Source organism: Microcaecilia unicolor, chromosome 7, assembly GCF_901765095.1.
Source record: "Microcaecilia unicolor chromosome 7, aMicUni1.1, whole genome shotgun sequence".
In the NCBI taxonomy this organism is placed as follows: domain Eukaryota; kingdom Metazoa; phylum Chordata; class Amphibia; order Gymnophiona; family Siphonopidae; genus Microcaecilia; species Microcaecilia unicolor.
This window is the reverse complement of record NC_044037.1, coordinates 302,871,361-302,999,401: the sequence shown is the minus strand read 5'-3', so window position 1 is coordinate 302,999,401 and position 128,041 is coordinate 302,871,361. Positions and strand designations below refer to the sequence as shown.

Here is a 128,041-nt window from a genome sequence, read left to right as displayed (position 1 = left end):
TTCAGGATACCCATCATGAATATGCATGAGAGAGATTTACATAGAATGGAGGCAGTGCTGCAAAATTATCTCATGCTTACACCCTGTGGATATCTTGAAAACCAGGCTGGCTTGGTGTGTCCCGAGGATTGATTTGAGACGCCTGCTCTAGGGTACATATTTAGAAACAGAGGTTTAAGATAGGAAGGGAAGGGAAATGGGACTTGATATACTGCCTTTCTGAGGTTTTTGCAACTACAATCAAAGCGGTTTACATATATTCAGGTACTTATTTTGTACCAGGGGCAATGGAGGGTTAAGTGACTTGCCCAGAGTCACAAGGAGCTGCAGTGGGGATTGAACTCAGTTCCCCAGCATCAAAGTCCACTGCACTAACCACTAGGCTACTCCTCCACTAGCAACATTCCATGTAGAAGCCTGCCCTTGCAGATCAGCAATGCGGCTGCATAGGCTTCTGTGAGTCTGACGTCCTGCACATGTGTGCAGGACATCAGACTCACAGAAACAGAAGCCTGCGCGGCCACATTGCTGATCTGCAAGGGCAGACTTCTACATGGAATGTTGCTAGTGGAATAGCAACATTCCATGTAGAATCTCAAATAGGGAAAGGGAACTAGGACCTGACATACCGCCTTTCTGAGGTTTTTGCAACTACATTCAAAGCAGTTTACAAATATTCAGGTACTTATTTTGTACCAGGGGCAATGGAGGGTTAAGTGACTTGGCCAGAGTCACAAGGAGCTGCAGTGGGAATTGAACTCAGTTCCCCAGGATCAAAGTCCACTGCACTAACCACTAGGCTACTCCTCCACTCACATAGGAGAGGGTCCTGTCCACTTAAAGTATGCTGAGCAGGCATTCAAGAGTGCTTAACAGGACAGTGAATCTGGCCAGTGCCGGGACAGGCCTGGGGGGGGGGGGGGGAGTCAGGGAGGAGCTGCCACTTATGTGGGCAAGGGGCATATTTAGTGCCACCACCTGCATAGCTAAGTGGACAGATTGGACCACATAAAAAGCTATCCTGTCTTTCATCACACTCAATATTGGCCAGCCCTGCATAAAGTCTAGATCACTAATGCAATCCTTCCCCCCCCCCCCCCCCCCATTCCTTGTTTGATCCCTACACTCAGCTTCCAACCCCTCATTCTAATTCCCACCCTGTTCCATGATCCGATACCCCTTTTCTGATCCCCCCCCACTCTGCTCCTCATTCCCCCTAGTTTCAGTTTATCTCATTCTGATCCTCCCAATCCCTCCCCTCCTGACCCCTAGACAGCCCTGGCACTTACCTGGAAGCGATCCTTAGTAATCTAGCGCAGTGCTTCTCAATTCAGGCTTCAGCCAGTTGAGATTTCAGGATATCCACAATGAATATGCATGAGAGAGATTTGCATGCTCTGCCTTCTTCTTATGCAAATCTCTCTCCTTGTGGATACACTGAAAACCCGACCAGCTTGGTGTGCTCTGAGGACTGGGTTGAAGAGGGACAGGGCAGGAGTAGTCCCCTTCCGTTCCCGTCCATCTGGCTCTGGGTTCAAAATGGTGGTATACTGACCCCTAGTAGTAGTGTTGCAGAACTACCGCTAGGTTTGTAAGCTCTTTGAGCAGGGACTGTCATTCTTCTATGTTTGTGCAGTGCTGCGTACACCTTGTAGCGCTATAGAAATGCTAAATAGTAGTAGTAGTAGTAGGGTCAGCCTTCCATATAAGGCATAATTCAGCCACTATCTGGACATCTTTATAAGAGCATCACATAATTAACAGCCCTAACTTTAAACTGATAACTGATCAATTCAAGTTTAGGATTATATATTCAGTGGCCCGGCTTCTACAGACAAACTGGGTGAAAGTTCACTTAAATATATCCGGATAATTTCTTGGGCTATCTTTATACAGTAGTTGTCCTGCTGATCATTGATTCACTGTCTCTGCAGTGGTATTGCTTTATCAGGGAGCTATGGGTTGATAACGTTAGAGGGAGGGAGTGCGGAGAGTAAAGATAGGGAGGGAAGATAAAGGGAGCCTGGAAAAGGGCAGGATGGGTTTTGCATCCGCAGCCTGTCATGCTTTCCATTCTGCCTCAACTCTGCTGTGATGGAGTTCTGGGTATCTGTAGTTAACCGCAGTACGGATATTGGGGGTTTTCAGAAGGGGATGGTGAAAGGGAAGGGGGGGGGGGGAACTAGTTGCCCATTTATGGTCCCTAACTGATGCTGTGGAGCATTCTGGCCTGATGCTCCTCAGACATACAGTGACCACAGATCCCCAGTGCACGCAAGGATACTAGTTCTGATTTTTCTGAGAACAGAAGGAACCACAAGCCCTTGCATGCAGTGAGATAATAAAACCAGACCTGGCTCAACCCATCCTGGATAACTTAGAGCTCTATAGCCACCTTCGCCCTCCATTGTCCCAGGTACAAAATAAGTACCTGCGTATATAACAGGATGGAGTCGGTCCAGAGGGTGGCTACGAAATTAGTAAGCGGTCTTGAATGCAAAAATTATAGGGACAGGCTTATGCGGAGCAGGTGGGGGGAAGAGGGGTTGATGGTTGGGAGGCGAGGATAGTGGAGGGCAGACTTATACGGTCTGTGCCAGAGCCGGTGATGGGAGGTGGGACTGGTGGTTGGGAGGCAGGAAATACTGCTGGGCAGATTTGTACGGTCTGTGCCCTGAAAAGACAGGTACAAATCAAGGTAAGGTTTACACATATGAATTTATCTTGTTGGGCAGACTGGATGGACCATGCAGGTCTTTTTCTGCCATCATCTACTATGTTACTGTTACTATGTTATGAACCTCAACACGTATACGTTGGAAGAGAGGAGACATGATAGAGACGTTTAAATATCTCAAGGGCATTTATGTACAGGAAGAGAACCTTTTTCAAACGAAGGAGAGCTCTGGAATGAGGGGACATACAACAAAGTTAAGAGGGAATAGGCTTAGGAGTAACCTAAGGAAGTATTATTTCACAGAAAGGGTGGTGGAGGCGTGGAATGGCCTCCCGCTGGAGGTGGTGGAGTCGAGGACTGTTCCAGAATTTAAAAAGGCATGGGATAAGCATGTGGGATCGCTTAGGAACAGGAAGAATTAGGGGTTACAGAGGATGGGCAGACTGGATGGGTCATGTGGCCTTTTTCTGCGGTCATGTTTCTCTTCTGTTTCTATGTAATATGTAATGCTTTGATTGTAACCACAGGAAGGCGATTTCCCAACCCTTTCCCCTACATTCCAGCACTTACTCTCAACTCACTTCCTAGTGGAGGAGGGATGATATTTGCAGCTGTCTAACACTTCGGTAGATTTTCCACTCACTGGATTTCCCAGCTACTTTAGCAGTTTAGTTCCAATAATGTAATTTACTGCAGTTTCTGGAGATGAAGCAATTCCACTGAGATTGAAATGAAGACTTCTGCAAGGTGCCCTGAGCACGTTCCAGGTCAGCCAGGATAAACCTGGCACTCTCTTCCAGAGGAGGGACAGAACTGGGACTCTCCCCTGGAGGTGAAGGAAACACAGGAGCAGGTTTAATGGTTAATAAAGCCAGGGGTATGAATCAGAAACTTCCAGGTTTGCACAAGCAGCAGACAGGACAGTCTGACATACCCATAGCAGCCTGTTTATCCTCTTTCACAAACGACTGGGAGCCCTGAATTAATGAACATGGAAAACCCCGGGAAAACTTTTTCTTTAGGTAGGACGTCTGTTCCTGTTCTATCCCATACCAGAGCAGTGCACTGACAACAGCAGAAGCTCAGGGTTCAAATCCTGCTGCCGCTCCTTGTGATCTTGCACAGGTCACTTAACCCTCCACTGCCTCAGGTAGAAACTTAGTGAGCCCTGTGGGGGCAGGAAATTACCTTCTGTACTTGAATGTAACCCACCTTGAGCTACTAGTTAGAAAGGTGTGAAGCCAAGTCACATCCCATCAACCCCCCCCCCCCCATCATAGATACATGACCCCATTTCATCCCCACAGTCCTGTTAGAAACACATCACCCCCCCCCCATTCAACAGCATAATCACATCACCATTTTTGTCCCCCCCCCCCTCCTCCATCTCTCATAATTCTATCACCTTCCTCATCTTCCCACCCACCTCCCTGGCAAAAATCATCAGTCCAAAAACTAAATATAAGGGAAATTAATAAGCTACGTTGCTAACAATATACAAATGATAACATCAAACCAAATCTATCAAAATTAATAAATATTGTGAAATGTGCTCAGTTATGAGTGAATGCACACCCCCCCCCCCCCCAACTGGAATAGAACATGTCACAAGACCAAGTAGCACAAAATATGCACCTTATAATAACTAAATTGACTTTCAGTCCATTAGTAATATGCTAAAGTCATTTATCTAACATAGTAACATAGTAGGTGACGGCAGGAAAAGACCTGCACGGTCCATCCAGTCTGCCCAACAAGATAAACTCATATGTGCTACTTTATGTGTAGACCTGACCTTGATTTGTATCTGCCATTTTCAGGGCACAGACCGTAGAAGTCTGCCCAGCACTAGCCCCACCTCCCAACCTCCGCTAAGCTTCTGAGGATCATCCATTCTCTATCCTTAGGTGCCTACAGCACAGCTTAGTAAACAGGGCTCTAAGAGGCTGATTTAGTAAAAACGTATAAAATTTGCAAAGTCAGCTCCATGAACTAGTAACACTGTTACTTTCCACCAAAATTAATAAAGAATGGCGTGAGCTAAGCAAATACAAACTACAGTATATACCAAGATATAGCTAATTTGTATCAGATGAATTGTTATATTAGATGATGAATAAGCAGATAGTGTGCAAGTCCGTTAACTATTAAAACGTGTCTATAAATCATATCCAATAAACATCCAAATTTCCTCAACACACATCTGGGGTCAGTCACTTTATCTCTCTGTGTCTCAGATCTAATCCCAGCCCTGTCACTGACTCTCTGTGGGACCCTGGGGTCAGTCACTTATCTTCCTGTGTCTCAGTTCTAATCCCAGCCCTGTCACTGACTCTTCTGTGGGACCCTGGGGTCAGTCACTTTATCTTCCTGTGTCTCAGTTCTAATCCCAGCCCTGTCACTGATTCTCTGTGGGACCCTGGGGTCGGTCACTTTATCTTCCTGTGTCTCAGTTCTAATCCCAGCCCTGTCACTGATTCTCTGTGGGACCCTGGGGTTGGTCACTTTATCTCTCTGTGTCTCAATTCTAATCCCAGCCCTGTCACTGACTCTTCTGTGGGACCCTGGGGTCAGTCACTTTATCTTTCTGTGTCCTCAGTTCTAATCCCAGCCCAGTCACTGATTCTCTGTGGGACCCTGGGGTTGGTCACTTTATCTCTCTGTGTCTCAATTCTAATCCCAGCCCTGTCACTGACTCTTCTGTGGGACCCTGGGGTCGGTCACTTTATCTTCCTGTGTCTCAGTTCTAATCCCAGCCCTGTCACTGATTCTCTGTGGGACCCTGGGGTCGGTCACTTTATCTCTCTGTGTCTCAGTTCTAATCCCAGTCCTGTCACTGACTCTTCTGTGGGACCCTGGGGTCAGTCACTTTATCTCTCTGTGGGACCCTGGGGTCAGTCACTTTATCTTCCTGTGTCTCAGTTCTAATCCCAGCCCTGTCACTGACTCTTCTGTGGGACCCTGGGGTCAGTCACTTTATCTCTCTGTGTCTCAATTCTAATCCCAGCCCTGTCACTGACTCTTCTGTGGGACCCTGGGGTTGGTCACTTTATCTTCCTGTGTCTCAGTTCTAATCCCATCCCTGTCACTGACTCTTCTGTGGGACCCTGGGGTCGGTCACTTTATCTTTCTGTGTCTCAGTTCTAGTCCCAGCCCTGTCACTGACTCTCTGTGGGACCCTGGGGTCGGTCACTTTGGGGGCTAATTTTCAAAGCACTTAGACTAACAAAGTTCCATAGGTTACTATCCAGCTAATTTTCGAAAGAGAAGACCGGCCATCTTGCGACACAAATCGGGAAATGGCCGACCATCTCTCAGAACCGGCCAAATCGGTATAATCGAAAGCCGATTTTGGCCGGTTTCAACTGCAGTCCGTCGTGGAGCCAGCAAAAGTCAAAATGGGCGTGTCGGTGGCGTAGCGAAGGCAGGGCATGGGCGGGCATGGGCGTGGTTAACAGATGGGCGACTTCAGCCAGCCGGATGATGAGCATTTCGCCAGCTTCACTTGGTCCATTTTTATTCACGACCAAGCCTCAAAAAGGTTCCTCAACTGACCAGATGACCACTGCAGGGAATCGGGGATGACCTCCCCTTATTCCCCCACTGGTTACCAACCCCCTCCCACCCTAAAAACAAAACCCTTAAAACATTTTTTCCAGCATCTATGCCAGCCTCAAATGTCATAACCAGCTCCATGACAGCAGTATGCAAGTCCCTGGAGCAGTTTTTAGTGGGTGCAGTGCACTTCAGACTGGTGGACCCAGGCCCATCCCCCCCTACCTGTTACACTTGTGGTGGTAAATGGGAGCCCTCCAAAACCCACCAGAAACCCACTGTACCCATAAGGGCTATGGTAATGGTGTAGAGTTGTGGGGAGTGGGTTTTGGGGGGCTCAGCACCCAAGGTAAGGGAGCTATGCACCTGGGAGCTTTTTCTAATTTTTAGAAGTGCCCCCTAGGGTGCCCGTTTGGTGTCCTGGCATGTGAGGGGACCAGTGCACTACAAATGTTGGCTCCTCCCACGACCAAATGCCTTGGATTTAGCCGGGGTTGAGATGGGCGACTTTGGTTTCCATTATCACCGAAAACTGATGCCGGCCATCTCAAACCCAGCCAAATCCAATGTATTTGGCAGGCCCCAACCGTATTATCGAAACAAAAGATGGGCGCCCATCTTTTTCGATTATGCGGTGAAGACCGCCTCTTTGTGGCGCCGGCCAAATAGATGGTCGCCGTTTAATTATGCCCCTCTATGTAACTTTGTAATCCTAAGTGCTTTGAAAATACGCCTATGTACACATCTCCATGTGCCTCAGTTAGGGATGAATTAGCTGGGGGGTAGGTGCCGTCTCCAGTTCCCACCTTGGCAGCAGTTGAGTCCAGTTCAAGGACCTGGCAGAAAATTCATTTATACCAATCTCAGTGGCTTCTTCCCACTTTTCCAGAACCTCTAGAGTTGCCCTCTATATCGTTTTTGGGTCCCAGATTCCAGAACTTCAAACACTACAATGTCTTCTTCTGTTACATGAGGTCACCTTTAGATTGTAAGCTCTCTTGAGCAGGGACTGTCCTTCTCCATGTTTTAACTTGTACAGCGCTGCGTAACCCTTGTAGCGCTTTAGAAATGCTAAGTAGTAGTAGTACTATGAAATAGATAATATATTTATGTAACAGAAGAAGATATTGTAGTGTTTGAAGTTCTGGAATCTGGGACCCAAAAACGATATAGAGAAAATTCATTTAGTCTGGTTTAATCCCAGCTCTGCCTCTTGCTTTGCACGACTCAGTTCAGGCTCTGCTTCACTTAACATTATCAGCTAAAGATGCAAAATTATGGTTCAGAGGAGGAACTGAAACCATTATTCCCCTTCACCTACAGGTTGGTTCCTCTCCTTTCTCAAGAAGTAAAACATCCCATTTTGTAAACTTCACTTTTTCTACTTTTGTTTTGTTTTGTGATACTTTAGGGAGCAAAGAATACTCAGCACTAAATTTCATCTGGAGGTATCTAGCATACTTGGAAAGGTTCACCTGGGTGCCCTGAAATCCCATTTCTCTTTCTGATACGCCTTTCGACCTTGGGCAAGTTCCTTAACCCTCCACTGCTTCATGTGTGAGCCCCTACCACAGAAAAATACAGACTGTTACATACCTGAACATGACACCTTTAGCTTGGATTTGGAAGGGCAGGTAATTAAAGTCCAGATCTCATATTTGCATGATAATTTAACCACTTAGATCTACAGCTTTCCACAAATTCACATTTCTTAAAAACACATCTTCAGACATGCTTTTTTTGGCACCTTTCAGGCACTCACTGCTCTTCTGCTCCTGCCCTGTTTATGGGGAAATGTTTAACACATCTGACAAATACAATTCACTTCATGCCACCTGCATGGAAACTCTTATGCTTGGGACAAAAGGGGGCAGTGAGAGAACTAATATGAAAATCAAGTGGTGATGTTCTTAGCTGGAGGGCAGGGGGCTGATGCACGGCAGTTTGTCGGGAGCAGCTCCAGACCCCTGCAGGTGAAGCTCTTAAATGTAATGAAGACCAGCCAGGGAGCCCACCTGTGTCCTGGGAATAAAAGAGCCCCTCCCTAGCCTTCTGCTAAACAGACTAGACTTCTCTGTACTGAAATTACTGGGTTGGTGGTAGAGGTAAGCTATGGTGTAGGTTTATTTATTTCACTGATTTAGGACTTTATGGTTTTGATGCTTTAGTTGTGAGTAGGTAAAAGTGATTCAGTGTTTACCTTTTGACTAAATATGACCTCTAAGAGGGTGTCTATTCCTACTCTCTGGGGAAGACCCTTATTGCACTGGTTTCCTAACCATACTGTCAGCTATAGCAAGGACGGTTCAGGTCTTTATCTGCTGTCATTTACTATGATACCAGTGGTTTCCAAACCTGGTCCTGGAGGCACCCTGGCTAGTCAGGTTTTCAGGATACCCACAATGAATATTTGAGAGATCTCTCACTCTCATAAATATTCATTGTGGGTATCCTGAAAACCTGACTGACCAGGTTTGGGAACCACTGGGTTAGGTAATGGCATTATACACTAGGTGTATTACACCATCTCTAGAGGAGGTGACCTGCTTAAAGACTTCAACTGTTAAGTAGTCCTGAAACAATTTTTTTTTTTTTTTTTTTTTTTTTGCAGTCCCTTAAGCTGGATGTGTAGTACATGGTGTCCCTGCTTCTAACTCTCAACCAGTTTTACTAGTTGACTTCCAGTATGTTTCCAGAACCTAGATGCCATAGTCCCTAGTCTCTCCACCACAGGAAACCTGAAAAGCCTTTTCACTTGCACTGTATTGAGCCTCTGTAGCTTTAAAAAGTCTTGACTTGTCTCCTTGCAGTGGTGGCTGCCTAGTCAATACTCTCCATGATTGCATGGAACAGGGGTGTTGGCTTACTTTAGTGTAGAGGATTAAGAGGTTAACAAAACTCCCTACCCCCCCCCCCCCCCCCCCATGTGATAAGGAGATAATGTTTATACCCAAAACACATTTTTTTTGGAAGTCAGGATAAGTAAGAGTAATACTAGAAACCTGAGTGTGCCGTGGAGGAGAAGATAGAAATGGGGTTTTAAGACTTGGGTGGCACAGCTTCTAATATTGTAAGTCTTCATTCTCTGAAGTATCTGCTCATCTTCAGTCTTATATTCCTGGATTGTTTAGGTTCTTTGACTTATAGATACCATCATGTCTCTAGGACTTCATTTTTGGCTAATATATCTGGCCTGCTTCCCTAGTATAGAAACACTTGTTCAGTCACTGAATAACAAGTACTATATTGACTGGAACAATTCCTTTGACCTTCATTCAAGAGAATCTGAAAAATGTAATTCTACTCACCTACTTATTCAAGTCTTACCTTCCTGCCCCCCCTTCCCACCACCAAAGCTACAGTACTATTTGTGTGTGTTGGCAAAATAATGCAACAGTTCCATGAACCTTTTCCATAGGATTCCCACAAAGGCATCTGTGGGGATGGGGTCTATGGGTGCAGACTGGAAGCAAAAGTGGTACCAGGTGACAATCCTGCAGGGTGTAGGAACAGTGAGGCAGGAGGGGAGTGGGCTAATGGAGATGTGATGGGAAGGAACTGGGGTCCCTGACCTCTGTTGGTTGAGCCTATATTAGCTACCAAGGACATCAGGTGCTGTCTGTATTGGGTCCCCAATTACAACAGGTAGTGTTCTTCTCTCCCCCCTCCCCCAACACACCTCCATTGGTGACTTTTGTTTTCCCATTGGTCTATAGATCACCTCACCATAATGCTTCTACAATAGTGATGCCTGTGAAGGTAACTGCTTTCCTCATACTTCACTAGGAGGGGGGGAGAAGACACTGAGACCCTGGGATTGTATTTGCTGTTTTGTGTTGTCTGAGCTTGTTGAATTGCTTGTCTTGGCAGTCGGTATGAAGCCTGGCCCTGCACCTGTCACTACTGCCAAGAAGGAGCCTGGAACCAGCAAAGCAGAAAGGCCTGCCCTAAAGACTAGAAAGGGGAAGAGGAAGGAGACTTATTCTAGCTTCATCTTCAAAATTCTGAAACAAGTAAGTCTCGGACATACCAGCTGCATGGAAAATCTTGTGCTTGGGACGTAAGGGGGAAGTGGGAGAACTTATATGAACTGGCCCAGTTCAACCAGTAGGTAACTGGAAGGGGGCGCTGTCGGTAAAGCACAGCTGCAGCCAAAGCAAAATTGAGATCAACAGATGCCTGAACTTAAAGAGCACTTTATTTGCAGGTAAATGTAAGTTGGATCCCTCTTTTTTTTTTTTTTTTTTTTTTTTTAATTCTCTGATCATGAGCAATTCTGAAAATAACAGGGCTGCAAGGCTGGCAAATGCTTATAGTAACAACTAGCAACAATCCTTTCAACTCCGATTCTTCACAAGAAAAACTTATTACATATAGGTTTTCAATACTCAAACCACATCAATTGTTCAGTTCCATAATTTTATAAGGTGACCTCAGCGGTACTCATTGCCAGAAATGTAGACATAGCAAAGTAAGTCAGCACCCACTTCATCGGCCCACCCGACTTCTATAATTTTCCACTGTATTCTCTTATCAATTAAATAACTAACTTAAATCACTTATCTTTTCTTTTTCAGACTAGGATTCAGCTGAATCCCCTAGTCTGAAAGAGAAAAGTGATTGATTTAATTGATAAGAGAATAGAGTGGAAAATTATAGAAGTCGGGTGGGCCGATGAAGTGGGTGCTGACTTACTTTGCTATGTCTACATTTCTGGCAATGAGTACTGCTGAGGTCACCTTATAAAATTATGGAACTGAACAATTGATGTGGTTTGAGTATTGAAAACCTATATAATTTTTCTTGTGAAGAATCAGAGTTGAAAGGATTGTTGCCAGATCTGATGTGATTGAAAAGTCTGTTTTGATATATTCTAGACTGGTGTTGAGATTTCAAAATTTAGCCACTACTTGGGTTTATAGTAACAGCTAAGCAGTTAAGCTAGTTTAAAAGCAAGAAACTATACATTCTTACAGAAAAGGGAGACAGTGCTGTACTCTATACAGTACTAAAAGTTCTGGTCTCATCCTCAGTGTAGGGTTTTTTTCCCAATTTAAAATCTTTTGAAACATAGATGAAGGCAGATCCATTTGAAAGATTTAGATGGTGACTGCACTGGTGCACTTTACTCATGTTAAGTGTGAGCTTAGTTTTACTGTGACTGGATATGATGTAGGAGAAATGAACATAAAAGAGTTCATGGTCAAATATCCAGTTGGTACTGGAGTTGCAGAGGTGATATTAATGGCAGTAAGTCTCCAGATGGTGGTTGATTATATTGGCTTCTCTAGTGGTTTGTGGCATGTTATCCCAAGTTTAGCAATAGCTACAATTAACTGTTTCAATCCCTCCTAATGGAGAGGAGCTTCTAGTCAGCTGATGGTCTGAGGTGACCAGAAGCTCCCCTCCATTAGGATTGGCACAGTAGTTAAGTTCATCATCAAAAGGTGTTTAAGCTTACTAACGCACGTCTCTCTACTAGGTGCACCCTGATCTGAGCTTGTCCCGCTTGGCCATGGACATCCTGAACTGTTTAAACAATGATATGTTTGAGCGTCTGGCCTCTGAGGCTGCCAGGCTGGCTCTGTATAACAAGAGAAGCACCATCACAAGCCAGGAGATCCAGGATGCGGTGAGGCTGGTGCTCCCTGGGGCGCTTGCCAAGCATGCCGTGTCGGAGGCCAGCAAAGCAGTAGCAAAGTATCTTGGTGCTAGGTGATTACTAAACATGTTTGTATTTTGATAATAAAGATTTGACTTTTTTAAATATCCTGTGTGCTGCTCCTTTTAATTTACCCTCCACTGGTCTAGACTGGGAGGGTAACAAGTTGCTGTGGCTGGGCTGCTCTACCTGCTTGTGCAACAAGCAAGCATGTGACCCAGCAAGATGGCCACCTCCAGGCTAGGCACCACATTGAGTAGGGGGACAGAGGCCAATGGTGCAGGGTTTAGTCAGGTAATGGCTGCATCAGGTTGTCTGGATTTTGATTCGGGCATGGTACCAGATGAGGCTGAACTATATCAGGAGTACTCTTCCTATACATGGGAGTTTCCAGTGCCTTGCCTCTTCCCCCCCCCTACCTCAAGGAGGATGATGGCAAAAGGCCAAATTGCAGTTTCCTCTCATGGAAGGATGCAAATCCCCTAAAGCAAGTTTGGATCTGAAGAGAAGGGGGCCTGGACCAGTTTCCCAAGGGTGGGTGGGGCTTTCCATGGATGTCTGGGGTCAGGAAGAAAACTCCTTTCTGTATGAAGATACTAAGGGAACCTATTCATCTTTGCCTCCTCAAGTGTCTCCAAGACAGACTTGCATTGCTTCACTTAACAGGTCACTATGGCCATTACATCTTTAGTCCAGTAAATATTATCAAAATTATATTTTGAGATGAGGGTAAGTGCCATTAGTTTGCTAATGTCTTGGGTGGGCTTCCAGGTCCCACAATTCAGGCTTTGGCATCCATGAAAATTCAGTAGCTGGGATTATGTTGGGACTCATGGCCCCTGCATATTAGATTTTGCTCACACCTTTTTCAGTAGTAGCTCAAGGTGAGTTAAATTCAGGTACACTGGATATTTCTCTGTCCCAGGAGGGCTCATAATCTTAAGTTTGTACCTGAGGAAATAGAGGATTAAGTGACTTGCCCAAGATCACAAGGAGCAGCAGCAGGATTTGAACTGGCCACCTCTGGATTGCAAGACCAATGCTCTAACCACTCTGCCACAGTGTTGGTTGGGGGGGGGGGAGGGGACCATATTCTGTCCACTGGTAGGCGTGTGAATACATTATTAGGATAGCTAAGAAGGTCTGTTATGATAGTTTTAGAACAAATCATTTTCTGATATTAGTAATTTTCTGAGAGAAGTACTTTGCAAACTGGTCTGCAGATGGATTCGGTTCATTAACAACGGTTAGAGGCTGAGTATCAGATTAGTGACTAAAGCATAAAGTTTCCATGTGTTTAGTGAGACCTCGCCTATCTATTTTTGTATAATAGGAAGTTTTAGCTTTCATAATTTTGTAATTGTATTCGTTCAATGATTTTCTCCAACTAGTCTAATTTTCTGCATTTAGATTTTTGACCATACTCTAGACTTCTGCATTGTCTTTTTGCCTCAAGAATATTCTGTGTGAATCAGGGGCATATTTTCTTAAGGGGCCTAGATTTTGTTTTTTTTTCCTGGTGCTATTGCATTCAGTATGTGAAGTCAGGACTGATTGAAGTTCATCATAGAGAACTTTAGACCCAGAATTTGATAGCGTTAATTTTGTCCCTAGTTTTGAAGGTGGATCTTTTAATGACCATATTGGAGTTAGACTGTCTTGTTTCCAATTAAGTGTGAAAGTCAGTTTACTATGGCCTGACCAGGGTATGGGAGACTATTGGACTCATTTTCAAAAGATGGACATCTTTCACCCAGATACGTCCAAATTGGTATAATTGAAACCTGATTTTGGACTCTCCAACTGCAGTCCGTCACAAGGACATCCACATTTCAAGGGGGCATGCCTAGCACTTGGATGTCTTTGATCCATAATCAAAAAAACCAAGGGTGCCCCTGAAAAACACTTGGACATCTTCATCCGGACAAATTTTTATTACGAATAAGGCAAAAAAAGGTGCCTGAAATGACCAGATGACCACCAGAGAGAATCGGGGATGAGCTCCTATTATTTCACCCAGTGGTCACTAACCCCCTCCCACCCGCAAACATCTTTAAAAATATATTGTGACAGCACATGTAGGTCCCTGGAGCAGTTTTAGTGGGTACTGCAGTGCACTTCAGACAGGCAGACCAGGCCTATACCTCCCCCCTACATTTGTGGAGGAAACAGCGAGCTCTCCAAAACCCACGGTACCCATATATAGGTGCCCCCTTCACCCGTAAGGGCAATGGTAGTGGTGTACAGTTGTGGGTAGTGGGGTTTGGGGGGGGGGGGGCTCAGCACACAAGGTAAGGGAGCTATGTTCCTGGGAGCATTTTATGAAATCCACTTCAGTGCCCCTTAGGGTGCCCAATTGCTGTCCTGGCATGTCAGGGGGACCAGTGCACTATAAATGCTGGCTCCTCCCACATCCAAATGGCTTGCATTTGGACGTTTTTGAAAATCGCTGAAAGTCAGAAACGCCCATGTCTAGGGATGTCCAAATCTCGGGATGTCCAAATTTAAGGATTTGGACAACTCTGACGGTATTTTCGAAAAGAAAGATGGATGTCCATTTTTTTTTTTTAATACAGGTTTTCCCCAAACCTAGATTTGGACGTTTTGCAAGGACATCTAAATCGCAACTTGGACATCCCTTTTGAAAATGCCCCTCCATGTCACTTCTGAAATATAAAAGTTATTTGGATCCATGAAATTATAAGCGAATATGTCTAGTTGATGACCTTCAGTGTGAGATGGATTATCAATAGAGAAAATAGGAAGGGAAAATTGCCTAGCGTTCAGGAAGTTTAGAAAACTCTTGGCATTAGAATCATTTGGTTTGTCCCGGTCTAAGTTAATGTCACCTGCCATTAGAACATTGTCTGAGTTCATTTAGACAATGTTCTAATGGCAGGTGACATTAACTTAGGGATAAATTCAGTGATTTCCTCTTCTGCTTTATTCCAATTACCTGGAGGACAGTGTAATAACAAACAGATTGTTTGTTTGCATAGTGATTCATTAGTGATGTTGCAGGAAACACTCTAGTTGGGTGACTGCAATTAACGTATAGCTATAATTTATACATTTTTTTATCTCCACCCTTTTGCTTGTCTCCGGAGAGATGACATCACGGGTAACCTGGGGGACAAATGTCACATAGAATATTTGTCTCAGTACATCTTCCAGGATCACCAAGATTTCTTTCAGTTCCTCTGCATTCATCACCCTTGAAAACCATTTCCGGTACAGGTAGATCTCTTAAATCTTCTTCCGTAAAGACCAAAACAAAGAATTCATTCAGTTTCTCCGCTATGGCCTTGTCCTCCCTTACTGCCCCTTTTGCTTTTTTGTGATCTAACAGTCCCATGGATTCCCTTGCAGACTTTCTGCTTCTGATGTACCTGAAAATGCTGTTACTGTGAGTTTTAGCCTGTGTGGCAAGTTTCTCTTCAAGCTTTCTTTATTAATGCTTTGCATCTGACTTGCCAGTGCTTATGTTGCTTCTTATTTTCTTCATTTGGGTCCTTTTTCTGTTCTCTGAAGGACATTCCTTTGGCCATAATAGCCTCCTTCACGTCACCTTTTAACCATGCTGGCTGTCGTTTTCTCTTCTTTCCATCTTTGCAAATACATGGAATGCATCTGGTCTGGGCTTCCAAGATGGAATTTTTGAATAATGTCCAGGCCTGATTAGTGTCCTAACCTTTGCAGCCAATCCTTTTAGCTTTCTTTTTAACCATTTTCCTCATTTTATTATAGACATCCTTTCAAAAATTAAATGCAGCTACAATAGATTTCCTTTGTGGGTTCATCCTGGATAGCAGCTCAAACTCTTTCCCAGGGGACCCAACGCTGTAACCTCTCGCACTATGCCCTGCGCACCACCAAGGACCAGATCCAAAATGGCTCCTCCTCATCGGTTCCTGGACCAGTTGCTCCAAGAAGCAGTCGTTTATTACATCTAGAAATGTTATCTCCCTGGCACTCCCTGATGTAACATTTATCCAGTCAATATCAGGGTAATTAAAACCACCCATTATTATAGTGTTGCCCAATTTGCCAGCTTTCCTAATTTCTGTTAACATTTCTTCATCTGTCTGTTCGTTTTGTCCTGGCAGACAGTATAGCCCTATCAGTATACCCCTTCCCTTCACATATGGAATTTTTATCCATAATGATTCCAAGCTGCTGTTTCATGTGGAACGTTTGACTCAATCCCCTCTATCATATAGCACAACCCCCCTCCAATTTGATCCTTTCAATCATTGCAGTACAGTTTGTACCCTGTTAACACAGTGTCCCATTGATTGTCCTCTTTCCAACAAGTTTCTCAGATGCCTATTATATCTACCTCATCATTTAGTGCTATATATTCTAACTCTCCCATCTTATTTTTAGACTTCTAGCATTTATATACAGGCACTTCAAATTGTGTTTTTTCCTTGGATTTATAGGCTGCTTAGAAATTGATGGGGATAATGTGCATCCTTTATTCTGTGCTCTCCTTAAGCACAGCTGGTTTACTTTCAACACTATTGAAACCTCTCTACTGGGATTCCCTAAATGTCCAGTTTCAATAATATTCTTCAAGGATATTCCACACGGAACCATGAATTCCTGGGTGACTGTTGGCTCCCCCCCACCCCCCCCATTCAAGTTTAAAAGCTGCCCTATCTCCTTTTTAAAAGTCAGCGCCAGCAGCTTGGTTCCATTCCGGTTAAGCTGGAGCCCATCTTTTCGGAACAGTCTCCCCCTTCCCCAGAATGTTGCCCAGTTCCTAACAAATCTAAAACCCTCCTCCTCCCTGCACCATTGTCTCATCCACGCATTGAGACTCCGGAGCTCTGCCTGTCCCTTGGGCCCTGCACATGGAACGGGTAGCATTTCAGAAAATGCTACCCATAGAGGTTCTGGATTTGCGCTTTCTACCTAAGAGTCTAAATTTGGCTTCCAGAACCTCTCTCTCACATTTTCCTATGACACTGGTACCCACATGTACCAAGACAGCCTGCCCTCCCCAGCACTATCTAAGATCCTACCTAGGTAACGCGTGAAGTCTGCCACCTTTGCACCAGGCAGGCGATCCTCACGTCCAGCAGCCATCTGCATGCTTAATGATCGAATCACCAACTACAACAGCTGTCCTAACACTTCCCGCCTGGGCCGACGGAGAAATATCCTCGGTGCAAGAGGATAGCGCATCCCCTGGTGGGCAGGTCCTTGTATAGGAGTAAGTCCTATTTTACCAGGGTGCTGCTCTCCTTCTAGGAGACCTCCCTCCTCCAAGGAAGCACAGGGGCTGCCAGAATGGAGGTGGGATTCCTCTACAATGTCCCTGTAGGTCTCCTCTATCTATGTCTCCTTCAGGTCCTCCAAGTCTGTTACTCTAGCCTCAAGAGAACAGACCCCTTCTTTGAGAGCTAGGAGCTCTTTGCATCATTCGCACACATATAACCTCTCACCAACTGGGAGATAATCATACCTGTGACACTCAATGCAAACGACTGGATAGCGACCCTCTCGCTGTTGGACTGCTATATCCATCTTAGTATTTTTTGAGTTTTTCAATAATTTAAAACTTGCTAAGGTACTAAGGATATTAGTCTAATATAACTTATATGGTATATTGTGTGATTTATTTAGTGTTTTCTTCTTAGAAAGTAATAAAATGTAATTAAAACTCTGTAAGAGAACTCCTCCCTTGTTATCCTAATTAGAATAACTGACTATAAATGAAGGGTTGTGGTGGGGGGTGGGATTGAAGACTAAACTAGGTCCTGCTGTGCCATTAGTAAGGAACTTCAGAAAAAGCAGTGTCCGAATGAATCAAAGGCAAAATAGATCTCTGGCCTGGAAACATTTTAATCCAGCAATAACAGACCCTGAGTACGCACGAACAATTCCTGCCCATTTCCCAGTTGCTTGGCTCCCCCCCCCCCCCCCCCCCCCCCAGTGCAGAGCACAGGTCAAACTCTCTTTTAATGTGCTTCTCACCTTCAGAATACAGCTAGCTGCTCCTTTGTGCATTCAATAACGTTACAAGGTCTAACGGTGACACCGAGCTGCTCCCTTTCCTGGTTTTAGCCCACTGAATGCAGGGATCTGTAGTTCTGAGTTCCAAGGCTAAAAGCTCTACATGCAATGAGGTAAACCCAGGGCTGGATTTCCTCATGTTCTGCAGAACCAGAACCAGATGTGTTCTCCTTGTACATCCTTATTACACTATTAACATGCTCAGACAGGACTGCCAAGTGATTCCGTAACGTCAGGACAAAGCTGCTCCAGTCCTGGTTTACCCCATGGCAGGCAGAGAGCTGTAGTTCTGATATCCATAAGGAAAGCAGGATATGGGGTAAACTAGGACTGGATCAACCTGCCCTGAAAGAATGAAGCCAGCTGGTAACCCCTATGCACAACTGCTAAGTCAAATTGTATGAGTCCAAGCTTCTCTTCACCTTATTATCGGAGTAGACTCTGATGCAACTATCTGTCCTCCGCGCTTAACGTCCGCAAAAAGGACAGTGTCGTGTCTTTTAATTAAGAGGAATCCCGGAAAGGACTAGGTTTGTTGGATGTCCGGAATGTGTCCTCTAATGGCATCCCGGCTGAAAAGGGAGCGAAATACTCTGCAGCAAAAGTGATGACATCATCTGGTTTACGCAGTAGAAGGAACTGGAGGAAGTCTGACAGCAGGAGCCTCATTTCAGGGTGCCGCCGGATGTAAGAGGCATGGTCGGCACTCAGCTCCTCCTGCAATGGAAACACAGAGTCAGGAGATCTACTACTACTACTACTTAACATTTCTAAAGCGCTACTAGGGTTACGCAGCGCTGTACAGTTTAACATGGAAGGACGGTCCCTGCTCAAAGAGCTTACAATCTAAAAAGACAAATGTACAGTTAATCTGATAGGTCAGACAGATTGGGGCAACCTATATGTTCGAAAGGTTAGGTTCCGAATGCAGCATTGAAGAGGTGAGCTTTAAGCAAGGATTTGAAGATGGGTAGGGAGGGGGCTTGGCGTAGGGATTCAGGAAGACTGTTCCAGGCATAGGATGAGGCAAGGCAAAATGAGCGGAGCCTGGAGTTGGCAATGGTGGAGAAGGGTACTGAGAGGAGGGATTTGTCATGTGAGCGGAGGTTACGGGCAGGAACGAAGGGGGAGATGAGGGTAGAGAGGTAGGGTGGAGCAGCAGAGTGAGTGCATTTGTAAGTAAGGAGGAGAAGCTTGAATTGGATCTCACCCCAAAGGATGGCAGGGGAACACAGTAACCATTCCTTACGTGTAAGATTATTAAGTTGGGGACGGAGGGGAATAATCAGTGTCAAAAAAAACATATTTTCATGGAAATATCATCTCCTAACTCCTTTTCCTACTGCAAAAGTATGAAGAAATTTTCATTCAACTTAAAGTTATCAATAGAAATCAAACAAAATAAAACATGGAAAAGAAAATGAGATGATACCTTTTTTATTGGACATAACTTAATACATTTCTTGATTAGCTTTCGAAGGTTGCCCTTCTTCCTCAGATCGGAAATAAGCAAATGTGCTAGCTGACAGTGTTTATAAGTGAAAACATTCAAGCATTACTATGACAGTCTGACAGGGTGGGAGGATGGGGGTGGGTAGGAGGTATGCATGGGGACATCAAAGCATATCATTGATATTCTAACAGGATGGGTGTGGATAGGTGAGAGGTGGGGTGATCAACAGAGACATCCCTCACCTATCCACAACCATCCTGTTAGAATATCAATGATATGCTTTGATGTCCCCATGCATACCTCCGACCCACCCCCATCCTCCCACCCTGTCAGACTGTCATAGTAATGCTTGAATGTTTTCACTTATATACACTGTCAGCTAGCACATTTGCTTATTTCCGATCTGAGGAAGAAGGGCAACCTTCGAAAGCTAATCATAGTAACATAGTAGATGACGGCAGAAAAAGACCTGCATGGTCCATCTAATCAAGAAATGTATTAAGTTATGTCCAATAAAAAAGGTATCATCTTATTTTCTTTTCCATGTTTTATTTTGTTTGATTTCTATTGATAACCTTAAGAGTGGACTAACACGGCTACCACACTCCTCTGCATATTAAAAAGAAATGATATGAAAAACCCTCTTTTGTTGCATTTTTGCATTTCACTCATAACCACAGGAATTTTCTATAAGAATTGTTATATACCTGCCAACATACCTGGGGCTTTTCTCAGCCAATCAGAGTGTGGCTAATACATCTGTTTATAACACTGCATAAAGCAGAGAGCACATGACTGCACAAAATTTTTGAAAATTCTGCATACAACTTTTAAAAATTCTGCATTGTTTATAGTGTTTTACACAGAATTTCCTCATCGTAAGGCCTGAAATTCCCTTCTGTCTTTTCCCTCCTCAGCTTCAGCCTTCCTAGTTCCATCTCTTCCTCTAACTCCTGGCAGGACCCTTAATTCTGCCCCCAAAGTCTTCTCCCACATACAGTACCCCACCTCTCATTCTCTCCTCCCCAGGCATTCACTCCCACTTCTAATTCTGCCTCCTTCTCTCCCCAGCTATCATTCTATCTTTCCCACCCTCTCCATGTCACAGACCGAAGCTTCATTCTTCCCCCCCCCCCCCCCCCCCCCCCTCAACACCAGCTTGTTCTGCCCTCACCTCTATGGCACAATCTCGGCTTTCACTGCCCCTACCCTGAAAACCCAGGGCACACACTCACCTTGCTCTGCCCCCCTCCCACCCTCCCTACATGGCACGCTCAGTTTGCTCTGCCTGCCCTCCCTTCCCCATGGCACACTCACCTTGCTGTGCCCCTCGCCAACCCTCATGGCGCATTCAGTCCATATCGGCTGTTCTCTCCACCTCCCCCACAGAGATCACATGGCAGGAGGAGGAAGTGGACCCCTGCACATCGGGTCACTTTCTCCTCCTCTGTTGGCTTAGACTCCACTGTGAATATGCAGTGGTTGACGTCCTCAACCTCCTCCTTCCACGTGATCTCTGCAGGAGAGGGGGAGAGGGCAGCTTACGCCCCCGCAGATTTGCAGAACTGCACCAGGAGTACTGTGTGCATGGGAGTATTTGAAGTGTCCTACTGATCCACAGATCTGCACTTCTGTTCCCATGTGCTGTGTGACATGGGCTTAGGCCCAGATGCACAAAACCTAATGAGCCCACAACTTGCGTTTTAAACTGGTTCCAGCCAGTTTAAAACGCAAGTAGTTCACCCCGGGCATGCACTAAGGGCATTTTCCCTGCCACGGTAGCAGGCAACGAAAACGGAATGCAAATGATTGAAAAGCTATTATAATGAGATGCATTACCGTTTTTCCGATTCCCTTACCGTAGGAACCCTAACGAGATGTCTGACCTCTTGTTAGGGCTCCTGTGAGGGAATCGGAAAGGAAAAGGGCCCCCAAAAAAGGTAAAAAAGAAAAAAAAAAAGCAGGGAGCGCATGTGAGGGGCGTCCTTTAAGGACGTACTCTCCCTGCGCTTCTGAGAGACGTCTTTTTTTTCGCATTTTTTTTTTTAGCTCTGCCGGCGCTGGTGTTTTTCCCCCCTTCTATTTTGTCTTCGCCGCCCCTCCACAGCAAAACTTTTATGTTTTCCTGGTTGCCGGAGAATTGGGACGTCCCTTTAGATTAGGCTCCTCTTCCTGGTCTCTTCAGCCAATCAGAGCGCGTTTCGCTGACAACAGCCAGCCAAGCCTGCTTTGATTGGCTGAAGAGACCAGGAAGAGGAGCCTAATCTAAAGGGACGTCCCGATTCTCCGACTCAGGTACCGAAGGACTAGAGAATGCAAGTGAGCTACAACGAGTAGCTCATTTGCATTCCTTATCGTTGATGCATTCCCGTTCCCTACCGATTCGCTATGGAATCGGTAGGGAACGGGAATTACCAATGTCTTTAATGCATCTGGGCCTTAGTCCCATCAGAAAAATCTAACATTGGGGCCTGTTTCCACTTCAGCTTAACACCATAGCTTTTTTGTTAATGACAATGTTTTGCCTTGGTACTTTTTTTTCCCTGCTTTTCTGCGTTTGCAGCTGGGTCAGAATCGGCCCTTACTAGCATTAAAAAGTGCCATGAAACCAGGTTGAGTTTAAGGAAAACCAATACCTGCTCTTTGCCTCTTACCTTCCGGTCCAAAAACTGGGAGTATAGCTGGGCATCTGTTTCCCAATTCAGTGGCTGTTTCCCAAACGTGGGTTTGGGATCTATGACTTCTGCACATGCAAAGAAAGAAGTGAGTTTAGCTACTGTTCTGCTGTTCAGTCCCTCCCTACACTCACAGCTGAGCCTCGTAGGATGTATTGGGAAGGGGCTTCTGGTTTGCACTGATCCATAGCAGTGCTTTACAAGGCCTGCTCCCTCTGACACACATGTGCTGAGCAATAAAAACAAAACAAGTGAGGACAAATGTGGAGGAAATCCAAAGAACTTTATTGAGAAGCATAAAACGACCCGACACGGCCGTGTTTCGGCATCTAGGCCTGCATCAGGGGTCAAACAAATCTCCTTTGGTTGTTACTTTTATTTATTTATTGCATTTGTACCCCACATTATCCCACCTCTTTGCAGGCTCAATGTGGCTTACAATTCGTCATGGATACTGGAGATAGAAGAGAATATACATTTGGTTTTACAGAGGGTTTTGGGTTACATGGTGGTGAAGTACATGGTTGTATTAAAGCAAAACACATTATAAGACATTCCTATATATATTAAAGATTGTGCAGTTACACGTGTTGATCTTTGTGATATACCTTGTCGAAGAGATAAGTTTTCAGTAGTTTACGGAAATTGGTCAATTCATGGACTGTTTTCATGTTACATAAGTACATAAGTACATAAGTAGTGCCATACTGGGAAAGACCAAAGGTCCATCTAGCCCAGCATCCTGTCACCGACAGTGGCCAATCCAGGTCAAGGGCACCTGGCACGCTCCCCAAACGTAAAAACATTCCAGACAAGTTATACCTAAAAATGCGGAATTTTTCCAAGTCCATTTAATAGCGGTCTATGGACTTGTCCTTTAGGAATCTATCTAACCCCTTTTTAAACTCCGTCAAGCTAACCGCCCGTACCACGTTCTCCGGCAACGAATTCCAGAGTCTAATTACACGTTGGGTGAAGAAAAATTTTCTCCGATTCGTTTTAAATTTACCACACTGTAGCTTCAACTCATGCCCTCTAGTCCTATTATTTTTGGATAGCGTGAACAGTCGCTTCACATCCACCCGATCCATTCCACTCATTATTTTATACACTTCTATCATATCTCCCCTCAGCCGTCTCTTCTCCAAGCTGAAAAGCCCTAGCCTTCTCAGCCTCTCTTCATAGGAAAGTCGTCCCATCCCCACTATCATTTTCGTCGCCCTTCGCTGTACCTTTTCCAATTCTACTATATCTTTTTTGAGATACGGAGACCAGTACTGAAAACAATACTCCAGGTGCGGTCGCACCATGGAGCGATACAACGGCATTATAACATCCGCACACCTGGACTCCATACCCTTCCTAATAACACCCAACATTCTATTTGCTTTCCTAGCCGCAGCAGCACACTGAGCAGAAGGGTTCAGCGTATCATCGACGACGACACCCAGATCCCTTTCTTGATCCGTAACTCCTAACGCGGAACCTTGCAAGACGTAGCTATAATTCGGGTTCCTCTTACCCACATGCATCACTTTGCACTTGTCAACATTGAACTTCATCTGCCACTTGCACGCCCATTCTCCCAGTCTCGCAAGGTCCTCCTGTAATCGTTCACATTCCTCCTGCGACTTGACGACCCTGAATAATTTTGTGTCATCGGCGAATTTAATTACCTCACTAGTTATTCCCATCTCTAGGTCATTTATAAATACATTAAAAAGCAACGGACCCAGCACAGACCCCTGCGGGACCCCACTAACTACCCTCCTCCACTGAGAATACTGGCCACGCAATCCTACTCTCTGCTTCCTATCTTTCAACCAGTTCTTAATCCATAATAATACCCTACCTCCGATTCCATGTCTCTGCAATTTCTTCAGGAGTCTTTCGTGCGGCACTTTGTCAAACGCCTTCTGAAAATCCAGATATACAATATCAACCGGCTCCCCATTGTCCACATGTTTGCTTACCCCCTCAAAAAAATGTATTAGATTGGTGAGGCAAGACTTCCCTTCACTAAATCCGTGCTGACTTTGTCTCATCAGTCCATGTTTTTGTATATGCTCTGCAATTTTATTCTTAATAATAGCCTCCACCATCTTGCCCGGCACCGACGTCAGACTCACCGGTCTATAATTTCCCGGATCTCCTCTGGAACCCTTCTTAAAAATCGGAGTAACATTGGCTACCCTCCAGTCTTCCGGTACTACACTCGATTTTAGGGGCAGATTGCATATTTCTAACAGTAGCTCCGCAAGTTCATTTTTTAGTTCTATTAATACTCTGAGATGAATACCATCAGGTCCCGGTGATTTACTACTCTTCAGCTTGCTGAACTGACCCATTACATCCTCCAAGGTTACAGAGAATTTGTTTAGTTTCTCCGACTCCCCCGCTTCAAATATTCTTTCCGGCACCGGTGTCCCCCCCAAATCTTCCTCGGTGAAGACCGAAGCAAAGAATTCATTTAATTTCTCCGCTACGGCTTTGTCCTCCTTGATCGCCCCTTTAACACCATTTTCGTCCAGCGGCCCAACCGACTCTTTGGCCGGTTTCCTGCTTTTAATGTATCTAAAAAAATTTTTACTATGTATTTTTGCTTCCAACGCTAATTTCTTCTCAAAGTCCTTTTTTGCCCTCCTTATCTCCGCTTTGCATTTGGCTTGGCATTCCTTATGATCTATCCTGTTACTTTCAGTTGGTTCTCTTCTCCACTTTCTGAAGGATTGTTTTTTGGCTCTAATGATTTCCTTTATCTTACTGTTTAGCCACGCCGGCTGACGTTTAGTCTTTTTTCCCTTTTTTTAATACGTGGAATATATTTGTCCTGAACCTCCAGGATGGTGTTTTTAAACAGCATCCACGCCTTTTCCCCTTTGCGTGGTAGTGCGTTCCATAGCTGCGTGCTCATATAGGAAAAAGGTAGATGCGTGCATTAATTTGTATTTCAGACCTTTACAATTGGGAGGATGAAGATTGAGGAATGTGCGAGAAGATTTTATTGCGTTCCTGGGTGGTAGTTCTATTAGGTCTGACATGTAGGCTGGGGCGTCTCCATGGATGATTTTATGGACTAGGGTACAAAGTTTGAACGTGATGCGTTCTTTAAGTGGGAGCCAGTGTAGTGTTTCTCGTAGGGGTGTCGCTTCTAATGTCGTTTCTAATGTGTTAAATATATTTAAAGTGGGAACACAGTTTTACGAACATTTCAGCAGTACATATTTCTTGAATAAAATGGATTTTAATGCTTTACAGAATTGGGTGTAGCAGTTGATGTTGAGCACAGGTGTTGATAGGGAGTTCCAGAGTTCGGCAGCTTGTTAAGAGAACAGGCTTGAGAAAGATCTCTTGAGGTGGAATTTTTTGGAAGGTTGGTAAAAATAGCTTAAGTGAGTTTCCTGTCCCATAGCCTGAGTGCAGACTTGAGATTAAAGAAAGCATGTATTTAGAAACCAAGAAAAAATCTGGTAATGTGGTAATGGACTTCCCACAAATTCAGAAGTTTAAGAGCTCAACTGTAACACGTCTCAACGGCAGTACACAGAAGTGACGTCAATCAAGTAACAACCAAAGGAGATTTGTTTGACCCCTGATGCAGGCCTAGATGCCGAAACACGGCCGTGTCGGGTCGTTTTATGCTTCTCAAATAAAGTTCTTTGGATTTCCTCCACATTTGTCCTCACTTTTTTTGTTTTTATTGGTTTTAATCTGCGTGAGGATTTTCCTCTTTGCTTTTTGTTTGCACACGTGTGTTGAGACCCATGTCATGCTCACAGAAGATTGTAAGTACTATCGGTGTCGCTGCCCCCAAATTCTGACACCTTAGGCCAGGCCTCAACAAATTTTACAAAATCTAGGAGCCAGCAGTGGACACCTCTCTTGCTTCTCCCTCCCCATCCTTCCAACATTGTCTACAGTGAAGTTGGGGGGGGGGGGGGTGGAGAGAATCCCCTTCCAGATCAATTTAGAAACTGGTTTACTAAGGGTTCTTCACCTATTTTGTGTCTGTGGGCAAAGAAACTTTAGCAAATCAGCTTTACAGTGCCTCCGGAAATCACTGGCAAAAGCCAGCCGTCTCCCTTTTCAAAGATTCTGTCAGCTGTGTGACAGTACCCTCTAGATAGGTGAACCAAAGAGGCAATTGCCTCTGCGTCATATGTGAACAAAAACCTGGGCCCCCACTAGTCTCTCTCTCACTCGCTCACTCATACCCACCCCCAGCCTTCACCCAGTCTCTCTCATCTCCCCCAGCCTCTCTCCTAACCCTATCTCAGTCTTTACCCATTCTCTCTCTCTCTCTCTCTCTCAAACTCCCCCAGCCTCCACCCACTCTCTCTCTCAACCCCCCAGCCTTCACCCACTCTCTCTCTCAATCTCCTCCAGCTTTCTGTCCGTCTCTTATCCCCACTCCTCAACCTTCACCCACTCTCTCTCTCTCAAACTCCCCAACCTTCACCCACTCTTTCTCTCTCAACCCCCCCCCCAAGCCTTCATCCACTCTCAACCCCCAGTTTTCATCCACTCTTTCTCTCAACCTCCCCTCAGCATTCGCCCACTCTCTCAAATCCCCCAGATTCACCCAGTCTCTCTCTCAACCCCCCACCTCAACCTTCACCCAGTCTCTCTCTCTCAAACCCTCCCTTAGCCTTCACCCACCCTCTCTCAAGCCTCCCCTCACCCTTCATCCACCCTTTCTGAAGCCTCCCCTAAGCCTTTCTCCCCAAACCCCTGCTCAGCCTTCACCCACTTTCCCTCTCTTAAACCCAACCCTTCATCCACTCTCTCTCTCTCTCAACCCCTACCCCAGCCTTTACCCACCCACTCTCTCTCTCTCTCTCTCTATCACCTCACAGGCTGCCTTTGCAGAGGAAACAGCCTGCTTCCTAGCCCCTGTTCCAATTCAGGTCTCATGGAAACTTGAGCCAGGCTGTACAGGAAGTTCAGGCTGGTATCACAGTTTCAAGTCCTGCAAGGCTCCTGAGTTTCCTGCATTGCATGGCTCAAGCTTACATAGGAGAGCCAAATCATGGTGCAGAAGCATAACAGATGCCAGGCAGTGTTACAAAAAACCCACTAAAATTCAGAGGGGCATTAACTTCTGGGTACCAGTGTGCAATTTCTAGGCGCCATGGCGACTTGGCACCCGTGATTTGTTGAGCCCTGCCTTAGGCAAATATCTAGTCTGCCTAGTGGTAAGGCTGGCCCTGAGCAGGGGCTTTTCTTTGCTTCGCAGTGCCTGCTCTAGTCCTAACACCTCCCCTCCTATCCCTGAATGATAGGAGAGGAAGGGCTGGGTTAGGGAGTAGAATGGCTCACTTTTTCATTAACTGTGGGCTACCATGGGGCAGAAGGCAGAGGGTCTTCTCTGAGACACTCTCAATACAGTTGGGACAAGAGCCTCACAAGTCTACTACTACTACTACTATTTAGCATTTCTATAGCGCTACAAGGCGTACGCAGCGCTGCACAAACATAGAAGAAAGACAGTCCCTGCTCAAAGAGCTTACAATCTAATAGACAAAAAATAAATAAAGTAAGCAAATCAAATCAATTAATGTGAACGGGATGGAAGAGAGGAGGGTAGGTGGAGGGGGGTGGTTACAAGTGGTTACGAGTCAAAAGCAATGTTAAAGAGGTGGGCTTTCAGTCTAGATTTAAAGGTGGCCAAGGATGGGGCAAGACGTAGGGGCTCAGGAAGTTTATTCCAGGCGTAGGGTGCAGCGAGACAGAAGGCGCGAAGTCTGGAGTTGGCAGTAGTGGAGAAGGGAACAGATAAGAAGTCCATGCCTATCTATGCCCCCCTGGCATAGGATACAATTTCCCAAGGAACAGCAACTGAGAAGAGCTGAGCGAAATCCTACTGAAGCCCCAACAGGACTATTCTCGGTACAGAGTACCCTTCTCCACCATCGCCAACTCCAGGCTCCGCTCATTCTGCCTCACCTCACCCTATGCTTGGAACAACCTTCCTGAGCCCTTACGCCAAGCCCCCTCCCTGCCCGTCTTCAAGTCTTTGCTTAAAGCCCACCTCTTCAATGCTGCGTTCGGCACCTAACCCTTACCGTTCGGTGAATCCGGACTGCCCCAATTTGACTGCCCCTATCGGACCGACCGTTCACTTGTCTATTAGATTGTAAGCTCTTTGAGCAGGGACTGTCTCTCTTTGTTAAATTGTACAGCGCTGCGTAACCCTAGTAGCGCTCTAGAAATGTTAAGTAGTAGTAGTAGTATTACATAGAGCAGTGATTTAACCAGAGCTGAGATTGTGATGTCATAATGCCTCATTCCACCAATGCCTGAGAGCCAGCCTCATCAGTGATGTCACAATGGCTTCATTGTCCTATACTTGGCCCACTTCCCCCCTTAGTGTGAAGAGTTTCAGTCTCTGGTATCCAGAGCTGAGATTGTGATGTCATAATGCCTCATTCCACCAATGCCTAAGAGCCAACCTCATCAGTGATGTCACAATGGCTTGATTGTCCTATATTTGTCTCACTCTTATCTATTAGATTGTAAGCTCTTCGAACAGGGACTGTCCTTCTATGTTAAACTGTACAGCGCTGCGTAACCCTAGTAGCGCTCTAGAAATGTTAAGTAGTAGTAGTAGTATTACATATAGCAGTGATTTAACCAGAGCTGAGATTGTGATGTCATAATGCCTCATTCCACCAATGCCTAAGAGCCAACCTCATCAGTGATGTCACAATGGCTCGACTGTCCTATACTTGGCCCACTTCCCCCCTTAGTGTGAAGAGTTTCAGTCTCTGGTATCCAGAGCTGAGATTGTGATGTCATAATGCCTCATTCCACCAATGCCTAAGAGCCAACCTCATCAGTGATGTCACAATGGCTTGATTGTCCTATATTTGTCTCACTCTTATCTATTACATTGTAAGCTCTTTGAGCAGGGACTGTCCCTCTATGTTAAATTGTACAGCGCTGCGTAACCCTAGTAGCGCTCTAGAAATGTTAAATAGTAGTAGTAGTAGTACAGAGATGCCTTGTGCACTCCTTACCTTTCTCAATCAAAACAGGCATCTTGAGCACCTTCATAGTAGTAGGGGATCCCACCTGGACACGACTGGACATATGTCTGAGGAAAAACAAAATAGAACTAGGTGTCTGTCTGAAAATATTTAACCATGTAAATACATTTATAGGCACTTCTATTTGCTTTATAAACTCATTGTGTGTAAATTGGATGTTACATTTAATACACCAATTTTTTACATAAGTGAGTGAGATTGTGTATGTGTATACATATATATATATATTATTTCATTTTATTGCATATCAAAACACGTTTGTAACTCATTATAATTTTGATCCTGTGCAATATATTACATCATTTTTATTATGATAGATCATTATGATTGATTTTCATTATTGTTATATTTAATTATATACGTTACGTTTTATGACCCATATATGTTGCATATTTTAGATGAAATGTTTTCATTTTTATGTTTTTAAATTATATTATTTTATGTTTTTAGACCCCTGATGAAGGCTTTGTAGCTGAAACACGGACTGTGTAGGGTCCCAATAAACTTTATTTTGGTGCTCTTACTTCCGTGTCTTACGGACTGGTCTCTTTGGATTTGGCGCCCTTCCGACCCTGTGTGTTTTGTCTATCTTGGTTTGTTTGTGGAAGGATTGGACATCTTCTTCTTTTTGAGGAAAATAAAATCACATTTAAATAGCTACATCTTCTCATAAGTACATAAGTACATAAGTACATAAGTAATGCCATACTGGGAAAAGACCAAGGGTCCATCGAGCCCAGCATCCTGTCCACGACAGCGGCCAATCCAGGCCAAGGGCACCTGGCGACCTTCCCAAACGTACAAACATTCTATACATGTTATTCCTGGAATTTGGGATTTTTCCAAGTCCGTTTAGTAGCGGTTTATGGACTTGTCCTTTAGGAAACCGTCCAACCCCTTTTTAAACTCTGCTAAGCTAACCGCCTTCACCACTTTCTCCGGCAACGAATTCCAGAGTTTAATTACACGTTGGGTGAAGAAAAATTTTCTCCGATTTGTTTTAAATTTACTACACTGTAGTTTCATCGCATGCCCTCTAGTCCTAGTATTTTTGGAAAGCGTGAACAGAAGCTTCACATCCACCTGTTCCACTCCACTCATTATTTTATATACCTCTATCATATCTCCCCTCAGCCGTCTCTTCTCCAAGCTGTATAGCCCTAGCCTCCTTAGTCTTTCTTCATAGGGAAGTCCTCCCATCCCCGCTATCATTTTAGTCGCCCTTCGCTGCACCTTTTCCAATTCTACTATATCTTTCTTGAGATGCGGCGACCAGAATTGAACACAATACTCAAGGTGCGGTCGCACCATGGAGCGATACAACGGCGATACAACGGCATTATAACATCCTGGGCCCTGTATAACACTTATGCTATTTGTCTGACCTTGGGGTCAGTGGCGTTGTCTTGGGTGGGCCTGAGCGGGCAGGAGCTCACCCACTTTGGGCTCAGGCCCACCCAGCAGCAGCACACCCTTGCTATGGCTAGTGGAAGACTCCTGGTATATCTCCCTACCCTCCCTTGCTGGTGATGTCTCAACCTCTCCCTCCCCACACGTTTACCTTTTAACCCTTCCCTTCCAGAGGCTGCCAGCACTTGCCTGTCCATCTCCCTGTGGTCTGGCATCTCGCCCTCCTTCTTCTACTCCTCGCCTCACTTGTGAACTGACATGTCTCTCTCCCTCCCTTCCCTGCTGCCAATCCAACATCTCTCCCTGTCTCTGCCCCCCTCCCCCATGTATCTTTTAAAACTTTCCTTCTAGAGGTCACCAGCACTGAGCAGCAACTCAGGTATGAGGCTCCTACTGGCTCCAGAGCCTTCTCTGTTTCCACAGAGGCAGGATTGCATCAGAGGGAAGACTCTGTGGCCAGTGCAAGCAACGTGTGTGTGTACTGCTGCTCACTGCTGGTGACCTCTGAAAGTGAAGTTTTGAAAGGTACATGGGGGGTGGGGAGAATTGAAAAATGGTGAGAGATATCAGATTGTCAGCAGGAGAGAGAGAGAGATGCTGGTTCCTGAGTGGGGTGAGGAGTGGAAAAAAGAGGGAGAGATGACAGACCATGGGCAGGTGGGAAGGGGTGGCGAGAAAATTTGTGGCCATCCATTTTGGGCTCAAGTCCACCAAAAATTGGCTGTCTGGCTATGCCACTGTGGGGCAGTGGCGTTCCTAGGGCGGCTGACACCCAGGGCGGATCGCCGATGCGCCCCCCCCAAAAACGACACCTCTCCCCCCCCCTGGCGAAACGACACCCCCCTCCCGGGTGCATTTTTACCTGCTGGGGGGGGGGGGGTGCCGCGCGCCTGTCGGCTTCGTTCGTTCCATTCTCCCTTTGCCCCGGAGCAGGAAGTAACCTGTTCCGGGGCAGAAGGAGCTGCAGCGAACGAGCGAAGTTAGCAAACTCGGAGCTGACAGGCGCGCGCCGTGGCACCCCCCACCAGCGTGCACCTGGGGCAGACCGCTCCCACCTTGGTACGCCACTGGGTATTTCAAATCCCATCCCCTTTCCCTATCCCTCCCCCTCTCCGGCCTGTGAGGGTTCCTAAGTTATTGACACACACTTGAATTTTTGAGCAAAGCATGGCAAAAAAAGTAGATCGTTTATAATTCATTTAATGACATTAACAAGGCTTCCCAAGCTGAGCAGAGCACAGCCTCAACATTTACAGGCAAATGAGGCTCTAGGAGGCTCACTTTTTATTTTATTTATGGCACTTCTTAGTAGCTCCGAGTGATACACAAGCCAACACTTTAATAAAACGTGCATTTGATCTGGTGGATGCTGGATGTCTTTTGGGTAGATATGCTTATCTGGGAATAGGTGCTACTTGTCTTAGAATAGCCATACAGGGTCAGACCAATGGTCCATCTACACCACTATTCTGCTTGCCACAGTGGCCAATCCGGGGCACAAGTACCTGGCAGAATCTCAAATAGTAGCAACATTCCATGTAGAACCCCAAAGAGTAGCAACATTCCATTCAGAATCTCAAGTAGTAGCAACATTCCATGTAGAACCCCAAAGAGTAGCAACATTCCATTTAGAATCTCAAATAGTAGCAACATTCCATGCTACTAATCCCAGGGCAAGCAGTGACTTCCCCACGTCTATCTCAATAGTACATTATGGACTTTTCTACAGGAACTTATCTAAATCTTTTTTTTAAACCCAGATATACTAACCACCGTTGCAAACATCCTCCAGCAACGAGTTCCAGAGCTTAACTATTTGTTGAGTGAAAAACTATTTCCGCCTATTTATTTTAATAGTATTTCCATGTAATTTCATTGAGTGTCCCCTGGTCTTTGTACTTTTTGAAGCAGTGAAAAATCGATTCTCTTTTACCTGTTCTACATCATTCAGTATTTTCTAGACCTCAATCATATAAATCATATAAATCAAAAGAGATATAGTGGCATTAGAAAAGGTACAGAGAAGGATGATGAAAATGATAAAGGGGATGGGATGACTTCCCTACGAGGAAAGGCTGAAGCATCTAGGGCTCTTCAGCTTGGAGAAAAGACGGCTAAGGGGAGATATGATAGAGGTCCATAAAATAATGAGTGGCGTGGAACGGGTAGACTACTCTTCCCAAAAATACTAGGACTGGGGGTAACGCAATGAAGCTACAAAGTAGTAAATTTTAAAACAAATCAGAGAAAATATTTCTTCAGTCAATGTGTAATTAAACTCTGGAATTTGTTGCTAGAGAATATGGTAAAAGCGGTTAGCTTAGCGGGGTTTAAAAAAGGTTTGGATAACTTCCTAAAGGAAAAGTCCATAAGCCATTATTAAGATGGACTTGGGGAAAATCCACTGCTTATTTCTAGGATAAGCAGTATAAAATGTATTGTACTGTTTTGGGATCTTGCCAGGTACTTGTAACCTGGATTGGCCACTGTTGGAAACAGGATGTCGGGCTTGATTGACCTTTGGTCTGTCCAAGTATGACAATACTTATGTTCTTATCAAATTCCCCTCATCCGTCTCTTTTCCAAGCTGAAGAGCCCTAACCTCTTTAGCCTTTTCCCATATGGGAGGAGTTCCATCCTCTTTATCATTTTGGTTGCTCTGTTTTGAACATTTTCTAATTCCACCATATCTTTATTGACATACAGTGACTAGAACTGCACAAAATACTCCAGATGAGGTCACACTATGAAGCTATACAGAGACATTATAATGTCCTTGGTCTTATTTACCATCCCTTTCCTAATAATTCCTAGCATCCTGTTTGCTTTTTTGGCTGCTGCCGCACACTACACAAAAGATTTCAGCGTATTGTCTACAACGATGCCTAGATCTTTTTCCTGAGTGCTGACTCCTAAGGTGGACCCCGGCATCAGATAACTATGATTTGGATTATTCTTCCCAATGTGCATCACTTTGCATTTGTCCACGTTAAATTTCTTCATCTGCCATCTGGATGCCCCAGTCTTTAAGGTCTTCTTCCTGCGATTTTTCACAATCGGCATGTGTTTTAACAACTTTGTACAGTTTTGTGTCACCTGCGTTATTCATCGTTCCGTTTTCCAGATCATTTGCAAATATGTTAAATAGCACCGGTCCCAGTACAGATCCCCGTGGCACTCCACTATTCACCCTCCTCCACCGAGAAAAATGGCCATTTAACCCTACCCTCTGCTTTCTGGCCAATAACCAAGTCCTAATCCACCGAAGGACATTGCCTCCTATCCCATGACTTTTTAAAGTTTAAAAATTTGTGGTTATTTTCTGAGATACAGAAAAATGTGTGTAACGTAAATCCCACATTTCCTTCCTCCTCTCCTGAGCGTTAAACAAACTTTGTGAGATCTTATAACAGCTGGAACTAATTTTAATACCTCTTTCTTATGGACAGAGCCACACTTACCCATCTGATAGGAAGTAGCTTTGCCACGTGATGGGAAGATCCACCTCTGACTGGATGGTCCTCTCAATCCCATACACATCTACCACGTCCTTCTCAATGGTCTGCTTTTGTAAGCCCATCTCATTCTAAGAAAGGAAAGCAAAAGAATCAGACACAAGGAGACAAAAACCAGAATCCTTGGAATAAACAGACTATGCAGTCCTTACCTTCTGGTTTAGATCATTTTCTAGTACCTCTGTGACATTGGGTGTGAGGGGCCCATAGGCTGAAGTACTGGAAAAAGCTTTGTCCAGTGGTAATGAGTGAATTTGTTGAAGCTGAAGTTCTGGGAGTCTCAGCTAGGTGGTTCCTATAAGGCTTTTTTTTTTTTTTTTTACTGGGGAGTCTTAAGTTCAAAGAGATTAAGTGTGAATGCCAGTGAACAGGGTTCTGCTGTAAACAGGAAGTTGTGAAAAATATTAAACAGAATTCCCCCGATATTCAGCACTATTTAGTCGGTCAGAACAGCTGCTGACCGGTCAAACAGCGCTTAACCGGCTATCCGCCGATATTCAGCGGAGAATAGCCGGCTATCCCCTGCTAAATATCCCCGGTTAGCGGACAGACGGTTATATCGAGCGATATAACCGGCTATCTGCTGATTTTTAAACCGGGTTTCGTGGCCATATTTGGCTGCTTAAAAACCTGGTATATCTTTGGCCAATTTAAAGATAACCAGCTAAGTCTGAATATTGACTTAGCCGGTTATCTTTAAGCCGGCCAAAAATAAACCAGATATTGAATTCCGGTCACTGGAAGCGGCCCGATATTGAGTATCCGGGCTTGACGCCAACTGTGGGAGTTAGCCAGTCTAACTTCCGCAGTCTCGATATCAGCCCCAATCAAAATAAGAACATGAACACAAAAATAAATCGGCCCAAACACCACCGTTATTGTTTTCTAATCAGAGCCCTGAGAAGTGATCTACAAAAATTATAGGCATGGGTGAATTCTTGGCAGGTAAGCTTTAACGCGATACAGGGTGCTGCGTTTGGAGTACAGAGGTGAAAGGCTGATGTGTGTGGACCGGTGTCTGAAAATCTCAAAGTGGTGAAACCATATGACAAGGTGGATGTGAAGCTGCATAGAGAGGGGCATAACCAGCGGAAAGGAACATAGCCGCCGAGAGGGGGCGGCAGGGGGTACAAACTTCCCTGGGCCTGGGCCTCCAAGGGGGGACCAGCGCCGCAGTCCCACCCGCCCTCCGTCGTCGACCGTCTGCCCCCTGCATTGAAATTGCAGTCTCACCTCCGTGAAAGCAGCGCTGCAGCAGAACGCCTCCCTTCGGCCCTCCTTCCCTCCCCTGTGTCCCGCCCTCGTCTGACGTAACTTCCACGAGGGCGGGACACAAGGAGGCCGAAGGGAGGCGTTCTGCTGCCCGCAGTGCTGCTTTCACGGAGGTGAGACTGCGATTTCAATGCAGGGGGCCCGGCCCGGTGGCGGCCGAAGGGGGAGGAGTGGCAGCGGCGACCTCGGGGGGGCGTGGCCCAGTCTCTCGGCGGCCCTGGAAAAGAAGAGGTGGTAATGCCCCCGAACAAGTCGTTGGAGTGTTCAGTTTTGGGGGCCGTATCCTACTAAAGACATAAAAAGACTCAAAGCAGTTCGGCGGAAGTGACCAAAATGGTGTGGGGTCTGCACCAGAAGACCTGAATAAACCTTGAGGAGAGGAAGGCTAGGGGAGATATGATACAGAGACATTTAAATACTTGGCAAATCTAAATGACCAAGGAAACCTTTTTCAAACAAGGTGAGATCAAGCTGCAAAGGGGGAAACTGAAAAGCAACTTCTGGAAATACTTTTTTGTGGACAGGGTGGTGGATGCCTGGAATGGTGGTGGGGATGAAAATAGTGGCAGAATTGAAAAACGCGGGGGATAAACACAGAGGATCCCTATACGAGAAGAGGAGGGAATAAAAGCATAGAAAGTTCTATATAAAGTAAAACACAACGGACTCAAATACACACAAAAGAAAGGGAAAAAGTCATAGAGCACGTGGAAATAATTTTCACTGCCATGTGGGGGAGGAGTGGCCTAATGGTTAGTGCAGTACAGTGGTGTTCCTAGGGGGGGGGGGCGGTGGGTGCGGTCCGCCCCGGGTGCACGCCGCTGGGGGGGGTGCCGCGCGCACCTGTCCTCCGTTGTTCCGTGCTTCTTCTCTGCCCTGGAACAGGTTACTTCCAGTTCCGGAGCAGAGAAGAAGCACGGAACAACGGAGGACAGGCGCGCGCGGCACCCCCGCCCTCCCCCAGCAGCCGTGCACCCGGGGGGTACCTTCGCGGGGGGTGTTCTTTCGCCAGGAGGGGGGGGTCTGCGCTGCATCCGGGGGGGGCGCTGCACCCGGGGGGCGGGGCGCATCAGCGATCCGCCCCGGGTGTCAGCCCCCCTAGGAACGCCACTGGTGCAGTAAGCTTTGATCCTGGCAACCTGGGTTCAACTCCTACTGCAGCTCCTTGCAAAGGGTGATGTTGCAATAATCATGAAACTCTCAGCAAGGGGGGCCCTGACAGATGCTTGGGAAGAGGGACACAAGGCCAAAGTTTCACCTAGTCAAGTAAAATCAAATTTAATTTAATCTTATATACCACTAAAATCCCCTGGAAAGGTTCAGTGCTGTTTACAGTAGTTAATAAGAAAACCAAAAGGAGGAGGAAAACCCTCACATGCAACGAACGCAATAGAATAAAAAAAGTGAGGACAGCTGAAGGAGTATGTCAAGAACTTTTTAATGTAACAGCTAAAAAAAATGACCCGACACAGCCGTGTTTCAGCTCCAAGGCCTGCATCAGGGGGTCTATTAAAGCTACATGAAAAACAAAATAACTAATTACATGAAAACTAATGTAATCAGACAAAAATGACATATATAAAATAGTCAACTTGAGAAACCTAACTTACAGTGTGGGGAATATGTCAAAATAACTATAACCAATTTCCCAAACACATCATTACTCACACTAGCTTTTCCATCTTTATCACCATCAATGGACATGTAAAAATGAATATTTAACTATTCGGGGATCTTCAGACATTTCAAAAGTTTCCACCATATGTTAAATGGTGTCCTTTACCTCCTCATAGATCAACCCAGCACTTTTTTACTAAATCTTTTTCTTGCATTTTGCTTTTTATAAAAAGTTGTATGTCTTCAATTATTTATTCAAAATTATTACTTATGTTTGACTTATCTTATAGAAAATAGCAGCAATAGTTAAATATTCATTTTTACATGTCCATTGATGGTGATAAAGATGGAAAAGCTAGTGTGAGTAATGATGTGTTTGGGAAATTGGTTATAGTTATATATAAAATAGTGACATATATAAAATCAATTTGTGCAATAATCACATTCATATATATATACAGAGATTAAAAAGTATAAAAAATCAAAAGTAAAAGATGAGTCTTGGCTTGTGCGTTATGTATTAGACTTTACATGGGCCAAAGGTAATCAGGTGATAAACAATCCAATATGTTTAGAATCGGACAAACAAATGTGCAAACTAAAAACAAGTAAAAAAAATAAGTAAAAAATGCTATGAATAGTGTGTACGCATAGACCTGATAATCATAATCTGTAAATTTATTTTTGTTACATTTGTACCCCGCACTTTCCCACTCAGTGGCAGGCTCTATGCGGCGGGCAACAGAGCGTTAAGTGACTTGCCCAGAGTCACAAGGAGCTGCCTGTGCCGGGAATCGAACTCAGTTCCTCAGTTCCCCAGGACCAAAGTCCACCACTCTAACCACTAGGCCACTCCTCCACTGTTCCTACTATTTGAGATTCTACATGGAATGTTGCTATTCCACTAGCAACATTCCATGTAGAGGTCGGCCCTTGCAGATCACCAATGTGGCCGCGCAGGCTTCTACATGGAATGTTGCTAGTGGAATAGCAACATTCCATGTAGAATCTCCAATAGTAGCAACATTCCATGTAGAATCTCCAATAGTATCTATTTTATTTTTGTTACATTTGTACCCTGCGCTTTCCCACTCATGGCAGGCTCAATGTGGCTTACATGGGGCAATGGAGGGTTAAGTGACTTGCCCAGAGTCACAAGGAGCTGCCTGTGCCTGAAGTGGGAATCGAACTGAGTTCCTCAGTTCCCCAGGACCAAAGTCCACCACCCTAACCACTAGGCCACTCCTCCACTGTTGCTACTATTTGAGATTCTACATGGAATGTTGCTATTCCACTAGCAACATTCCATGTAGAAGTCGGCCCTTGCAGATCACCAATGTGGCCGCGCAGGCTTCTGCTTCTGTGAGTCTGCACCGTGCATGTAGCCCCGTGCAGGACGTAAGGCGTCAGAAACAGATGATCACACAACGAAGGCGCCGGAGTCAACCGGCGCTGAAGAAGACTCTTCGGCTGGCGGGGATTGGGGACCCCCGCCAGCAAACAAGGTACCTGATGCGGCGGGGGGGGGGGGGGGGGGGGGGGGCAGCGGCGGCAGCAGCAGGGGGGGGGTCAAATGTAGAGAGGGCCAGGGCGTAATCTGTGGGGCCCATGCCCCCGTGGCCCCACGTAGCTACGCCCCTGTATAGCACATAGCAATATGCAGTTAGTGAGAGATAACGGGTTTGAAATATTCAATAAGCGAAAGATAGCAGGTTTGCAATAAACAGGATGCTTTTTCCGTGAGGAGTGGAGAACAGGTTCGTTCGACATAAGCTTGAGGTGTGGTCATCATAGCGACCCTGTGTGTTTAATTCCCTGGCACCAGCCTCGATACTCACATAGGTAGACTGACAGAGATTTGTTTCGGTGTCGAATACCAAGAAGATCATGCTTTCCGGGACTTCCCTTCGTTTGGCCAGGATCCGGAGAATCAGGACATTTGAAGCTTCTGACACAAATCCTTCCAAGGCTTTCCAGGGGTATGAGGTGGTGCGATGTTTTACAAGCTGGGGAGCAAATTGTTAGTTTTAAACATTTTTTTATTGAACAATCAATAAAACATTACAACCATGAAATTGTGTGTCATGTTCATTTCCCCCCCATTACAGAGTGTCTCTTCTCCTTTTTACAAAAACAATGTCATTTCCCCAAGTACATTGATCTCCCAAACTAGCTCCCATCACCAGAGCAATAATACAACAAATCTAATGATGGGGATGATCCAGCCCCTCAATCCTGTCCCCAGCTAATACAATAGACTCATATGGGCCGTATTCTGCGAGTATATTAACATCTCTCCACCAAATAAACGAGAATTCTTACATCTATTACTATCCATCTCTCAAATGTCATTGTCCAATCAAATTCTTAAAATTGTCAATTTCTTCCCCCCTCTCTCCCCCCCCCCTCTCCTTAGGGAGCAAATTGTTAAAAAAACAAACAGTTTAACGGTTTTTCTCTTGTGACTATTGGAATCATTCCACTATTTATAAAACAATGTTCACCGAGTACATTGCACTTCTGAGTATTTCATAACTGCTGTAACACCCTAAGGAAGTGTTCTGCCCTCCGTTTACATGTGTGCATGTTATATTCTTCAGAAAAATCCGCAATAAAGCGGAGAACTCGAACGCCCCACGGGAAAACACAAAGAAACAGGTAAAAGTGGGCTGTTTTGACCAAGGAAAACCAAATCCTGGAAACAATGTCTTAAAGACTTCTTTATTGATGAAAAGACTCGACACAACTGTTGTGTTTCGGCCCACAGGCCTGCATCAGGAGTCTGGCGACAGAGAACTTGGATCAATATGATCTTGTGATCAGTAGCTTCAGAGTGTTCAGATGGTGTCACCTCCAGGTGAAGAAATCAATAAGCAGGTCTGGGATATTCCCTTTTCAACTGATAAAAAAAACCTTGCTGACGTGGCCACGTTTCACCCTCAGGCTGCGTCAGGGGTAAAAAAAACTAATAGGGGCAGTGCCTCTGGACAGGGTCTTTATCACCTTCTGCACCTCAAGGGCATGAAAAGAACCATTAAGATGGGCGCATGCATCCTCAGAGAGCCTTGGTAGACCTGAGTCCTCCACATAGTCCCGAATCGGTGGCCCAAGTTCCTCAACCGAGGAAGAGTACAATGTTATGAAATAGAGAAGATCTGTGCGACCTCCTCCAATTTATGGGTGCGAGTGCCAGGGGCCCCACCAAAGTAGGAATGAAGAAAGAAGCCACCCACATCCCTGGTTTAATGACAAACTACTACGCATGAAGAAACTCTGTAGGAAACTCAAAAGAGCATAGGCCAAAATAAAACAGATGCAAACAAAACCATATGGAGAAAAGCCATAAGAACAGACACAAACAGCATAAAGTAAGCGAAAGCAGAACACTACAGTACATATACGAACCTCGATCACACCAATACGAAAAAAATATTCAAACTCATGAACAAACTACTGAAAACCCAGAACATATTGGCAACAACTCAAACACCACCAACTGCAGACAAGCTTGAACAATACTTCAAAACCAAAATAACAAACACAAGATCAAACCTTGCAAAACCACAAGTAAACATCACAAACTACCTCTAGGACTGCGAAACCCAAGGCAACCACACCGCAGGAGACAGAATATGGACCACGTTCAAATCACCACAACTAGGCACAAGTAAAGACACTACTGACAAAATACGCACATGCATACTGCCAACTTGGCAAATGCCCCAACCCACCAGACTGGTTCGTCAAGTACTTCACCAAACATATCACATACATGTTTGAAAAAGATCAATTTCTAACAAAGGCGACATTGTACTCACACCCATCTCCAAAAACACTACCAGCAAGATCAGTGATATCACAAATTATAGGCCAGTAGCCTCAATACCACTACTGACCAAAACGATGGGTTTTTGCCAGGTTCTTGGGGCCTGGATTGGCCGCTGTTGGAGACAGAGTGCTGGGCTTGATGGGCCTTTGGTCTTTTCCCAGCGTGGCAATGTTTATGTACTTATGTACAGCAACTAACAGAATACTTGACAAAATTCTCAATTCTTCATAAATTCCAATCAGGTTTCAGACCACAACACAGCACTGAGATGGTCATAACCACCCTGATAACGACATTCAGAAACATAATATGCCAAGGACAAAACATATTACTACTACAATTTAACATGTCAAGTGTGTTCGACCTAGTATACCACACCACACTAATGACGCTGCGCGACTACATAGGAATCAGCGGTGCAGTGACAACATGGTTCAATGGCTTCCTACTGACCAGATCCTACATCGTAAAGATATCCAACCAAACATCAGCCTCATGGATCTCTGAGAGCGGGGTACCATAGGGATCGCCAATATCACCAATACTGTTCAGTGCAATGATGGTGCCACTCGAAAAAAAACTGGAATTAATGGGTTTTAACCCATTTATATATGCACTAGTAAAAAAGGCCCGTTTCCAAAACAAATGAAACGGGCGCTAGCATGTGTTGGGTTTTTTTTGTTTTCTTTTTCTGTTTGATATTAAGGGATATATATTTTTTTAAAAAGGAAAAAAGTTTTTTTTTAAGTTGTAAAGTCTGTATGAGTGTTTGTGGTTTTGAGGGGGGGTTGTGGGTGTCTGTGGGTGTGTGTGCCATTTTGTGGGGGGGGTGTTTGTGGGGTAGGGTTGTTCTGTATGAGTGTTTGTGTTTTTTGGGGGGGGTTATGGGAGTCTGTGGGTGTTTGTAAGAGAGAGATGTAGGTTTTTACTGTTTCAGTTCTTGTATTAAGGGGGTTGGGGGAGGGAGTGTGTGTGTATGAGTGTGAAAGCAAGATGTTGTCTGTCCATGGCAGTGTGTGGCATTTTGGGTGGTGGGCAGTTTGGTTGTATGTATGTGTGTTAGTGAGTGATGCTGATTGTCCATATTAGATGTGGGGTTTTTTTGTGGCTGGTAGGAGGTGATTCTCTGCGTGTGAGTGTGATACAGTAATCTTAATTCAGCAGGGCACTCTGATGTGGTATTTGTAGGCACTTGTATTTTTGTTGAAACCAGAGGGATCCGTTGCAGGCAGGCAGTAGGAGTAGATATGGGTTTTTTTCGAGTGTGGAATGTGGATGGTGTTCTGTAGAGGGGGACGGGGCTGAGGGCGCATGTGTCTGGAGGTCTCCTTGTAGGCACTGATTTCAGCTGGGCACTCAGGTGGGCTGTGATCCGTTTTTTTAGGGGGGGGTTGGGCGCCGGAGGTTTCCGTTTGGGTGGTTTTTTTGGGGGGGTTGGTTTGGTGTTCTGTAGGGGGGGGCGGGGCTGAGGGCGCATGAGTTTGGAAGTCTCTGTTGTAGGCACTGAACGCCGGCTTGGAGACTCACCGCATGAACAGCTTGCAGAGTAAGGTCCGCGATGTAGTGGTTGTTTAGTGGCGTTCTTCGTCCGCGCTTTCCTCGCGGTTGGTCCCCGTGCTGGTAGCTACCCCCTCCTCAGGAAGGGGCGGGACTCGTGTGTGTTTGGTTTTTTTTTTCCTGAATGCCGCTGCATTTTCTTCGCTGTCCCACTCCTGCTCCTCTGCAGCACCGGCCCCATTCAAAGGGTTGGTGGTTTCTAAGTCCATGTGAATGTTTGGGAGGTGGAACCGTACTTTGTTTGCATCACCTGAGGCACAGCCAATCAGCAGCGCGTGGGCGGGGCAAACACTGATGTTCAAAAAGTGGTCTCTACCGCCTCACTTTAGAACGTTGGGAAAGTGAGGCTTCATTAGAATGTTGGAGGTGTGTTTTATATAGAGAGATATGCAGATGACATCACAATATCACAAGCATACAAGACAAAATAAAAAAAAGGATTGGACCTCATGGAAGAATGGCCAACAACTTTCAAACTCAAACTAAACAGAGACAAAACCAAATTCCCAGTACTATCCAGGCCACACAACCCCACATCCTATGAAAATTCACAATCAACCAACAAACACACCACATCGAAACACAACTTAAGATACTAGGAATCATTCTCGATAAACATCTAACTCTGAACAATCAAATATCAGCAGTAATATCAAAATGCTTCAGAACACTATGGAAATCGAGAAGAATAAGAGACTATTTCCCTAGACAATCAGTCTGGATACTGGTCCAATCAACAATGCTATCGCAACTAGACAACTGCAACGCAGCATATACAGGATGCAAGGAAAACACAGTAAAATTGCTGCAAAAAGTCCAAAACACAGCAGCAAGACTGATCTTCAAGAAATCAAAATACGAAAGAGCTACCCCATTGCCTGAAACACTACATTGGCTACCAGTCAAGGCAAGAATATTTTTCAAAGCGAGCCCCCTAATCTTCAAGATACTATTCGGAATGGCACCCGAATATATGCTTAACATGACTGAACTATCCTCAAGAAATGCCAGCCCTGAAAACAGAAACTACCTACTCCTACATCTACCCAACTGCAAAAACACCATCTACAAAACTATTTACACAGCAGGATTTAGCTACCAGGGTTCCAAATGGTGGAACTCGATACAAAAACCATAAGAAGCATAAACAATCTCCTCCAATTCAGAAAAGAATTGAAAACCCAACTCTTCAAAAACTTCTAAAGCTAATCACAAAGATATCGTCGCCTTCCTTTCAAATCTACCTCTTCAAAAACTGTGTGAATAAACACCACCAAAACTCGACAACTGAACACTACCTTTTCCTCTTCGAATCTATGAAGGACCACACGAACTACAGATGCCCTCTCAACATTGCACACTATCGTAACTCCACCAAAATGTAAATTGTAACCCACTTTGAACCGAAATTTGTTTTTCAATAATAGGGGGATACAAGAACGCATACATAAATAAAATAAACATATTTCTTGCATTCAGCATTTTGTAGAGGCTGGAGAAAATAGAATTCAACTCTTTCTTCTACACACTGATGAGGACATCCAGAGTGAAGTCTATGTAAAACATTAAACATTCTACAAACTATAATACAACATAATTGCTATCTTGAGTGACATTTAATTTAAAATTCAGTACAAAAACAGTTTATATAAGAGTTACACAGTTTTAAATATTTTGTTCAGAAGTCACCCAGAAATACTGTAATAGGACTTTTGCCCCTTCCTCGTCCCCTTTCTCCCCTTCTTCTCCTGTTCCTCCCACAGGTTTGGCCACAGTTCACCACTTCCCCTCCATAGGTTCAAGCCCTTGAGTTTCTCTCACTCCAACCAGCCTGATCTCACAATTTTCTCTCTTGGCACCTCCAGTTTCCTCTCTCCAGCCTCCTTCAGCTATCTGTTCTCTCTCTCTCCCTTGTAATACCCCTCCTCCACACACAATCTCACCCTCACCGCTCCCCTGTCTAGGTCCCATCAATCATTCTCACTCTGCCCCCACCCCCCCAGTCCCTATCCAACTGCTCCCCTTCCACAGACAGGATCCTCTTCAGCCCTCGCTCTCTCCCCTGCATTGAACCTTTTCTCTTCCAAAGGCTGATCCTTAGCTCCCTTCTCCCACCCTCACCTCAGCTCTCTCCCCCACCCCCAGGTTGACCGCAGTCCCTCCTCCATACTTGTTTGTGCAGGCCTGGAATTGTTGCCACTTCTCAGTGCTGGTGAAGCTGCAGGCCTCTTTTTTTTTTTTTTTAGTTTTAAACAATTTTATTGATGACCTATCACAAACAATTCAATATTCATACGCTATGTTCAAGATACATCAGGAAACAAATGAACAACTTGTAATCATAACATAGAGGTAGCCATCACTTTTCTCTTTAGCTTCCTCCCTCCCTACTCCCAGCTACCCCCCCCCCCCCCCCCGTCTGTCCTTCCTTACCCCTCTAATATTCCTCCCCCCTGTAACCTCCCTCCCCCCTTTGTCCACCCCCCTTCCAGGCAGCTACATATCTCCAATAGCCCAGGGAAATTGACCTATTCACTATCTAAAACCCGTAGCCAACTTCGCTGGGTCCAAGCTCAGTCAATTAAGGATGGAACTTCGGGCCCTAGGATTAAGTAGAATTTACGCTGTGTTTTGGGTTTATAATATGAATCTCGCAGCTCCATTAGTAGCAACGCATGCCACCTGTTGCGCCATTGCCAAAACGATGGTGCCTCTAAATGTATCCAGTTAACTAAAATGCATTTTTTTCCCACGAGATATGCTTTAAAGATTAGCAGGTTATGACTAACGGTACCTTTCCCCTTCAGTAAGTCGACCCCCAAAAGGGCCGTTTCCGGTGTCAATGTCACCCTCCGCCCCAGGATTTCGCCTAAGAACTTCGCTATTTGCTCCCAGTAAGCCCCCTCCCTGCCCATCTTCAAATCTCTGCTTAAAGCCCACCTCTTCAATGTCGCCTTCGGCACCTAACCTCTACACCTCTGCCCAGGAAACCTAGACTGCCCAACTTGACATTTCGTTACTTAGATTGTAAGCTCCTTTGAGCAGGGACCGTCCTTCTTTGTTTATTTTGTACAGCGCTGCGTAACCCTAGTAGCGCTCTAGAAATGTTAAGTAGTAGTAGTAGTATTACATATAGCAGTGATTTAACCAGAGCTGAGATTGTGATGTCATAATGCCTCATTCCACCAATGCCTAAGAGCCAACCTCATCAGTGATGTCACAATGGCTTGATTGTCCTATATTTGTCTCACTCATATCTATTAGATTGTAAGCTCTTTGAGCAGGGACTGTCTCTCTTTGTTAAACTGTACAGCGCTGCCTAACCCTAGTAGCGCTTTAGAAATGTTAAGTAGTAGTAGTAGTAGTATATCGCTGCACAAGCCCACATAGCATGATAATAGTTATGATTGGGATCTCCATACCTACCACAAGCTGATGATTCCGCCCTACCCATTTGATATAATCTCGACAATGAAGTGTATGCCCTGTAAATACTTCTTCCTTGGCATTCCCTCAATTCCGCGCTACTAATCCGTCCCCTGATCTGCCTCAAGCTGCTCCTTAATACGTCTATACTAATCTGTTTCTGTATATCTGCCGTCCACTTCCTGGCCAACTTTTCGAGATTCTTTGGTGGTCTACTCATTAATAGCCTTTTGTGCAACATTGAGATAGAAGCTGGATCAGTTGTTGGCGTATCAAAAAGTTCGTCAAATTTGGAGGTCACATCAACTTCCAAAAAGTGTGTAGGCAGCGTGAGAATGTAGTGAGAAACCTGTTTAAAGGCATATGTATCTGCCCATGTATTAGAATTGAGATTCAAGGAGTCCATGGATTTAAGGCGCCCATCCTTGTCTACAAAGTCCTCCACCATGTGAAGTCCTTTATCACCCCAGCTCCGGATACGTTTATTCTCTAACCCTGGTTTAAAATTTCCGTTACCTCTAATGGGTAGCAATCTACTAACTCCCATGCGTCTATTACTACAATTTGTTTCTTCTGGACTTCCAGGACCATCCTGAGCTATAATCACGTCCTGTGCAACTAATCCACTGGTGGGTGGGCCGTCCGCCCACCAGCCTGCCCGTTTGTCCAGAAATCTGGACAAACGGGCAGATTGGCAAAACCCGCCCGGTTGCCCGGACATGTCCTCAAAAAAGAGTACATGTCCGGGTAAATCCGGACATATGGTAACCCTACCTAGAGGGGACAAAAGTCTCATTTATCCAAGCCCTGCAGTGTCACCAGCAGCTCCCACACTGCACTGCCTCTCCTGACACCACTCTGCAGAACAGATTTCTGGGATCTGGAGGCATACCTCCCCTTCTGTGATGAATCTCTCCACGATCAGTTTATCTCCTTGTTTCACCATGTGGGTCTTCTTGTCCAATAGCTGGTTTTTCATCTGGAAAGAAGACAGAGCACAAGGCAAACTCTCTCAATGACACATAACTGCAATACAGAAGTTCAGCTAAAGAAAGTTCCTGGTGTCTTCCACACAGAGTGAGATGTAATAAGTCACACAGTCCTTTAGAGCAGCAGTTTACTTTTGATTTTCACATACTAAACTTTCTTCAGATGCAGTTAGGGTTTTAGCACGGACAGTAAAACCATCACTCTAAAGGAGAGCATGTTCAGCATACAAATCGCATGCAAGCCTGGGGAATTGTTCCAGATGTTAAACACAGCGCTGGATGTTGGCAAGGTCTATTTTTTACTTTCCCTTTGGCACAGAATCTTTACTTTGGCTTGGGACTGAATTAAAAGATCCTACATGGCAGCAGGGTCATCTGAGGTGGAGTGTAGCACTTCACCTCAGAGGACTTGTGGCCCATGTGGGCCTGACAGTGACCCCACCCTCGAGGAACTTCACCTCAGAGGACTTGTGGCCCATGTGGGCCTGACAGTGACCCCACCCTCGAGGAACTTCACCTCAGAGGACTTGTGGCCCATGGGGGCCTGATAGCGACCCCACCCTCAAGGAACTTCACCTCAGAGGACTTGTGGCCCATGTGGGCCTGACAGCGACCCCACCCTCCAGGAACTTCACCTCAGAGGACTTGTGGCCCATGTGGGCCTGACAGCGACCCCACCCTCCAGGAACTTCACCTCAGAGGACTTGTGGCCCATGTGAGCCTGACAGCGACCCTACCCTTGAGGAACTTCATCTCAGAGGACTTGTGGCCCTGACAGCAACCCCACCCTCGAGGAACTTCACCTCAGAGGACTTGTGGCCCATGTGGGACTGACAAAGAACCCACCCTCGAGGAACTTCACCTCAGAGGACTTGTGGCCCATGTGAGCCTGACAGCGACCCCACCCTCAAGGAACTTCACCTCAGAGGACTTGTGGACCATGTGGGCCTGACAACGACCCCACCCTCAAGGAACTTCACCTCAGAGGACTTGTGGCCCATGTGGGCTTGACAGCGACCCCACCCTCAAGGAACTTCACCTCAGAGGACTTGTGGCCCATGTGGAAAAACGGTTGAACCTTATGATATAGTATGTCAGTATCCTTTAGGGGAATTCTGAGCATAAGATGTAACATTTTTCTGTGGGGCTCCGAGCTAACTTTTGTATTGCTTCCCTCCCCGTCCCCCCCGTCCCCCAACAATCTGGTATCTCTCTCTCCACTTTACTGTCCCATCCTCCCCCATGTGAAATTCAGTATCTACCACTACTACTACTACTACTACTACTATTAAACATTTCTATATCTCCAGTTCTTTCTCAAGCCCACCCCCTCCTCCTGGATCTTCAAACTCCTAGCAATAAATGCTGAACTGGGTTTTTCGCACTTTATCACCGGCGCCCTGAGCCAGCGCCTCACCTGGTCTATAGGCTGAGCCGGTCCTGAGTAAAATGTTTTCTATACTGCATTTTAAATTGTGTACCCACAGACAGTGAATAGATTGTGCTATTTTGACACAGTTAAGCAGAACATTTTATTTCTTTGTGCCGTATTCTCCAAGAAGTAACTGAGGAAAATTTCAGAAAAACATGAGGTACCTTTATGTATTCCTGATGCTGCTGCTCCAGGGTTTCAAGTTTCTTTGAGATATAAGCTGGGGAATGAAATATTATTATTATTATGGGCTTTATACTGGGGTCAGATCAGATATTCTGGGTGCAATTTTCAAATTGTCTCAATGGTGGAAAGTCAGCGCACACATTTTACCTTCAGGCTAAGACTTTCATTTTGAAAATGAAATTAGGTTGTCATGGGTATAGCGGACGCAAAGTCACCTGCATGAGTTTACTGGAAAACTGTAAATTGCATGCTTACTTTTCTTCCCCCTCCCCCCCCAACCTAAACATGCCCTCAGGAACACTTCCTCCCAGTGTCACCAATACCTCTGACATGAAACACCGACTTTTAGCCACAGTGAAGGTGGGGAATTTTCAGAGATGATTTACACAGGCAAAGTGATTTCTACCCACATGAATTACTTTGGAAATAGCCCCTCTCTGAGAGCAGCAAAGACACAGGATAGTTACAGAAAGGACAGAGGAAGCGATAAGCATCCTGGACAGCTGGGGAAAGATTTTTCCACAGGGCGAGCCCTACTAGTGAAAAGCAGGGCTGTTGCAAGGAGTGGGCAAGCAAGGTGAGTGTCCAAGGAGCCAAGCCAGGGCAAGAAAGGGCCACTACACTGCCCTTTTCAATCAGTCTGAGAGTGTATAACACATGAGCCCAAAAGGGCAAGGGATGGGATTCTGTTATATTTACCTTTCTGTGGTTACAATCAAAGCGGTTTACATATTATATAAAGGAACTTATTTTGTACCTGGGACAATAGAGGGTTAAGTGACTTGCTCAGAGTCACAAGGAGCTGCAGTAGGAATCAAACCTAGTCCGGTGACTGTCCTGGCTTATTTGGTACAGGGAATGGAGAGAAGGGTGTGAAATTGGAAATCGAAAGCAGAGGAAGGAGGAATGGTACACAGGAACAGGGCCATGAATGTTTTGGAGGGTAAAGGTTAACAGAAGTCAATGGAGCACATGAAATAAGCTGCCCTGTGAATTTAAGTGCGAGCAGGCGAGCGGCTGAGTCCTGCAAGTGCTGGAGTGGGCAAAGAGATATAATGGGTAGACTCATCAATTAGAGAGCACAAGGACATGTACGAAAAGCATCAAAGCAAAGAGCGGAATGGATCTGAAAAACTGAGAACAAGCTGAAATAGGAACAAAGAAAGAGATAATCTCACACGTAAGAATGAGGATAAAGCAAAAACCAAACACCAGCTCAGATGCTCAGGTTGCTGGTCTATATTGTAACTCAATAATAACTCAGTTTGGACTGAAGTTTTGATTTCTAAATGGCTCTGATTTTCAGGACAGACTAATCCAGTCCTGGGTTAGCTCACTGCATGCTGGGAGATGTGGTTCTTCTGAATCCTCTGAAAAAATGAAGCCAATTGGTGACCCTAATTTTTGAAACTGGACTAGCCTAGTAGGCTAAGAACCAGTGAGGACAGAGTTTGAATCCTGCTTCTCCCATTTCTGCTCCTTGTGTCTTGGGTAACTCACTTCACCCTCCATTGCCTTAGGTTTCAACTTAGACCATGAGCCCTCTGGGCAGTGTTGCCAGGTGGAAAATTTTTTTCCCACCCAATCCAGCGTAAAAACCGCCCAAAACCCGCCCAAACTCAAACCCCGCCCCTGACACTCCCACCCCCGCGTCATCACCCCCCGCCACCGCCGTCACCGGCCCCGCCTCCCCCATCACCGGCCCCGCCCAAAACGTCACTAACCCCGCCCAAAATGTCACTAACCCCGCCCCCCGCGGCCGAAAAAACCGCCCGAAAAACCGTGGAAAAGAAAAAAAAGAAGTCCAAAAAACCGCGACCCGCCGTGGGCAAAAATTTCCCGCGGCGGGTCGCAGAAAACCGCCCAATTGGGCGGGAAAACCGCCCACCTGGCAACACTGCCTCTGGGTAAGGACCTTCCAACCCAAGGAGGAGGTTTGATTGATAACAGGAGACGGTATGACATCAAAAAGTTGAAGCCACTTAGGTTAGTCTGTTTCCCTTTCCCCTCGCAGTTGTCGCTCTGAGTACACTCAAAACAAAGCAAACAAATCTATGAGCTGCTGCATCCACGTTGTTGTTATTTTTATTTAATCTCACTTATAAATCAAACAAGCCATCTTATGCAGCAAATGGATGTACACAGAGGAAGTATAAAAACGGAATAACATTTCATAGGTAGAGTAGTAATTTGTTATAAATCATAATCGTGTGTCATTTGGAGGAGCTGGTTATAGGGACTACTACTACTATTTAGCATTTCTATAGCGCTACAAGGCGTACGCAGCGCTGCACAAACATAGAAGAAAGACAGTCCCTGCTCAAAGAGCTTACAATCTAATAGACAAAAAATAAAGTAAGCAAATCAAATCAATTAATGTGTACAGGAAGGAAGAGAGGAGGGTAGGTGGAGGCGAGTGGTTACAAGTGGTTACGAGTCAAAAGCAATGTTAAAGAGGTGGGCTTTCAGTCTAGATTTAAAGGTGGCCAAGGATGGGGCAAGACGTAGGGGCTCAGGAAGTTTATAACAGGCGTAGGGTGCCACGAGATAGAAGGCGTGAAGTCTGGAGGTGGCAGTAGTGGAGAAGGGAACAGATAAGAAGGATTTATCCATGGAGCGGAGTGCACGGGAAGGGGTGTAGGGAAGGACGAGTGTGGAGAGATACTGGGGAGCAGCAGAGTGAGTACATTTTTAGCAGTGGCGTAGCCACAGGTGGGCTTGGGTGGGCCAGGGCCCACCCATTTATGGCTCAGGCCCACCCAACAGTAGCACTAGTGGTAACTGGTGGGAATCCCAAGCTCCACCAGCTGAAGATTTTCCCCTGATGGTAACAAAAATGCTACTCTCCACGACACCAGCACCTGCGCATGCTCAGTTTTCAGTGCATGCCTGCTGTCAAGGTGGAAAGAAGCATTTTCCCACCAGCTGAGCTAATTTGGGTTTTTTGTGTGTGTGTGTGTGGGGGGGGGGGGGGGGGGGGGGGGGAGAACACTTGGTGCCCACCCAATTCTTGTCTAGGCCCACCCAAAATCTGTTGTCTGGCTACGCCCCTGATTTATAGGTTAGTAGAAGAAGTTTGAACAGGATGCGAAAACGGATAGGGAGCCAGTGAAGCGACTTGAGGAGAGGGGTAGTATGAGTATAGGGACACCCTAGCATGCGTTATATTTGTGCAGAGATTTTTTTTCTCCTGGTAAAGGGCCACTAAAACAGACATCATGTTATGAGAATCAAGTGCTCAACATTCAGAGTTTCTATTTATTTATTTACCTATTTATGGCAGTTATATCCCACATTAAAAATGAATTAGGTTGAAACTTGGGAGCATTTAAAATCTTTTTTTTCCTCCTGTGCCTAGATCAATAGGGAAAGATGGTTTGTGGGAACTTGCTCCTTTTGTTTTGTGGAATGCAGTGGTATATTATAAAAATGCACTTAATATTGTTTACTACTACTATTTAAAATAAAGATTAAATAATGAGGGCAGAGCTACCTTCACGCAGAAGTCCAGAGTCAGTCTAAATGTGCCAACATTTTCCAGTTCTATGATATTTATTTCTTCTTCAAGTAACTTTTCAACAGCATTTTCTCAGTTATTACCCAAATGTGAACACAATTAAAATGTTAATTAATAAGTTTTGGATGTTATTGAATTCTATTATTCTGTCTCACTGTATTTCCAGTTTTGGCACAGTATAAGTCAACACAAGTACAAAATGTAAGAAAACCAACGGGCTGTGAATAAAGTGGTACTCTGTACATCAGGAATGGATCCTCAGGAGCTTAGTCGAGATTGGGTGGCAGAGCCGGTGGTGGGAAGTGGGGCTGGTGGTTGGGAGGCAGGGATAGTGCTGGGCAGACTTATATGGTCTGTGCCAGAGCTGGTGGTGGGAGGTGGGGCTGGTGGTTGGGAGGCGGGGATAGTGCTGGGCAGACTTACATGGTCTGTGCCAGAGCCACTGGTGGGAGGCAGGGATAGTGCTGGGCAGACTTATACGGTCTGTGCCAGAGCCGATGGTGGGAGGCGGGGCTGGTGGTTGGGAAGCGGGGATAGTGCTGGGCAGACTTATATGGTCTGTGCCAGAGCTGGTGGTGGGAGGCGGGGATAGTGCTGGGCAGACTTATATGGTCTGTGCCAGAGCCGGTGATGGGAGGCAGGGCTGGTGGTTGGGAGGCGGGGATAGTGCTGGGCAGACTTATACGGTCTGTGCCAGAGCCAGTGGTGGGAGGCGGGGCTGGTGGTTGGGAGGCGGGGATAGTGCTGGGCAGACTTATACGGTCTGTGCCAGAGCCAGTGGTGGGAGGCGGGGCTGGTGGTTGGGAGGCGGGGATAGTGCTGGACAGACTTATACGGTCTGTGCCAGAGCCGGTGGTGGGAGGCGGGGCTGGTGGTTGGGGGGCGGGGATAGTGCTGGGCAGACTTACACGGTCTGTGCCCTGAAAAGGACAGGTACAAATCAAGGTAAGGTATACACAAAAAGTGGCACATATGAGTTACCTTGTTGGGCAGACTGGATGGACCATGCAGGTCTTTTTCTGCCGTCATCTACTATGTTACTATGTTAGTATCCCATCTCCCTGGAGTCATTGGTCCACTTCCCACTTCCCTCTAACTGTTGTTTTCTTGTGGGAGTCAGTGTTCATCCGCCTCGGTGGATCACTTCCTCCTTAGGGGCTTATATCCCCAGGGCCGGTCTTAGGCCGAGGCGACCGAGGCGGCCGCATAGGGCCCCGCGCTTAGGGGGGCCCCGCGTGGCGTGCCTCAGTCAGCCTCTTCCCAGGGCCGGTCCGACTCCGACACGGACGGTAAGCATGGCTGGAGGGCGCCGTCGTGCCATGCTTACCGCCACTGTCCGCCCTGGCGCCCTCTTCTTCCCCCCAACCAAGGATTTTTCTTTTAAATTTACCCTCCATTGCCGGAATCCCACAGCACAGCAGCGTCCTGCATGCGTCACTGAAAGCGCTCCTCACCTCCTGAGTCCCCCCGACGTCTCTACCAGAACGCAGCTCTTCCTGATTCGTTCATTCTCAGTGTCCCGCCCTCGAGGGCGGGACACTGAGAATGAACGAATCAGGAAGAGCTTCTGCATTCTGCTAGAGACATCGGGGCGGGGACTCGGTAGGGGAGGAGCGCTTTCAGTGAAACACGCTGCTGTGGGATGCCAGCGACGGAGGGTAAATTTAAAAGAAAAATCCTTGGTTGGGGGGAGAAGAAAAGGGCGCCAGGGCGGACAGGCAGGCAGTTGAACTTGGGAGCGGGAGGGCAAGGGAGGGAGGACCTGGGCATGGATGGCAGGGCTCAGGGAGAGAGGGGAATTGCTGGATAGGGATGATGAATGGAGGGGGCAGAGGCCAGAGAGGAGCATGGATGGGAGGGGAGGGCAGGGCTCATGGAGAGAGGGGAATTGCTGGATAGGGATGAATGGAGGGGGCAGGGGCCAGAGAGGAGCATGGATGGGAGGGCAGGGCAGGGAGAGAGGGGAATTGCTGGATAGGGATGATGAATGGAGGGGGCAGGGGCCAGAGAGGAGCATGGATGGGAGGTGAGGGCAGGGCTCATGGAGAGAGGGGAATTGCTGGATAGGGATGAATGGAGGGGGCAGGGGACAGAGAGGAGCATGGATGGGAGGGCAGGGCTCAGGGAGAGAGGGGAATTGCTGGATAAGGATGATGAATGGAGGGGGCAGGGGCCAGAGAGGAGCATGGATGGGAGGGGAGGGCAGGGCTCATGGAGAGAGGGGAATTGCTGGATAGGGATGAATGGAGGGGGCGGAGGACAGAGAGGAGCATGGATGGGAGGGCAGGGCTCAGGGAGAGAGGGGAATTGCTGGATAGGGATCAATGGAGGGGGCAGGGGACAGAGGAGCATGGATGGGAGGGCAGGGCCCAGGGAGAGAGGAGAAATTGCTGGACATGGAGGGCAGGGGAGAGAGGAGAAATGTTGGGCAGGAATGGAGGGAAGGAAAGACAAAGGAAGGAGATGCACATGGATGGAGGGGAAGGGATATAGGAGAAATGCTGGACATGGATGTAGGGGAGGGGAGGAAAGTAGATGTACATGGAAGGAGGGGAGTGAGGAGAAATGCTGGATATGCATGGAGGGGAAATTGCTGAATTTAAGGGCTGGATCGGAACACTTTGAAGGCAGATGCTGAAAGGATAGGGACAGGGCTACAGATGGTAGACAGGACACATAAGGATACAGGAGGATGGTGGACATGATGAGAGAAAAAATATCAACTGGAAAGAAGACACTGCATAAAACAGAAGACACTGGGACCAAAGCGAATAGAAAAACCAAATGATCAGACAACAAAGGTAGAAAAAAAGTATTTTATTCAGAATTTATTAATTGGAATATGTCAGCTTTTGGAAATGTGCATCTGTGATATTTTGCATGTAAGTTTCAATTTTTCTAGTATTGCTGCATGCTGAGTCTGACTTCTTGAGGTAACTTTCCAGTTCAGTATTTTGCCTTCATATCTGTTGTGTCATGTGTTTTTCATGCGTGATCAAGATGCAGTATCCTGCTAGCGTGTAGCATTTGCAGCCCTTTTTGTTTTGTTTTGTTTTCACGAGGTAGTGTATTGGTGTTTTAGAGCCTGGTGTAATTACAGTTCTGCCTTTCCATGCATAAGGTTGTAGCTCATCCTGTCCTTGGAATTAGTGCTGTTATGGTTTGGTAAGGTTATGAGTGTGTTTTTGCACAAGTTTGTGTATAGTGTCCGCACCTGTGACCCCCCGAGGTTATGAGAATTAGAACTACTAATTGTAGTGGACTTGAACTGAATAATTTCTGGGGAGGAGGGGGTTTCATGATAGCATTGTGCTTATTATTTCAATCAGTTTTTCTGTACAAGTTTAGCTTCTTTTGTCTTTATTTGAAATTTCATAAATAAAAAATTTTCTAAAAATTGAATAATATTATCAATGGGGTGGAGCTGGAGTGGGGTCGGGGCTAGGATGGGGCGGGGCTAGGATGGGGCCCCACCAAATTGGTCTGCATAGGGCCCCGCACTTGCTAAGACCGGCCCTGTATATCCCATTTAGTTATGTTTAAACAAACGAGAGAGCTGCATGAAAGAAAATAGTTATTTTTATTACGAAAAACCACTGAAACATGCTCAAAACAGAATAATCCATTTGTACAAAAGAGATGAAGGTGAAGATGTGATTCCATCTGCCCCAATGAGAGTTTAATTTTACTTCCAATCTTCATAACACCAGGCTTCTCAAGGCAGATTACAACACTTAAGGTGAACCCATCAGTAAACAGGATATCCTCACTGAAATTTGGACATGTATTACCAGTGGCGTAGGAAGGGGGGGGGGGGGGGGGGGGGGGGCAGGAGGGGCGGTCCGCCCCGGGTGCATGCGCTCGGGGGGTGCCGGCCCCGCTGGTTCCCTGCTCCCTCTGCAGTTCCGGGGCAGAAAGAGCAGGGAACCAGCGGGGCCGACGCAGCTCCGAGTGACGTGCACTCGGGGCGGATCGGCCCTCCCGCAGGAAAGAATGCGGTCCGGGGGGGGGGGAGGGTGCGCTCCCGGGGGGTGCGCCGCAGAGGGGGGGGGGGGGTCGCACCGTGCTGCACCCGGGAGAGGGGTGCGCAGCGGCGACCCGCCCCGGGTGCCATTCGCTACGGCACTGTGTATTACTGTATTTTATAGAACAGTGTAGAAAAATGAGCACAAAACAAAGCCTTTATTGGTGCTGTCTCTACCAGTTTTTATTTTATGATATATTGATATTTATATCTATGTTACGTCTGTGCTTTCCTCGCCCTCTGGTGGCCAGAACGGGTGGCTGCTATGGAACCATCACCGGTTCCAGATTTCTGCCTAGTCCGGTCTGGATCTTCCAGGCTGCCAGGTTTGCTTGTGTTGTTTGAGCCTGCACAGCACCCGTAGCTGCCTGGTGATTGCAGCATCTGAGCCTCAACTGCTTCTGGGCTTATTAGCCATCTTGAAACCTTTCTGCTTTGCCTTTGCATCGTCTAAGACCCTGGTATGTTGGGGTGCTGGTGCACTTCTGCTGTTTCTAGTTTATTCCTGCCTTGATTCTTGTCTGTTCTTGCCAGGGGCGTAGCCAGACAACAAATTTTGGGTGGGCCTAGGCAAGAAGTGGGTGGGCACCAAGTGTTCTCCCCCGCTTCCAACCACCACCAAAAAAAATATTTCAGCTGGTGGGAAAATGCTTCTTTCCACCTTGGCAGTATGCAGCAGGCATGCGCTGAAAACTGAAAACTCGTGGAGAGTAGCGTTTTTGTTACCATCAGAGGGAAGTCTTCAGCTGGCTGAGCTTGAGATCTCCATCAGCTACCGCTAAATGTGTGCTACTGTTGGGTGAGCCTGAGCACTAAATGGGTGGGCCCCGGCCCACCCAGGCCCACCTGTGGCTACGCCACTGGTGCTTGCTAGTCTGTGGATAGTTAGATTAGATTGTTGTTTGTTTGCTTGTCTTGTCTCTGAGTTGTAGTTCTGTGTTTAGTCCTTGTATCTTAGTGGCTGCTCTGCAGCATTTAGTTTTGTGTCTTGTTAGTCAGTATTTTGCTCCCTGTTTTAGTGGCTGTTTTCAGCTTTCAGTCCTGTCCTTTATTTTACCCATTCCTTGCCCTGCTGTCCCTGTATGTTCCTTTCCCCTCTGACCTTCAGTCCCTGTGCTGCCTAGCTGATATCCAGGACCGGTCCTGTCCAGTAAGTCCTGCCGGCCACCTGAATCCAGAAGCTAAACGTCCGGTGAAAAGCGGCCAGGTGCAGGTGAAGCCTAACTGTTCATTAAAGCTCTGCCTTGTCATTGGTATGGGGTGGTTATGCCTGCCACTGCCGCTCCTCGGCAGAGGCCCAAGGGTTCACAACCTAGGTTCCTGCTTGTATACGTGACACTATACTAGTAAAAAAGGCCCGTTTCTGACACAAATGAAACGGGCGCTAGCAAGGTTTTCCTTGGAGTGTGTATGTTTGAGAGAGTGTATGTGAGAGTGACTGTGTGTGAGAGAGAGAGTGAATGTGCGAGTGTGTGTGTGTGAGAGAGCGAGAGTGAGTCTGGGTGCGAGTGTGTCTGTGAGAGAGAGAGTGTGTGTGTGTGAGAATGAGTGTGCGCGCAAGTGCGTATGTGAGACACAGTGTGTGTGAGAGAGAGAGAGAGAGTGTGTTTCACACAGATACAGTGTGTGCGAGACAGAGAGTGTGTGTGAGACACAGACTCTCTGTGAGACTGAGTTTATGAGACCAAGAGTGTGAGTGATTGTGTGACACATAGAGAGTGAATGTGATACAGTGTGAGACAGACAGTGTGTGAGAGTGAGAAAAAGACATTCACTGTGAGAGAGAGAGAGTGTGTGTGTGACAGAGATACCTCCCCTCCCCTCTCTGGAGTCAGGCCCCCCCCCCCCCTCTCTCTCTCTGTTGTCTGAGCGTTACTGTGCAGGACGCTGAGCTCTGGCTGTGCTTCAAGGAACTGACCAATCCTATTTAATAGAATGCACCTCCAACATTCTGAAGCCGAGAAACCTCGTGTGGTTGGTCACTTCTGCTTGTGACGAACCCGGAAGTAGGTGATGTCAATTCAGGAGATGGATACAGAGAGCAGGAATGCCTCAGCCATGCAGTCAGCTTCAGAATGTTGGAGGTGCCTTTTATTATATAGGATATAGGATCCTTTCAAATAAGTTAAAAAAAAATATTTTGTCCTCCACCTTTTAAGGCACTGCCTATCCAACTGGAACTGCTTTTGACATTTCACAGATGGACAACGCATAGGCAGCTCATTATTTCTAATAATGTTTTACTATTGCTTTCAATAGCATTTGCTATTGTTTTGGGTGTAGTTGTGACTCCGCCTACTGGCTTCAACCCATATAACGGGCTGGATGGCCTCATGCCGTCTCCTGTTCTCAATCTAACCTCCTCGTTCCCACCACGGCTAACATATAACTCATACTGAGTTTGGGTTTGTAAAGACAAGTAATTAAAGCCAAATGATAGGACTTGCCTTGGCTAACAATGATTTTTAAACAAGAACGAGTGTTGGAAGGGGCCATTTGCGGTACCAGAGCACGGGGCTGCCATTAACAACTACATAAATGTGACCCTCACAGCCATTATTAACGTAGCAGCAGTACTTCCTCCATGGCTGTCTTTAAAGGGGGCCATGTCATAAGAAGGTGACCCCCCCCCCTCAAATAAGCATCCAGGGCTCCTTTTAACTCCGTAATGGTCCTGTAAACAAGCTCCTTTAGCCTTTAATGCAAGTGTGCTCAACAGATGGGTGGGGTTTGATTAGGTTTCCTATCTGAACTAAAATAAGCTGCAGGTAAGAAAAAGTTGGAGGCAGATGTGCATTTAGATGAGCTGAGACAGTCCAACTACATTGGAAGATTCTGATGTGGCTTTGAAATAGAGAGCTGCACGGGAACGGGATTCGCCCGTCTCATCTTCCGCCAGGGTCGCTTTACTCATACTACCCCTCTCCTCAAGACCCTTCACTGGCTCCCTATCCGTTTTCGCATCCTGTTCAAACTTCTTCTACTAACCTATAAATGTACTCACTCTGCTGCTCCCCAGTATCTCTCCACACTCGTCCTTCCCTACACCCCTTCCCGTGCACTCCGCTCCATGGATAAATCCTTCTTATCTGTTCCCTTCTCCACTACTGCCAACTCCAGACTTCGCGCCTTCTGTCTCGCTGCACCCTACGCCTGGAATAGATTTCCTGAGCCCCTACGTCTTGCCCCATCCTTGACCATCTTTAAATCTAGACTGAAAGCCCACCTCTTTAACATTGCTTTTGACTCGTAACCACTTGTAACCACTCGCCTCCACCTACCCTCCTCTCTTCCTTCCCGTTCACATTAATTGATTTGATTTGCTTACTTTATTTATTTTTTTGTCTATTAGATTGTAAGCTCTTTGAGCAGGGACTGTCTTTCTTCTATGTTTGTGTAGCGCTGCGTATGCCTTGTAGCGCTATAGAAATGCTAAATAGTAGTAGTAGTAGTAGTATTCCCGCGGGGACGGAGGCAGTTCCTGCGGGGTTCCCGCGGGGATGGAAGCAGCTCTGCGGGGTTCTCGCGGGGACGGAGGCAGTTCCTGCAGGGTTCCCGTGGAGATGAAAGCAGCTCTGCGGGATTCCCGCGTGGGCGGAGGCAATTCCTGCGGGGTTCCCACGGGGATGGAAGCAGCTCTGCGGGGTTCTCGCGGGGACGGAGGCAGTTCCTGCAGGGTTCCCGTGGGGATGGAAGCAGCTCTGCGGGGTTCTCGCGGGGACGGAGGCAGTTGCTGCGGGGTTCCCGCGGGGATGGAAGCAGCTCTGCGGGATTCCCGCGGGGACGGAGGCAGTTCCTGCGGGGTTCCCGCGGGGATGGAAGCAGCTCTGCGGGGTTCTCGCGGGAATGGAGGCAGTTCCTGCGGGGTTCCCGCGGGGATGGAAGCAGCTCTGCGGGGTTCTCGTGGGGACGGAGGCAGTTCCTGCGGGGTTCCCGCGGGGATGGAAGCAGCTCTGCGGGATTCCCGCGGGGACGGAGGCAGTTCCTGCAGGGTTCCCGCGGGGATGGAAGCAGCTCTGCGGGGTTCTCGCGGGGATGGAGGCAGTTCCTGCGGGGTTCCCGCGGGGATGGAAGCAGCTCTGCAGGGTTCTCGCGGGGACGGAGGCAGTTCCTGCGGGGTTCCCGCGGGGATGGAAGCAGCTCTGCAGGGTGCTCGCAGGGACGGAGGCAGTTCCTGCGGGGTTCCCGCGGGGATGGAAGCAGTTCTGCGGTCTTCTCGTAGAAGTGTAAGCTGCACCTGCACCAGCCTCTCATCTACCGATTACCAAGTTCTTTGAGTGCTGTCTCCTCCTCCTTCTCCTGGCTTTAACAGCACAAATGTGGAAAGTCTTCCATTAAGGAGGTGGTAGAGTCACAAATGATGACGGAATTCAAAAAGGCTTGGGATGAACACAGAGGATCTCTAATTAGAAAATGGAACTTATATAAAACCTAACCTTAAATGGCTGCATGTGTGTGGATGTGTCAAGTGACGCTTAGATGGCGACTCTGGCTGTGATGAACTAGGGCTGATACCGGGCAGACTTGTGTGGTCTGTGTCTCATACATGGCAATCTGGTGTAGGATGGGCTGGAAAGGGCTTAGACAGCAACTTCAGTGGCTAGAACATAAGGACAGTGCTGGACAGACTTTTAGGGTCTGTGTCCCACAAATGAGAAGACGAATAGACTGGAGTGGGCTTCAACGGCAACTCCAGTAGTTGGAACATAAGGATAGGGCCAGATAGACTTCTGTGGTCTTTGTTACAGAAACACGAAAGAAAGACCATAATCAAGTATATAATATCACACTCGTTGATTTAATGATGAATTGATCATGAGTGTGACTATTGGCAGAGTGGATGGACCATTCAGGTCTATTTGCTGTCACTTACTATGTTACTATTAATCCTCTTTGCTACCAGGCTGGTGCATAGACCTCAGCTCTGACACAGGCACGAGAATCAGATGTCACCTGACCTACTGGCGCGTGCATGTGGCGACCTCTCAGCACACAGTGCAAGAGAATCAGAGACAAGTCTTACATGTGCGCACCAGAGTGTTCCAACTTCCGTTCCTTCCTTGTCTACAGTGCTGTAGCTCAAATCCAGAGAGAGACTGAGGGAGCTGACTGGAATTTTCTTTTATGTACCATTAAATTCTTACGGGGATAAAGCACAACTTAATGAAATACAACTGGCGGATATAGCCGGACAGTTAGAACAAGTACAACAGGAGTATTACGAATTTGGAAATAAAACAAGCAGATTACTGGCCAATAAGCTTAAAAAACAGGCACAGCGCAATTATATACATGGCATACACAACCTCTCAGGGGAGCTAATAACACAAACAGAGGAAATGGCAGGGGTATTTTGGGATTTCTATAATCAGCTATATCAAGCAGAACATGATACATCAAGGGAGGACATGGAACAATACTTACGGGACCCGGGGATGACTAGAGTGACTGGAAGGGAGCAGGAAGCTTTATCAAAGGCCATAACTTTAGAAGAGATAGAAGAAGCAATAGCAGATTTGCCAAACAACAAATCCCCTGGGCCGGATGGCTTCCCTTCTAGATTTTATAAAAGATTTGCAAAAATACTAGCCCCTGTACTACTGAAAGCTATTGCCTCCTTCGAGGAGGCACAAGAATTGCCATACTCATGGAGGATGGCTGAAGTGACCATACTCCTAAAGCCAGGTAAAGATCCGTTACAGTGTGGCTCCTACCGGCCAATATCTCTCCTGAACACGGACTATAAGATTTTTACCAAAATAATGGCACGCCGCCTACAGGAGGTAATGCCACGATTGGTACATGAAGACCAGGCTGGCTTCATTAGGGGACGTCAAACACACGACAATACTCGGACACTGTTGCACATCATACAACAAATACAGGATGAAAAAACACCAACAATAATATTCTCGGTCGATGCTGAAAAGGCATTTGATCGTGTAGATTGGGAGTTTCTCTTTACAGTAATACGTCAGATAGGTATAGAGGGACGATTTATGACATGGCTGCGCCTATTATACACGAAACCGATGGCGGTATTAAAGATAAATGGGACACATACTAACATATTAGAGCTGCACAGAGGCACAAGGCAAGGATGTGCAATTTCACCACTACTATTTGCATTGTCAATCGAACACCTAGCTAGGATAATACGGGCACACAAAGATATAAGGGGAGTAGTACGGGGGCAGAGGGAGCACAAAATAATGCTTTTTGCCGATGACGTTCTCCTGACATTAACTCATCCATCACAATCAATACAAGAGACAATGAAGGTGATGACAAACTATGGAAGGGTCTCAGGATTTAAAATTAACATAAATAAATCAGAAATATTAAATCTCACAACGCCGCCTAGGGAAGTACAAGAGATAGCAGATAAATTTCCGTTCACATGGGCAAATAAGTCAATTCGCTATCTAGGGATACAGATTACCCCGGAAATAGGGGGACTATATCAAGCAAATTATCCCAAAAAAGTCAAAGAACTGTTTGAGGAAGTGGATAGATGGGAAGGACTTACTATATCATGGCTGGGAAGAATCCATGCTATAAAAATGATACTCTTACCAAAGATATTATACTTGTTCATGGCCATCCCAATACCTATCCCACAAAAGTTCTTCCAACAACTAAATAGGAAAATGTTTGCCTACATCTGGAGGAAGCGTCCCCCCAGGGTAAATAGGGAAATGATGTTTCAGCTGCCCGTGGAGGGTGGGATGGGAGTACCAAATTTCCATTTATATTATCAGGCAGCCCAATTAAGAATATTAGCGGAATGGACTCCTAGAAACAATAAAAAATGGCTACACTGGGAACGTTCATGGATGGGTACCCGCTATGTAGGAGATATACTATGGAGAAAGGGGACTGAAATTCTGTCTCTAACTAAAAGGGTGCCAGTGGGGATTGGTCTCTTACTGGAGACATGGCTACGGATACGACGAAAGATGTTTCCGGAGAGGAGATATTTTTTACAAATGGCTATATGTGGGGCTCCGGGGTTTCCGCTAGGAGAATCAGACAATGTATATAAAAGTTGGGCCCGTAAGGGGCTATATATGTTAGGCCAGGTATGGAATAATGGAGAAATCAAAAATTTTGAAGAATTAAAAGAGGAATATGAGTTGGAAGAACGGGACATGGCATATTATCATAGCTTGCGGAACTACATAAAAAGACGGGCAGGGGAAGAACTGGAACTTACAGAAAGAGCGCTAGAAAGGGCAATTAAGGGAGGAGGGGGCAAAGGGGGAGTGACAAGATTATATAAGGCACTATTAAAAATGTCCAACCCTCAAGATCATTATATTAGACGATGGGAGGGGGCCTTACAACAAACCTTTACAAGAGAATGCTGGATGAGGGGAATTAGATATCTATTGAAGACCTCTATCACTCAGTCAGTGGCTGAGAATGGTTATAAAATATGGTACTGGTGGTACTATACACCAGATAGACTACAAAAAATATACCATAAGATATCACCGAACTGCTGGAGGGAATGTGGTAATAGAGGTACATTTATGCATATATGGTGGGAATGTCCCAAGATACAGGCATTTTGGACCCAAATTCAAGCAATGGTATACCAAGTTACAAAGATAGAATATCCAAATCGGGCGGAATATTGCCTTTTACACTTCCGACCGGGAAAATGTAAGATACACCAACATAAGATGGCTAACCAGATCTTTGCAGCAGCCAAAATGACAGTGGCAAGGGCATGGAAACAGATAGAGATGCCACATATTCAAGTAGTAAAGCATAAACTTGATTATCTGCATCAGATGGCGAAACTGACCGCATTGAGAAAAGGCCAATTACATAGGTTTCAACAAATTTGGCAACCTTATGAACAGATGAGAGAAACATATAAATCATCACATTAAGAAAGGGGGGGGGGGAGGAATGGGGGAAGGATTGTTAAGAGTTTATTTGCAAATATTGTTATGGAAGAAGAGATAAAGATGTTACACATATGTAGAGCGTTGCAAATATGTGGAGATGTACTTATTATGTTAAAATATAATAAAGAAATTATTAAAAAAAAAAAAAAAATTCTTACGGGGATGGGTGGGGATGGGTTAAATTCTTGCGGGGACGGGCGGGGACGGGTTGGGATGGGTTAAATTTTTGCAGGGATGGGTGGGGATGAGTAAGATTCCAGCGGGGATGGGTAAGATTTCTGTCCCCGTGCAACTCTCTACTTTGAAAACCCCAGAATTCTCTAAACTCAGTCATTCCTGATTAAAATACCCCAGGGCGCCGAGAGACTGGGCCGGGCCCGAGGCAAGGCTGCCCCTGGGCCCCACCCCTGCCGCCCCGCCCCCCCCCCGAGGTCGCTGCCGCCGCTCCCCCCCTCCACCCCACCGAGGTCGCTGCAGCCACTGCTCTCCCCCTCCACCACCCCACCGAGGTCGCCGCCGCCACTCTCCCCCTCCGTCCGCCACTGGGCCGGGCCCCCTGCATAAAAATTGCAGTCTCACCTCCGTGAAAGCAGCGCTGCAGGCATCAGAACGCCTCCCTTCAACCCCCCCTTCCCTCCTTATGTCCCGCCCTCGCGGAAGTTACGTCAGACAAGGACAGGACACAGGGAGGGAAGGAGGACCGAAGGGAGGCGTTCTGCTGCCTGCAGCGCTGCTTTCACGGAGGTGAGACTGCGATTTCAATGCAGGGGGCAGACAGTTGACGACGGAGGGCGGGTGGGACTGTGGCATCGGGCCCCCCTTGGAGGCCCGGGCCCAGGGAATTTTGTTCCCCCTCCCCGCCCCCCTCTCGGCGGCTATGAAATACCCCAAGCCTGCAGGAAATCAAGCTAGCTACTCACCAAAGATGGAGGTGTTGCAGGGAAAGTCATCTACGGTACTGTGACTAGTGATATGTATCAGGTAGCAGTCTTCATCTCCTTTGTAAATAGCTGGCTGCATTGTGACTGTAAACTCTCCAATCTGTGCCCCCGAGTCCGAGAAGCAGCCCAGTGTCTCGGAAAATGCACTCAAGAGCAGCTCATCCTCTCCTGAAAGAGAACGTGACTTACTTCAAAAGGGTACATCTCCAGTCACAAGCGTAGGATTATTGTTGTGGGGCTTCTCAACTCTCTCCTGGAGCCACACCTTGCCAGTCACATTTTCAGGATTACCGCTATGAATATGCAGCAGGTATATTTGCATACAATGGATCTCCAGTGTCATGTGGTGACCCCGTTGTATAAGATCTACAGCTCAGCAAGGTGATGCTACAGAGGAGGTATGGTAAGAAGGGAAAAAAAGAGGTTGCACACCCATAGCTTACATGCTAAGGTTAAAGGGGAAAGGGGGGAAAGGGAATGGGAAAGGGAATGAGACTTAAAGGTGGTGGTGATGGCAAACGGTAGAACTAGAGCACATAAATTGAGGTTGTAAGGCGGTAGACTTAACATCAGGAAATACTTTTTCACAGAGAAAGTGGTGAATGCCTGCAATCTTGGCTTCACCCCCAACATTTCTGAAAGTGACGTCAACCTGGTATAAACCAGTACTGTGGCGCACATTTAAGGAGGAGCACGCATGAGGGTATCTTGATTTGACCATCATGAATATCCCCCACCATTATTTGACTTTTTATTAGTACATCTTATGCCATCCTGCTATCCATTTCCAGTAGGTTGGGGACTTAGGCCTCCTCGCTCTGTTTCTGTGACTGCTCCTCAGATAAGATACTTGTCTCGTATTTCACCTGCTTCCATAACTACTTGTATAAACTCCAAAACTCAAACTTCCTTACACACTGCTTTACTTAATGTGTGATCCTTCAAGGGGAAACAATACCTTAATAAGGACTTAATTCTAAAAGATAAACTAGACCTACTACACCTCATTGAGACATGACTCTCAGATTCTGATATCTCAATTAACACAGGCTTCTCTCAAGTCTGTTACAGTCATTCTCATAAGAGAAGAGGTGGTTTGGTTTAGCAATTCTGTTTTCCTCTAATATCCCCTTTGATACAATTAGATTTGGGTTTCTGCCAGGTACTTGTGACCTGGATTGGCCACTGTTGGAAGCAGGATACTGGGCCAGATGGACCATTGGTCTGACCCAGTATGGCTATTCTTATTTCTTATAGTCTTACTCATGCCCCTCTCCTTGAAACTCTAGTGTTATAACTTGGTACTTCATCACCATTGCATCTTCTTCTAATAGACCACCCTCTTCCTCCCACTGTTTCATCTTCACCTAGATCACCTTATCATCCTTTCAAAATTCATTAAATTCAAATCAATTCTTGTATACCACTAATATCCCCTTTCCAGGGTTCACCAGGGTTCAGTGAGGTTGACATTCTAGGTGAGACAAAAGCAAATAGTGTTAGTGTGAGGTATAAGAAACATTAGAGACCATTAGTGTAATGCATGAGACTAAAAACAGTAAGTAAAAGATAATGGATGATACTAGGAGGTAGAAGTCATGATGGATTATTATGAAGTAGTCTTTGGGAAGAGAAAGGTTTTTAGCTTCTTCCTGAAGTTGAGGTAGCTATTTTCTGTTCTGATGGGAAAAAGGTAGAGTTTTCCATATTTTGACTCCAAGAATGGAGAACTGAAAATCTTCTGATTTCGAATTGTCTTTTGGAACGGTGATGCTAGCATCAGTTGTTCTTTCAGTCTGTTAGACTGGACCAAACATAGCGAAGCGGTCTTAGTCAGCAGTTCAGAGGTGAAGCCCTGTAGAATTTGAAAAACTAAACAAGCAGCTTTGAACCTGAGTCTTCCTGCTATGGGAAGCCAGTGCAGTTTGTTTAGATGAGTTGAAACACTAGTATATCTATTCAATCTGTACATTAGTCTAGCAGCTGTGTTCTGTATGATTTGAAGTTTTTTCTGATATTGACATTTAATACCAAGAAATAGAATGTTACAGTAATCCAAGTGAGGAAGAACTAACATTTGGACTAGTAGCACAAAGGCTTTTTGGTCAAAGAATGATCTGACTAGACATAGCTGTCTCACTTTGAGTAGTGTTTTCTTCCATAGCTGGTTAATATGGGAAGAGAAGGTGAGTGAAGAATCAAGCAGAACCCCTAGTACTCTAGTTTCAGATTTGACTGTAAAGATTTGACCATTGGACAAAGATATTGATGATGGAACCTCAACTCCCTACTTTCGGAACCACAGGACCTTGGATTTTTGCACATTCAATTTCAGTTTATTGGTCATGGCCCAGGTGATAACAGCAGTCATTTCATTTACTACAGACTGAGTTGGATCTATGTTTGATGCTGTCACTGGTAAGAGAAGCAGGCTGTCATCCGCGTAGGATAATAGTAGTTCATTAAGTCTCAGGTATATTGAGTCAAGGGATGAGTTAAAGAGATTGAACAGGATAGGTGAGAAGGGAGAGATCTCTGCAGGACCCCACAGTTAGGAGACCAGAATTTGGTAAGTTGGTTGTTTTGCTTGATAGGATAGCTTCGCTTTGAAAGGAATTCGCTGAACCACTTGAACACAGTCTCTGTTATTCTAATCTGATCCAGGTGTTCGATTAGCAATGTGTGGTCAACCGCATTGAATGCTGCCAATATATCGAACTGGAGAAGAATTATTTGGTCACCTTTGCAGTGGCATAAGAAGGGGGGGTGCGGGGGGGCAGTCCGCCCCGGGTGCACGCCGCTGGGGGGGGTGTCGTCTCCGTTGGTTCCTTGCTCCCTCTGCCCCGGAACAGGTTACTTCCTGTTCCAGGGCAGAGAGAGCAAGGAACCAATGGAGCCGACGCAGCTCCCAGCAACGTGGACTCGGGGGTGGATCGGACCTCCCGCCCGCCCCTCGCTTCTAAACTAAGAATGCGCTCCGGGGGAGGGTGCGCCGAGGGGGGCGCCGTGCTGCATCCGGGGGGGGGGGCGCAGCAGCGACCCGCCCAGGGTGTCAGCCGCCCTCGCTACGGCACTACACCTTTGCATAGGTGTTGTTTGACATATGTAGTTAGAACTAGCAGCAATGTTTCTGTACTATGTGATGATCTGAAGCCAAATTGTGACCAGTAAAATAGAGAATTTTCCAGATATAAAAGACAGATGTTTACTAATGTAGGTTTCTAGTACTTTAGTAAAAAGGGGTCAGCTTGACACTGGATGGTAGTTTGCAGGTGATGTTGCCCAGATCCTTTCAGCAGTGGAGTGAGAACAATTTTGCCCATATCACGAGGAAGAGAGACAGTTTTAAACATCTCACTGAAGTTATTGTGAACACCGAAGAGAAATAATTGTTTAGCACGTTCACTTTATCTTCATCACTCTCCACATAGCCATTCTCATGATCTTTCAGTCTCACAATTCCATTCCTATTTCTTCTCCTTTCTCAAGTAGAGGAGTGTGGTAGCCGTGTTAGTCCACTCTTAAAGGTTATTAATAGAAATCAAACAAAATAAAACATGGAAAAGAAAATAAGATGATACCTTTTTTATTGGACATAACATTCTCCTTTCTCCAATCTATCTGAAAAAGGTCTTGTCACCTCTCTTTACATCTTTAGCCATTTTTTCTTCCGCTCGCGCTTTCGCTAGCCTTATTTCCCTCTTCACTTCTTTGAGTTTAATCCGATAATCTTTTCCATGATCCTCTCGTTGCGTTCTTTTGTATTTCTTGAACAAAGCCTCTTTTGCTCTTATTTTTTCAGCTACTTGTTTGGCGAACCACATAGGCTTCCTGCTTCTCTTGTTTTTGTTTACTTTCCTCACAAAAATATCAGTCACCATATTTATAGCAGCCTTTAGCTTGGACCACTGTTTTTCCAATTCTCCTATGCCTTTCCACGCCAACAGCTCCTTCTTCAGGTATTCCCCCATTTTATCAAAATCAGTTCGTCCGCACTCCGCCTTCTTCCTTATATCAAGCCATACGGTGTGATGATCACTATTACATAGGTGGGCACCCACCCAGATATCGGAAACACTACCTCCATTAGTGAGCACTAGATCCAGCATTGACCCTTCTCTTATGGGTTCCGTCACTATTTGTCTGAGCAAGGCACTTTGACAGACATCCACAATCTCCCTACTTCTTTCCGATTCCGCAGATGGGACGTTCCAATCCACGTCAGACAAATTGAAATCTCCCAACAGTAGCACCTCCCCTTTCATACCATCCTTGTCTAACTTCTCCGTTTGTGCAGGAGGCCTGTAGATAACCCCTGTGTGGATACAGGTTCCGTCTTCTCTTTCCAGGATGATCCATAAATTGTGGTTAGTGCTTGGTGGCTTATAGCCGGTTAGCGCCGACATTCAGCATTGGGTTAATTGCGTAAATAGCGGTTCTATCTTCAACTGATGGAAATTATCTGGTTAGCGTTGAATATCGGCTTAACTGGTTAAGTTCCAGAGGCCAAACATGAAACTGAATGTTCAATGCCGGTCACTGGAAATGGCCCAGTATTAAATGGCCCAGTAGTAAGCATGAGACTTATGCGGGATGCCTCCCGCCAGCTTAATATCAGCCCCACTGACTTTATAGATAAATTTACCGTATTCCAACCACATCAAAGAGGGTTTAGAAAACATCATAGTACCAAAACAACATTGTCAGGACTCACTTCTACCATCCTGCAATCCTTGGATCAAGACCAAACAGTCATTCTGCTTTCTCTTGACCTTTCAGTGGTGTTTAACTTAATAGACCATAATCTTTTAATTGCCCATCTCGAGGCTCTAGGTTAGAGAATGGCACAGGGATGGATACCCACAGTAATCGCAGGGATGGCGGCAGGGACAGATCCTGTGAGGATGGGGACAAGCTTTGTCCCCATGTCATTTTCAACTTTGAAGCCTGTTAATTAACTGGACTGTTGTATATCATTGAGTGATGCAGACGATGATATTTTGATTTTTTGGAAAAACAAGCAAACATGCTGGCCACAACTAGCAAACTTTGCATGGGGGGATCCTGTACATCCTGCTACCAGCACATCTTCTAAGAAGACATCTTCTATTGCAGGAAGGACGGTGGAAGACAGGAGAGCTAGACTGAATCCTGAAATTTGTTGATGACTTCTTATTCATCCACAAATTAAAAAATCAAAACAGTGCTTCATAGGGCATATTTCTCCCCTTTAGTGCATACAGAATGGGTTGTATTTTGTACCCCTGGACATTTTAACAGGGTGGTTTAGGATTCCTTGGGGTAGTAGAAGTCAGCTATTGTTGGGGCTGGAAGGGTAGAGGGTGGTGGTGGTGGTAGTTGGGTTATTATTGTCACGGTTGTGCCCCTGTTTCATGCTCTCACTCATCTCGCCACCTGGTGGTCAGACCTGGTGGCTGCGATGGACTGTCTGTCTGCAGTTTCCCATGTTCCAGAAGTCATGCTGGTCTGGTCCAGGTCTTCCAGCCTTCCAGACTGTCTTGGGATTTTTGGAACTTAGCAGCACCCTTACCTGGTGAACTCCCTTGTATGTTGCCTTTATTAAGCACCTGGGAACTTTCAGGCTTTGCCTTGGCAACAGAGGTCTTCGGTTGTGTTCTTGTCCTTGTTGGTCTGTTGCGGTTCCTGCCCTGAAAGCTTGCTTTGCCTGTCTTTGACCCTGCTGGTTTCCTGGTTTATTCTACTGTCTGCTGCCTGCCCAAGACTCTGCTTGTTTCCTGGTTTATTCTACTGTATGCTGCCTGCCCAAGACTCTGTTTGATTCATGGACTATTCTCCTGCTTCTGCTTAGTGCTTCTGTTCCGGTCTAGCTGCTCCAGTCCGGCCTGTGCCCGTCTGTCTGTGGTCTGCCTTGCCTCCTGTTTGGGCGATTTGCCTGCTGCTGCCACTCCTCGGCAGTGGCCCAAGGGCTCACTTTTCCTCACCAGCGTGACAATTATAGTTGTTCATTGTTATTATTGTTTTCTATTTGTGATGTATAAACAACAATTGCACAGATATTGTTCCTTTTTATACTTTAATAAAAAGATTTAAATATAAAATCATGAAGTGTTTGAGGCTTCTGCAGATAAGGACAGAGCCCATGGGGATGGTGCGGGGACAGGAACAAAACCCACGGGGACAGGGATAAACTTTGTCCTCATGTCTTTCTCTAGGTATAACAAACACAGTCTTCGATTGGTTCAGAACTTAGCTCACCAGGGGAGGAAATGATGTCACCAGAGTGGATGGTCGCTCTGGGGTGAAGCTCTGACGCAGCCATGCTGATTTTGTGCTATAAGTCCCTCCCACTGGGGGAACTGTTGCTTTGAAAATGCCTGATCCTCTCTCTGAATGTGCCATGACCACGCCTCCTTTTTCTAAGGGTTCCCATGTGCCTGTCCCACGCTTCCTTAAATTCTGACACAGTCTTTATCTCCACGACCTCCACCGGGAGGCCATTCCATGCATCCACCACTCTTTCCGTGAAGGAGTATTTCCTTAGATTCTTCCTCGATGGAAGTTGGAGGGCTATAAATACACAGGTGGCAAACCTAACATGGGAGTCCCAAAAGCTGAGAGCCCAGGAAGCAAATCCTAGATGGTGGCAGTGGCGGGGCCTAGTTCCAGCAAGGCACCAAATGGTGCATGCACCAGTGATTTGAGCCCGGAGTTATCCGCCATGTTATCTGCTGAATTGCTGTCTGTGCTAGAGGCTCTGCGGAAGGAAGTTCGATCTGTCAGGACAGACATCCGGAGCGTTGTAGCCGACATTAAGCAAGACCTCACTGACCTCAGTAATGATATATACCACATTGGAAAATGAGCATGTAATGTGGTATATATCACTCAGTCTAAGAAATGTAACGAAGGATGCTATATTGGAGAAACAGGCTAGATGCTTAAGACAAGATTCAATCTACACAGACATCACATGAAAATAGCCTGTGCCAGTCAGGCCCCCACCCCTGTGGGCCAACACTTCACAAGACCAGAACACTGCACCAGTGATTTCACAGTAAGAATACTGAAAGGTAATTTTAAAACAATACAGGAACGTAAGACCTTTGAAATAAGAATGATTGAATATTTTGACACCCAACAAACAGGACTTAATAAGGATCTGGGTTTTCTAACCCATTATAAACCATAAAGCTGTATTTCTCTGTTTATTTCTCTGTTTATTACCCTCCTGTCACCTACCAACACCCATCCTGTTAGAATATCAATGAAATGCTTTGATGTCCCCATGCATACCCCCACCCTCCCACTCTGTCAGACAGTCAAAGTAATGCTTTGATGTTTCTCTCATATATACTATCTGCTACCTCATTTGCTTATTTCCGATCTGAGGAAGAAGGGCAACCTTCGAAAGCTAATCAAGAAATGTATTAAGTTATGTCCAATAAAAAAGGTATCATCTTATTTTCTTTTCCATGTTTTATTTTGTTTGATTTCTATTGATAACCTTTAAGAGTGGACTAACACGGCTACCACACATCTCTACTCAGTATGCCCAGAAACTGAAAGACGATCAGTGGAAAGGAGTGTCTCTAGAGCTCTGTCAAGACCTATCTCCAGAGACAAAGGGAATTGCAGGGTGTCACTCAATACCTGCGAGATGCGGGTTACAGCTACAGATGGTTTTACCCATTTGCCCTGGCTTTTACGGTTGGGGGAACTACTAAACACAAAACACAGAAAACTGTAGGCAGATAAGGACCATATGGCCAATCCAGTCGCCCCATCCATGCCATCTACTCTCCCTATCACTCCCTTAGAGATCCTGATGCTTGAGCAGCGTTGACGGCTCTACAGGATGAAAATCTCCCGGAGAAGGCTCGCAATTTGGTTGCATCTACAAGCTCAACTTGGCGTCCCACCAGGTGGCATTAAGTTTGGGGTGACAAGCGTTTGTGACGCACCAATAGTACCAGTGATGAGGAACATGTGCAGTGATGCACTGTTTTGGACAACTAGCGCCATTTTAATTCCTCCTGGGGGCTGAAGGCATTGGAAGGTTCATTAGGTTAAGCCTTAAGATGTTCTTTGTTGTTGCTGATGGTTGCTTGTAGCGTTGGTGTGTTTTGGAATGAATGAGTGGTGGGGAGGGAGGAAATATGGGTGTGTTGTGTTGTGTGGGGTATGGGGGAGTTGGGAGGGCTGTATTCAGTGGGCTTTGCACTGGTAGTGCTCACTTCTCCTTAGTTTGCCTGACTGCAATGCCTCAGTCGGGGAATGGTGTGGAATTTGGTAGAGTTGGGGGGGGGAGGGATGGTTGGGAAGGTTGTGTTGGGTAGTTTGGGGAAGGGGGTTGGGAGGGGGACAGGAAGACAGAGGGGAGAGGTTTGGGGGAAGGAGGATTTTAATTGCAAATTGGTATTCTTTAATGTTAACGGATTAAACTCTCCACCTCTTTCCCCAGTGTCTGGCATTTTCTTTCCTCCTCCATCACTTCACCAGTCAGCACATTCCCCCTCTTTCCACCCCAACAGCATCTTCTCTTGCTCCCGCCCATAAGCGTAGTGGTTTCTTCCTCCACCCCCACTCCCTCAGCACGGGATTTTAAGTAGGATTTTGAAAGTTGCCAGGGAAAGAGCCAGACCCACAAGATTCAGAAGATGGTTCCAAGGTGGAACAGGAGAGGGATTGGGCTGTAAATGTTAACAGAGACTGATGCACTAACCAACACTACGGAGAAACTCCATGGCATTCTGATTAGCTGTCAGTTGAACTGATGCCTCAGGCTCCTCAGGCACAGTCGGCGTTTCCTCCTCCAGTCCTTGGGCAAAAGGCTCCGCAGGCACAGTCAGTGTTTCCTCCTCCAGTCCTTGGGCAAAAGGCTCCTCAGGCACAGTCGGCGTTTCCTCCTCCAGTCCTTGGGCAAAAGGCTCCGCAGGCACAGTCAGTGTTTCCTCCTCCAGTCCTTGGGCATAAGAGAAAAAATTAGAACTGAGAGAGAGCAATTTTCAAAAGGTTTTACCTGAGCAACTAAATTTCAGCTGAAAATTGCCCTCTCTCTCTGTAGTTAAAGGTGCTCATTTTCAAAGAGGGTCAAAAACACAAACAGGAAAAAACCTCAATGAAAATTCAACAGGAACCAAGAGTAACCTGTGTAACTTTGTAAGTCTAAGTGCTTTGAAAATGAATCTCAAAGTACCTGATCTGCAAAAAGGAAAGGCCGAGAACAGATAGAGTTGGCAGACTATGAGCATGGGGAAAGGAATGAATTTCGTTTCAAATTCCTGTGCATAGGCGGTCGGTGGCCCAACTGTTTGGGGAGGCTAAAGGGGGCGGGTTGGGGGGTGGGGCTAGGGGTGGAGCTTAAATCCATAATTGTCTGATAACACGCAGAAAAAATAAATAAATAAAAATAAAAGTCACAATTAATACCTTTTATTAAATTTAGATATTAGCTATGTATCATATGTCAAAGAATAAAGTGGTTGCTCAAAGCATATTCTAAGCACAATCGCTCAACTGCAAAACACTATGCACAACTTTGTGCAAAACACACTCAGAACCTTACTGTACCATAAATATTACACTGGGCAGAACCTAATACACCAATATACCACCCATACGGAAAATGCAGACCGTCAACAATATGAAACAAGGGATCATATCATCACAATTCTCATGTAGAGCCACAAAACACCCTAATTCATGTTTAATGTGGGATAAAATGCCATAAATAAGTAAATAAATATAAACTTTTAATGTTGAGCACCTGATTCTCAAAGTGGACATATTCCAAACACTATAATGAAAATAAAATGGTCTTTTCTACTTTTGTTGTCTGGTGACTTTTTCTGATCATGTTGGCCCAGTATCCATTCTGCTGCTATCTGTCCTCAGTGCAGGTCAGGAAGTCATCCTCGTTAAATATCTCCCTGACAACCCAGGCCACCTCCAGCCAACCCCCCCCCCCCCCCTGCTCTCCCAGCAGTAAGGTAAACAAACCATAAACCAATTTCTACAACTGCTAGAGGGCTTTCACTGCAGCTCCTGCTGTGAGGATGGAGGTAAATCAACAATTTAATCCCCTGGGAGCAGCTGGACTCCACAGCTGATCCATTCTGCTGCAGCAGGGGGGAGGCTTAGCCTCTCCAAGCCTCTTATACTGGGCGCCTATGTTCCTGTGCATTATTTACTCAGACTTTGCATTTAGACTGTGGCCCACCTTGAATTTTCACAAGGTAACAACATCATTGGGAGCTTCCCTTTGAAAATTCATTTTCAGAAACAGAGATACAAGGAGGCATATTTTCAAAGCACTTTGGGAGGCTAAGTTCCATAGGTTTCTATGGAACTTTGGGAGGCTAAGTGCTTTGAAAATGAGCCTCTAAGTACCCACAGACATGCACACAATTCTCCTTTTTAAAAAAAACTGCCCTTTAGGAAGACAGGCGTAAAAGCTCAATAATGGAGTAACAGGAATGTCACAGGGCAACAATGAGGTGCACTGGTAAAGCTGTCTACGGAGGGTGGGGTATCTCTGTATGAGGACAGCAGTAACAGCTGCCCAAAGGTGTGAATAGCATTGGTGAGGTTCTGTATATAGATATTTCAACTAGAATGGTAGTGCTGAAGGACACGAGTGGAGTGCAATAGCAATCCGTGGGAAGCTCCAGATAAGACTAAGGTACACTGGGGGGGGGGGGCTGTGTGTGTGGCTGAGGGGTACATCAAATTCTAATTAACTGTAACTGTACTGGAACAGCTGCACCATTTGTAGAGATGTGTCTGGATGTCGCGTCCCGCACCCCTACCTACCCCGGGGCTACCACTAAGGGTGGGCAAGCAGGATGACCATCCTGGGCACCCAAACCTTGAAGGGGGTCATCATGATATTCTTTAGGGTCAATCTATAAATCTGAGGCCAGAAGAGGGGGGTGAACGACACCAAAAGTGACCCTTGCCTTCATCAGTGATTGCTGTACTATGCTCCAGAGCAGGAGTGAGGTGCATTGGTAAAACTGGGTAAGATTGAGGGCCTCAGAAGTGGGATAGAAGAGAGGGAAGTTGCAAGGTGGGAGTGAGATGCACGGGGGTATCCATACTGGAACTGCAGGGGCTGCATGCACAGATAACGGCAGGCCTTTTTCAATTGAAAGGAAGCTCTAGAATGAAGGGACATAGGATGAAGGTGAAATGAGCTGTACTCAGGAGTAATCTAAGCAAATACTTCTTTACATAGTAACATAGTAAGTGACGGCAGATCCATCCAGTCTGTACGGTCCATCCAGTCTGCCCAACAAGATAAAGTCATTTTACAAGATATGTGATACTTTATATGTATACCAGAGTTTGATTTTCCTTGCCTTTCTCAGGGCACAGACCGTAGAAGTCTGCCCAGTACTGTTCTTGTACTAGGTTCTGAAGATTCTGGAACCCTAAAGAGTTACAAGATTCCAGAATCCCAATTAGTAGCAACATTCAATGTAGAACCCCAAAGAGTAACATAGCAACATAGTAAATGATGGCAGATAAAGACCTGTCCTGTCCATCCAGTCTGCTCAACAAGATAAACTCATTATACATGGGTATGTGATACTTTATATCTATACCAGAGTTTGATTTGTCCTTGCCATTCTCAGGGAACAGACTGTAAAAGTCTGCTCAGGACTGTTCTTGTACTAAAAGTTGTGAAGCTAACGTCGAAGCCCCTTAAAATTTATACTCCAGCCCATCCCTATCTATTCAGTCACGATCAGGGCGTAGAAGGGTAGAGACAAGCTTGCCTGTCCTAATTAGATTGTAAGCTCTGTCGAGCAGGGACTGTCTCTTCATGTTCAAATCTACAGCGCTGCGTATGTCTAGTAGCGCTTTAGAAATGATAAGTAGTAGTAGTAATCTCTAAGGACAGTAGAGTTTAGGTGATGGTATGGATAGGTACACTAGATAGGAAGACAAAATAAGAACAATCCTCCGCAGAATTGAAGAATGCCAGACACAGAGAAGGTAACGAAAAATGTTAACCATAATACCAAGGTGTAAAAGCAGATTTTGATTGGCAGAATCAAGATTCAATACCAAATGTGTTTCGGCTGTAAGGCCTTCCTCAGGAGCCTCTGTGAATCCGCCACAGTCCTGCTGGAAAACAGAGCTGCTGTGTTCAAACAACCACAATGTTACAAAGCAAGTGTCATATTGATCCAATTGGTCCCTTCCTTTGAATTGTGTCCTTTATCTGCTATCATTTTCTCTGTTTCTGTCTTTCGATGCATTAGCAGAGTCACACGTTGGTTTCAGTGCTGGAATTATATGAGGTATTGACAGTAAATATTGAACAAAGTTTAGGACCACTTACCAGCCTCCTCACGGGCGTTCTGTTCATCTGATGTCTTGGGTTCTTCAGCCATTGTCTCTGTTTTCTCCTCTGATCATCGATTATAAGAAAGAAGAGTAATTTTGATTAGAACGTTATTGTACTTATTTTAAAAGTACTGTTTCAGGCTTATTTTCAAAGCACTTTGGGAGGCTAAGTTCCATAGGTTTCTATGGAACTTTGGGAGGCTAAGTGCTTTGAAAATATGCCTCTTTGTGTTTCAGACGATGCATAAACCAGCTCTTCCTCATTCTCCCTCCAGATACTTGGGTATAATATGCTCTCCTTCCAGTGTGTAGAGACTAAGAACTACTGGATTATTACATCACTCTATCTAATATTCTGTGCAGCCTCAAGCCTACCAGTACGTTCTCAGTCTCCAACAAGTGGTAGGGGGTATATTCTGTGCAGGCCTGGGGTTCCCAAGTAGTAAAAAGCGGCCAGCTGATATTTTAAATGCTGACTACCATGGACAGAATTAGCCCCGGATATTCAAGCACCGGTATTCAATATCTGTGGCTAAATCTGGTTAAGGAAGCTACCGGGGCTTATGCAGGTCCCAGTTGATATTTAGCCAGGACTCATATAAGACATTTATGTGGGCCCCAGCTGAATATCAGACAAGATCCGCAACAGGTTATGCCTTCTGCTACTCTGAATCCCTGCTCCCTCCTCCTTCCCTCGACCCCCCTCCCTCCCACTCCGGATGTATGTAGGGCCAACTGAATGTAAAGATACAAAAATAGGTGTAATATGACCAAAATTAGTAGTGTGTAAGTAAGCAAACTGCAGAGAGATCAAAATATATTTATTTATTTATAGCATTTATATCCCACATTTTCCCACCCATGGGCAGGCTCAATGTGGCTTACATCAGTCTGCAAAAACATACATTAATTCAGCAAACAATCAAAATCAATGAAGTAAAGAGATTAGCGAGTAACAGCAAAGGAGAGGAAAAGGAGAAAGAATAATAGAGTTCAATATGTCGTAGCGACTGCAGCAGTTCAGAAGTTAGAGATGCCAGGCGGGTCTGTAGTGTAAGCTTTCCCCAAATAATAGGGTCTTTAGAGATTTTCTGAAGGCCAAATGATCTTGAATAGATTTTACAGATTTTGGTAATCCTTTCCACGAGTATTGTGTTCAGTACTGGTCTCCGTATCTCAAAAAAGATATAGTAGAATTGGAAAAGGTACAGCGAAGGGCGACGAAAATGATAGTGGGGATGGGACGACTTTCCTATGAAGAGAGGCTGAGAAGGCTAGGGCTTTTCAGCTTGGAGAAGAGACGGCTGAGGGGAGATATGATAGAAGTGTATAAAATAATGAGTGGAATGGATCGGGTGGATGTGAAGCGACTGTTCACGCTATCCAAAAATACTAGGACTAGAGGGCATGAGTTGAAGCTACAGTGTGGTAAATTTAAAACGAATCGGAGAAAATTTTTCTTCACCCAACGTGTAATTAGACTCTGGAATTCGTTGCCGGAGAACGTGGTACGGGCGGTTAGCTTGACGGAGTTTAAAAAGGGGTTAGATAGATTCCTAAAGGACAAGTCCATAGACCGCTATTAAATGGACTTGGAAAAATTCCGCATTTTTAGGTATAACTTGTCTGGAATGTTTTTACGTTTGGGGAGCGTGCCAGGTGCCCTTGACCTGGATTGGCCACTGTCGGTGACAGGATGCTGGGCTAGATGGACCTTTGGTCTTTCCCAGTATGGCACTACTTATGTACTTATGTACTTATGTACTATAGGCGGTTTTATACTTGATGCCACAGCAGGCTGAGTAGTGAAGATTCAAGTACGTGGGTGGGATACCGGTGTCGGAAATGGTATTTCAAGCAGACGAGTCGGAGAAACTTACGGACTTCACGATAAACCTGGAGGACGTAATGGGGCAGCATGTGAAATTCAAAAGAGTAACTTAGCTTCCAAGTGCAGACAGAAAGCAGCAAGTGGGTCATCGGTCAAACACACCGACTTTGGCCAAGGTTTCGCAAATAACGCTGTGTCAAGGCGCGAGTAACCATAAAAGTTCACAATATTTATTTATTTGTAGCATTTGTATCCCACATTTTCCCACCAATTTGCAGGCTCAATGTGGCTTACATTTGCCGTAATGGTGGTTGCCATTTCCGGATAACAGATTACAAGTGGTAATGCGTTAAGTTGCATACATACATGGTAACATACGTTTAGCATAACATATAAATCATGTGCAATACATGGTAAGGAAGAATACATTATGCTAATACATGAAAGTTCCTGAGTAAGAAATTGGGTTGTATCATACTTTGGATCGTCGGCTATGGAGTGACCATATTCGACATAAAGTTTGGAGTGGTAATGCTTATTTATTAATGGCAAAGAGGTTAATCAGTCAAGTGATAGGATTCCGGTTATGTCTATGTCGTGTAAAGTCTTATTATTTAGTATTTAGGATGGATGTTTATGGTATGCCTTCTTGACCAGATCTGTTTTCAGTAGCCTTCGGAAGATAGTTAGGTCTTGCGTTGTTTTTATTGCCTTCGGTAGTGCGTTCCAAAGCTGCGTGCAGATGTATGAGAAACTGGTCGCGTATGTGGATTTATATTTTAGCCCTTTGCAGTTAGGGTAATGGAGATTGAGGAATGTACGTGCTGATCTTTTTGTATTCCTAGTAGGCAAATCTATAAGGTCTGACATATAGTTTGGGACTTCCCCGTGAATGATTTTGTGGACACGGGTGCAGACTTTGAGCGCAATTCGTTCTTTTAGTGGGAGCCAGTGTAGTTTCTCTCTTAGGGGTTTGGCGCTTTCGAATTTCTCTTTCCCAAATATGAGTCTGGCTGCTGTATTTTGAGCGGTTTGATGATTTGTTCTTTACATCCAGCATAAATGGCATTGCAGTAGTCTAGATGGCTTAACACCATTGATTGTACTAGGCTGTGGAATACTTCCCTTGGGAAGAAAGGTTTGATTCTTTTAAGTTTCCACATTGAGCAGAACATTTTTTTGTTGTATTTTTCGCATGATCTTCAAATGTGAGATTTCGGTCGATTGTGACTCCCAAAATTTTTAAGCTGTTTGAGACCGGGAGGGTGTAATCTGGGGTGTTTATGGTATTGGGTTTGTTTGTGTTATATTGTGAGGACAGGATGAAACATTGTGTTTTTTTGCGTTCAGCTTTAGTTGAAATGCGTCCGCTCATGAGTTCATTATTTGGAGGCTTTGTGTGATTTCGTTTGTGATTTCGGTTATATCTTTTTTGAACGGAATGTATATCGTGACATCATCTGCATAAATGTATGGGTTAAGTCCTTGGTTGGATAGCGATTTGGCTAATGGTATCATCATTAAGTTAAAAAGAGTCGGCGAAAGCGGTGATCCTTGTGGTACTCCACATTCAGGTTTCCATGGTGTTGATGTTTTTGAATTTGATATCACTTGATAGGTTCTTGCTGTTAGGAAGCCCTCGAACCATCTAAGTACGTTTCCTCCAATCCCGAAATAGTCCAGGATGTTTGAGAGTATTTGGTGGCTGACCATGTCGAACGCACTGGACATGTCAAATTGTAGGAGGAGCACATTGTTTCCCGTTGCAATTAATTGTTTGAATTTGGTTATGAGAGTGGTTAGCACTGTTTCAGTGCTATGATTGGATTGAAATCCTGACTGTGATTCGTGCAGTATGGTGAATTTGTTCAGGTACTTGGTAAGTTGTTTGGTTACCATACTTTCCATTAGTTTGACTATCATGGGGATTGATGCTACTGGTCGATAGTTGGTTGTGTCGTTTAATTTTTTCTTTAGGTCTTTGGGTATGGGGGTAAGTAGTATATTTCCTTTGTCCTTGGGGAATAGTCCGTGTTGCAACATGTAATTCATGTCCGACGTCAGGTCAGTTATGAAATGATTGGGGGCGAGCCTTATGAGGTCGCTGGGACAAATATCCAGTTTGGAGTGAGTTTTGGAGAATTTATTGATTCTTGTTTAATGGTTTCTTCGGTCAACAGATCGAAGTTATTCCATGTGCGATCTGCTGGGTATTCACCGGGAGTTGGGTCCAAGCAGTCCATAAATTTTTCGTGATCTGTGGTATTGAGTGGTAACGTGGATCGTAGTTTTATAATTTTCTCATTGAAGTATTTGGCAAGGTTGTCTGCTGATGGTATGTCTGTGCTGGTTGTGGTCACCGGTGTGGTGTCTGTTAATTTATTCACGGGTTGGTAGAGTTTATGTATGTCTTTGCAGTCTGGCTCTATGAGCATGCTTCCTAGTTGCTTCCTGCTTACTAGTCCGGAAGCAACTAGAAGCATGCTTAAAAATAAATGAGAATACATTTAGGTACAAAAAATTAGAATTGAGCTTGAAAGGAGGTAGGGAAGGATGCTGTGCAATGATGTGGGGTATAACATATTACTGACCACATCAGACCGGAGTAATATGTGATTACTGAGCACTGTTGGTAAAGGTAAAAAAAATTAATAATAAAACACACAGTAAGGATACTCACTGCATATTAAATTTTAACTGCCAGACCCTCGACCATTCTTCTAACGTTCGGAGATCCCTTCTCATCATTTCTACGCCCTCCAGGGTATCCCCTCTATTGGCTATTTTCGTGTCATCCACAAAAAGGCACACCTTTCCTTCCAACCCTTCAGCAATATCTCCCACAAATATATTAAACAGAATAGGCCCCAGCACCGACCCCTGAGGAACTCCACTGCTCACCTTCCTTTCCTCCGAGCGGATTCCATTTACCACCACCCTCTGCCACCTGTCGGTCAACCAGTTTCTTATCCAGTTCACCACTTTCGGTCCTAAGTTCAATCCTTTCAGCTTATTCACGAGTCTTCTGTGGGGGACCGTTTCAAAGGCTTTGCTGAAATCCAAGTAGATTACATCTAGCACACGTCCTTCATCCAGTTCTTTTGTCACCCAGTCAAAAAAGTCAATAAGATTCGTTTGGCAAGATTTTCCTTTGGTAAAGCCATGTTGCCTCGGGTCCTGTAACCCGTCGGTTTCTAGAAAGTTAACTATCCTTTCTTTCAGCAGTGACTCCATTATTTTTCCTACCACCGACGTGAGACTTACCGGTCTGTAGTTTCCCACTTCTTCCCTGTCTCCACTTTTGTGAAGAGGGACCACATCCACTCGTCTCCTATCTCGCAGAACCTCTCCCGTCTGTAAAGATCTGTTAAATAAATCTTTAAGAGGTCCCACCTGGACCTCTCTGGGCTCCTTCAGTATCTTGGGATGTATCCCATCCGGCCCCATAGCTTTGTTCACCTTTAGATTCTCCAGCTGTTTATAAACTCTTTCTTCCATAAACGGCGCAGTATCCACTCCATTCCCAGACGTTCCCTCGGCAGCCAACCGCGGTCCTTCTCCAGGATTTTCCTCCGTGAACACTGAAGAGAAATAATTGTTTAGCACATTCGCTTTATCTTCATCACTCTAGCCATTCTCATTATCTTTCAGTTTCACAATTCCATTCCTATCTCTTCTCCTTTCTCCAATATATCTGAAAAAGGCCTTGTCACCTCTCTTTACATCTTTAGCCATTTTTTCTTTGGCTCGCGGTTTCGCTAGCTGTATTTCCCTCTTCACTTCTTTGAGTTTAATCCAATAATCTTTTCCGTGATCCTCTTATAAGTACATAAGTACATAAGTAGTGCCATACTGGGAAAGACCAAAGGTCCATCTAGCCCAGCATCCTGTCACCGACAGTGGCCAATCCAGGTCAAGGGCACCTGGCACGCTCCCCAAACGTAAAAACATTCCAGACAAGTTATACCTAAAAATGAGGAATTTTTCCAGTCCATTTAATAGCGGTCTATGGACTTGTCCTTTAGGAATCTATCTAACCCCTTTTTAAACTCCGTCAAGCTAACCGCCCGTACCACGTTCTCCGGCAATGAATTCCAGAGTCTAATTACACGTTGGGTGAAGAAAAATTTTCTCCGATTCGTTTTAAATTTACCACACTGTAGCTTCAACTCATGCCCTCTAGTCCTAGTATTTTTGGATAGCGTGAACAGTCGCTTCACATCCACCCGATCCATTCCACTCATTATTTTATACACTTCTATCATATCTCCCCTCAGCCGTCTCTTCTCCAAGCTGAAAAGCCCTAGCCTTCTCAGCCTCTCTTCATAGGAAAGTCGTCCCATCCCCACTATCATTTTCGTCGCCCTTCGCTGTACCTTTTCCAATTCTACTATATCTTTTTTGAGATACGGAGACCAGTACTGAACACAATACTCCAGGTGCGGTCGCACCATGGAGCGATACAACGGCATTATAACATCCGCACACCTGGACTCCATACCCTTCCTAATAACACCCAACATTCTATTCGCTTTCCTAGCCGCAGCAGCACACTGAGCAGAAGGTTTCAGCGTATCATCGACGACGACACCCAGATCCCTTTCTTGATCCGTAACTCCTAACGCGGAACCTTGCAAGACGTAGCTATAATTCGGGTTCCTCTTACCCACATGCATCACTTTGCACTTGTCAACATTGAACTTCATCTGCCACTTGCACGCCCATTCTCCCAGTCTCGCAAGGTCCTCCTGTAATCGTTCACATTCCTCCTGCGACTTGACGACCCTGAATAATTTTGTGTCATCGGCGAATTTAATTACCTCACTAGTTATTCCCATCTCTAGGTCATTTATAAATACATTAAAAAGCAACGGACCCAGCACAGACCCCTGCGGGACCCCACTAACTACCCTCCTCCACTGAGAATACTGGCCACGCAATCCTACTCTCTTGTTGCGTCATTTTGTATTTCTTGAAGGTTATCAATAGAAATCAAACAAAATAAAACATAGAAAAGAAAATAAGATGATACCTTTTTTAATGGACATAACTTAATACATTTCTTGATTAGCTTTCGAAGGTTGACCTTCTTCGTCAGATCGGAAATAAGCAAGTATTTCTTGAACAAAGCCTTTTTTGCTCTTATTTAGTACCTAAGTACATAAGTAATGCCACACTGGGAAAAGACCAAGGGTCCATCGAGCCCAGCATCCTGTCCACGACAGCGGCCAATCCAGGCCAAGGGCACCTGGCAAGCTTCCCAAACGTACAAACATTCTATACATGTTATTCCTGGAATTGTGGATTTTTCCCCAAGTCCATTTAGTAGTGGTTTATGGACTTGTTCTTTAGGAAACCGTCTAATCCCTTTTTTCAAGTACTTGTTTGGAGAACCATATAGGCTTCCTGCTTCTCTTGTTTTTGTTTACTTTCCTCACAAAAATATCAGTCACCATATTTATAGCAGCCTTTAGCTTGGACCACTGTTTTTCCACTTCTCCTATGCCTTCCCACGCCAACAGCTCCGTCTTCAGGTATTCCCCCATTTTATCAAGATCAGTATGTCCGCACTCCGCCATCTTCCTTATATCAAGCCATATGGTGTGATGATCACCATTACATAGGTGGGCACCCACCCGGATATCGGAAACACTACCTCTATTAGTGAGCACTAGATCCAGCATCGACCCTTCCCTCGTGGGTTCCGTCATCATTTGTCTGAGCAAGGCACTTTGACAGACATCCACAATCTCCCTACTTCTTTCCGATTCCGCAGACGGGACGTTCCAATCCACGTCAGACAAATTGAAATCTCCCAACAGTAGCACCTCCCCTTTCATACCAATCTTTTGAATATCTTCTATCAGATCCTTGTCTAACTTCTCCGTTTGTGCAGGAGGTCTGTAGATAACCCCCGTGTGGATACAGGTTCCATCTTCTCTTTCCAGGACGATCCATAAATTGCGGTTAGTGCTTGGTGGCTTATAGCCGGTTAGCGCCGATATTCAGCATCGGGTTAATTGCGTAAATAGCAGTTCTATCTTTAACTGTTGGAAATTAACTGGTTAGCGCTGAATATCGGCTTAACTGGCTAAGTTCCAGCGGCCAAACATGAAACTGGAAATTCAATGCCGGTCACCGGAAATGGCCCAGTATGAAATGGCCCAGTAGTAAGAATGACACTTATACAGGATACCTCCCACCAGCTTAATATCAGCCCCACTGACTTTATAGATAAATTTAATGTATTCCAACCACATCAAATAGGGTTTAGAAAACATCATAGTACCAAAACACAGCTGCTGTGTTAAAACAACCACAATGTTACAAAGCAAGTGTCATATTGATCCAATTGGTCCCTTCCTTTGAATTGTGGTCTTTATCTGCTATCATTTTCTGTGTTTCGATGCATTAGCAGAGTCACACGTTGGTTTCAGTGCTGGAATTATATGAGGTATTGACAGTAAATATTGAACAAAGTTTAGGACCACTTACCAGCCTCCTCACTGGCGTTCTGTTCATCTGATGTCTTGGGTTCTTCAGCCATTGTCTCTGTTTTCTCCTCTGATCATCGATTATAAGAAAGAAGAGTAATATTGATTAGAACGTTATTGTACTTATTTTAAAAGTACTGTTTGTGTTTCAGACGATGCATAAACCAGCTCTTCCTCATTCTCCCTCCAGATACTTGGGTATAATATGCTCTCCTTCCAGTGTGTAGAGACTAAGAACTACTGGATTATTACATCACTCTATCTAATATTCTGTGCAGCCTCAAGCCTACCAGTATGTTCTCAGTCTCCAACAAGTGGTAGGGGGTATATTCTGTGCAGGCCGGGGGTTCCCAAGAAGTAAAAAGCGGCCAGCTGATATTTTAAATGCTGACTACCATGGGTAGAATCAGCCCCGGATATTCAAGCACCGGTATTCAATATCTGGGGCTAAATTTGGTTAAGGAAGCTACCGGGGCTTATGCAGGTCCCAGTTGATATTTAGCCAGGACTCATATAAGACATTTATGTGGGCCCCAGCTGAATATCAGACAAGATCCGCAACAGGTTATGCCTTCTGCTACTCTGAATCCCTGCTCCCTCCTCCTTCCCTCGACCCCCCTCCCTCCCACTCCAGATGTATGTAGGGCCAACTGAATGTAAAGATGCAAAAATAGGTGTAATATGACCAAAATTAGTAGTGTGTAAGTAAGCAAACTGCAGAGTTCTGGACAACTTGTAGAGACCAAAATATATAAGCAGGTAATCCAAGTACAGCAAAGTTACTCACTTGTAGCAGGTGCTCTCCAAGGACAGAAGGACATGTAGTCTCACATACGTGTGACGTCATCCAATGGAGCCCTGGCATTGACACAGCCCAACACTCAAGGAAAAATCTCAAAGCCTTTGGCGGCACCGTACCACATGTGTGCAGGTGGCTTCCCGCCCAATGTGAGCGTGTGGGACCAGCTAGTAGATTGCGCTCAAAACCAGTAATAAAGCACACAAAATGCAAATCCTAGGGGAGGAGGGAGGAGATATGAGAAAACAAAACATGTCCTGTTGACCTCAGAGAACACATGCTAAAGGTAACTTCGCTTTCTCCGAGGACAAGCAAGACATTGTATATATGGGAATCTCTAGCTACAAGGCTTACCAAAAACAACAACCAAGGGTCAATAGTGACTTGCAAGAGCAAGACCAATCAAAAAAAACAATCAACCTAAACTTATATACGGCTTTGTTGTGAAAGCGCAGCCTGGAACAGAAGAAAAATGGGTCTAAGAGGGTAGAGTTGGATTCTAGACCCCAAACAAACTTTGCAGAACTGTATGATCGAACCAACTGTCATGTTGAGAATCTTGCTGTAGGCAGTAGTGAGATGTGAAGGTGTGGACAGAAGACAATGTTGTAGTTTTGCAAATCTCCTCAATGGAGGCTGATCTCAAGTGGCTTACCAACACAGTCAAGACATGGCCTTCGAGTCAGCCCAGCCTGAGCATAAGCAAAGGAAATGCAATCTGCTAGCCAGTTAGACAAGGTGTGTTTACTAATGGCTGCCTCCATTCTGTTTGGATCAAAAGAAACAAAAATCTGGGTGGACTATCCATGGGCTTTAGTACGCTCTAGATAGAAGACTAAAGCTCATATGCAGTCCAAGGTATGCAGAATGCTTTTAGCAGGATGGGCATGAGGCTTTGGGAAAATGTTAGTAGAATAATTGACTGGTTAAGGTGGAAATCCAGCACCACATAAGAACATAAGAATAACCATACTGGATCAGACCAATGGTTCATCTAGCCCAGTATATAGTGGCCAATCCAGGTTGCAAGTACTTGACAGAATTCCAAAGAGTAGCAAAACTCCATGCTACCAAACCCAGGGCAAGCAGTGGCTTCCCCCATGTCTATCTCAATAGTAGACTATGGATATTTCCTCCAGGAACCTGAGCAAACCTTTTTTTTTAACTCAGATATGCTAAACACCTTTGGAAGGAACTTAGGATGCGGGCGAAGAACCACTCTATTATGATGAAACTTCGTGTAAGGTGGATCAACTACTAGGGCCTGAAGCGACTACCACCAGAAATAAAACCTTCTAGGTCAAAAACTTCAGGAGGCAAGCATCAAGCGGCTCAAAAGGAGCTTTCACCAGAGGCCCCACAACACAGTGGGAGGTTTGATTGGAGGTTTTCTAAGAAGAAAACCTCTCATGAATTGAACAACTAGTGGTGAACCCTTGCAGAATTGGTTTTGAGTCCAGACTCAGAAAGGTGTAGAAGGTACTCAAGCAGTTTTGGGTAAGGCAGTTAAAAGGATCTTGAGCCCTGCCCTCATACCAGATGGCAAACCTCTTCCATTTAAAATGATATGACTTCTTTGTGGAATCTTTTCTGGAAGCAAGCAGAACTCTGGGAACTCCCTTATACAGCTGAAGAGATGCCAACTCTACCCTCTCAGCATCCAAGATGTGAGGGCCAGGGTTTGGAGGCTGAGATACAAGAGAGATCCCTTATTCTGGGGAAGCAGTCCAATCTCCATGGATCTTTGAATTCTAACTACAGAAGTAGAAGGAACTAGATCTTCCTCAGTCAATATAGTACAATAAGAATCATGGTTCTGTCAGGCACACCAAGTGGAGTTGTGAGCCTTTGTGCCCGATGGAGGAAGAAACCCCACCGAGCTGTCGGCCAACCCCGAGTTCCCCCTGTGTCTCCCTCCGTTCCCCAGGGGTTGAGCCCCCAGGTGCGGGAAGCCAACAGCAGGAAGAACTAAGTCCAGAACAAAGTCCACGGGGCACAGCCAGGCAGCGGGCAAAGAAGGACCAGGAGCAAACAGTGGTCAACCCCAGGCAGCAGACAGTAGAAAATCCAGGATCAGGCAAAGGTCAATACCAGGCAGCAAACAGAAGAAGAACCAGGATCAGGCAGTGGTCAGTACCAGGCAGCAGACGGTAGAAACTCTAGGATCTGGCAGAGGTCAATACCAGGCAGCAAACAGAAGCAAGTCTAGAATCAGGCGAAGGTCAATACCAGGCAGCAAACAGAAGCAAGTCTAGAATCAGGCGAAGGTCAATACCAGGCAGCAAACAGAAGCAAAATCCAGGATCAGGCAAAGGTCAATACCAGACAGCAAACAGAAGCAAAACCAAAAGCACTGCAACTACCCAGAGAACTGAATAGAAGCCGAAGCGTGGGAGGACTGGTGGCATGGCTTTAAATAGTGCAGGAATTAGGCCCAAACATGCACAGCTGTCTTCAAGATGGCTGCCCCAAGCGAAGACGCCCTCAAGCCCAAACATGGACTTCCTTCCTGCGGCTGCCCAACACCAAGATGGCCGCCCCATCCTAAGACGCCCACCTCTGAGATGGCCGCCGTCTCCTGGATATGCCCAAATCCAAGATGGCCACCATTCTCCTCAGATGCCCATATCCTGCGCAAGCAGGGAACATGACAGGTTTCCCAGTCCTGCTTGAATTTCAGCAAAGTATTCCTCACAGGAGGTATTGGAGGATATGCATACAGACCACCCTTCCCACAAAAGGAGGAAGGCATCCGATTCTAATCTGCCATGTGACCTTATCCTTGAGCAAAACTGAGAGACTTTGTTGTTAAAGCAAGTGGCAAAAAGATCTACCGAGCAGTTGCTCCACACTTGGAAGATTTTGTTCAGAAACCACTCATGGGTTGCATTACTCTTTTCAGTCTGTCTGCCAGGCTGTTGTCATTTCCTGCCAGGTATGTGGCTCTGAGCACCATGCATTGAGCAGTGGTCCATCGCCACAACCTGACCACCTCCTGACACAAGAAATATGAACTTTTGCTTCTCTGCTTCCTGAGGTAATATACCACAATCTGTCATTTGATCAAGAATTATATGATTGGACAGATGACCTCTGAAAGCCCTTAGAGTGTTCTAAATGGCTCATAACTCCAGGAGATTTATATGAAGGGAAGTTTCCTGAGTGAACCACAGACCCTGAGTGTGAAGCCCATCTGCATGGGCTCCCCAGCCCAGGTTGGATGCATCTGTTGTCATCATCTTGTGGAGGAGGAATTTGGAATGGAAGTCCAAAGCTCAGATTGGACTGAATCATTCACCACAAGAGCGATTCCAACAGAGCGGGAGTGACTGAAACACGATCCACTAGATTCTCAGAAGCCCAACACCACTGGAAAGCTAGGGTCCAATGAGCCTCTCTCAACTGGAGGTGCCATGGGTGCCACATGCGCAGTGGAGACCATGTGGCTTAACAACCAAAACATCTGCCAAGCTGAAACCTGCTGGTTTTGCCAAACCTGAAGGGTGATGGGCTCTTAAGGTCTCAGCCCTTGGTTTTGGGAGGAAGGCCCTGGCTTGAACCCTGTCTAGCAGGGCTCCTATGAACTCCAACTGTTGAGAGGAAAGAAGATGGGAAGGGGCAGTTTATGATGAACTCTAGTAGCTCCAACACTCGAATGGTTTTCCACACAGAATCCCGAGTTCCTTTTTTGGATGTGCTCTTGACCAGTCAGTCATCCAGGTAGGGAAACACATGCACCCTTAGTCTGCATAGACACTTTGTGAGTATGGCAAGAATTCTCGGTGAGTGGATGCAAGGCCAAAAGGCAGGATGCAATACTGGTAATGGAGTACTTGGAATAGAATCCCCTCCCTTCTTCTCCTGGTGGTACAGGCTTGACTCCGTAGGCTTGTAGAAGGATGGAGAGTTCCTCTGCAAGTATGGCCTGGTGCCGCAATCTAAAATTTGACATTTTTGGTGGACAGTTTGGAAGAATTTGATTCCAATTTAGGGTGTAACTCTGGACTATTTGCAGCAACCCATTCGCCAGGCCCCCTCCCTGCCCATCTTCAAATCCTTGCTCAAAGCCCACCTCTTCAATGTCACCTTCGGCACCTAACCACCATACCTCTATTCAGGAATCTAGACTGCACAAACTTGACATTCCGTCCTTTAGATTGTAAGCTCCTTTGAGCAGGGACTGTCCTTCTTTATTAAACTGTACAGCGCTGCGTAACCCTAGTAGCGCTCTAGAAATGTTAAGTAGTAGTAGTAGCAGTAGTAATGCAAGGCAGAGATGAGCTGCAATGACAGAGCTGTGACCAGGACCAAGGATTTGCACATTATGAGTTGACTTAATTACTTTTTTCTTTCTGGCACCTTACATCTGGAATGGTCTACCATTGCATGTTCGCTGTAGTCTCGAATTTAAGAACTTTAAATCACAATTGAAAACTTGGCTGTTCCAGCAAGTCTATGGAGTTCTGAATGATTGAGCTGGCAAGCAGCTTGCTTTGTTCTTTTATGTCCCTTCCTTTGTTATAGTAACATATAGTAGATGACGGCAGAAAAAAAGACCTGCACGGTCCATCCAGTCTGCCCAACAAGACAACTCATGTGTGCTACTTTTTGTGTATACCCTACTTTGATTTGTACCTGTGCTCTTCAGGGCACAGACCGTATACTACTACTACTACTACTACTTAACATTTCTAGAGCGCTACTAGGGTTACGCAGCGCTGTACAATTTAACAAAGAGAGACAGTCCCTGCTCAAAGAGCTTACAATCTAATAGACAAGTGAACGGTCGGTCCGATAGGGGCAGTCAAATTGGGGCAGTTTGGATTCACTGAACGGTAAGGGTTAGGTGCCGAACGCAGCATTGAAGAGGTGGGCTTTAAGCAAAGACTTGAAGACGGGCAGGGAGGGGGCTTGGCGTAAGGGTTCAGGAAGGTTGTTCCAAGCATAGGGTGAGGCGAGGCAGAATGAGCGGAGCCTGGAGTTGGCGGTGGTGGAGAAGGGTACTGAGAGGAGGGATTTATCCTGTGAACGGAGGTTACGGGCGGGAACGTAAGGGGAGATGAGGGTAGAGAGGTAGTGAGGGGCAGCAGACTGAGTGCATTTGTAGGTAAGAAGGAGAAGCTTGAATTGAATGCGGTATCTGATCGGAAGCCAGTGAAGTGACCTGAGGAGAGGGGTGATATGAGTATATCGGTTCTGGCGGAATATGAGACGTGCAGCAGAGTTCTGAACAGACTGAAGGGGGGATAGATGGCTAAGTGGGAGGCCGGTGAGGAGTAAGTTGCAGTAGTCCAGGCGAGAGGTAATGAGAGCATGGACAAGAGTTCGGGTGGTGTGTTCAGAGAGGAAAGGGCGAATTTTGCTGATGTTAAAGAGGAAGAAGCGACAGGTCTTGGCTATCTGCTGGATATGCGCAGAGAAGGAGAGAGAGGAGTCAAAGATGACTCCGAGGTTGCGGGCAGATGAGACGGGGAGGATGAGGGTGTTATCAACTGAGATAGAAAGTGGAGGAAGAGGAGAAGTGGGTTTTGGTGGAAAGACGATAAGCTCGGTCTTGGACATGTTCAGTTTCAGGTGGCGGTTGGACATCCAGGCAGCAATGTCGGATAAGCAGGCCGATACCTTTGCCTGGGTCTCCGCGGTGATGTCTGGTGTGGAGAGATACAGTTGGGTGTCATCAGCATAGAGATGATACTGGAAACCATGAGATGAGATCAGGGAGCCCAGGGAAGAGGTGTAGATTGAGAAGAGAAGGGGTCCAAGGACCGATCCCTGGGGAACACCAACAGATAAGGGGATGGGGGTGGAGGAAGATCCATGAGAGTGAACTTTGAAGGTGCGGTGGGAGAGATAGGAGGAGAACCAGGAGAGGACAGAGCCCTGGAACCCAAATGAGGACAGTGTGGCAAGAAGTAAGTCATGATTGACAGTGTCAAAAGCGGCGGATAGATCCAGGAGGATGAGGATGGAGTAGTGGCCTCTGGATTTGGCAAGGAACAGGTCATTACAGACTTTAGAAAGTGCTGTTTCTGTCGAGTGAAGAGGGCGAAAACCGGATTGAAGCGGATCAAGGATGGCATGAGAGGAGAGAAAATCAAGGCAGCGGCTGTGGACTGCGCGCTCAAGTGTCTTGGAGAGGAAGGGTAGGAGGGAGATGGGGCGGTAGTTGGAGGGACAGGTAGGGTCTAGTGTTGGTTTTTTGAGGAGTGGCGTGACTACAGCATGCTTGAAGGTGTCGGGGACAGTTGCAGTGGAGAGAGAGAGGTTGAGGATATGACAGATGGAGGGGGTGATAGTAGGAGAGATGGTGTTAAGTAAGTTGGTGGGGATGGGATCAGAGGAACAAGTGGTGCATTTTGAGGAGGAAAGAAGGCGGGCGGTTTCCTCCTCGGAGATATCAGGAAAGGAGGAGAAGGAGGTCTGGGTTGGTTGGTTGAGGGAGAGGGTTGAAGGGTGAAGAGGAGGAGGTGGCTTGGTAGTGAACTCAAGGTTGATCTTTTGCACCTTGTCGCGGAAGTAGTCAGCCAGTGATTGAGGAGAGAGTGACGGGGGGGTGGGAGCGGAGGGCACTTTGAGGAGGGAGTTAAGGGTGGCGAAGAGACGACGAGGGTTAGAGCTGAGAGAATTAGTCAATTGGGTGTAATAGTCCTGTTTGGCAAGGAATAGTGAGGACTGGAAGGAGGATAGCATGAATTTGTAGTGAAGGAAATCTGAATGGGTGCGAGATTTCCTCCAGAGGCGTTCAGCAGATCGGGCGCAGGAGCGAAGGTAACGGATGCAAGGGGTCAGCCAGGGCTGGGGATTAGTACGCCTTGTGGGACGGGAGGTGGATGGTGCAAGGGTGTCCAGAGCAGAGGAGAGAGTGGCATTGTAAGCGGAGACAGCCTCGTCAACAGACTCGGAGGACATGATGGAGGGGAGGAGATTAGAAATACTAGATGATAAGGTGGGAGGGTCAATAATCTGGAGATTCCTGGAAGTAGTGGTTAATGTTGGGCGGAGCTGAGGGGAGGGTGAAGAAGTGTGAAGGTGATCAGGTGATGATCAGAGACAGGAAGAGCTGAGGTGTGGAAATTGGAGGGTGAGCCGGAAGAGGAGAGGACGAGGTCAAGGCAATGGCCATCACGGTGAGTAGGGGTGGTGGAACATAGCTGGAGGTTGAAGGAGGATGTTAGAGTGAGGAACTGAGAAGCGTGAGAGTTGGACAGGTCATCAACGTGTATGTTGAAGTCTCCGAGAATGAGGGATGGAGATGAGGGTTCAAGAAAAACAGAAAGCCAGGCATCGAAGTCGGTGAGGAAGGAAGGGAGGGATTTATCAGGGGGGCGGTAAATGACTGCCACTCTGAGTGGCAACGGGTAGAATAGACGGATGGAGTGGACTTCAAAGGATGAGAAGCAGTGAGACTGTGGTAGGAGGAGGGGTTGGAAGCTACAGGAGGGCGAGAGTAGTAACCCGACGCCTCCTCCACGGCCAACTAGGCGGGGAGTATGGGAGAAGAGATAGCCTCCATGGCATAGAGCCGCAACTGAGGCAGAGTCGTCAGGGGAGAGCCAGGTTTCAGTTAGGGCAAGCAGGTGAAGGGAATGAGAGATGAAGAGATCGTGGGTGAAGGGAAGTTTGTTGCAGACCGAGTGGGCATTCCACAGTGCACATGAGAAGGGGAGGGAAGAGGGGGGGAGGAGGGGAATAGATATGAGATTGGAGACATCCCGGAAACGTTTGCATGGATAGGACGAGGACAGGTGTGGGGGACCTGGATTGGGATTGATGTCTCCTGCGGATAGCAGGAGGAGGAGCAAGAGAGTGCGGAGGAGGGTGGGGGAGGTAGGGCGACGAAGGCGACGAAGACGGGATGCGCTTAGGAGGAATGGGGATGGGTTAATGGCAGGAAGGAAGTGTTGAAGGTTGAGAGCTAGGAAGGAGGAGGGGGACAGGAGAGATGGTGAGGTGGTGAGGGACGGGGGTGAGTAGGGTATTGCAGTAGTGAGCAAGATGGGAGAGGACATGGGTGGGCAGTGAGTTCCAGTGGTAGACAGCGGTATAAGTCTGCCCAGCACTATCCTCGCCTCCCAACCACCAGCCCCGTCTCCCAAACACCGTCTCTGGCACAGACCGTATAAGTCTGCCCAGCACTATCCCCGCCCCCAACCCCGCCTCCCACCACCGGCTCTGGCACAGACCGTATAAGTCTGCCCAGCACTATCCCCGCCTCCCACCACCGGCTCTGGCACAGACTGTATAAGTCTGCCCAGCACTATCCCCGCCTCCCAACACCGGCTCTGGCACAGACCGTATAAGTCTGCCCAGCACTATCCCCGCCTCCCAACCACCAGCCCTGCCTCCCAACCACCGGCTCCGGCACAGACCGTATAAGTCTGCCCAGCACTATCCCTGCCTCCCAACCTCCAGTCCTGCCTCCCACCACCGGCTCTGGCACAGACCGTATAAGTCTGCCCAGTACTATCCCTGCCTCCCACCACTGGCTCTGGCACAGACCATATAAGTCTGCCCAGCACTATCCCCGCCTCCCAACCACCAGCCCCGCCTCCCAACCACCGGCTCTGGCACAGACCGTATAAGTCTGCCCAGCACTATCCCTGCCTCCCAACCTCCAGTCCTGCCTCCCACCACTGGCTCTGGCACAGACTGTATAAGTCTGCCCAGCACTATCCCTGCCTCCCACCACCAGCTCTGCCACAGACCGTATAAGTCTGCCCAGCACTAGTCCCGCCTCCCAACCACCAGCCCCGGCACAGACCGTTTAAGTCTGCCCAGCACTAGCCCCGCCTCCCAACCACCAGCTCTGCCACCCATTCTAGGCTAAGCTCCTGAGGATCCCTTCCTTCTGCAGAGGATTCCTTTATGTTTATCCCAGGCATGTTTGAATTCTGTTACCGTTTTCATCTCCACCACCTCCCGCGGGAGGGCATTCCAAGCATCCACCACTCTCTCCGTGAAGAAATACTTCCTGACATTTTTCTTGAGTCTGCCCCCCTTCAATCTCATTTCATTTCCTCTCGTTCTACCGCCTTTGTATCTCCAGAAAAGGTTCGTTTGCGGATTAATACCTTTCGAATATTTGAACGTCTGTATCATATCACCCCTGTTTCTCCTTTCCTCCAGGGTATACATGTTTAGTTCAGCAAGTCTCTCCTCATACGTCTTGTAACGCAAATCCCATACCATTCTCGTAGCTTTTCTTTGCACCGCTTCAATTCTTTTTACATCCTTAACAAGATACGGCCTCCGAAACTGAACACAATACTCCAGGTGGGGCCTCATCAACGACTTATACAGGGGCATCAACACCCCCTTTCTTCTGCTGGTCACACCTCTCTCTATACAGCCTAACAACCTTCTAGCTACGGCCACCGCCTTGTCACACTGTTTCGTCGCCTTCAGATCCTCAGATACTATCACCCCAAGATCCCTCTCCCCGTCCGTGCCTATCAGACTCTCCCCGCCTAACACATACGTCTCCCGTGGATTTCTATTCCCTAAGTGCATCACTTTGCATTTCTTTATCTTTCAGCATTCTCTCTTTTATCTTTTGTTTTAATGTATCTGTCCCTTTTCTTTTGAAAAATGGACTTCTTTTCCTTTCTTTTATAGCCTGTACCCCACTTAGTTCTGTCAGCTGGTTTAGCAAATTTTTAATAAACTATATTCTCAGTGTTGGCATAATAGGAGACAGTAGCTGGAAATATTAAACAGAAATAGGTGATACTTACCATTACTGGAAAGTATGTCAGACTCTTCACTGGCTTTCTCTGGCAGAGATTGATTGAGCTCATCAGCCATTGTCAGCCTTTCCTCCTCTGACCCTCTGAGTAAGAATACAAAAAGAGCAGACAGTGCTGAGTACATTCACGGCACATGTGATGTCAGGGAGCTGAAGATTCACTGTTAAGAGAAGGAGTGAACAGGAGGAGAGGCCTTAGGTAGTGGCAGCTAAGTGGGAATTTGAAAAGTGTATACATTTGTGGTGGGGTTTCCGCCCTAAGATTATCAACAGAAATAAAATAAAACATGGAAAAGAAAATAAGATGATACCTTTTTTTATTGGACATAACTTAATACATTTCTTGATCAGCTTTCGAAGGTTGCCCTTCTGTCCTAATTAGATTGTAAGCTCTGTCGAGCAGGGACTGTCTCTTCATGTTCAAGTGTACAGCGCTGCGTACATCTAGCAGCGCTTTAGAAATGATAAGTAGTAGTAGTCTTTGGGATTCCGGAATCTTGCTATTATTTGTGTTCCGGAATCTTGCTACTCTTTGGGACTCTGCACAGAAGCTTGCTACTCTTTGGGATTCCGGAATCTTGCTACCCTTTGTCCTTATCCCTTATTTGTCCTGTTTCTCTGTCCTAATTAGAGAGGTGTGGTAGCCGTGTTAGTCCACTCTTAAAGGTTATCAATAGAAATCAAACAAAATAAAACATGGAAAAGAAAATAAGATGATACCTTTTTTTATTGGACATAACTTAATACATTTCTTGATCAGCTTTCGAAGGTTGCCCTTCTGTCCTAATTAGATTGTAAGCTCTGTCGAGCAGGGACTGTCTCTTCATGTTCAAGTGTACAGCGCTGCGTACATCTAGCAGCGCTTTAGAAATGATAAGTAGTAGTAGTCTTTGGGATTCCGGAATCTTGCTATTATTTGTGTTCCGGAATCTTGCTACTCTTTGGGACTCTGCACAGAAGCTTGCTACTCTTTGGGATTCCGGAATCTTGCTACCCTTTGTCCTTATCCCTTATTTGTCCTGTTTCTCTGTCCTAATTAGAGAGGTGTGGTAGCCGTGTTAGTCCACTCTTAAAGGTTATCAATAGAAATCAAACAAAATAAAACATGGAAAAGAAAATAAGATGATACCTTTTTTATTGGACATAACTTAATACATTTCTTGATTAGCTTTCGAAGGTTGCCCTTCTTCCTCAGATCGGAAATAAGCAAATGTGGTAGATGACGTCCAAGCATTTCAGTGACAGTCTAATAGGGTGGGGGTGGGTAGGGGGTATGCATGGGGACATCAAAAACCGCTTTAACACTATGATTGTATTAAGTGGTAAACCAAGTAAATAAATCAAATCTGATAATGGGTGAAAAAGCCAGTGTCTCTATTGAGTCCTTTTTGATCATTCTAATACCCCTGAATTTTCTTTTAAGTACCTTTATTGTAAGGTTATTAAGGGAGTACAGAATGTTCAACACCTACTGAACCGTCATTCTGCTTTTTTTCCTCTGTACTAGTTTATGTTGGGGGCAATATATTCATAAACTTAATGTCCACAAGGCAGAATGTCAAGTTCCTAAGTTTGAGAGTGTGAAATTTGGCCAGAATTCCTCAATCCCCTTTCACTGAGCTGTAACAATGAGTTTGCACCTATTTAAACCCAGTGTAACCAGTGGCGTAGCCACAGGTGGGCTTGGGTGGGCCAGGGCCCACCCATTTATGGCTCAGGCCCACCCAACAGTAGCACATGTTTAGTGGTAACTGGTGGGAATCCCAAGCTCCACCAGCTGAAGATTTTCCCCTGATGGTAACGAAAACGCTACTCTCCACAACACCGGCACCTGCTCAGTTTTCAGTGCATGCCTGCTGCCAAGGTGGAAAGAAGCGTTTTCTCACCAGCTGAGATAATTTATTTTGGGGGGGGGGGAGAACACTTGGTGCCCACCCAATTCTTGCCTAGGCCCACCCAAAATCTGTTGTCTGGCTACGCCTCTGAGTGTAACTACATAGTTCATTCAGTGACATGATGAAGACAGGATAACCCTCACAAGCTTACCAAAGAAACATGAAGTCGACCCTTATTTCCCAACAATGACAATGAGATGGAAAGCTCCTAGTCCCCCAGTTCCAGGAAACGTCTGCTTAAGAAGTCCACCTGGACATTCTGGACCCCTGCAATGTAAGTGCTGACAATGTCTTCAACTGGACCTCGGCCCATCTGAACAACAGAAAGGCCTCCTGCGTCATCACTGATGTGTTCACTGTAGCTCCCTGTCAGTTGACATAGGCCACTGTCATGGCACTGTAGGAGAAACTCTTGTCTTGTCCCAAATCAAATGTTCAAAAGCTTGCAAAGTCTTTCAAACGGCCCTTGCTTCCAACATGGCTGTTTTCTGACCCCCAACCAACATCCTTGAGACATCGATTTTTGACTTTGCATTCCCCCCTCATGCAGGCTGGTGTCTGCTATTACCACAGTCTAGCACTGTGGTTCTAGGTCCAATGAGAGGGATATAGGATAGGGGATAGGACTTGATATATCGCCTTTCTGTAGTTACAATCATGGCAGTTTACATATTATATAGGGCAGGGAATGGGACTTTTTTTCTGTGATTTCTGCAAATACATTCAAAGCGGTTAGGCTGTATAGAGAGAGGTGTGACCAGCAGAAGAAAGGAGGTGTTGATGCCCCTGTAAAAGTCGTTGGTGAGGCCCCACCTAGAGTATTGTGTTCAGTTTTGGAGGCCGTACCTTGCGAAGGATGTAAAAAGAATTGAAGCGGTGCAAAGAAAAGCTACAAGAATGGTAAGGGATTTGCGTTACAATACGTATGAGGAGAGACTTGATGACCTGAACATTTATACTCTGAAAGAAAGGAGAAACAGGGGTGATATGATACAGACGTTCAAATATTTGAAAAGTATTAATCCGCAAACGAACCTTTTCCGGAGGTGCGAAGGCGGTAGAACGAGAGGACATGAAATGAGATTGAAGGGGGGCAGACTCAAGAAAAATGTCAGGAAGTATTTTTTCACGGAGAGAGTAGTGGATGCTTGGAATTCCCTCATGCGGGAGGTGATGGAAATGAAAACAGTAACAGAATTCAAACACGCGTGGGATAAACATAAAGGAATCCTATTCAGAAGGAATGGATCCTAAGGAGCTTAGCCGAGATTGGGTGGCAGAGCCAGCCGGTGGTGGGAGGTGAGGATAGTGCTGGGCAGACTTATACGGTCTGTGCCAGAGCCAGTGGTGGGAGGCGGGGCTGGTGGTTGGGAGGCGGGGATAGTGCTGGGCAGACTTATACAGTCTGTGCCCTGAAGAGGACAGGTACAAATCAAAGTAGGGTACACACAAAAAGTAGCACATATGAGTTTGTCTTGTTGGGCAGACTGGATGGACCATGCAGGTCTTTTTCTGCCGTCATTTACTATGTTACTATGTTACTATGTTTACATACAGGTCCTTATTTGTACCTGGGGCAATGGAAGGTTAAGTGACTTGCCCAGAATCACAAGGAGCTGCAGTGGGAATTGAAGCTAGTTCCCCTGGATCAAAGTCCACTGCACTAACCTCTAGGCTACTCCTTTGTACCTGGGGCATTGGAGGGTTCCCAGGGCCTTCTCTCCAAGTGCCCAGAGTTCCCAGGTGCTTTTTGGCTAGGATCAGGCGACCCTCAGGGGGAGGAATGCTGGCTTCGGCCTAACCCCTGGTAAGCCTTTCCTCAGCTGAGAGGTACCCACCTCTACCACCGGCTGCCTTTCAGGTGCTGTGGAGGACTTGCAGCTCATCTGCATATCCTTACAGCCTTCTCCGGGGTGACACCCAGGTCCACCCCGATCCACTCAGGGCCTCCGCTCTAGGTGCCCAGCGCTCCCACCAGGTGCTGTGGAGGACTTGCAGCCCTTCTGCATTTCCTCACAGCTGTATCCGGGGTGACTCCAGTTCCACCCCGACCTTCCCAGGGCCTTCTCTCCAAGTGCCCAGAGTTCCCAGGTGCTTTTTGGCTAGGATCAGGCGACCCTCAGGGGGAGGAATGCTGGCTTCGGCCTAACCCCTGGTAAGCCTTTCCTCAGCTGAGAGGTACCCACCTCTACCACCGGCTGCCTTTCAGGTGCTGTGGAGGACTTGCAGCTCATCTGCATATCCTTACAGCCTTCTCCGGGGTGACACCCAGGTCCACCCCGATCCACTCAGGGCCTCCGCTCTAGGTGCCCAGCGCTCCCACCAGGTGCTGTGGAGGACTTGCAGCCCTTCTGCATTTCCTCACAGCTGTATCCGGGGTGACTCCAGTTCCACCCCGACCTTCCCAGGGCCTTCTCTCCAAGTGCCCAGAGTTCCCAGGTGCTTTTTGGCTAGGATCAGGCGACCCTCAGGGGGAGGAATGCTGGCTTCGGCCTAACCCCTGGTAAGCCTTTCCTCAGCTGAGAGGTACCCACCTCTACCACCGGCTGCCTTTCAGGTGCTGTGGAGGACTTGCAGCTCATCTGCATATCCTTACAGCCTTCTCCGGGGTGACACCCAGGTCCACCCCGATCCACTCAGGGCCTCCGCTCTAGGTGCCCAGCGCTCCCACCAGGTGCTGTGGAGGACTTGCAGCCCTTCTGCATTTCCTCACAGCTGTATCCGGGGTGACTCCAGTTCCACCCCGACCTTCCCAGGGCCTTCTCTCCAAGTGCCCAGAGTTCCCAGGTGCTTTTTGGCTAGGATCAGGCGACCCTCAGGGGGAGGAATGCTGGCTTCGGCCTAACCCCTGGTAAGCCTTTCCTCAGCTGAGAGGTACCCACCTCTACCACCGGCTGCCTTTCAGGTGCTGTGGAGGACTTGCAGCTCATCTGCATATCCTTACAGCCTTCTCCGGGGTGACACCCAGGTCCACCCCGATCCACTCAGGGCCTCCGCTCTAGGTGCCGCGCGCCTAACGGCGCGCGGGGCATTTTTCTCTTTGTATCTAATCTTTTTCCAGTTGCTAAAGTACCTTAATCGTTTATGGCCCCTATTCACATTCTCTTCCTAGCTCTGTCCCTTCCTAATCTTTTCCCTCACCCCCTACCTCTCTCCGCTACAGGAACTCACTTCCCATCCATTGACTTCATCACCTCACCTTCTCTCCTACCCTCTTCCTCCTTTTTGGCTTTTAATCTCCGTCTCTTTCTTCCCTCCATTTTGCCTTCCCCATTCCACCTAAATACCTCTCGCCTTCGATGCCTTCGTGGCCACACCTCTCCTACTCTCCTCCGCTCTCTTTTACTCCTTCTCTTACTCTCAGCTGGTGACATCAATCCCAATCCTGGCCCTCCTCACCAACTATTATCCAAACTCTACAGATCTCACCGTGACCTCTCTAACCTCATCTCTATTCCTCTACTCCCCTCCTCTTCTCTGCCCTTCTCTTGCGCCCTATGGAATGCCCGCTCTATCTGTAACAAACTCCCCTATATCCAGGACCTCTTTATCTCGCGTCACCTCCATCTGCTCGCCATAACAGAAACCTGGCTCTGCCCTGATGACTCTGCTTCAGTCGCAGCCCTGTGCCATGGCGGTTATCTACTTTCACATACTCCTCGCCCTGCTGGCCGTGGGGGCGGTGTTGGACTACTTCTCTCTCCCTCCTCCAGATTTCAACCCCTTCTTCCACCTCAATCTCACTATTTTTCCTCCTTTGAAGTCCACTCTATCCGCCTTTTCTCTCCTCTGCCTCTTCGAATAGCGGTCATTTATCGTCCCCCTGATAAGTCCCTTTCATCCTTTCTCAGTGACTTTGATGCCTGGCTTGCCTTCTTCCATGATCCTTCCTCCCCCTCTCTCATCCTTGGTGACTTTAATATTCCTGCTAATGATCCTTCCAACTCTTATATTTCCAAGTTACTCGCTTTAACGTCGTCCTTTAATCTCCAACTATGCTCCACCTCCCCCACTCATCAAAATGGTCACTGTCTTGATCTCATCTTCTCCTCCAACTGTTCACCCTCTAGTTTCCTTGCCTCCGATCTTCCCCTCTCTGATCACCATCTTATAACTTTCACACTTAAATCTCCTCCCTCCCAGTCCCGTCCTATCCTATCTAATTTATCTAGGAATCTTCACGACATTGACCCTTCATCTCTATCCTCCCATGTTTCAAACCTCCTCTCTACTGTGGCACCATCCACGTCTGTCAACGAGGCTGTTTCTTCTTACAACAATACTCTATCCTCTGCCTTAGACACTCTTGCACCTTTGATGACCCGCCCTGTAAGGCGTACAAAACCCCAACCTTGGCTGACTTCTAATATCCGCTACCTACGTTCCTGTACCCGCTCCGCCGAACGCCTCTGGCGGAAATCTCGGGCCCTTGCTGATTTCTTACACTTTAAGTTCATGCTGACCTCCTTCCAATCTGCTCTTTTACGTGCCAAACAGGATTATTATATCCAACTGACCAACTCTCTTGGCTCTAATCCTCGACTTCTCTTCACCACATTGAACTCTCTCCTCAAGGTGCCCCCTCCCCCAACTCCCCCTTCACTATCTCCTCAGACCCTTGCTGAATTCTTTCACAACAAGGTTCAAAAGATAAACCTTGCTTTCTCTACCTCACCAGCTCTCCCTCCACTAGTCCGTTCCCCTCTCTCTCCTTCCCCTCATTCCCTTTCCTCCTTTCCTGAAGTTACTATTGAGGAAACTACACTTCTCCTTTCTTCCTCAAAATGTACCACCTGTTCCTCTGATCCCATTCCCACCCACCTTCTTAATGCCATCTCTCCTACTCTTATTCCTTTTATCTGTCACATTCTCAACCTCTCACTTTCCACTGCGACTGTCCCTGCTGCCTTTAAACATGCTGTGGTCACACCTCTCCTTAAGAAGCCTTCACTTGACCCTACTTGTCCCTCTAATTACCGACCCATCTCCCTCCTTCCTTTTCTCTCCAAATTACTTGAGCGTGCTGTTCACCGCCGCTGCCTTGATTTTCTCTCCTCACATGCTATTCTTGACCCATTACAATCTGGTTTTCGCCCTCTCCACTCAACCGAAACTGCGCTTACTAAAGTCTCCAATGACCTATTACTGGCTAAATCCAGAGGTCAATATTCCATCCTCATTCTTCTTGATCTTTCCGCTGCTTTTGACACTGTCGATCACAGCATACTTCTCGATACCCTGTCCTCACTTGGATTCCAGGGCTCTGTCCTTTCCTGGTTCTCTTCCTACCTCTCCCTCCGCACCTTTAGTGTTCACTCTGGTGGATCCTCTTCTACTTCTATCCCTCTGCCTGTCGGCGTACCCCAGGGTTCTGTTCTTGGTCCCCTCCTCTTTTCTATCTACACTTCTTCCCTTGGTTCATTAATCTCATCCCATGGCTTTTCCTACCACCTCTATGCTGATGACTCCCAAATCTACCTTTCTACCCCTGATATCTCACCTTGCATCCAAACCAAAGTTTCAGCGTGCTTGTCTGACATTGCTGCCTGGATGTCTCAACGCCACCTGAAATTAAATATGACCAAAACCGAGCTTCTCATTTTCCCCCCCAAACCCACCTCCCCGCTCCCCCCATTTTCTATTTCTGTTGATGGCTCTCTCATTCTCCCTGTCTCCTCAGCTCGAAACCTTGGGGTCATCTTTGACTCTTCTCTCTCCTTCTCTGCTCATATCCAGCAGACCGCCAAGACCTGTCGTTTCTTTCTTTACAACATCCGTAAAATCCGCCCCTTTCTTTCCGAGCACTCTACCAAAACCCTCATCCACACCCTTGTCACCTCTCGTTTAGACTACTGCAATCTGCTTCTTGCTGGCCTCCCACTTAGTCACCTCTCCCCTCTCCAGTCAGTTCAAAACTCTGCTGCCCGTCTCATCTTCCGCCAGGGTCGCTTTACTCATACTACCCCTCTCCTCAAGACCCTTCACTGGCTCCCTATCCGTTTTCGCATCCTGTTCAAACTTCTTCTACTAACCTATAAATGTACTCACTCTGCTGCTCCCCAGTATCTCTCCACACTCGTCCTTCCCTACACCCCTTCCCGTGCACTCCGCTCCATGGATAAATCCTTCTTATCTGTTCCCTTCTCCACTACTGCCAACTCCAGACTTCGCGCCTTCTGTCTCGCTGCACCCTACGCCTGGAATAAACTTCCTGAGCCCCTACGTCTTGCCCCATCCTTGGCCACCTTTAAATCTAGACTGAAAACCCACCTCTTTGACATTGCTTTTGACTCGTAACCACTTGTAACCACTCGCCTCCACCTACCCCCTCCTCTCTTCCTTCCCGTTCACATTAATTGATTTGATTTGCTTACTTTATTTATTTTTTGTCTATTAGATTGTAAGCTCTTTGAGCAGGGACTGTCTTTCTTCTATGTTTGTACAGCGCTGCGTATGCCTTGTAGCGCTATAGAAATGCTAAATAGTAGTAGTAGTAGTAGTGGTTAAGTGACTTGCCCAGAGTCACAAGGAGCTGCAGTAGATGATCCAGGAGTGACCTACAAAGCAGCATCATATGTGCAAGTCCACATACTACTACTACTACTACTACTATTTAGCATTTCTATAGCGCTACAAGGCGTACGCAGCGCTACACAAACATAGAAGAAAGACAGTCCCTGCTCAAAGAGCTTACAATCTAACAGACAAAAATAAAGCAAGCAGATCAATTAATGTGAAGAGGAAAGAGGAGAGGAGGGTAGGTGGGGAGAGTGGTTACAAGTCAAAAGCAATGTTAAAGAGGTGGGTTTTCAATCTAGATTTAAAGATGGTCAAGGATGGGGCACGACGTAGGGGCTCAGGAAGTTTATTCCAGGCGTAGGGCGCAGCAAGACAAAAGGAGCGAAGTCTGGGGTTGGCAGTAGTGGAGAAGGGAACAGATAAGAAGGATTTATCCATGGAGCGGAGTGCACGGGAAGGGGTGTAGGGAAGGACGAGTGTGGAGAGATACTGGGGAGCAGCAGAGTGAGTACATTTATAGGTTAGTAGAAGAAGCTTACAATCTAATAGACAAAAAAAATAAAGCAAGCAAATCAATTAATGTGTGGAGGAAAGAGGAGAGGAGGGTAGGTGGAGGCCAGTGGTTACAAGTCAATCATTGCTGCCATTGGAAGCTAAGGTCCACATGGGATGCCAAGCTCAAGGCTTCTTTCCCACCAGGACAGCCTTGATGTGCTCCTAAATCTTTGATACTATGTATCAAAGTGGGTTCAGCAAAGAGCTCTGGGAGGGGTGATGCTGGTGTCAAAGTAAGAGTGGAGGAGAGAAGAAGGGGAGGGGTTCTAAGGGAAGAACGTTTGCACATACGCTTCCATGGCTCCGGTTCTGACACCCACCGGGTCTCTCTCTGCTTCTCGGGCTTGTTACTTCCGCGCTACGTCCTCCGGGCAGACAGGCGACGCGTCCCACTGTCTCCATGACAACAATTCCCGCCCACAGCCCAGCGTGCTCTTGTCAGCGTCAATGTTTGTGCGTGTCTCGCGGTGAGTTCCAAGCCTCAATCTGGTGCTCCAATAGCGTTTCTAGGTGTAGTCATCTCCTAGTTAGCCTCTCTTTCTGTCCAGACGTTTTTTTGTATTTTATGCGTGCAAATCAAGGAGGTTAGATGACAAGTTGAGCCTATCTTGAAGCCAGTAGGCGGAGCTTGCCGTTTCCTTCACCCAAATCAGTAGGCAGTGCCTTAAAAGCTGGACGACAAAAAGGGGTTTTCGTTTGTTTGTTTTTTACTTATTTGACATGTAGATATAAATATCATGAACTAAAATTGAATATCACTAAAACAGCAGTTATAAACTTTGTATTTTGTGCTGTTTCTCTACACTGTTCTATACAACACAGTAATACATGGCCAAATCTCTCTGGGGATTTCCTCTTTCCTGATGGGTTCATCTTAATTGTTGTTGTAAACTGCCTTGGGAAGCCTGTTATAAAGATGGAATATATTGAAATTACATGGAAGTAAAATTAAACTCCTTTCACTGAGGCACTTTTTTTTTTTATTATTAGGATTTATTTACCGCCTTTTTGAAAGGATTCTCTCAAGGCGGTGTACAGTAAGCATAAATCAAACATAAGCAATAGACAATTACAGCAGTAAAAATATATAAATAACAATGCAAAGTATGGCATGAAATTACATCGTCATCTGTTTTGTAGAAGTTTACATTTTAGATACACAAATGGATTATTCTGCTTTTAGGCATGTTTTAGGGACAAATAAATAAAAAATAAATATTTTGTTTCATGCGGATCTCTTTTGTTTAAACATAACTAAATGGACTAGAAGCCCCTAGAGTTTGTTCTTGTGATGACTTATATACTGTGCCCAAACTGAAAACTCCTATCTGCTCATTGTGAACACTATCCACCGTAAAAGGATGTTTTGTGGCTGTACATGAGGAATTGTGATATTCTATAAATGTGTATGTTTTTGTTCCTAATCATATATCCAAAGGTTATAAAATCCTCAAGATAGCCGGTTAATTGTTTAACTTATTAGTGGAACATAAACACAGAGGCATGGTATGGTCGTATTTAGGTCATTCCATGTCAAGTGGTCTGGTGGTCCCCACGCGACCATCACGGATTTCGATGAAATTTTCTGTGAACATTCATACATGTCCCCCAATGAACATTGGTAAAGTTTTACGTTCACCAATGCAATACTTGCTGAGATATAGTAATCTGTTTGACCCCATACTGCAGCCTTCTATGGTATGACCACCAGACCACTTGACATGGAATGACCAATTTTCAATATGGCAATACTAGGGCCCAGCTAAGGAACAGGTTATTTGGAGTTAGTCTTCACTGGATCAAACTTACTTTCATTGTGCCATCACCATCCAGCTGGATAGGCAGTGTCTTAAAAAGTGGAGGATAAAGGATTTTTTTTTTTTTTTTTACATTTATATCCCACATTATCCCAAGCAAACTCTGGTTCAGTGTGGCGTACATTTGAAAATATAGTGAGACAGAATAATAGAATTCAGTTATATCATGGGAGCAAGTTCATGGATATGTCTGAAACATTTAACAAAGCTGAGATTACCATTAAAATATACTCAGCTGGGCATTTAAAAGTCTGTCCTTTAATGATGCCGCATGTTCAGAAATCATAGCCATACGTATAGACATTCAAATAGTATCACACGCATACACCAGAATAGGCATCCAAACACATTGCAAAAGTGGAGTGGAGTGCAGGAGTGGCCTAGTGGTTAGGGTGGTGGACTTTGGTCCTGAGAAACTGAGTTCAATTCCTGGCACAGGCAGCTCCTTGTGACTCTGGGCAAGTCACTTAACCCGCCATTGCCTGCCGCATTGAGCCTGCCATGAGTGGAAAAGCACAGGGTACAAATGTAATAAAAAGTAAACAACTTCTACAGAGTAACTAGTAAATGATGGCAGATAAAGACCTGAACAGTCTGCCCAGCAGTCACACTCATTATCAATTAATGATTAAAACAACAATGAATGTGTTATTATATACTTTATATCAAATCTTTCTTTGGCGTTTCTGGGACATAGACCATAGAAGTCCGTCCGACTGGAGCTATTTAACATATTTATAAATGATATGGAAATCAGAATGAGTGACTGTATCCTGTTCAGGGCAGTGCTGGCTTTGGCCACGTAGAAGCAATGATTAACTTTTTGTCTTTAGCTTTAAACCCACCTCTCCAGGTTCTGGTCGACTGACGTTCCTGCTTAAGTTGTGCTTTAACCAGTTTTTTTCCCCTTGTCTGCGGGTCTGATTCTTTGGAAAAAAATGTTGTTTATTGTCATTTGCTATAACCACCCTTCAGTCCCAGCAACAGAGCAATGCTTATTCAAAAATAAAAGTCATTGGGAAAAGGAAGGAACTCAGTCACAACGTAGGACAGTGGGAAAAAGAAACACGGACATCAAAGTAGAGGGAGGTAGGCAAGTAGCAAGGGAAGAGGTAGGAAATTCTGTTGCTTCTTCCCCCCCCCCCCCCCCCCCCATGTGCTGGACTTCCGTCTCTCGTTCCTTCTGTACATCAAAAGGTTTGTCCAGGGTTAAGGATGAGGACGAACTGTGGCCATCAGGGCTGGTCTTAGTAATTGCAAGGCCCTGTGGAGACCAGTTCAGTGGGCTCCCCACCCGCGCCTGCCCGCCTGCCTCCCACTCCCACACACCCCCTGCCCACGCCTACCACCACAAGCCATAATTTATCAGTTAAAAAGGAGGTTCAGAGCTCTCGGAACCAGAGGCGTAGCCAGACTTCGGCAGAAGGGGGGTCCAGAGCCCGAGGTGAGGGGGCACATTTTAGCCCCCCCCAGGCGCTGCCGACCCCCCTCCGCCATTGCCGACACCATCACCGCCCCCCCCCGCCACTGACCCGCTCGATCCCCCCCTCCCATCACCAATCCGCCGTCGCCTACCTTAGCTGGTGGGGGACCCCAACCCCAGCCAGCCGAGGTCCTCTTCTTCTCGCGCAAGGCTTCCTTCCGTTTCTGATGTCCTGCGCGTTGTACATGCAGGACATCAGACTCACAGAATGAAGCCTTGCAGATCAATTTTGAATTTTGAAAAATCTGCCTCTGAGCAGCATATTTAATGTGCTGTCAGTCTGGCGGCAGGTTTACCAAGACAGGCTAAACTTTGCTGCTGTTCTCTCAACTCCGTTTTCTTCATGCACTGCTTCTATTCATCAGCTTTCCTCCGGTTCTTTTTCCACCTTTGTATTTCGTACTTTGTCATTTTATTTCGGTTTTCTCTTTCACGTAACTATGTCTTTGCATTTCCTTCTGTTCTTACCCTCTTTGCCTGGTTCCCCAGAGTAAAATATCTATGGGCTACTAGTTACTATTACATCCAGGTAGTTCACAGTTTCGATATTTGATCACACAACATACCTTTCGATAACATTCTCGACCGCTACTAAATGGACTTGGAAAAATCCACAATTTCTGGAATAACATGTATAGAATGTTTGTACGTTTGGGAAGCTGCCAGGTTCACTTGACCTGGATTGGCCGCTGTCGGGGACAGGATGCTGGGCTCGATGGGCCTTTGGTCTTTTCCCAGTGTGGCATTACTTATGTACTTATGTTCTTGTCTATGGCTATACCTGTAATTTCTCAAACTTTCAAGTGTCACAAGCAGTGGCATAGCTACGTGGGGCCAGGGAGGGCATGGGCCCCCGTAGATTTGGCCCTGGACCCCCTGCCGACGACCCTCCCGACCCCCCTCTCGACGGCAACCCGCCGTCGCCTGCCTTTGCTGGAGGGGGACCCCAACCCCCGCCAGCCGAGGTCCTCTTCTTCTCGCAAAAGGCTTCCTTCTGTTTCTGACGTCCTGCACGTACAACATGCAGGACGTCAGACTCACAGAACGAAGCCTTGCAGATCAGATGAAACAGAAGGAAGCCTTTTGCGAGAAGAAGAGGACCTCGGCCGGTGGGGGTTGGAGTCCCCCGGCAGCAAAAGGTAGGCGACGGCAGGTTGGCGGCGGGAGGAGGGGCGGTTGAGTCGTCGGTGGGGGGGGGGGCAAAGTTAGTGGTGGTGGCCAGGGGGGGGGGGGCTAAAATGTGCCCCCTCACCTCTGGCTCTGGACCCCCCTCCCGCCGAAGTCTGGTTACGCCCCTGGTCACAAGCTGCTAGTAGTTCGGGCACTGTCTGACAGGTGTCAAGTATTGCTATTTCCTAGAAAATTGTAAATATCTTGCAGTGCCCCTGTGAGTTTGCTGGGGCACTTGCCTTAAGAACTGAGGCCATCCTGTCCATTAAGCACTATGTACCTTCCACGCCTTGTGTGCTGTACATCTGAGTCTCAGAAGAAAACGTGGATGCAGATTCAGGTCTCACTAAGCAGAGGCGACCATGCTGTGGATGCTCAGAGAGCCACCTTCCCTGCCTCCTCATCCAGTTCCCAGACCTGCAGCAGTTGAAGTAGTCAAGCACCCTCTGCCCCGGTGCCCAGTTTTTAGCAGCACCGTGTTCCGCTTGAGATTATTTCCTTTGACCCCATGGCTTTTGGAAATATATTTTCCACACAATTTATGTTGTGGCAACTGCTCCTTCCATGTATATACAGTTCAATCCGCTTAAGTCAGATCGTCAAGATCCTACCTAAACCTACCCTACCCAAATTGCAAAGGACTGAAATACAAACCAACTTACGCAGCCGGCTTCTCCTACATAAGCGCACCACTATGGAATGGGCTCCCAAAAGCTGTGAAAACAATCCACGACCACTTGAACTTCAGAAAATCACTAAAAACCAACCTCTTCAAAAAGGCCTACCCCAACGACCCCACGTAACCCTCTTCACCTACCAACCCCGCATGACTATGATCGAACAGGACAACACGCAATCTTCATCCATTCCGACCCTCCACTTATACCTCATACGATCACTATATAACTTTGTATTTGTTATCCACCGACTGGGCAAACGCCTTTGACGGTACTATGTAAGCCACATTGAGCCTGCAAATAGGTGGGAAAATGCGGGGCACAAATGCAACAAATAAATAAATAAATAAATAAATAAAATAAGTGCAAGAGTCTGGGACCAAAGAAATACATGTCGTTAACCGGAGCGTGCAATTAACCATTGTGACCCAAAGAAGCTCCAAGTCTGATAAACATATACTACTACTACTACTATTTAACATTTCTAAAGCGCTACTAGGGTTACGCAGCGCTGTACAATTTAACATGGAAGGACAGTCCCTGCTCAAAGAGCTTACAATCTAAAAGACAGGGGTACGATCAAGAGATAATCTAAACAATCTAAAGATAAGTGTGCAGTCAACGGACAAATGTAGAGTCCGTCTGATAGGGCATACTATATATCACGAAAGGTTAGGTGCTGAAAGCAGCCTTGAAGAGGGGAGTTTTAAGCAGAGATTTGAAGATGGGTAGGGAGGGGGCTTGGCGTAGGGGTTGAGGAAGATTGTTCCAGGCATAGGGTGAGGCAAGGCAGAATGAGCGGAGCCTGGAGTTGGCAGTGGTGGAGAAGGGGACTGAAAGGAGGGATTTGTCCTGTGAGCGGAGGTTACGGGCGGGAACATAGGGGGAGATGAGGGTAGAGAGGTAGTGTACGTATAATAAACATATGTACTGTTTATTATACGTACAATATACAGTCTCCGTTAACTGACATTAGGCTTACTTGAAGTAATCAGTCATAGTCCTCTGTACACTCTTGTGTCTGTGAGTTCCATAGACTACATCTGCCAGACGGTAAAAACTGTCATAGCACTGACATCCAGTGGCCTCCAGATAGGCCTGCACGGTGTTGAGACTCTCCAGCGCTCTTGCAAAAGTGACAGGTGGAGGTTGTTGAATTTCGTCAGCATGTGCTTCGCTGCTCATTTCATCCTCTGTTTCATCATCAGCCGTTACCTGCATGTAGGCGCATATCTGGACATCAGTGCTGTCGTCAGCTGTTTGTAGATCGTAATCAACAGCTACGTAGCGATGAAACTCCTCTTCAGTAACACCGGCTGGGATGTCAATAACCTGTTCATCTGACGCGTTTGCAACAGCTACATCTGTTTCGTCTCTCTCCGCATCCCTAACAAAGCTTGCCCGCTTGTAGCAGTTCACAACGGTGTAGTGGACGGGTGAAGTAAACAGTTCTGTTCGCCAGTGGACAGATCATCTGTAGAAATGTCTCTTCTCATAGACAATCCTTGTAATGATCTAATTGTCTGTTTCAGGAACATGCACAAAGCAGACATTCAAGGGTGGCTGGACTGTGCTCATAACTTTTTCTCACCCTCTTTGTAACTTAGGAGCTGTAGAGGGGCATTTTCGATATGACGTCTAAGTCTGACTTTGAGTAAGTACAAAACGTAGGGATTCATGCCATTGGGATGTAGGAGGAGCCAGTATTTTTAGCAGACTGGTCCCCCAGACATCACAGGAGAGCAATGGGGCAACCTAGGGGGCACATCTCACCTTTGCTCCATTATCTTATCTCCTGAGCCCTCCAAACCCCACCACCTCACACTGTGCACCACTACAATAGCCCATATGGGTGAAGGAGGCGCCTATATGTGGGTACAGTAGGGTTTTGGTGACTTTTGGAGAGGTCACAGTTTTCACAAGTGTTACAGGTAGAGGGAGATAGAGACCTGAGTGCCCCACCCCATAGTGCACTGCACCAACCTCTACACTACTCCGGGGACCTGAAAGCTGCTGATAGACCTGAGTTTAACATCTGAGGCTGTCAAGTCATGTTTTTCTTCACATTTGTGGGGGTGGGAGGGGGTCAGTGACCACTGGGGGGGGGGGTCACCTTTGATTCCCTCCAGTGGTTATCTGGTAATTTAGGGCACCTTTTTGTGCCTTATTCATTATAAAAACCGGTCTAGCTCCAAACGTCTTAAATTTTAGTTCTCTGATTTTGTTTTACTCCATTACAGCTGAAAAATGTTTGTGTCTTAGGAACACCCATGTCCCACCCTTAACATGCCCCTGACATGCCCCCTTGAGATTTGGACACACTGCAGAAGAACAGCATAGAAAATCATCTGCAAAAATAGTTTTTGAAAATACTGATTTGGATGTTTTTGTGAGAAAAATGTCCAAATGCTTTTTTTTATTCCACTTTTTAGACGTTTTTCTCTTTCAAAAATGAGCCCCTTAGTCTAGCAATTAAATTCAGTACCATGACATGTGAAATATTGTGGGATTCCTTAGGTACTGCCCCCCCCCCCCTTGCACACCAGAACGTTCATTTGTATGAGAGTATCACTGCAAGCAAAGAGCAGATTGAGCTTTCACATCTATGGCAACTCTGCAGTGACCGTGTACAATAACTGAGAGAAAAGGCAGACAGATTATTGCGGAAGCTTCCTTCCGCAGATTATTGAAGACCCATCTTTTTTTTTAAATTTGCAGAAAGAATGAAGAACCAAAACACATAAAGTCCACACTTACTGTTCACTAATGCATCATACATTCACCTCTGAACTCTCATTCCCGTAATATCACATCACTCATACCTTTACTCACAGAAAGATATATACCATATGTCTTCATGCCTTATTAACGCCCTCTAAGCTCCCATTGTCTCCTTCCAATGTTTCAATGTTTGTGTTCCATTGTTACATTCCTTAACGACACCTCGATTGTCTCGCATAACTCTGCACAATGTAATCCATAACCAATCTGTAACAAATTTTATTTCCAACATTTAACTCATATTGAGGGGCATAATTGAACGAAAACGCCTATCTCCATGGGCGTTTATCTCCAAGAACGGGTCCGTGAAGGGGCGGACCGAACCGTATTTTGGGAAAAAATAGACGCCCATGTTTTATTCAACAATGTGTGAGCTGAGCGTTTTTGTTTTTCAGCGATAATGGAAAATGAAAGCGCCCAGCTCAAAAACGAATAAATCCAAGGCATTTGTTCGTGGGAGGGATTCGTAGTGCACTGGTCCCCCTCACATGCCAGGACACCAACCGGGCACCCTAGGGGTCACTTTTACAAAAACAAAAAAAAAGGTAAAAGAGCTCCCAGGTGCATAGCACCCTTCCCTTGTGTGTTGAGCCCCCCAAATCCCCCTCAAAACCCACTGCCCACAAGTCTACACCATTACTATAGCCCTAAGAGGTGAAGGGGGGCACCTACATGTGGGTACAGTGGGTTTGGGGGGGTTGGATGACTAATAAGCATTAAGCAGCACAATTGTAACAGGTAGGGGGGATGGGCCTGGGTCCACCTGCCTGAAGTCCACTGCACCCCCTAACAACTGCTCCAGTGACCTGCATACTGCTGTCAGGGAGCTGGGTATGACATTTGAGGGTGAAAATAAAAAGTTGTGAAACTTCATTTTTTGTGGTGGGAGGGGGTTAGTGACCACTGGGGGAGTCAGGGGAGGTCATCCCCGATTCCCTCCAGTGGTCATCTGGTCGTTTAGGGCACTTTTTGGGGCCTTATTCGTGAAAAAACAGGGTCCAGGAAAAGTGTCCTAAATTCTAGCTAAAAACGCATACTTTTTTCCCATTATCGGTGAAATGCGCCCATCTCTGTTCGGCAGATAACCACGCCCCAGTTCCGCCTTCGCCACACCTCTGACACGCCCCCCCATCAACTTTGTCCGCATCCGCGACGGAGTGCAGTTGAAAACGTCCAAAAATCGGCTTTCGATTATACCGCTTTATTCGGTTTTGTGAGATAAACGTCCATCTCCCGATTTAGGTCGGAACTTGGGCGTTTTTCTCATTCGATTATAAGCAGGTTTGTAAGCCACACTGAACCCGCAAAAAGGTGGGAAAATGTGGGATACAAATGCAATAAATAAATAAAATAAATAAATAAATAAATATAAAGGCTGCATAGAATAAATGTGATGCTGTGTGATTGGAGCTCATAGGAAGGACATAAAGTAGCACAAAAGCACATGCGGTTGTGATCTCTGATCATTTGCATTCAGCATTGAAACAGGGCAGAAAAGTCTGATTGCACTCAGTTGTTATTTTCCACACAACACCCCCAACCCCTTGGTCCACACATTGAGATGCTACTTCTCACAGCCACAGGAGAGCAAAAAGAGACAACAGGTCTTGTGACACTACAGCCGTGCATGTGAAAATGAGAAAAACAGGAGAGTGACTTCAGAATCACATGCTGCTGACCCACCTTCATCCCACTGATAAACGTCAACCCTTCCTCCAGCCTAGGAAACAAACTTTAGCGAGAAATAGGTTAAAAATACATACAAAATACACATTACTGAGGATGAGACGTCAGCAGGCGTGTTCACTGGGCGTCACTGTCTTTTTATTCCTGGGAGGTGCCAATAGAAATCAAACAAAATAAAACATGGAAAAGAAAATAAGATGATACCTTTTTTATTGGACATAACTTAATGCATTTCTTGATTAGCTTTCGAAGGTTGCCCTTCTTCCTCAGATCGGAAATAAGCAAATGTGCTAGCTGACAGTGTATATAAGTGAAAACATTCAAGCATTACTATGACAGTAAAATAGATACTATTGGACATTCTACATGGAATGTTGCTACTATTGGACATTCTACATGGAATGTTGCTAGTATTAGAGATTCTATGTGGAACGTTGCTAGTATTAGAGATTCTACGTGGAATGTTGCTACTATTGGAGATTCTACGTGGAATGTTGCTGCTATTGGAGATTCTACGTGGAATGTTGCTACTATTGAGATTCTGTTGCTACTATTTGAGATTCTACATGGAATGTTGCTATTCCACTAGCAACATTCCATGTAGAAGGCTGCGCAGGCTTCTGTTTCTGTGAGTCTGACGTCCTGCACGTACGTGCAGGACGTCAGACTCACAGAAGCAGAAGCCTGCGCGGCCACATTGGTGATCTGCAAGGGCCGACTTCTACATGGAATGTTGCTAGTGGAATAGCAACATTCCATGTAGAATCTATAGAAATCAAACAAAATAAAACATGGAAAAGAAAATAAGACGATACCTTTTTTATTGGACATAACTTAATGCATTTCTTGATTAGCTTTCGAAGGTCGCCCTTCTTCGTCAGATTGGAAATAAGCAAATGTGCTAGCTGACAGTGTATATAAGTGAAAACATTCAAGCATTACTATGACAGTCTGACAGGGTGGGAGGATGGGGGTGGGTCGGAGGTATGCATGGGGACATCAAAGCATATCATTGATATTCTAACAGGATGGGTGTGGATAGGTGAGGGGTGGGGTGATCAACAGAGACATACAGCTTTATGGTTTATAATGGGCTAGGAACCCCAGATCCTTGTTAAGTCCTTTCTGTTGGGTGTTAAAATAATCAATCACTCTGACTTCAAAGGTCTTACGTTCTTGTATGGTTTTAAAGTTACTTTTCAGGATTCTCACTGTGAAGTCACTGGTACAGTGTCCTGGTCCTGTAAAATGCTGACCAACAGGGGTGGGAGCCATGTAAATTGAATCTTGTCTTAAGCATCTGGCCTGTTTCTCCAATATAGCATCCCTCGTTACATTTTTTACACTGAATGATATATACCACATTGGAAGATGAGCAAGTGAAAGATCTCTTTATGTTGAATATCTTTCCTTTGTGGGTAACTGTGGGGTCCTGTGAAATATTTTGGCATAGTTTGCAACTGGATAAATTACAGGGACGTGTGCTCTTCTGTTCCTTTACCAGTGATTTCACAGTGAGACCGTCAGGCAGCATACAGGAGGACGAAGAGCAGCAACATTCCATGTAGAATCTCCAATAGTAGCAACATTCCATGTAGAATCTCCAATAGTATCTATTTTATTTTGGTTACATTTGTACCCTGCGCTTTCCCACTCATGGCAGGCTCAATGCGGCTTACATGGGGCAATGGAGGGTTAAGTGACTTGCCCAGAGTCACAAGGAGCTGCCTGTGCCTGAAGTGGGAATTGAACGCAGTTCATACCTTAATTTTTAAGTCTCACTTTCACGGACACAAACTCAGGAAGCACTTCAATTCAGGCAGTGAGACCAATGGTGCCTGTGCCATTATGATGCTTTCACATGTGCATTACCTATACGACCCGATTTCACTGAACGAGGACGCCACGCCTCCTAGCTCGCAGGCCACACTTGACTTCTTTATTAAGGCCCTTCAGAGCTATTGTATCCCACTTAAATATCAACATTTTTTTTGTCCTAAGTCATCCCCGCTATTCTGATCCAGTTGAATAAGCACTACAAATCGTAAATCTTGCAAACTATGCCGGGCGGTAACCCAATGTTGCACTAATGGTGCTTCCATACATTTTAATATTACTTAAATGCTGAGCCAAACGAGATTTCATCTTCCTAACAGCTTGACCCATGTACCATAGTCCACACAGATACCCCATCTGCTAAATTACAAAAGAAGAATTGCAATCCATTTTACAATGTAGCAGAAATTTTAGGTCTAATCTATTATGACAAATATTGTTGTGTATAACCCATTTGTTATATGTGTGTGTGTATTAGGAGTAAGGTACGGTGGTATGAAAGATTATGATGAATAATGGATATTTTAAAGGATTTAATTGAGAAAGCAGACATAAGAGTTTTGAGAAATGTGGAGGAGTGGAGGAGTAGCCTAGTGGTTAGTGTTTCATCCTGGGGAACTGGGTTCAATTCCCACTGCAGCTCCTTCTGACTCTGGGCAAGTCACTTAACCCTCCATTGCCCCTGGTACAAAATAAGTACCTGAATATATGTAAACCGCTTTGAATGTAGTTGCAAAAACCTCAGAAAGGCAGTATATCAAGTGCCATTAACAAGATTCCATGCAGAATCTCAAAGAGTAGCAACATTCCATGTAGAACCCCAATGAATAGCAAGATTCTGGAATCCTAAAGAGGAACAAGATTCCATGTAGAACTCCAAAGAATAGCAAGATTCTGGAATCCTAAAGAGTAGCCTAGTGTTTTGTTTTTTTTTTTGTTACATTTGTACCCCACGCTTTCCCACTCATGGCAGGCTCAATGCAGCTTACATGGGGAATGGAGGGTTAAGTGACATGCCCAGAGTCACAAGGAGCTGCCTGTGCTGGGAATTGAACTCAGTTCCCCAGGACCAAAGTCCACCACCCTAACCACTAGGCCACTCCTCCACTGTTTGCTACTGTTTGAGATTCTACATGGAATGTTGCTATTCCACTAGCAACATTCCATGGTCCATGTAGAAGCCTGCCCTTGCAGATCAGCAACGCGGCCACGCAGGCTTCTGTTTACATGCAGGACGTCAGACTCACAGAAACAGAAGCCTGCGCGGCCGCATTGCTGATCTGCAGGGTAGGCTTCTCGTGGCATGTTGCTAGTGGAGGAGTAGCCTAGTGGGTAGTGCAGTGGACTTTGATCCTGGGGAACAGAGTTGAATTCCCACAAAGCTCCTTGTGACTCTGGGCAAGTCACTTAACCCTCCATTGCCCCAGGTACAAAGTAAGTACCTGAATATATGTAAACCACTTTGAATGTAGTTGCAAAAACCTCAGAAAGGCAGTATATCAAGTCCCATTTCCCCTTTAATTGGATAATTTTGATTTAAAATTGATTAAAAATTGTTAAACTTACTGTATGGTTTATTATATGCATATTCATTAGGGATATCCTGAAAACCTAGTCTGCTTGCAGCCCTTGAGGACTGAACTTGGACAAGCCTGGCTTAGATCCAGTTCTCCCATTCAGTGAACTAGTGGTTTTTAGAGTGCCAGAATTTTCTGTGATGGTGTTGGGGGGGGGGGGGGGGAGGAGGCAGAAACAAATCCTGAAAGCCTCTGGGACCGCCCACCCACTTTGAAGGCCCAGCACAGCAAATATCTTTAAAACTCTTGGGCTGGCATATCCTCAGCGCTGTTTCTGTGTGAGATCAGCCACAGAGACACTGAATATGCCAGCTGTGAGTTTTCAAAATGCAATGTAAGCATGCATTTAATAGGGCCGCCGAGAGACTGGGCCGGGCCGCCGCTCCCCCCTCTACCCGCCCCCCTCTGTCCGCCAACGGGCCAGGCCCCCTGCATTGAAATCACAGCACCTCTCACCTCCATGTGAAAGCGCTGCAGGCAGCAGAGCAGCAGATCGCCTCCCTTCCCTTCCTGTGTCCCACCCTCGCAGAAGTTATGTCAGACGAAAGCAGGACACAGGGAGGGAAGGAGGCCCGAAGGGAGGCGATCTGCTGCCCTGCTGCCTGCAGCGCTTTCACAGGGGGCCCGGTCCAATGGCAGACAGTCGACGACAGAGGGCGGGTGGGACTGCGGTGCCGGGCCCCCCTTGTAGGCCTGGGCCAGGGGAATTTTGTCCCCCGCCCTCCCTCTCAGCGGCTATGGCATTTACCGGCAGAGCTCGCTCCACGAGCTGCCACACAGAAGGAAGCCTGAAGCTGTCATTGTTAGAAGTGGTGGAGGGAAAGGGAAACGGATGCAGGGTAAGTCTGGAGGTTATTTTATTTATTCAAGTCGGCAAATGGTTTGGTTCTGTTTGTCAACTTATTTGAAGGCTGGTATTGTCCATCATAAAGGTCTTTTTCAAGACCATCTTCTTGATTGACACATTCTGAAATATTTAACTTCTGAAGATGTTTAGATCTTTTCATTCAAAAGACTCCTCATGTAGGCCTTTTGGGCCGAAGCACAGCGTTGTGTTGAGTCTTTGATCAATAAATCTTTTAAGCACAAGATTGTCCCTTCTGCTTCTGGAGTCTGTGGTCCTTTTCCCACTTTCTTCCTCCTCTGTTTGGGGAAATAAGTCTAAAACAGGAGACTTCTATAAGGAAAAGCATGCATCTACTTTTCTTTAGGGGTCCTTTTACTAAGCTGCGTAAGCGTCTATGCACGCCAAAATGGAGTTACCGCCCGACTACCACGTTTCGAATGTGGTACTTTCATTTTTGGTGCACGTCCCATACGCACGTCTGAAAAATATTTTTTTATTTTCGGGCGCACATTTGGCACGCATAAGTCATTAATGCCTGGTTACCGTGCGAGTCTTTACCGCTAGGTCAATGGTTGGCGGTAAGGTCTCAGACCCAAAATGGACGTGCGGCAATTTTCATTTTTTCTGCTACATGACCATTTTTGGCAAAAATTTTAAAAAGGCCTTTTTTCAGAAGCGCTAAAATAATGGATCAGCGCGTACTGAAAACCCGCGCCTATGCTACCGAAAGCCATTTTTTCAGCGCAACTTTGTAAAAGGACCCCTTAGAGAATACTTTTGTGGCAGGACAAATTCACGCCTATATATTAGATGTAAATCATGTCTTGTGCCTAGATTGGAATTACTGGGGGGGAGGGGGGCCTTTGCAGGTCAGTGTTGCATGATGTACCTGAACGTAGGTGAGACATCACCTGGCAAGAGTGTTCATTCAGTGCCACTCTTGTGGACCGATGCTCAGAACTCTGGCACTATAAGGAACAGTGCTGGAAAATGCTACAGAACCAGCGTAGAAAAAATAACTTCACAATGCTCACTGTTAACAGCATGCAAATTATATGTGCGCTGTACAAGGGGAAGAGAAAGGAAAATGGGACTTGATATACTGCCTTTCTGAGGTTTTTGCAACTACATTCAAAGTAGTTTAAATATATTCAGGTACTTATTTTGTACCAGGGGCAATGGAGGGTTAAGTGACTTGCCCTGAGTCACAAGGAGCTGCAGTGGGAATTGAACCCAGTTCCCCAGAATCAGAGTCCACTGCACTAACCACTAGGCTACTCCTCCACTTGTAACATTCCATGTAGAATCTCAAATAGTAGCCAACATTCCATGTAGAATCTTAGATAGTAGCAATGAATTGTCAGAATTAAATGTGTAGCATAATTTATTGACTGGGCTGAATCAGATACAAATATATAACAATATAAAAATACAGTTTTTTAAAAGACTAATTGAAACTGCAGCAGGGAAACTGATCTGAACATCAAGCCCCTCTTTCCCCTCCCTTTTCCTGGGAACTTCTGATAGCAGGGCTAGTCAATTACAAACACTTAACAGAGACAAAAGGTACTGGCTTCACAGAGATATAGCTTCCTTCTCCTCCCACCTAACAAGGACTGATAACAAAAGCATGACTAGGTGGATACTTGGAGGCTCATCAAGACTTCTGCAGAAATTAAACACAACTGCAGACAGAGGGTCTGGAAAAATGTAAATCCAGGTACTGAAGACAAAGGACTCAGAGGAAAACCATAAACAAAACATTTGCCTGTCATCAGATGTATACCTGCCCCCTCCCATCAGCTATCAGACAAGAAGATGCCAGGACATGTGCAGAAAGGAAAGACTTATAATGTGATCATGTGAACAGACTACATTAACCATAATGCCTTGGCATTATCCAGTGCAAACCAGGAAGCAAGTGCTGAGGTTCATGTGATCATATCCTCCTGCAACTTGCAATGTGTAAAAGACAGAAGCTGTTCCACACACAGAGCTCTTCTATCCTGCTGCCACTGCTACAGAGACCCTCCTTCCTCCTGCAATCACGTGCTTATCTCATGCTGCTCATGCTTTTTAACAAGGACTTGTAAGTAACTTATAATAATTCATATTTAAACCTCCTACCTTACTTTAAGCACAGATTCTCTGTAAGAAAAGAACTACCTCTTGCAATATTATTTACATGAAATAAACCTTTTCTGAAGCTAAATAGATGGTCTTTTGTGTCCTGGGTACATGCCTTTAAATCTTGCGGCGCAGGATACTGCATTTCAACAGAGATAATATTTAATTCATTGCAATTGTGGATCGTGTTGCCTTAAAGGGCAACTGGTGGAGAATTATTCAATATATATCTTAAAACTTATAAATATTAGCTAGTGTTCTGGAGCACTATCCCTAAGTGTAAATTACTTCTTTTTACAGCAACATTCCATTTAGAATCTGAAATAGGGAAAGGGAAATGGGACTTGATATACCGCCTTTCTGAGGTTTTTGCAACTACATTCAAAGCAGTTTACATACATTCATGTACTTATTTTGTACCAGGGCCAATGGAGGGTTAAGTGACTTGCCCAGAGTCACAAGGAGCTGCAGTGGGAATCGAACTCAGTTCCCCAGGATCAGAGTCCACTGCAGTAACCACTAGGCTACTCCTCCACTGGCAACATTCCATGTAGAAGCCTGCCCTTGCAGATCACCAATGCGGCCGCGCAGGCATCTGTTTCTGTGAGTCTGATGTCCTCAGACTCACAGAAACAGACGCCTGTGCGGCTGCGTTGCTGATCTGCAAGGGCAGACTTCTGTTTCTGTGAGTCTGACATCCTGCATGTACGTGCAGGACGTCAGACTCACAGAAACGGAAGCCTGCATGGCCGCGTTGCTGATCTGTAAGGGCAGGCTTCTACATGGAATGTTGCTAGTGGAATAGCAACATTCCATGTAGAATCTCAAATAGGGAAAGGGAAATGGGACTTGATATACCGCCTTTCTGAGGTTTTTGCAACAACATTCAAAGCAGTTTACATACATTCATGTACTTATTTTGTACCAGGGCCAATGGAGGGTTAAGTGACTTGCCCAGAGTCACAAGGAGCTGCAGTGGGAATCAAACTCAGTTCCCCAGGATCAAAGTCCACTGCACTAACCACTAGGCTACTCCTTCACTCCAAGGGGAAGGAACGTATTTGGAGCATGCGCACAAGAATTTTTGCCGTAAGCAGAGCTCTTGGTTCGCACGCCCATTCAAATCCTGAAGTGCAGGCAGACATCAGCGCCGTTCTTCTGCTCCTTAAATATAAGCTTCTCAATATTTTTTTCACTTTAAAACCTTTATTTATTTATTTATACAATGTATCAATTATAAGTCACAAGAATCACAAGTGAATAAGCAAACTCACAAAATATATCATAGGAAAAAAAAAAAAAAGAAAATCAAGAAGAAATATGTCCATAGTATAGTCCTTCATTTAAAAAGGAAAAAAAAAAAGGAGGAACCAATTCTAAGTAAATGAGAAAAAAATAACAAAAGACATAGGCTGCAGTTAAGGTACTTATCAGCCAACCTAACAGCATAACCTACTCTGGGGGTAGAAACACTTTAGGAAGTAAAACTTCTTTACCAGACAAAAACTCTTGAAGTTGCCTACAACAAAAAATGTACCCTCAAACAACATTCAACACACACAAGGAAATTTCAACACATAACTAGTTGAGTTACAAGTCTCTAGGCTTAAGCACTTGAAATTCTTGATGCCTCTTCTGCGCAGAACGCGTGCTGACGATTACTGCCTGGTTAACGCATGAGACCTTACCGCTAAGTCAATGGGTGGCGGCAAGATCTGAGGCCCAAAATGGACGCACGCCAATTTTTATTGTGCCGCACGTCCATTTTCGACCCCCCCCAAAAAAGGCCTTTTTTGCAGGCGCGCTGAAAAACGGACCTGCGCGCGTCCAATACATGTGTCAACAACAGCGCAGGCCAGTTTTCGGTGCACGTTGGTAAAAGGACCCCTTAGTGGCTCCCTTTCTCTTCTTCCCCATTGTAGTAGGGAAAAAGTGTCCCGAAGCAAAACGCCTCGGTACTTTGCAGGAGCTCAATTCAGCACGTTCGCATCTGACGCCATCTTGGTTCCAACTATCGTCTAAAAAAACGCTTATAATTAAGTGCCGAAAAGGGGCGTTCATGTGTGCTTCCACTTTCGGTTTTGCTCAGACTCCCACGCATTTGTTCCTCACCACCGGCGCTCAGAAACTTGCACGGGCTTCTTTCAAATAAAATAAAACCCAGCAGATTTTAAAAGGAAGATCATGACAAATCCTCTCTTCTAACCCCTCAAAGTGACCTCAGAACTGGTGGCAGGTTTTTTTGTGCCCGGTTTATCTGAGCATTGGGATGGAATAGCTAATGACTTCATTTACATCCGACATTTAAATACGATTTGTGGTAATCTTTGGTGTGAACATTATTTCCTGCGCTAGAGCCTTCTGCACACATTAACGCTGGCGCTAGTCCGGCGCTAATCACCTTGAGCACCGGCGTTAGGTTTTGAACATCGGCCCATGGTAGGACAAAGAAAATGGTGTTGAGCAAGGTGGGGAGGGGAGGGGGGTGTGGAGAGAAGAGGGCTGTGAAAAGGGTGCTGGGCAGGTGGAAAGTGATTTTGTAGCAATTTTGAAATGACTTCCGTAATTTCGGAACTGCTGAGTGAGGATCAGGTGATGCCCCTGTTAGTATGAAGTTACTGTGACCAGTAGATGGACTGGAAATTTTTCTTCTCATTGACTGCAGATCCTTAATTCATTGAGAATTTTTTGAAAGGATTTTTTTGGGGTATGTTTGCCATCATTTAAGGTTTATAATTTTACCCAACACTTGTTTGTATTATGGAATAGGAAGCAAAGGAGACTGGGGTGATGCTGGTGTGCTGGCCAGGAAGAGAGAGAGGGGCAGGATGCTGGGCAGGGGGAGAAGAAATTGGAGAGGATATGGGGAAGGGATGCCATGCCAGAACCTCCATTAGTAGGTAGGAGTAATTAAGAGGAGAATGCAAAAGGTTGAAGGTTCGCCTAGGGAGGCTAATATGTTGCACCTGCCCCACCATCAGCTCACTGGATGAGCTCCCTCTAAGGGTGGAAGAAGAGGAAAGCAACCAGAGCTTTTACTGTAGTCTCAGTGGCAGCGCCTCCTTATGGTGGATCTCTGGAGCTGCTGAACCTGGTCTCAGCAGAGACATGTCCTCACTCTCCTCTCCAAGGGAACTTTGCAAACAGAAGAAAGGCAGTCTCTTATGAGCACACAAAAATCTATCTCCAAAAATTAGCCCTAGGTAAAGGCCAATGTCAGTCGTCATCTGGCTGAAGGAAGGTTCTTAAGACTATGTGTTTAAGTCAGTCACTTACAGCTCCTTTTTCTAATTGCTGTGGATATGCTCAGAAATGGTTTCATAAATACCTCTTAGTGTAATATGAGACTGTCACAGGGAAAGGACAAAGTGCAATTCAAACAGCAGCACAACACAAGCTTGTGTATAATTTTCTTTCTTTCTTTCTCCCTCTGTTAGTATTAGTTTCATTACAATACAATTGCAGTGTGTAATTTTAAACAGTAGTGTGTAGATGAGGATAGCTGAGGGACAGTGCCAACGATGCTCCTCTCCCAGTATGCTCTGGGGCTGCTCCCTTCTCCCTTCCCTGTGAGTGGGGAGCAGGCAATGACATGCAGTGCATGCTGGGACAATGGAAGCCATTTTGGTCCCCCTAGCTTTTTTGTTTTTGTTACTTTTGTACCCTGCGCTTTCCCACTCATGGCAGGCTCAATGCGGCTTACATGGGGCAATGGAGGGTTAAATGACTTGCCCAGAGTCACAAGGAGCTGCCTGTGCCTGAAGTGGGAATCGAACTCAGTTCCCCAGGACCAAAGTCCACCACCCTAACCACTAGGCCACTCCTCCACTGTTGCTACTATTTGAGATTCTATTCCACTAGCAACATTCCATATAGAAGTCGGCCCTTGCAGATCACCAATGTGGCCGCGCAGGCTTCTGCTTCTGTGAGTCTGACATCCTGCACGTACGTGCAGGACGTCAGACTCACAGAAACAGAAGCCTGCGCAGCCTTCTACATGGAATGTTGCTAGTGGAATAGCAGCATTCCATGTAGAATCTCCAATAGTAGCAACATTCCATGTAGAATCTCCAATAGTATCTATTTTATTTTTGTTACATTTGTACCCTGCACTTTCCCACTCATGGCAGGCTCAATGTGGCTTACATGGGGCAATGGAGGGTTAAATGACTTGCCCAGAGTCACAAGGAGCTGCCTGTGCCTGAAGTGGGAATCGAACTCAGTTCCCCAGGACCAAAGTCCACCACCCTAACCACTAGGCCACTCCTCCACTGTTGCTACTATTGGAGATTCTACATGGAATGTTGCTATTCCACTAGCAACATTCCATGTAGAAGTTGGCCCTTGCAGATCACCAATGTGGCCGCGCAGGCTTCTACATGGAATGTTGCTAGTGGAATAGCAACATTCCATGTAGAATCTCCAATAGTATCTATTTTATTTTTGTTACATTTGTACCCTGCGCTTTCCCACTCATGGCAGGCTCAATGCGGCTTACATGGGGCAATGGAGGGTTAAGTGACTTGCCCAGAGTCACAAGGAGCTGCCTGTGCCTGAAGTGGGAATCCAACTCAGTTCCTCAGTTCCCCAGGACCAAAGTCCACCACCCTAACCACTAGGCCACTCCTCCACTCCTTTTCACCGTGCTGGCTGGTTCAGTTTGACTACTGCATTTATGCTGGGTAACCCTGCTGGTGGGAAGGTCAGATTGCCCACTGGTAGAAACTGAGGAGGGAACCTTAGTCATCCCAAGGGCTCTTAACCTCAATCATTCATTAGTCTGCTCCACATATCTCCTTCCATCCCACTTCATTTCTGAAAACTAACTTCAATGGATGAGGCCATGGATGCAGCCCCCTCCCCACACAAACCACCGTGTCCACTGTAAGACCAGTTTTCCTCCTGAAATCCTCACAGTCTTCATGCCTGGCTCACATCTGGTTTCAGTGAGGGTCTACAGCTGAAATGGCCGCCCCCTCCTCTAAGTGCTGCTTCCATGGAGCTCCCTGCCCTGGCCCAAGAGTGTGGGCTGACACAAGGAGCTATTTGATGGTGCAATGAAGCCCCTCCTTAAATCCTTCAAGTTGGAAGAAACAGAACAGAAGAAAACATAAAAGGTCTGTTTCCCTTTTTCATTTGGTTGCTCTGCTTTAGTGTTTCTTTTGCCTTTCAGACTTGCCCCCGTGAGGGGAAGGGGCAGCTCTTGTGTTCATCTCGTACAAGGGCTGGAGTTACGACCCAAAACTTCACAGTCTTTTCAGCTGCTGGGGCTGAAACGTTACCAGCATTTCCAGCCAGCCACAGAGATAACATCTGGGCCACAGAACAAGAGCAGAGGCCAAGGAATGACAAAGTCAGTTCAAACTAAGCAGTGGAGCAGGGAAAAAGAGGTGAGGGGTTGTGTAGGTGACAGGAAAAAGAGACCACCCAACCCAGTCTGCCCAGTTAAACCTGTCACCAGTACCACGGATGTGGGCAAAGCGTCAGTTTAACATGAAGCAAAACAGATTCAAACAAGCGGAACTATGCTACGGATGACTGGACGAAGCCCCACCACAGCCACAGCGTAGCCCAAGCCTCTTGTCTGGGTTTGTTTTCTGGCACAGCCACAGCCCCTGCTCATTGGCCCTTTAACGTTAGAGCAGAACTGAGTGAAAACAAAAAGTGATGTGGCTTGATTCCTGGGGGACTGTTGTGGTTCCACTTTGTGGTGTAATATGCTCCAGCCGTCCTCTCAGCCGTGGTTAAAAGCTGACAAGTGAGAAACCGAGGCCTTAGGGTCCTCCGTGCTCCTCTTTACTAAGTTGTGCTAAGGTTAGACAGTTAACGCCCAATTAATGCAAAAGCACTATGGTTAACATTTGGGGGGGGGGGGGGGTGTTGGAAGGTCTGGCACGCAGTTAATGCAAAGAAAACTTAGCTAATGTCCATTGAGGAGCTAATTATCTGCGTGCTTCTAATTAGGCCCCTCGGTAACTGCATCCCACATCATCAGCCATGCGGTTAACTGGATGTGAAGTGGTGCAATTCACTGCACCATGTTATCCGTCGCGTTAGCAGTTAGGGGGTAATTCTTATCGACATAAGTTATTAGCCACAAATGTGATTCTGTACATTTGCATCGCGTGTATTTCACACTAGAGGAGTCTGGGTGGGACTGACGCTTTTCTACATAACTTACTGAATACTAAACACTGTGAGCTAAACTCAGTATATGGCGCTGGGATGGTATTTTGTGAAGGGCGCTCCCTGGTGTTTTTATAGAATAGCACTTAGTCTCAGGATTGGGAGCAAGGATTCACACCAACTGAAACCTGCTGGAAATCCTCCCCCAAATTCTGTAACAGTGAACGACCCTAACCTGCCCATGTCCTTCGCACTGTTACACCTCGTCTTCTGATCTGCGTGGAATAGGGGTGGACTGACAGTGAACTGGGCCCCTGGACAGCAAGGGTCATTGGGCCCCGCAAGCTGCAGCCTGCCGTTCCCTCCCACACACCACAGCCTCCCCCCGAGCCTCAGTGGGCCCCTCCTGGTAGGAAGGGCCCTGGTGGCAACGTGGCTTCTTCAGGGGCAGGAAAGAACCTCACTCTTTCCTGCCCACTACTGCTATTCTGTCTTTTCAAAATGGGTGCCGAGACTGCCTGCGGTAGTCTCACGGGTCTCGATAGTCTCGGCAGCCATTTTTAAAACAGAGCAGTACCGTGCAGCAGGGGCGTAGCTATGTGGGGCCACAGGGGCCTGGGCCCCCGTAGATTTGGCCCTGGACCCCCCCCCCTCCCGCTGCCAACCCACCGTTGCTGTCTGCTACCTTTGCTGGCGGGGGACCCCAACCCCCGCCTGCCGAGGTCCCCTTCTTCCTTCATTCTGTTTCTGAGTCTGATGTCCTGCAATTTCTGAACTCCACTGGAGTGCCCCCTAGGGTGCCCAGTTGGTGTCCTGGCATGTGAAGGGGACCAGTGCACTACGAATGCTGGCTCCTCCCACAACCCAATGGCTTGGATTTGGTCGTTTTTGAGATGGGCATCCTCGGTTTCCATTATCGGCGAAAACCGAGGTTGCCCATCTCTAAGGTCGACCATCTCAACATTTAGGTCGACCATCTCTAAGGTCGACCTAAATGTTGAGATTTGGGCGTCC

General features: G+C 46.1%; 2 protein-coding genes across 2 annotated transcripts; one reads left to right on the top strand and one right to left on the bottom strand.

Moving 5' to 3' along the window:
• The first annotated feature begins 8,254 nt into the window (after nucleotides 1–8,254).
• Nucleotides 8,255–12,001, top strand: LOC115474231 (histone H2B-like). Its single transcript, XM_030209609.1, has 3 exons — nucleotides 8,255–8,337; nucleotides 10,103–10,245; nucleotides 11,715–12,001. Exons 2-3 carry the CDS (start codon nucleotides 10,108–10,110, stop codon nucleotides 11,949–11,951), a joined length of 375 nt encoding a protein of 124 aa, XP_030065469.1. The 5' UTR covers nucleotides 8,255–8,337; nucleotides 10,103–10,107; the 3' UTR covers nucleotides 11,952–12,001.
• Nucleotides 12,002–17,793: 5,792 nt separating this feature from the next.
• Nucleotides 17,794–105,263, bottom strand: CATIP (ciliogenesis associated TTC17 interacting protein). Its single transcript, XM_030209608.1, has 13 exons — nucleotides 105,192–105,263; nucleotides 95,921–96,015; nucleotides 85,389–85,457; nucleotides 77,058–77,126; nucleotides 73,431–73,670; nucleotides 64,706–64,894; nucleotides 48,304–48,359; nucleotides 46,611–46,697; nucleotides 38,745–38,912; nucleotides 33,964–34,088; nucleotides 29,063–29,139; nucleotides 22,023–22,111; nucleotides 17,794–18,632 (listed from the first exon to the last, which is right to left on the bottom strand). The coding sequence occupies exons 1-13, from the start codon at nucleotides 105,197–105,199 to the stop codon at nucleotides 18,420–18,422; spliced, it is 1,485 nt and encodes a 494-aa protein (XP_030065468.1). The 5' UTR covers nucleotides 105,200–105,263; the 3' UTR covers nucleotides 17,794–18,419.
• Between the last annotated feature and the right edge of the window lie 22,778 nt (nucleotides 105,264–128,041).

Coding starts and splice junctions, on each gene's coding strand:
- LOC115474231 (XM_030209609.1), top strand. CDS start 10,108: ATGAAGCCTGGCCCTGCACCTGTCACTACTGCCAAGAAGGAGCCTGGA. Junction 10,246..11,714: donor TCTTCAAAATTCTGAAACAA/GTAAGTCTCGGA, acceptor TCTCTCTACTAG/GTGCACCCTGATCTGAGCTT.
- CATIP (XM_030209608.1), bottom strand. Junction 73,671..77,057: donor GAACGCCCGTGAGGAGGCTG/GTAAGTGGTCCT, acceptor CTTATGCCCAAG/GACTGGAGGAGGAAACACTG. Junction 18,633..22,022: donor CCCAGTTTTTGGACCGGAAG/GTAAGAGGCAAA, acceptor TTTCCATTGCAG/GAGGAGCTGAGTGCCGACCA.